Genomic DNA, 110,949 nt, shown 5'->3' on the forward strand with positions numbered 1-110,949 from the left:
CTGTTATGATCTCAAATAATAAAATAGTATAGATTCTACATAACATGGCAATATAAAAGTTATGGATAATTTTCAGATTTTCAGACTTCAGGCCTAACTTTCACATTCTGTTGAGGCCTCAATCAAATAAGTGATATTCACTTTTGGTCTAGAGTAGGCCTAGAGTAGGTCTAGAGTAGGCCTAGAGTAGGTCTATAGTAGGCCTAGAGTAGACAAATATTGTGTATAGAGTAATGTTAACAGTGTGAGGGGAGGAGGTAGTGTCATACGCAGAGAGTCAACAGACACCCAGCAGGTCAAGAGATGCTCCCGTTGCCTCACAGCTTGGACCAGAGGGCTGGGCTGCAGCTGTTTTGTTCTGCAGGCGTCTCCATGCCGCTAGAATGCAGACAGTAAACCTGCAGACACAGCTACACACACACGCACACACACACACACACACACACACACACACAGCTACACACACACACAGCTACACACACACACACAGCTACACACACACACACACACACACACATACACACACACACACACACACACACACACACACATATACACACACACATACATATACACACACACACATATACACACACGCACACACACACACACACACACCAGTGTGGCGCAGTGGTCTAGGGCACAGCATCTCAGTGCTAGAGATGTCACTACAGACCCTGATTCGATTCCAGGCTGTATCACAACTGCCTGTGTTTGGGAGTCCCATATGGTGGTGCACAATTGTCCCAGTGTCGTTAGGGTTTGACTGGGGTAGGCCATCATTTTAAATAAGAATTTTGTTTTTAACGGACTTGCCTAGTTAAATAAATAAAATAAAATGAACCCACAAACCCCATGACCATATTGCTTCTCAATCCTCATGGCCCTGAACAACGTGGTGTCTTTCTTGGCTTATTGTATGGATCTCTACTAACTTTACATCTATAAATCATTTCTAGTGAGGAAACAGAACAAAGGGATGTAAACCAGCTTGTATTATTCAGTGAGTGAATGCTGCATGATTTATAAACTAGGTTATTGTCAGAGATTGCTCTCAGTCAGATTGAATCGTTTCGAAATACTAGGCCTGACGCAAAAGTGCCTGTCACAGCCCTTAGTCATGGTATATTGTCCATATACCACAAACCCACAATGCGCCTTATTGCTATTATAAACTGATTACCAACATAAACGGAACAGTAAAACTAGCATTTTTACATCATAGCCCTGGTATATTTAAGCTATAAGGCCTGGGGGTGTATATGGCCATTGTATGAAGGCTGAGAGGTGTTCTTAGGGATGATGCAACTCGTCCCTGAATGCTGATTGGCTGAAAGCCATGGAATATCAGTCCATGTTCCATGGGTATGACAAACCATTACTTTTGACTGTTCTTGCTGTTCTAATTACGTTGGTAACCAGTTTATATTAGCAATATGGTACCTCAAGGGTTTGCGGTATATGGCCAATATTCTACTGCTAATGGCGCACTCCACATTGCATCCTGCTAAGAACAGCCCTTAGCTAAGCTATATTGGCCATTTACCACAAACACCTGAGGTGCCTTATTGCTATTATAAAGTGGTTTCTAACGTTTGCCACACCTCCTCGGGCATTATTGCATAATAATAATGAGATGTTTTTTTTCCTCATTGACATATTTTTATGGATTTCTATACACTGTGATGGCCTCGCGTCCCTGGCGTCTCGGAGGGTTGGTGTTTTGGGAGGGTTGAACGCTGAAAACATTCACGGAGGAGCTCGATGATGTCATCTGAAAACTCACTCCCCCAAGTCAAAGGCGCCGATTTGTTCTCTTCTTTTTTATTTTCACCCTAGAGTTTCTCCAATGCGTCGCGGACCACAGCACAAAAGGTAGTCAAATAACGAGGTAGTCAAGTAACTCAAGTAAACTGTAGATACGCTTTGCTGTCTAAACGACGCGGGACTAAGGGGGTTTGGCGACTGGACATAGAACCAAACAGCCCCTTTTCTGTGGGCGAGCGGGTCAACTTTTATTCGAACCCCAAAAATGAATCGGAGTTTCAATAAATCCCAATCTTCCCTGCAATACTTGGACTGCATCGCGGTTGAAGTGAAAAGCAAGGTAAGCGGACTACCCTATCGATGGCACCCATTTAGGCATTAAATTATTATTTTTTGGCTAAATCAGCCTAAACTACTTCACATACTCTGGAATGGGGTTTGTGGCAAAAGGGACTCGGGGGTGGTGGAGACTGCAGACCATACAACTACTGGTCTAGATTTGACCAGGCACATGCTATGGGAAAACTTGCACTCTCAACAATTAAGCCAGTTGTCTAAATGAAGTATTGGTTGTAAAACTGTTTTCACAAGGCAACTTCTAGGGAAAACCCGCTGAAGACTAATCATGTAAATCCTTATGCCATGGCAGCATGTTTTTTCACTACTGTCACGATTTTCTAGAAAAACTGGTTTTGCGTGTTAAACGTGTTAATTATTAGAACGAAAGACTCCTGTTAATTTGCAAGAGAGTAAGTAGAGTCAAGACATGGATACTTTCTGAAACTACACTTTTTTTTGTTGTTGCTGCTACTAAGTAACCTAGTTGACACTGACAGCGTGTGGATTTCAAAAACACCACGGCAATACACAGACCGACCTTACAATATATATCATAGCTGTGCTTTCTCAAACAAATAACATTCCAATACAAGTCCTAACATCAATTAATTCAGTTATTTTAACAAATCTGTTCTCATTGTTGCAAAACAACAATCTAGTCATCTATCGATTTGGGCCAGAAACACGTGTATGTGAAGAATTCACAAAGGTAGTGTACTGGGCTTTAATAGTCTTGTATTAGTGGACCGACTATAGCCATCTGCAGCTCCAGCCCCAAACTACTTTCCGCAGCAATGCCAGAAACCCCAGGCATGGAGTGTTTTAGTTATTAGGACAAGCATCTCTTGACCTGCTGGGGATCTGACTCTGTGTGAAGCTACCTCTTCCCCTCACACTGTAAACATCACTCTAAGTCTAGAGTATGTGGCAGCTGCCTGCCTACCTACCTACCTGCCTACCTACCAACCAACCAACAGACAGACTGGTGATAAGATGAAAAGGTGCTGTTGAAAGTATAATAGATAAGTTCAGATACCTGATCTCTAAACTACTGGCCCATGTCTTGCCTTTCCTCCATCCTGACATGTCAAGATATTCTACTGATAGTGTGTTCTTTTACTGCTATGGTATGTTGCTCCGGTTCCTCCATCATTCCTCTCTGTCCTCCTCTCGTATAAAGCAAGGTTTAAAATGGAACTGGAGTCTAGTGCATTTGCAGGTGTCTTTCACAGCTTGTCCACTTAGGCAGGTTGTATCATTTTTGTTGTGCGGTTTTGGAATTTGTGGCTGGCTGTGTTTTGATGAAGGCTCAAGGCTCTTGTTGGTGAAGTGCATCATGGCACCATGCCCGCTGCAGAGCCAAGCCCCTCCATTGTCTCAGAGGGCTGAGTGAGTATTCAGCCTAATTCAGAGTTAGTATTCAGCCTCACTCTAATTCATACCAGGGCTGGAATGCTGCTGACCCACTGTCTCTCTGTCTGTGGTGAAAGGAGGCCCTGTTTCAGGAGCCCTGGGAGAGAGTTAGCCCCCCCCCCCCCTTCTGGGCTCTCTCTCCTGGGAACCCCTTCAGGATCAAGCAGTTTAAAGTTTTGTTTTTGGGTGTTGTGTGTTTTAAACACAACCTCGGACAGGTTGAGGGGGAAACTTTAGGAGAAATGTGTCATCGAGAGCCATAGTGGGATGGGCTAGGTTGGGCAGGACTAAACGTGTCATCACAGAACTGTCTGTCGTAGTGATAGTGAGTCAACCAGTGTCCTCTAGTGACACAACATCCATACTCAGCGTCACCACTCTATTCAGGCCTGTTGGAGTGTTACATCAGCCAGGCACCATCTCTCACCACTATCTGATGGAGTGAGTCAGTATCAGTCTCCTGGTGATGTCACAAAGGGTTTTAGTTCCTGCTTCTCACTGACCCAGGATGAGAACCTGTTCTCAGGGGAATTGTTCTGTTTCTGATAAACCCGGACTACAACAGAACAGACTAGAACAACAGGGATTCTCAAAGGCGAGCTGTGTTGCAGCGGGCTGGTTTGTCTCTGCAGCAGGTGTTATCTGCAGAGGTGTAAGATGATACTGTTAGCATGTCTTTTCTCACCCGACAGTATCTACCTCACCCTCTTCCCTCCCTCCCTCACCCATCATGGTTCATCTCTCAACCACTGGCGTTTTCATCTCCATGCAAAACTGTCCATAGGTCAGCCGAGCAGTTTAGACTGACTGTCACGGGGGAGAAACGCCAGTGTGTTGGCCTAATGGCTGAGCTGTCTGTACTGGCTGAGCAGTCTGTACCTGTCTGGACCCGTTGACATTCTCCTGTGTGTGTGTGTGTGTGGGGGGGGGAGGGGGGGGGGGGGTGCTTTGTCAGTGTGTTGTATTACTTTCAGGTTTTGATTCAAATTTAGCTCATGGCCTTGTCTAGACTTGTCTAGGCTGATACCCTTTAGGGCCTGTTCTGCTTTAATACACAGGCTGTTCCAACAGCTCAGTCACCTGGATGACACAGTAACCTACAAAAATACCATTGACCACCTACTTTTCAACGACTAACACATTCTAACACTTCTAGATTTCTGATTTACATTTTTCATAACCGTTGAGTCATGTGAGTCCCCCCCCCCCCCCCACAAGACCTCATTCACCCAGAAGCTGAGAGAGAACAGTCACAAACTCATCACTTATTGCTTAATGGAAGGATCCATTTCTGATTTATTGTAGTGTGTGCTCATGTGCGACTTTGCCTGTGTGTGTGTTTGGCATCTGTAGGAGTTGGATGGCACACCTGGCATTGCACTGCCTCACCAACATGCTCCGATGATATTTCACATAGTAATGGCAGCCTTCATGACAGGCCCAGTCTAACAAAGGTCTCCCAGCAGTCTAACCCAGGCCTCCCTCTAGGACAAACTGCCATTCAGACCTTCGTCTCTGAGCAAATAATTACCGGGCCACAGCAGAGTGCAGCACATCGCGCCACCATTCACAAATGACTGAGGTTGTAATGGGACAGTGCTATGTTGTAACGTGACAGTGCTATTGTCAGAGACAAAGCCTAGCTTGTGTTATGCAGGCCCAGTGCCCACGCATACAGTGCTAGAGTTTCTACTGGCTGTGTCAGTCACATGACCACAGCTGTGACCCCTAGGTCAACCCAGCTGCTCTTCGTGGTGGTCCAGTCACACACACACAATGACAGGCCAGTGTAGACAATCACGCCTCTAGGCATCCTGTCTGAGCAAACATTGTGTGTGTGTGTGTGTGTGTGTGTGTGCAGTCAGTTTGTCCATATAATATTGCCCAGACAGAAGACTGTGTAAACGTCAGAACAAAATTGAACTGTGTTTGCGTCTTCTCATCCAGATAGGCCGGTTTACTGCTGACTCATTCACCTGCATTGTTCCTTTGTCAAAGTCTGTTCCCTGCTCCCCTATATAGTGCAAGTGCACTACATTTGACCTGGGACCTTGGTCAACAGTAGTGGACTATATAGGGGAAAGGGTGCATTTGGGACAAGCCTAAACCTCCACTTCCCTCTGTTGATTCAGTGGGATAAATCAAAGACCTGGGCGTCGCAGTCACATTGTAACAATCTGGCTCTGGTTTTTACCCGTGTCATCACTTGTGTTACAATGTGTAGACCGTTTTATATTGGTTAGACTGTCTGTGAAGGTCAGAATCATCATGTTGTTTAGACGTCCTGAATGAATATTGTGTCTGTCTGACAAAACAGAATTGGCAGTTTGCCAGTTCAATTCTGAACGTCATAACCTTGGTGGTAGTAGATTGTTCTCCAACGTGAATCTGTTGTAAATCACTTCTCTTCATACCCGCAGTATGTTAAGTGTGCCCCGAAAATCTTTTCCACCCAGGTTTATTTATGTCTTACTGTAGGTTTATAGGCCAGATCGATGAGATTGAGCCGACCTTGTACTTGAGTCTCAAACGGGGTTCAGTGCTGTGCTCTGTCACCCATAGCAACTCTTGCTAAGTCATCCCTGTGTGTTGTCCCTGCAGTATGGAGCAGAGTTCCGGCGGTTCTCCGTGGACCGTTTCAAACCGGGGAAGTTTGAGGACTTCTATAAGCTCATCATGCACGTTCACCGCATCTCCAACATGGAGGTCATGATTGGCTACGCTGACATCCACGGAGACCTGCTGCCAATCAACAACGACGACAACTTCTGCAAGGCGGTGTCTACGGCCCACCCACTGCTCCGGGTCTTCATACAGAGACAAGGTGAGGAGCAGCTCCACTAGACCTGTATGGTGTTGCACTTTTCTCTGTCAGCAACAATCCTTTTACGTCGTCAGTGGTTATGTAATGAATTGGGTCTGTTTTCTCACCACTAGCTGTCGGAATCCTTTTGTTTGCCTCACACTGGAGGGGTGGCTGTCCTGTACTGCTGGCCCTCTGTGTGTGTGTGTGTGGGGGGGGGGGGGGGGGGGGGGGTTCAGTCATGTGTGCTATCTTAAAGGGAAATTCTTGCAGGCGAATGCAGCCAATAGAAAGAAGTCGATGGGAGCCAGTGTGCTGACATACCAGACATTACTGAGAACAAAAGCCCCGCTTGAATGAGAGGTTTCTCACTGTGTAGGGCTGAGCGGAGCCAAATGCAACACTCCTAAACACTGAATGGGAACCCACCCCCCATATACACAAGGCATGTGGAGGCCGCTTCCCCCTGTATACCAGGCATGGGGAGCCCACTGCAGCGGGCCCCAGCATACAAGTGACTCCATCATTCATGTTTCATGTGAAATCCTCAGTGGAATGTTCACGTCATTGGCTGTGTTGTGTTTCCTGGTGTGCTGTCTCACGACATACTGCTACAGTCCGTGTTATGACACTACTCCCACTGATTGTAATATAAGAGGCTGAACAAAGCGGGGTGTTATCATAGCACATTGCTGACACAAAGGATTTGTCTGTTGAAATGATGCCTCTCCAGTAGTCTATCATTTTATACAGAATGAAGAAACCATAGGAAGGTTATACACATCCTCTCCTAATAAAGAATGAAGGTCTAATAAGGTGGTTTGAAGAGTTAAGAAAAGATGGTAAAGTGTTCGTATGTGTGTGGCAGGGAAAGGTGAACTTATTACATTAGAACTCATGGTGTAAGCATGAGTACTATTTAGGGGATTTTTGCTCTGTAGTTTCTTTGGGGATGAGTTAACATTCAGGAGCTATGTCTTGAGGCCATTGTTCTACTAACTTGTAGTCATACTGAGGTGTATTCCTGCCTGTGTATCTGTGAGTAAATGGTCCCTGGGTCGTACCAGCAGTGCAACAGGGGCACCGTGTTAACCAGCACCACAGGTTTCCTGTCAGTCACACTGTCCAAGCGTCTCCGGACCACCCGGAGAACAATCCAGGCCTCTGTCAGAGACGGTCAGTAGTTAGAACAGGCCTCTCTCAGGGCCCCTCACAGAGACATGACTCCGTCACTCTGATCCTATTCTAATGCAGTATGGGTCATCTGGACCCGCACACTGACTGAACAAACATTTAACTTGACCGTAACCTCTGAGACAACAATGCTGCTCACAACAGCAACAGTCTTAAGCATTCTTCTTCACTCGGTTTTGCGTGACCTCACACTTGGAGAAAGCTGGAAAGGAAATGATTTATGCAAAACACCCCTCCTGAGTGGAACTCTGGAATGGGTTTATAAGACTGAACAGAGCAGGTTAATGTCCCTGACAATGGAGTTCCACAGCCCAGAACCCTTCACTGCCTGTCAGTTTATAGAGACGTCTCTCTCACCACATGAAATCTGACCCAGCCAATCAGAGTAGACAAAGTCCGACAAGGCCCCAAGGGCCAGGTTAGAGGGGGGGGGGGGGGGGGGGGGGATAACTAGATCGCCTCCATGGTCCACTGCCATGAGAAGGACCCATTGATGTGTTACAGGTGCACATCACCCCTCCTCCTGGGATCCCCGAAGACCCTCAGATCTCTGGGTAGTGACTAGTCCAGGGGGGAACTGAACCTGGAAGAGCCCCGCAGAGGTTCCACTTCCTCCTGGTTTACATTAGATTTTTTTTAAATAAAAGATCAATAAAAACCTTTTACCCCTTTTTCTCCCCAATTTTGTGGTAATTGGTAGTTAGTCTTGTCCCATCGCTGAAATTCCCGTGCGGACTCGGAAGAGGCGAAGGTCGAGAGCCTTGCGTCCTCCGAAACACAACCCTCCCAAGCCCCACTGCTTCTTGCCACACTGCTTGCTTAACCCGGAAGCCGGCCCCACCAATGTGTCGGATGAAACGGTGCAACTTGCGACCGGCCCGCCGCTAGAGTGCGATGGGACAAGGACATCCTGGTCGGCAAAACCCTCACATTACCCGGACGACGCTGGACCAATTGTGCGCCACCTCATGGGTTTTTCAGTCCCAGCCGGCTGTGAGACAGCCTGGGATCAAACCCGGGTCTGTAGTGATGCCTCCAGCACTGCGATGCAGTGCCTTAAACCGCTGCACCACTCGGAGGCCCCTCCTGGTTTAATTCAAACTCTTCCCCAACTACCTTTCCCAACCCCCGTCCCTGTGTGAGTGTGGGGACCTTGCTGCTTTTACAAGGGTGTCTCTCTCTCTGACCGGTAACAAGGCCTGTTGTTGGTGTAGAGGGATCAGTCAGTAGACACATTCATTGGTGCAGCTGGCTTTCACCCGTCCTGCCTGTGCTGTCCATTGTTCAGTGAGTTATGAGGCTGTAGGATGATCAACTCAGACTGAGGGGGAGAGGCTTAAGGATCTTTCTGCACCTGCTGTTATACAATATTTTCCTGTAAAATGGGGAGATCCAGGAAGTTGGAATAATTCCCTAATGTCATTTCCTAGCTCATGTTGTTACTGGAGCCACGTCTGTTTTGCAAACTAATGATCAATAAACTGCCGAGATGCTGAAGCTGTGGCCTCGACTGGTCACGGAGGAAGAACAGTATTAGGACTGTCCTGGTGACGTATAGAGCAGAGACCGTGGGGAACTCTGGAACAGTCTATTCTAGTGTATGACTGTTACAGTTCGGGAGCTGGGAAAGATACAAGCGGAGTATAAGGACAGAGGAAAAAGAGTTTGTGCAAAGGAGTAGTGGAAAGCAGGCCTGTATTCAGGCTCCCTGCCTGAGACAATGTGTAGCTGTCCAGTCATGGGGCCCTGCTGGTCACTCACATTAGCTGTGGGTCAAAGAGCTGTAGTGGGCGAGCTTTGTGTGGCCTCCATGGCACTGCAGTGGTGGAGCTTTAGTTTGGGTCTGAAATGTCACCCTTTTCACTATATAGTGCACTGCTTTTGAAGAGGGTCATATAGAGTCACAGGCTTTAGTCTTTGGACCAGCTCTGGCCTGACAACTTCTAATGTAAACCAAGCTGATGTTAATGGCTGCATAGGGTTAAGGTTCAACTTGTGAATTGTAACTTTTCATTGAAATTGATTCTAATTGCATTATAAATACAGAATGAAATAGCTGGCACACATGGTTTTCGTCAGGGGTAGGCAATAGATTCAGCCGCAGGCCGATTTTTATTTATTTATTATTTTTTAAACATTTATTTATTTTATTTTTTCAGGGGGAGTTGTCTGGGGTGCCAGAACATAATTAGAATAATTTGTACACTGCGAATTGACCAGATCTAAGGCCAAAATCAAATGTTACTTGAAAATAACAATTTCATACAGTTCCTTCAGAAAATATTCACACTCCTTGACCTTTTCCACATTTTGTTGTGTTGGAAAGTGGGATTAAAATGGATTTAATTGTCACTTTTTGTCAACGATCTACACAAAATACTCTTAATGTCCAAGTGGAAGAGACATTAAAACAGAACACTAGCTTCATTAGATAAGTATTCAACCTCTTCAGTCAATACATGTTAGAATATTTTTTGACGGTGATTACAGCTGTGAGTCTTTCTGGGTAAGTCTAAGAACGTTTCACACCTGCATTGCGCAACATTTGCCGTAGATTTTCAAGCAGATTCTCAAACGGATTTGTAACTCGGCCACTCAAGAACATTCACTGTCTTCTTGGTAAGCTCCAGTGTAGATTTAGCCTTGTGTTTTAGATTGTTGTCCTGCTGAAAATTGAATTCATCTCCCGGTGTCTGGTGGAAAGCAGACTGAACCAGGTTTTCCTCTAGGATTTTTGCCTGTGCTTAGCTCCATTCTGTTTTATCCTGAAAAACTCCCCAGTCATTAATGATTACAAGCATACCCATAACATGATGAAGTCACCACAGTTGATGAAAATATGGAGAGTGGTACTCATTAATGTGTTGTATTGAATTTGACCCAAACATAATATGATGTATGCAGGATAAAACCTTAATTGCTTTGCCATATTTTTTGCAGTATTACTTTTGGTGCCTTGTTGCAAACAGAATGCATGTTTTGTAGTATTTATATTCAGTACAGGCTTCCTTTTCAATGTCATTTAGTATTGTGAAGTAACTACAATGTTGATCCATCCTATCACAGCCATTAAACTATGTAACTATGTAACTGTCACCATTGGCCCATTGGCCTCATGAGTTAGGAAGGACGCCTGTATCTTTGTAATGACGGGGTGTATTGATACACCATCCAAAGTGTAATTAATAACTTCACCTTGCTCAAAGGGATATTCAATGTCTGTTTTTACATTTTTACCCATCTACCAATAGATGCCCTTCTTTCTTTGCGAGCCATTGGAAAAGCTCCCTAGTCTTTGTGGTTGAATCTCTGTTTGAAGTGCACTACTCAACTGAGGGACCTTACACTTATCTGTGAAGTACAGAGATGAGTCATACAAAATTCATGTTAAATCACTATTGTTGCACACACTGTCCATGCAACTTATGTGGCTTGTTTTGGAAATGTTTCATCCTGAACTTATATCAGCTTGCCATAACAAAGGGTTTAGTACAGTTATATTCAAGATATTTCAGATTTTCATTTTCTATTCATTTGTAAAATTGTGTGTAGGCTAGTGACATGATCTCAATCCATTTTTATATTCAAACAAAATGATGAAAAAGACCAGGGATATGAATACTTTCTGAAGGCACTTTACCTTGATTACATAGACATGATCACGTCTAGTTTTTTCTTATTTATGTGAATACTTGAACAGATTTCCTGAATTTAAACTGTTGATATTTTTGGGGGACCAAAATAAAAATAACTTGTGGGCCATTTTTGGCACATGGGCCACCTGTTGCCAACCACTGGTATACAAGCAAAGCATAGATGGGTTTTTATTGTTTTGTGTTGGGACAATTCCACGGTGACGGAATTACACATGGACTCAGTTCTTTCACTTAAATGTTTGCCAAACAAAACCACTTGATTTCAAGGTTTAACAAACCATACAACTCTATGCACAAGGACTACTTGTAACAATTTCCACAAACATTTATAAAAACACATTTTAATGGAAGAACTGTGCAGATAACTTTGGTCACAGAATTACGGTAAAGTCTCCCTCAGGTTTTTGTTTGGCATAGTCTCGGCCCAAGTCTGTAACCGTGGAATTACCCATACCTTTTAAGACTTAATTTTTTCTGGTAGATGTTTTCTAAGAGCCCTTGTGCATCTGATCCAGGAATCAAAGCCTTTACTAATGCCACATTTATTTAAGATGGAAAATGCCTGAAAAATGTATTTGTGCCTTAATTTCCCCAAACGATAGACTTTGCTCCTATGAACTTCTCATGTTGGTGCTCACGGGTCCTTTCAGATGGAAATGCCCATAGGCAGAAATTAGGCACGTGTTTCACTTAAGATGTTACTGGGGTGCCACACAGTCAACATAAGTTTACCTTAGGGGTCTCGTTAACCTCAATTTTCAGGTACAGCCAAATGTTTTTTTTTTTCTGGTTGAAAGCACTGCTTGTTTGTTTTAACTGAACCCCCCCCCCCCCCCCCCCAATGCACATAATTAATTAAAACAGTCATATAGAGTTTTAAAAAAATGTAATGTTGAATGTGCCCCATCAGAATCCTTCCTTCAACTACACTAATGTAGCAGACTTCCTGCCTTTAACCAAGCAAAATACATTACTTATTATTTTTTCGCGTTTTGGGAGGAAATGTTGTTTTTGAAGACAATGCCAGTGCCGAACACCGACTAAACTTTAAACAGACGACGACAGCCCCTCTTTCGCAAAACCCCCAGTTGAAATAAATACAGGGAAGTTGGGAACGAGGAGGTGGGTGATTTAGGCCAAGGTCGTCGCAGTGTGGCCCGTTTTTAATGTGGTGTTGTGTACATAACCTCAATAACCTTCTGCACACTCACCTGTGACAACTAGAGACCGGTAACGGCGTTAGCCAAAACAGTGGCTCTGTTACTTAGTACAAACCCACAGGACCGGCTGTCAGAAGGAAACGGCTTTGTCCAAGTTTGTCTCTTAGTTTATCACTTAATTTGGCAAGGACCATAGTGAACAAATTGGTATTATTGTTTTTACTCCTTTGACTTGGAATCGAGTTTTCACAACAGACGTTCAGGGGAAGTGTTATTGTAATTGTAGACTCTATTTGAAGAATACATCTGTTGAGGAATAAAACTTGGCATGGTCTGAATAGAGGAATGTCATTCACACTGTAACAGAACCCTGCCGTGGGGCACTGTCTGGACTGGACTGATTATATAGTGAACCGGCTGCTTTGTTATATTTCTGTCGTTACTAAACAAAGTGGGGTGGTGCTTTTACTAAGCATTGAAACAAACAACCCTCTCCAGTAAGTATAAGTTAATTCCCCAGAGAGGATGTGACTCCAGACCAGAGTATTGAAGAGAGCCAGTCAGTCAATTCTGAAGTCCCTACAGAAAGCTGAGCCCAGACTGTGGACTGTATAGAGACGTAGAGAAGGCCCAGGCTGACTCGGTTAGATCTCATCTGAAAGTATTGCCATTTTAGATTGGAGTTGTATCCAAAGTTAATCTTCTGTGAAATGTTTCTTAGATCCATAACGTTCTCCCTCTCATCATGCTGATGGGTTGTTGGAGAGACCATTTAGCATGTCTGTTAACAAGCGTCTCTTTTGGCAACATGCACCTCCTTTCCCCCAGGTGTAGCCCCCCCCCCTCCAGGTATGTGACTAATTGTCATTGGCCGCAACTTACAAAACATCCCAACCAACTCCTTAAGACTTGCCTGTAGCTTCTCTGCACTATTAGTCGGTCATTGCATCCCTCCTGTGTATACTGGGTGTTTGTTTGTCTACCACAGCAGCATGAGGTACTGAGCCACGGGGTACTGTCTGAACCTCTGGTCCACCCAGACCCCTCATTACCACAGGGCGTCTGAGAACTCCCCCCTGGAACAGGAACACGTTGTGTTACCACTCATTGCACTGCAGACTCCTCCTGAAGAGAGGCCCACATGACAGATGTTTCACCTCTCCACCAGTGTTGTGTAAAAAGCTGTGTCCCCTGAGCATTTTAAACCGGGGTGTAGAGTCATTTTAGCCTCAGCCCTTTATCCCCCCCAGTCAGAACAGTGACAGCAAAGCAGGCTTAGGGATGTCACTCTCGTGCTGCGATCGGATTAGATGTCTGATTTTAGTTTAATGTCATATTTATTCATGCGAGAATTTGGCCTTTCTCCTCCTGGCCTTATGTAAGTATACAACCTTGCTTGGTCAGAGGAGAGGACTGCAGCATCCCTTGTATTATCGGCCATGGGAATGCATTAACTGTGCAGTTGACTTGTCTTATTGTCCATCTCTTGCTCAGATTTCAGGGATAAACGCCTGGTTCTGTTTGGGATAGTGGTTATGAAACGGGAAATGTATTTGCTGGTCCACATGTTGCTCTGGACAAACAGACAGGCTCTTGAAATGGGAGGAAGAGAACCAGCTGTCAGTAACCCCTCTGCCCCTCTACTTCCACCCAGTCCAATGGAAGGTTGCAAGTTCAAACCCCCGAGCTGACAAGGTACAAATCTGTCGTTCTGCCCCTGAACAGGCAGTTAACCCAATGTTCCTAGGCCGTCATTGAAAATAGGAATTTGTTATTAACTGACTTGCCCAGTTAAAGGTCAAATAAAAAAAATTATAATGTCTGAAAGAGGGAGAACCGAAAGGGAGAGAAAGGCGTCTGCATGTTTAGGCTAGTCCAGTCTGCTGTGGTTCTGTTATTCAGACATCAGACAGCCCTGTCTGGGTCATTGGTAATCCCAGTCATATCAAGAGGGGAGACAGTGCTGTGCTGCTCAGGCTATGCTGGACCATTACCTCCCAGAGAGGGGGGACACTGGCGGGCTGTTCATAGAAATAGCTTCTGCCTTCCTGTAGGTTGTTATAGCAGTTGTTTTGAAGGGCCTGGCTGGCTGGCTGGCTGGTCTGTGTTTGGCTTCCCTCTGCAGTTTATTTGGTTATCCTGCCTGCTTCCCGTAGTAGGCTGTCCTGTGTGTGTGTTCCTGGACCATGCCAAGTGTATCTACACTACGGTGGTATGCTGGCCTGACCAGAGCAGTTAAAAGTGCGTGTGTGTGTGGTCGTTTCCTCCTTTGGTCCTCAGAGAGTGCAGTAGTTGGAGTGTGATGGAGCTGTGGCTGCCTGCTAGGAGCAGCATGAAAGGTTAGCACCATGCCTGATTGGGGCTGGCCCTCTGTCTGCCTCAGGCTGCCTGTTCTCTTTAAGCAGGACTATTATGAACAGTTTTTAGATGGGCCCTAAATGAAGCCACTTGTTTGGGTGTCAGTAATGCCACACCACCCCCTCCTCCACCCACGCTCTTCCCATTAACAGGGCCAGATACAGTAGTTTAGTTTAGTTTAGTTTTTTCCATGACTTCCGCTGTTTGTGTCTTGGTGTTTGGTGCTTTTAATTTCGTGGTTGTTTGTGGAGTCAGTATACGGTCATGGCAATAACACAGCAGCTTGTTGTTTAGGAGCTTCACAGGAGCAGAGGATGGTTGGGAGGAGAGCAGAGGATGGTTGGAGGAGGAGAGTAATCTGCACCTTGGATCCCTCCTTCCTGGTCTCCTCTGTCTGCTCTAGAGATCACACACCTCTTTCCATCCTCTCTCTAAACTAGAGTGGAGGAGTCGTCTGTTCCCTTTAATTAAACTCTAAACGTCAGGTTTTTTTCTCCCTCGCCTTGCTTCATTTTGCTTTACGACCTGCTTTGAAAAGGCCTCGGCTGAGTCGGCCCCCACAACCTAAGTTTCCAGACACACTGCCATGATTCCTGTGTGAGTTTCTCTCCGACATGATCTGAGAGTGTCTGTACCACTGCATGTTAGCTTACATGACCTGTTGTGATTCTGATAGCTGTAGTTCTGCAGGGACTTAACATCCAGCTCCTCACAAAAACAACTTGCAAGTACATCTGTTTGCCCAGCCCATTCCTGCAGCAGCCTGAACCTTGAGTGTGTTTTTAGACCAGGTAAAGGAGGGGAGGTTTAGCCTAGTGCAAGGCTATCGTTATTTATAGTCCCAGCCAGGCAGTGTTTTAGTGAATTTTGGACCCAACCCAGTCACATGTGGTTTTGGAGAGAACTATCCCTGTGCTGGGCGGGAGCCTGGAAGAGGTTAATTGTGGGTGCTGGTCGGGGAGGGAAGCATTTAGCCTACTTTATGTCCGCAGGCTGTTTGAGGAGAGGTTAGGGTTGGGAGCAGGCAATGTCTCTATGCAAACCAGAAACCATCTCTCTCCAGTTCCTCTAAATACTGATCTAATGTAGGACAAGGCCAGACATGTGGGGTGTGTGTGTGTCACAGCGGTGAACACCAGTGCATGTTTGTGTTGGGAATTATGATGCCCTTTGAGAAGGAAATAGGTTACCTTGTTTTAAAGCCTCGCTGCTTGCTACATTCACTGTAAATTGGGCGGGACATGCCTCGTCTCCTGTCGAGTGCTGAAACGGCATCCTTTATTCTACACTGAACAAAAATATAAATGCAACATTTTACTGAGTTACAGTTCATATAAGGAAATCAGTCAATTGAAATAAATAAATTAGGCCCTAATCTGGATTTCACATGACTGGGACTACAGATATGCATCTGTTGGTCAGAGGCCTTTAAAAAATTAGGGATGTGGATCAGAAAACCAGTCAGTATCTGGTGTGACCACCATTTGCCTCATGCAGCGCAAGACATCTCCTTTAGAGTTGATCAGGCTGTTGATTGGCCTATGGAATGTTGTCCCACTCCTCTTCAATGGCTGTGTGAAGTTGCTGGATATTGGCGTGAACTGGAACATGTTGTCCTACACATCCATCCAGAGTAGAGGTCTACCGATGAATCAGAATGGCCAATTAATTAGGGCCGATTTCAAGTTTTCATAACGATCGGAAATCTGTATTTTTGGACACCCATTATTTAATTTTTTTACACCTTTATTTAACTAGGCAAGTCAGTTAAGAACACATTCTTATTTTCAATGACGGCCTAGGAACGGTGGGTTAACTGCCTTGTTCAGGGGCAGAACGACAGATCTTTACCTTGTCAGCTCAGGGACTCAATCTTGCAAACTTACGGTTAACTAGTTCAATGCTCTAACCACCTGCTTTACATTGCACTCCACGAGGAGCCTGCCTGTTACGCAAATGCAGTAAGAAGCCAAGGTAAGTTGCTAGCTAGCATTAAACTTATCTTATAAAAAAACAATCAATCATAACCACTAGTTAACTAAACATGGTTGATGATATTACTAGTTTATCTAGCGTGTCCTGCGTTGCATATAATCCATGCGGTGCGGATTCGTGAAAAAGGACTGTCGTTGCTCCAACGTGCACCTAACCATAAACATCAATGCCTTTCTTAAAATCAGTAGTTTCCGGATTCGACCATATTAATGACCTAAGGCTCGTATTTCTGTGTATTATTATGTTATAATTAAGTCTGATTTGATAGAGCAGTCTGACTGAGTGATGATAGGCACCAGCAGGCTCGTAAGCATTAATTCAAACAGCACTTTCGTGCGTTTTGCCAGCAACTCTTCGCTGTATATAACTTCAAGCCTATCAACTCCCGAGATTAAGCTGGTGTAACCTATGTGAAATGGCTAGCTAGTTAGCGGGGTGCGCTCTGAGACTTGGAGTAGTTGTTCCCCGTGGATTTTGTGGAGCGATGGGTAACTTCAAGGGTGGCTGTTGTCGATGTGTTCCTGGTTCGAGCCCAGGTAGGAGCAAGGAGAGGGACGGAAGCTATACTGTTACACTGGCAATACTAAAGTGCCTATAAGAACATCCAATAGTCAAAGGTATATTAAATACAAATCGTATAGAGAGAGAAATAATCCAATAATTCCTATAATATCTACAACCTAAAACTTCTTACCTGGGAATATTGAAGACTCGTGTTAAAAGGAACCACCAGCTTTCTCATGTTCTGAGCAAGGAACTTAAACGTTAGCTTTTTTACATGGCACATATTGCACTTTTACTTTCTTCTCCAACACTTTTTTGCATTATTTAAACCAAATTGAACATGTTTCATTATCTATTTGAGGCTAAATTGATTTTATTTATGTATTATATAAAGTGAAAATAAGTGTTCATTCACTATTGTTGCAATTGTCATTAGTACAAATAAATTTGAAAAATCGTCCGATTTAATCGGTATCTGCTTTTTTTTGGTCCTCCAATAATCGGTATCGGCGTTGAAAAATCATAATCGCTCAACCTCCAATCCAGAGCATCCCAAACGTGCTCAACGGGTGAGTATGTAGGCCGTAGAATAACATTTTCAGCTTCCAGGAATTGTGTACAGATCCTTGCTACATGGGGCCGTGCATTATCATGCTGAAACATGAGGTGATGGCGGCGGGGATATGGCACAACAATGGACCTCAGGATCTTGTCACAGTATCTGTGCATTCAAATTGCCATCGATAAAATGCAGGTGTGTTCGTTGTCTGTAGCCTATGCCTACCCATACCATAACCCCACTGCCACCATGGGGCACTCTGTTCACAAGGTTGACATCAGCAAAACGCTCGCCCACACTAGGGCATATATTTTAGTCTGCAGTTGTTAGGCCGGTGGGACGTACTGACAAATTCTCTAAAAAGACGGAGGTGGCTTATGGTAGAGAAATGAACAGTCAATTCTCTGGTAACAGCTCTGGTGGACATTCCTGCAGTCAGAATGCCAATTGCATGAGCCCTCAACTTGAGACATGTGGCATTGTGTTGTGGGACAACTGCACATTTTAGTGGCCTTTTTATTGTCCCCAGCATAAGGTACGTGCACCTGTGTAATGAGCATGCTCTTTAATCAGCTTCTTGATATATCTGCCAGGTATATGGATTGTCTTGGCAAAGGAGAATTGCTCACTAACAGGGATGTAAACAAATTTGTGCACAATATTTGAGAGAAATAAGCTTTGTGTGTATGGAACATTGTATGTTTTGGTCTATATTTTCGCTCCGTGTAGTTCACTCACATAAAAATAATTGTTTATTTGAGAGTTTTACTCTCATACATTGTGGTAAGGTTAACTTTTTACTTTTAGCAGTTTCTTGTCTTTCACATAATACAATTTTTTGTATCTCTAAACAATTCTGGAACACCATAAACATTCAACTGTGTTGTGGTGGTTGATGACCAGGGATCAGAGAATAGAGTTTCTGTAGCAGTCATAATCAGCCCCATCTCTCCCTCTCAGGCAACACGGCTACATGTGCCACACTATCTGGGCCCTTTAATAGTCCCGGCCGCTTGTGAGCACATGGGGTTGAGCCGCGAGGAAAGAGCAGGGAGAGAGTGAATGGAGCGGTGCAGGGAACGATGTGTTCTGAACATCACCACCGCCGCCTCTGCCAGCGTTTTATTTCTGGACTCCATAATTACTGAGGAGGGTCTCTCCTCCTCAGCTACTCACCACCTTTACACACTGGTCTATCTGGGAAGCCATGTTACAAACAGGTCCAAAGCAGAAATGTCTTTGTCCACGTAGTCCTAACTGTAAACACCCCCGATGAAGTACGGACCGTGACGCAAGTATTTAGAAGAACCATAATTGCTCTAGGAACGTTTTAAAAATTTTTTTTTACTTGGTTCTCTCCTATTTAGGGATATCCACATGTATTGGTTGCAGTATTGCCCACTACCTAGCATGTAGGGATCCACAAATCCTGTCGCCTGAAGGCCATCAGATCTTAATCCACGAGATCAGCCACCCTGCAGAAATGTTGGCGGCAGTCATTATCTAGTCCATGACCTTTTGACATCTGTCATAAGTTCATCATCATTGAAGCAAAAAACTCTCTCTGCATGGTCCCAAATTCACTTTGCCTGATAAAGCCCTGCCAGCTGGTGTGTCTGTCTGTCTTGTGGAAGCCAACCAAGAGATAGGCTCTCTGCTCTGGCCAAATTCTCGCTACTCCTCCCCCTCTCAGTGAACTAACACAATTAGCCCCGATGCAGCGGTTCGGTGGGCACACAAGGGCATCACTCAATGTCTGTGTTTTTATACTTGCACAACGTTGACATGTTTTTCCTAGAAAGGCTCAGTTGTGACTCGTGTTCTGCAGGGTGTTTCACTATTGTTTAAGTACTCTGTCAATCCTCCTGTGAAAGAACAGCACTGAATGTGACATTATTTTGTGGCTTTTATGTTTAGGGTGGGAATGTTCATCTGCTTTATTCACATCACCATGGCGACAGCATGTTAAATTCTGATTCTCTGATCTCCAAATGGTGCTTTGTGTAGATAAAATATGAACAGACTAAAACCCAACACTCTTCTGACTGTAGTAGGACTTCCAGTCCATAGTTGGTGTTTGGGGGTGGTGGTTGGGGTGTGCTGAATCTGCTGAAGGGGATTAAAGGAACAATTCATCTGAGTTGAGAATGTGTTCAGAGAAGAGGCAGATATAGGTCATCATGTAAAACAGTGAGGCAGCCTGTCGTGCCCCACCTCTTAAATCTAACATCCTCTACCCCACTAGGACCAGGGAAGCGCTTGGTCAATGTTAACTGACAGTGGAGTGTTTGATTGGCTGCAGAGGATCAGGAGAGCTGTCAATCACAAAATTATATTGGCTGAGCTGGAACATGCAGGCAGGCTACAGACCTGAGCATGAACTTATTATTATTATTATTATTATTATTATTATTATAATTTTTTTTAACTATGATGCCCCACCTCATTGCAGAAAAGTTATTTTTTTTGAGGAAAGCAATTTCAATAGGTTAGGCCTAATCCCATCTCTTGTTTACCTAATATAAGCATCCCCCATGCCTCTCTTTGGTCCTTTACTCTTAGAGGGTATGTGGTCTGATTTTAGTTCTCTCTTATTGGCTTTGTAACTGCAGTGCAATAACTGACAGCAGACAGACACAGGGAGGGAGAAAGAGATGATGGAGGAGACAGGCCCCTCAACAAACATGTGGGCTGTCAGCCAATCAGGCCAGCTCAGCAGTTCAACAGTTCAGGGCGGTGGGATGGGAGGAGGAGCAAAGGAGTTCCAACTCTTCTCAGATGACTAGTGGAGACTAGACTATAAATAGTTTAGTTTTGTAGACTATAGATACTGACAGCTAGAGTGGAAGCACTTCAGTTCACCAGACACAAGTTTGGCTCAGCGGTCAATCTATAGTATAATACTGCAATTTATTGAAAACAGTTTGTGTTCCTACCTTATCACTGTTGTAAGCAGTCCTGACTTTAAAGTATTTGCATTATCTCAGGGGCCCATTGTAATGAAATAGTTTTTATTTCACTTAGATTTTTTGCTTTGTTTGAGAAATTGAGTTGTGGGCAGGGTATGAGCTACTCGTTATGTGTCACCGTCTGAAAACGGAGTCCGTGGAGAACCTGACACGCATGTCAGCAACACACAGGAGGCAGTTTGGTTGTGTGGATGGTTCAGGTGTAGCAGCAGAGCTTCAGACCAGGCCTTTTATTGTTTCAGGTGTAGTTCCAGCCCGGGCCTGTCCCAGCCTGCCTAACCGTTACCCAACAACACCCAAGGACAGAGGTTCTACTTGGGGAGGAGAGGGGCTGACACTGCCCCGTGTGGACAGAACCAGCCTCTCGCTGGCTCTTACACAATGTGAAAAAGGAATTTCACAATGTGAAATAATATTATGGCTAAGGCACATTATAAAATATGTGCCCTGCACATTGATGTAACATGTGCAGGATATTATCAAATTATCTCACATTGTTATGTAGATCTGATTTATGTACAGTAAGCAAAAATTCACATTATTCTTGCCAACCACAAAATAAGATATGTCTCTCTCTGAGAGGGAACCACAGTGAAGACAGTTTTTACTGTGGTTGAGTGAAACCCTCCAAAGCATTAGCTTACTGTGAGACTCTCTCGGCCTCTCTCTGTTTTGTCTTTCTTTAATGGTGGATGAAACCATGACGCTTTGTCCCCATTAGTCTGCAGTTACCTGTCCTAATCCCTTCTTTCCCATTCCACCTCCCCAACCATCATTTAATGATGTGTAGCTTGCTCACTTCTCCCTGTGCCTGACAGGAAAACCTCAAGGCTGCAATCCCAACTTCACTTGGCCACTGGTGTAATTCTCACTAGTACGGGAGTTTGTTTGCCAGTGTGAGTCGTGTGTGTGTGTGTGTGTGTGTGTGTGTAAGTTGTGAGGGCTGGTGTGTGAATGTCAACCTGGACTGTTGTGATTGGACAGGCTGGGTTTTAGGGGTAACTGGGCTCCTGGGACAAGACCTGAGAAATTAGAAACATTTTCCCCAATGTCGCACTAATGAAATTCCACACAAATAAACAACATGTGTAGCAGCAGACTTGCAAAAAATTAAATGGCACATTATCCAAACAGGTTGTAGCATAGAAGCCACAACGTAGCATATTTGCCATAAATTCAAAGCACAATGGACACTGCCGTAGGGCACACGTATGCAGTTAATAAACCCTACCGGAAACCCCTACAGTATAGCCTATAAAATAACACGTGACTCTTCAAGCGCTCACAAATTTGATAGCCATATGCACAATTCACTACATGGGCATCTGTCAGACCATGAAGTCTGTTAACAATTCAGAGGCATGATAAATTGTCCATCTTCTCCTATCTTAGAGCCTAGGCTATTTTCATATCCAGTCCCAATCCCACTGACACCCAAAATCCTGACTCTTGTCTCGCATGAAAGTTCCTACCTTTATTCTGTACTCCATAGGTAGCATTATCAAAGCACGTCTCTCGTTTATGCATGTCAAAATACCGCTACAAACATTTCCCCTGCTTCTCTGCGCTGTCTCGTATTTGCTGCCCATATGAGCATTTCAGTAGAGAATGTGTGATCAACAAACTGTGTGTGTGTATATATTATACATGCATGCATACATACATTACAGTATGTATGGAAGTTTACTTACACTTAGGTTGGAGTCATTAAAACAAATTTTTCAACCACTCCACAGATTTCTTGTTAACTAGAGTTTTGGCAAGTCGGTTAGGACATCTACTTTGTGCATGACACAAGTATTTTTTTCCAATAATTGTTTACAAACAGATTATTTCACTGTATCACAATTCCAGTGGGTCAGAAGTTTACATACACTAAGTTGACTGTGCCTTTAAACAACTTGGAAAATTCCTGAAAATGATGTCATGGCTTTAGAAGCTTCTGATAGGCTAATTGACATCATTTAAGTCAATAGGAGGTGTACCTGTGGATGTATTTCAAGGACTACATTCAAACTCAGTGCCTCTTTGCTTGACGTCGAAATCTAAATCAGCCAAGACCTCAGGAAAAAAAATGGTAGACCTCCACAAGTCTGGTTCATCATTGGGAGCAATTTCCAAATGTCTGAAGGTACCACATTCATTTGTACAAACAATAGTACGCAAGTATAAACACCATGGGACGATGCACCACGCGCCCGATATGGATATACAGCTTGTCACCGTTAAGATGCCTTGAGATTTGTACTAATTCTACTCATCTCCCCGTTATTCATGAGCTGATCTGCTATCTGTATAATCATCAACTCAATTTTGCCAAATTATAGGAGATATTCTGTCATTCATTAAAGGAGGTTATCTAGCAAGCTTAACAACTTTGGTCACTGGAATTTTGTTTGGCTGCTATTACAAAGTGTGTGTGTGTGTGTGTGTGTGTGTGTGTGTGTGTGTGTGTGTGTGTGTGTGTGTGTGTGTGATTTAAAAATAAATACAAATAAAGAATTGTGGAGAACTCTGGCATAGTGACCATATCTTGGTTTTAAATGCTTTAAATGAGCACTTCTGATTTTTGTGGTATTTCCTGGGACTCTCGGGATAAATATGAATTATTCGCGGTATTAAACCCCCACTGGGTATAGAGCGCCATGTGATCTGGTAGTCAGACTCCCCGGATCCTCTCTAATGAGGAGAAGTGAGGTCAGGAGATGTGGGATGGGGATAAAGAGATATGGAGTGTCTGTCGGTGAAGGTACAGTCCTTATCCTTCTCTCAGGGCCTGTTAGTTGTCACCCAGGACCTGGGGAGATTAGAGCGAGGGTTAGGAGGAGGAGGTTATGTTTAGGAGGTCTGGCTCTGCTCACTGACAGGCAGGCTGGTGAGGGGGTGGAGAGATACCCGGCTAGACCAGACCAGGCCAGGGAGAGGCTGTATCTAGTGTCCAGGCAGGGATGGGTACACCCTCATTCACCACGACACAGTTTATCAGCAAACCCCCCCCTCTGCTGCCAATGTAGATGTCTTGTCTATATTGGTCTCACTGGGACAGTGGTGGATAGTCTTCTCTCTGGAGTTCAGAATCAAATGTCACCCTCTCACCACCACCACCACCCCCCTGCACTAATAAAGCCTTCTGATATTTCACCATTACTGGAACATCCAATGATGCACTTGGTTTACAGCCTGAGACTGTCTATGACTCAAATAGCTCTGACTCCTCCAGGCTTTGTGAGTGTAATGTATTAGGCCAGGGGTTCCCAAACATTTTCACTCGGGGACCCCCCGTCCAGCGCACGTCACGTCTATTTCTATGTGCACAAGAACTGCTCATGAGACAAACTGTTCACACCTCTCTTGGTGGTGGAGAGAATTTCAGGTTTAAAGCATATTTCCTGCAATTCTACACATTTTGTCATATCTAAATCGAATCAAATTTTATTGGTCTCACACACACTACCGGTCAAAAGTTTTAGAACACCTACTCATTCAAGGATTTTTCTTTATTTGGACTATTTTCTACATTGTAGAATAATAGTTAAGACATCTAAACTATGAAATAACACACGTGGAATTATGGAGTAACCAAAAAGTGTCAAACAAAACAAAATATACCCACCATTTGTCTTTATGACAGCTTTGCACAATCTTGGCAAAAATAAAGAAAAACCCTTGAATGAGTAGGTGCTCTAAAACTTTTGACCCGGGAGTGTACATATGTTTAGCAATTATTGCTAGTGTAGCGAAATGCTTGTGCTTCTAGTTCCGACAGTGCAGCAATATCTAACAATTTCACACCTAATACACACACATCTAAGTAAAGGAATTGAATAAGAATATAAAAATATATGGATGAGCAATTTCAGAGCGGTATAGGCTAAGATGCAATGTATGAAATACGATTTGTATTTCATATACCTTTGATTATTAGTTCTTATAGGCACTTTAGTATTGCCAGTGTAACGGTATAGCTTCCGTCCCTCTCCTCGCCACTACCTGGGCTCGAACCAGGAACACATCGACAACAGCCTCCTTCGAAGCAGCGTTACCCATGCAGAGCAAGGGGAACAACTACTCCAAGTCTCCGAGCGAGTGACGTTTAAAACGCTATTAGCGCGCACCCCGCTAGCCATTTCACATCGGTTACACCAGGCTAATCTCAGGAGTTGATAGGTATAAACAGCTCAATGCTTGAAGCATTGAGAAGAGCTGCTGTCAAAACGCACAAAAGTGCTGTTTGAATGAATGCTTACGAGCCTGCTGGTGCCTACCATCACTCAGTCAGACTGCTCTATCAAATCATAGACTTTTAATTATAACATAATAACACACAGAAATACGAGCCTTAGGTCATTAATATGGTCGAATCTGGAAACTATCATCTCAAAAACAATGTTTATTCTTTCAGTGAAATACGGAACCGTTCCATATTTTATCTAACGGGTGACATCCATAAGTCTAAATATTCCTGTTACAATGCACAACCATCAATGTTATGTCATAATTACATAAAAATTCTGTCATATTTGTTCGCAAAGAGCCAGGCGGCCCAAACTGTTGCATATATCCTGACTCTGCGTGCAATGAACGCAAGAGAAGTGACACAATTTCACCTGGTTAATATTGCCTGCTAACCTGGATTTATTTTAGCTAAATATGCAGGTTTAAAAATATATACATCTGTGTATTGATTTTAAGAAAGGCATTAATGTTTATGGTTAGGTGCACGTTGGAGCAACGACAATCCTTTTTCGCGAATGCGCACCGCATCGATTTATATGCAACACAGGACACGCTAGATAAACTAGTAATATCATCAACCATGTTTAGTTAACTAGTGGTTATGATTGATTGTTTTTTTATAAGATAAGTTTAATGCTAGCTAGCAACTTGACTTCTAACATTCGCGTAACAGGCAGGTTCCTCGTGAAGGCAGGTGGTTAGAGCGTTGGACTAGTTAACCGTAAGGTTGCAAGATTGAATCCCCGAGCTGACAAGGTAAAAATCTGTCTTTCTGCCCCTGAACAAGGCAGTTAACCCACCGTTAACTAGGCCGTCATTGAAAATAAGAATGTGTCCTTAACTGACTTGCCTAGTTAAATAAAGGTGTAAAAAAAAAAATTGGTGTCCAAAAATACCAATTTCCGATTGTTATGAAAACTTGAAATCGGCCCTAATTAATCGGCCATTCCGGTCGACCTCTAGTCTCCACACATCAGATAGTGCCCGTGACATTTTCCTGTAAAGATTTGGGGGACAAAATCGACTCCTTTTGTAAGATAAATGTTTTAAAATGAAACATGTATGGAAACAGGTGCAAGCTAAGCAAAAACTAACCAGCAGAAATTAACAAGTTAGAAATGATTTAAACACACTTGGCTATAGACTACTATTTACTAGTTAACAAAAAATTCTGTATATCATATATATTCACCCCACCCAGTATTGTAATCAAAACCTACCAGAAAGTATGTAGTCCTTGGCTCAGACAGTCTAGTAGTGTGGGCTCAATAGCATCTCATTTGTGTGCAGGATCTTGAGAATCAGCTGTACATGTGATGGAAGAATGCACTGTGCATGCAGAGGGTTGCAATTCCATTGAATTGGGGATAGTTTAACCAAAATATGCCACAAGAATTGCCTTATGTGTATCCCCAAAAAAAGTTCACTGTTAAAAGCGAACTTTTTTAAATGAATTTAAGCAAAATTCCCGGGCTTAACTTCCCACGGAAAATTTTCCGGAAAAATTCCAGTAATTTCCCGGAAAGTTCCCGACCCTTTGCAACCCTAATGACAAGATAAACTGATGATGCACTACCCAATTTTGAAATTGCACCTTGTGCATTCTACTAACACAACATTCAAGAGTAAGTTGAAAGCTGGACTGAACCACTTGTATTCAGCTACTCTTCCTGTAAATGAATTCTAATGTATCCACTAAGGACTCCTACTGTACATTTTCTCTCCAAATGAACAGTGTACCAGATCCAGTCTTTCAACCTGGAGCTGGTTAAACGTTCTTTGAAAAACTAAAGAGTCTGAAGCTCTTTCACCTCTAACTGTCCTCTGTCATTGTGCTATGTCTGTGTCATCCTACTCTGTAGTGCAGTCTTGTCTCTTCCTAAAGCTAAAAGCTGTATTGTCGCAGGCGGTATCAGGCTAAAAACGGCAGCAGTCTCCTGCTGTTGTGGTTGAAATAACATCTGTCCCTAATCCACCATGTCTCCCCTAACTCCTACTCTCTAGTGGACTACAATGGCAATGGGCTCTAAATAAGGCTGCTTTTTTTCAGACTATTTGGGCCACACTTTTTGGACGCTATTAGAAATCACTTTTCTCCCATTTTGGAAAGTAGGGGGTCGGTTGAGTGAGCCATTGACATGAAGTGGCCTTCAGATAAATTCCCTCCCTGGAAAGGTTCAGACTCTGAGGGATGTCTATTAGGAGAGATGTATTCCTGTGTTTTCTCTCCGTGTCCCCCTCTCTTCTCTCTCTCCTTCCAGTCTCTCACTCCCTATCCCTCTTTCCTATTTCTCTCTCTCTCCATCCTCTTCCTCTTGTTTAAGACCGGTGGCCTGTGGCCCTGACTCCCCAGCATACCGCTGTGATTTACGCCACCCTGCTCCGATACGCTGCCACAATCCGCGCTGTCGCACAATCCCCTCTGTTTCTAAAAATCTGCTGTGTCTGGCTGCTGCTGTAAATGTGAGGTGGACAAAACAGGAAAGCTCTGGCCTCTTCACGGAGCGCCTCAGATCTAGGATCCCCCCCCCCCCCCTCTTATTCATTATGATCTAAAAGGCAAATTGAGAACCTTTATGAATATGGGGCCCTGAACTTCCAATTTACTGCTGAAAGACTTTCCTTCCGTACTTTTGGGACATATGGATGTCGGTGTTCTGAGGGTGACCATTTATCAGAGCGGTTGGAAGATGGCTGAATTACAAACAGTAGTAGTACTCAGTCTACTCATCTCTCTCTCTTGTGATGTGTCTGAAGAGGAGGAGGAGAGAAGGCTAATCCTCTGTCGTAGTGTTCCTGTTCTCCACCCCGATCTCTTCAGCAGCAGCCCCCTAACTGGTCCCAGATGTCTGGTGGTAACAGGCAGGGGGGAGGAGGGCCGTGCTGCTGAATGTGCACTCTCAGGGAGCTAGAGCTCCTCCTCTCTTCCTTTCCCCGTCTCAGTTTTATGAGAGTATTTGAATATAGTCACCTCTCCAGAGGCTTTCCTCTGTCTTCCCCTGCCTCTAGCTCTGCTCCCTGTTATAGAGGAGCAGTGGTTATAAGGGCTCAGACTAATAGTTCTCGGGCACTTTTTTTGTGTGAGGAGACGGGATATTTTTGTGTGTTTATTGGGGTTGGGGGGTGAAACTTAAAGGGTTTCTTTCCCCCACCAGCCATTGACTGTATGTTCTTAGGCCCCTAAACATTCCTCCCTGACCATGATACCCTGGCAAGAATGACAACTGTTTCAATAAATAAAAACAACTTAAATGCTCCTTTTATTCTAGGTGATTCCCTTTTTCCATGTTGGTGTTAGAGGAATCAAGCATGTCCTCTGCTACAACTCAGACCTTCCTGATGCGGTACGGACAGATGTGATCACACAGGTTTTAAAACCTCTAACTGGCCCTCTCCCTGCAGGTGATGCACAACCTCTGGTGGCTGGTGTTGAGCTTTCTGGAGATGTGGATGGGGGATTTCTCCAGTAATCTCTGACCAGGGCCAGGCTAACCACAGCAGCCAGGGCCAGGCTAACCACAGCAGCCAGGGCCAGGCTAACCACAGCAGCCAGGGCCAGGCTAACCACAGCAGCCAGGGCCAGGCTAACCACAGCAGCCAGGGCCAGGCTAACCACAGCAGCCAGGGCCAGGCTAACCACAGCAGCCAGGGCCAGGCTAACCACAGCAGCCAGGGCCAGGCTAACCACAGCAGCCAGGGCCAGGCTAACCACAGCAGCCAGGGCCAGGCTAACCACAGCAGCCAGGGCCAGGCTAACCACAGCAGCCAGGGCCAGGCTAACCACAGCAGCCAGGGCCAGGCTAACCACAGCAGCCAGGGCCAGGCTAACCACAGCAGCCAGGGCCAGGCTAACCACAGCAGCCAGGGCCAGGCTAACCACAGCAGCCAGGGCCAGGCTAACCACAGCAGCCAGGGCCAGGCTAACCACAGCAGCCAGGGACATAACGGGAAAGGCAGCTGTGTGCCGTGCCCTCTATACCCTCTATACATGCTCTGCGGTGTTTCTGGTCTGTACTGGCAGTAAGTGCAGTTAGTCACTGTGTAGTCACTTTGTTCCTGTGGTGTTGGAAGAAAGACCCCTTGTATTGTCTCTCTGGCAGATCGATAGCCTAGCTGTGTTTTGCGTGAGCAGTCTTTGCAGTAGCCGGAGTACAGCCGGAGTAGTGGTTACCCATGCTGTTTTTAGAGGAGGCTCTTGATCTTTGGGGTCATGTGTTCCTCAGTGAGCTGGCTGTTCAGGCCTAGCAGGGGTCTGTAGCAAGGTCCCATCTAAATACTAACATTTCTTCCAGGGATCACACCCAGTTGCCAACCCTAACCCAAGCCTGGCCTGGAGGAAGGATGTTCTCACCCTCTCTCCGTGAACTCTAACTTCCGATCTCCCACACCAGCCTGACAGAAACCTGATGTTCTGTTCTTTTGTGGCTGCTGCTGGCTGACCGACATGGTTCTGACAAGTCTCTGTTAAGTATTTAACTCAAACTGAAGGAACATTCAGGGTCTGGATCCTGTAGGCTACACATGGTGAACAGAAGAGATCCTAGAAGACTGCATTACACATGGCGAACAGAGAAGATCCTAGAGGACTACAGTATACCTGGTGAACAGAGGAGATCCTAGAGGACTACAGTATACCTGGTGAACAGAGGAGATCCTAGAGGACTACAGTATACCTGGTGAACAGAGGACATCCTAGAGGACTACAGTATACCTGGTGAACAGAGGACATCCTAGAGGACTACAGTATAGCTGGTGAACAGAGGAGATCCTAGAGGACTACAGTATAGCTGGTGAACAGAGGACATCCTAGAGGACTACAGTGTACCTGGTGAACAGAGGACATCCTAGAGGACTACAGTGTACCTGGTGAACAGAGGTGCTGAATCCCAAAAATCACTGCATCATAACTTTTGCATAATGTAGGTGTGACATGCCACATGTTGTTGTCTATCACAAATACCAACTAACCCCCAGCTCAGATCATTAGTCTTACGTCAGACTAATTACTAAACAGATTACGCAACAGAACTAGTCAACATGTGATTTATGTTGCAGCAAAGGTGTTTCTTATTAAGGTTCTATAAAGCAAGTATTTGGTGTTTATTAATTTTCTGTAAAGCTAGTGTTTGGTGTTTATTAATGCTCTGTAAAGCTAGTGTTTGGTGTTTATTAATGCTCTGTAAAGCCAGGCTAATGATTGGTTTGTCAGAGGTGTAGAATGTTCCCATTTATAAACCAGTCTTTGTGTCATCTGTACTAGTCTGTACCAGTCTTTATCACATGTCAACAACACTGCATCACACAATAAGCACTGTTCCTAGATTCGAACTGGAAAAAAAACTGGCTTAAAAATAGTGGCTCAAATGGAGACTGTTTTCTACTTGGTGTTTTTCATTGTGCTCTGTGCTGCCCAGTAGGCTACATTCACCTTGCTGGTGAAAACATACATTCAGTACTAAACTTCCTACAAGATGTTTGAGATCAAAGCACATGGGGAGGCCTAATGACTGATAATAAAACTCTTTAGATTCCTGCTTTTATTGGACTTAGTAAAAACCCAGTAGGACTTGAAAGGAGGCTCTTTTTCACAGGTCCAGTTAACAAGAGGAGAGAAATGTAGGGAATAGGGTGCCATTTGGGATTCAGCCCACCCTATAGAGAGGATGGAGGATTAGGACTAGCTGACAGTCAAGGCTAAAGTAGCTAGAGTAGCTACAGACACTGAGTTAAGTTAAACCTGTCCAGAGATATCTCCATATCCATCAGGCGCCACATTCCTGACTGGTGAAACTCCACAGAGCCAGCCTGCAGTCTGACCGGACCATGGGTGGAGGGCCTTCTCGGCCCTCTTACACACGGAGGAATGTAGGCACTTTACTTTTCACCCCTAACCCCTGACCTGTACTGGGATGGGAGAGCCACGTCAGGTGACTGGCCAGCATCGCACGGCTTCGTTGAGGCTGTTATTTGTTTTGTACCTTAGCACTTCATTCACTGTGACTCCATCTGAAATGGCACCCTATTCCCTACATAGTTCACTACTTTTGACCAGAGCCTATGGGGATGCCAATTCAGATGCCTCCCGGTTTGTTTTCAGACTAGTTCTCATGAGGAAGATGTTCAAGTTTATTGGGTTCATGTCATTGTTTTCAGTTCCATGCCCAACTATTCAGCTGTGTTCTCTTCACTCAGCATTAGTACCATTATTACATGTTTTGTGGTGCATCAGTCAACATCGAGCTGAAGTTAATTGACTCTAGAAGCATTCAGACTTTTTCTAAATTCCTTTTACCCCGACGCTCTAGAAGCCACATCATCATGCTCTGATCATTTGATTTCATCCAACAGGGCTGCAGCTCTCACATTACTGGGCTAATTCTCCTTCCATCTTACCCTCCCAAGTATTTGGGTTTGAATGAATTGTCTTTCCATTCTAGTCAGCAGTCTGTTCATCCGTCCTGGAACTTGGTGAGACGCCACCCTTTTCTTCTCTCGCACTCTCTCTCTCTCTCTCTCGTGTGTTTCTTAGAATGTTCATAAACTCTTTCTTGACCCTCAACGTTCTGTTCGTTCGGAAAGGACATTGGGAGTCAGTTAGTTCTGATGTCTGGTAACGACCGGCGAGCCTTTGATCAATGAGTTCACATTTGCTTTCCCATCATGCCTCAGTGCAACGGGATTATTCTTGTCAGGAGTTGTTACGGCAGCCTGCGTGACTGGGCACGTTGGGCAGATGAAACACAGACTGAGACCACAAGCCCAGCATCCTCTGCCTGTCTCTCTCCATGCCAGTCAGACAGTACTGGGCCTAGTCAAGGGGAAAGAATTCTGTTTTGATCCACTCTTGGCACAACAGGCAGTCCCTGGTCTGGTCAGGTGTTGTCTGGTCCAAACTGGCCTCTACCACGGCATGTAGTCCTGGGATTGAAACTCCAGCCGGCTGGTTGTGGGGCCAGCCAGCCAACCAGGAGGCAAGCTGACAGAATAACGTCCTCCGATAAATCCTGGTTCTAGTGCCAGGACTCGGATTCCAATAGATCTGCTGCCAACTTCTCTTGTTATTAGGAATAGGTCTCTCTTTTTAGGAATATTGGATCCTGGGGCGGTCTGGGTCAAGGGGTTTCCTTACCGGGGGAATGTAGTTCCATCAGAGCGTGTCGCATGAGGTATGCCTGGGACACAGGCCTGCCCAGGGGCGAGGTGTGCCAATAATTTTGGGACGGAAGGGACATGTTGGTAGACCAGTCCACCATGGTAATGAGATGGCTCAGTGCAGCCTCAATGTGTTTCCCATCAGCAGACTTGCACTTGTGGCATACATTCCTCCCCGTAATAAAATCCTGTCTGGATTCAATCTAAATGATCAAGCTCCCTGCTACCTCCATCCACAACTAAGAATAACTTCTGCCCCATACTTGGATATTCAGAAGCTTTGGGAAGCATTCATAAATACAACTGTTGAAAGCAGCAGTGAAACAGGAACCGGTGTCTACAGGTATTTGTCAGCCTCTCTCTGACTGGTTGTGCAGGGCTGGGGCTGGCAGTGTGGGTTCTATGTGAAAATCAACATTAGAGCTGGCCAGACTAGCTTCTGTGGTTCCGTACCTTCGATAGCTGTGGCCATCTGTATCTGTAGCAAGGAATGCAGCAGTTTGCTTTCAGAACAGCCTTATTAAAACGGTGTGTTGTGTCCTGTCATTAGATTCCTTCATTAGTGGGGAAAGTCATTAGTCAACAATCTGCATGGGAGTTCTGGTTCAGTACAGTAGTGCATAAAACACTCCCACTGCGGTGCTGCTACACATTCCCACTGAAACTATTAGCACAGAGAGAATTGACCCCAAAGAATACTTCAGCAAAGGAAGTGGCACACTTTTCCAGCAGATGGAACACATCCATACCATGTGACTATATGGTTATCCCACATCCATATGCTATATTGTTACACGCACACGCTCACACACCCATACACCGAGTTCCCAGGCAGGTGTCCACCCCAGTAGGAACTATGACTCGTGGCCCATTGTGCCATGGAAGTGGCAAGTGTGTGTGTTGCCCCATTCCCCCTAGTAGGACCTCTTGTTCCTGTAGCATGGTGCTTCTCACTGTACAGACAAACTTCATCGCTGGCTGTGGCTCAACACATAACAGACATGTCCTGAGAGGAAGGTCGCAGGATGAGTTTATTATGCCTGAGCAGTCCTCTCACTATCATACTGTATCCATCTCTCTCTTTGTCTCTTCCTGTCTTTTTGAATGCATGGTCTGAGAAAGTGGTGACCTATTTCGGCTTGGGCGGTATCCAGATTTTCATACAGTCATACAGTTTTTCTGCCATACTGTGATTTCTGGTATTACCGTTTAGCCCACAAGGGGCGCTAAAACGCAACAGCAAACAACATTGGCCCTAGATTACCAGAATGCTAACTAAATGTAGTACAAGTAATAGCGAAATCACATTGTTCGTTTTCGCTCGTTAGCATATAGCTAATAAACTAAATGGAAATCCAGCTCGTTAAGTTATTGAAGCATAGCTTATAACTAACCAAATGTAATTTTCGGTGGGTGTGAACATTTTAAAAGCTAAAGTGAATGAGAGATTGTGCAAATGAACAAAGTTGTGATGCATGCTTTTCTGAAGGAAGGAGCAGAGGGGAGAACGGAGGAAGGGGAAAAAATGCTAGTAGGAAGTACAAGGAAAATATGGCAGCTGTACAGAACTCATCCAGAGCTCTTTGACTGCTCCAACATGTCAGAAGGTCATTTATAAGATGTCTCATACCAAACCTTAAGTAGTGAATTGCTTACAAGTGTAAATTCATCACCTCGTGCGCTACGCAACAGCGCACACTTTCTCCCGCTATTTACAAACAAACACGTGACTGGCGCAACTGTTCTTGAACTATTGTAAGCTTCCTAATGTAAGACAATGTGACGGGTGAAATGAGCTCTGGATGTATTGCACAAGTTGACTGCAGGTATTAACTTAAAAAGCATCTAAATATTCACATGTATTGAAAAACTTCAAATAGTTTCGACGGTATTGAAAAACCAAATACCCCGGTATACAGCCTTGACATATTGGGTTGGTTTAAATACAGGTTTATTTAAAAAATAATTTTGCATTATCACACTTGCTTGCAGACTGTGTTGTGTACAACTGAAGATCAGAATGATTTGGTATTCCAGCTGTAATCACATCCTGGTGTTTGGTTTGTTTACAATTGTTCCTCCTATGGCTCTGTGTTCCACCCCACTGACTACAGAGCCACACCAGACCAGCACCAATCAGGCTTTCTCTATTGCGCAGAGTGCAACAGGTTCAGCTACAAGTTCAGCCTAGTTAAATCTTTGTTCTGGAGTGGTAGGAAAGGATTTCACCGTAAACAAACTGAAGGGTTTTAATAAGAAACTTCCCATTGTACTCAACTCCTTGTGTGGGTGTTTCTTTAGAGTGGGACTGGTAAACTTGTTTTACCCAGGGGTAGAGTTAGAGGAGTTTGAACTAAGGCCTGTTTATGTGTATGGTAATGAGAGCTGCATAAATGTCTTGCTGCAAATAAAATCTTATGTATGATGTGTTCTTTCAAAGGCAACATCTGCTCACCATTTGAGGCTCATATGCTTCCAGTTAAATATAGTGTTCCTGAGAGCTAAGCAGTTGTGTTTCAGACAAGGTTCTGAGCAGTTCTCTCCTGTCTTCCAGGGGAGGTCTTAATGGGTTCTATATTTTCTGTGTTTTTAGAGGAGATTCTAAGCAGTTCTGTTTCTCCTGTTCTGTGTTTCAGTTTTTAGCAGTTCTGTTCTGTGTTTCAGAAAAGGTTCTAACCAGTTCTATTTCTCATGTTATGTGTTTCAGAGGAGGTAGACTACAGCAGCTACGGGACCCACTCTCTGACCCGGAAGAAGAAGGCTGTGGTGGCGCTGAGGAACGACGTCAACAGGAAGCGACCTCACATCCGCATCGGAATGCCGCAGGACTTCCGGCCAGTCTCCTCCATCATCGATGTGGACATCTTGCCGGAGTCCCACCGCCGCGTTCGTCTCTACCGTCATGGCTCCGACAAACCCCTGGGGTTCTACATCCGGGACGGGACCAGCGTACGGGTGACGCCCCATGGCCTGGAGAAGGTTCCTGGGATCTTCATCTCCCGCATGGTGCCTGGCGGCCTGGCTGAGAGCACAGGCCTGCTAGCTGTTAACGACGAGGTACTGGAGGTCAACGGCATCGAGGTTACTGGGAAGACACTGGACCAGGTGACTGACATGATGATTGCCAACAGCCACAACCTGATTGTCACAGTGAAGCCGGTGAACCAGCGGAACAACGTGGTGCGAGCCAGCCGGATCTCCGGCAGCTCAGGTCAGTCATCAGACAGCAGCGGTTCCACTGGCTACCCCAGCCTGTCCACCACAGCCATGGTGACCGGTGCCCACGGCTATGCTGACGAGCTGGAGAGCGACGAGGAGTCAGACATCGTCATCGAGAGCAGCCTGAAGCGGCCGTCGCGGCGCTCCAACACATCAGTGGTGTCTGTGGCATCAACATCACGCTCCCACACCCAAGCCCCTCCCCCGGCACCCGTGGAACACCCCAGCCCCCCTACCCGACCTCTCTCTGTGGTTTCCACCGCCTCCTTCCACTCCCAGCCCAGCCTCAATGGCCTCTCCCACATGCTGCACAGGGACCTGAACCTCCAGCACCCCCAGTACCAGCCCCACACCCTCCAGCACCACCATTCCCAGCACCACAGCAGCAACCCAGCCCTCCGGGAGAGCAACGGCAGCCTGCACAAAATCCTCAGCACCATGAGGACGGACCCTCGACACAGCCTGGCTCTGCCCCGGGGAGGGGTGGAAGAGGACGGCACCGTCATCACCCTATAACACACACACCTTCACTTTTATAACGCAGACACACACACTTGGATGTGAGCTGGAGCATCCCCTGTCCAGTATATCCACCATGAGAATCAACGTTGTTCCTCAAAACTTCTACTAATTTTGTTACAGTTTTTCTAAGACAAATAATCCAGGAAACAAGGAGAGTTTATTCTGTATGGTTTGTTTTCTATGTCTTGTAAATGTCTTGATGTGATTCACCTGCTATTTAGTGACCACTTTTAATCTGAACCGCCATCATTTTGGGACCAACCCTGAGCTTTTGTTTTTAAGAACAATTATATGTCTGTAAAATTCTGCCTGTCTGTACTGATTCTCTCTCTGTATTTTAACTGGAGATTCTCATCAATCATCTATCTATTCCAATAAATTATTCTAAGCTTTAATGAGAAGTGTTGGATCATCACATGTACTAAAACTCTTACTTCCATTACCAGCAGTCATTTATACCTGGTACGTTTTAAACCGCTATCAATGAATACTTCCTACACTGAATATGGGCCTAGTCTATATCCTGTTTCCTCTTCTCCACCAGTTCTGTTTGTGAAGCTCCTAAAATGGACTCCAGGAATGCAACGTGCTCTTTGGAAATAATACTCTTATCTTTACTGTTTACTCAAAACACCTCGGCTCAGCTGTGAGCCCTGTTAGTTACAGCAGGCAGGGGGATGTGAACCCTGTTACAACAGGGAGGGGGATGTGAACCCTGTTACACCAGGCAGGACTGCTGGAGTGTGAAGATGATAACACCTGAATTTGCGTCTGCTCAACCTCACTCATTCACTTTCCTACACTATTGGGCACACACATTGAGATCCATATTAGGATCCTGTGGTACTTTCGTTTACAAGCACAATCTATCCATCCATCCATGATATGGTAAACTTTGAAGTATATGGATTATGTGGGACACTAAACCATCCATCTGTGGTTTGATATTTATTTGATTCTTCTCACCATTATTCACATTGTAGTTCAAAGCTTTTAAGCTGTCAAGGTTTGCACATTTTTTTGTTGTTAAACAGTCTTGTTGTTTCAACTCTTTAAATCGCCATGTTAGTACTCCCAGGTTTAACATAGGATTATAACCCTATTTTGGTTCACAAACATGTCATTTTTGTTGCTCTTTCCTTTTCCTCTCACCAAAGGCTGCTCCGGTTACCTTGACAATGTGGTGTTCTGACCATATTGAGGTTATTCCCTGCATTTCTTCACTGTGGACAGTCAGTTTAACCCTGTTGAGTAGTGCTATAATGTATTGGTCACTGCCCCCTCCTGGTAGTACCATCGACTCAGTGTGGGCCCACATATTCACACCTAAGAAATATTACAGGTTTTATATTTATTACAGAAACGTCTAGATTTTTTTCTGGAATAATGTCTATCTTTTTAATGTACATAAGGATTTTATAATAGATTTTTACAAGGGAAAACAATGACCTATGAACAAATTATTCCATTAGGTATAATGGTACGAGGATAATTATGATTGGGAATATTTCTGCATATCATGTAAACTGGACTGTTTCTATTCTATGTTATGATGATGTACAGATATTTCAATACATTCTCCACACATACATTGGAGAAAAGGTTTGTAGAACACTCGGTGCCTTTTTTTAAATTCATTTTAGCCCAGATATGTACTGAGCACTCAAATGTAAACAATAGTTGAATGGATATTAGGGCTTGATCTGTAATTGCTCAATCATTATTTAGTAGGACCTAGTTGCTCTTTCAATGTAGTGAACTGTAAGTATAACTTCAACTAATTCCCACAATTGAAATTCAAACCCTTTATGCAATTAATTTGAAATGTATTGTGAATATTGTGTTCATATTATTTTCTTACTGTTTTTACATTTTTTTGGGAGAGAATTTTTGGAAATAAAGGTTTGAACTGCACTTGCTTTCCTGTTATTCATATTGTAGAACATTGTTGCAGTTGACTGATATAGAAAGAAAATGAATGTTTCCTGTGTGATTAAATGTTTCTAATGGAGATTTTGAGTTATCAGACTTGAGTTCAGCGTTCAATTTGAGGGAAAAACGGCCCTGATTTTAAAATTGCGCCTTTTCGCGTAGTTCTACTTGACCCTTGTAAGCCGCCATCCACAGTTTCAACTACGTCATTTAATCATCTGACTATCATAACACTGTAGCAGAAAGCGACATCAGGAAACTGGGCAGAGATGGAGCCTAGGATGGAAAATAGGGTAGGTTTTCTCTCCCCGCTGGAGGAGTCCAGTGCCGAGGTGAGTCGGGACAGTGGCTTCGTGTCGCAGAGTGCGAGCAGTTTATCCATGTTGAGCGAGGCCCTAAGCAGTGGCACCGTGTCGCAAAGCCCCAGCTTCGGCGCAGCAGTCTCGCAGAGTGCGAGCTTCAACTCCGCGGAGCCCGACCCAGACCACAACCAGGAGGATGAGATCCTGAGACACACTGCTCACAGTTACTCCTCTTACATCAGAGCTACTGCTGGAGATGAGGTTAGAATTGATCAACCTTTCCGATCGCGGTGAAATACAGCATCCTATCTATGCTGAGGTGCAATATAGCAACATGCTAGCTATAACTGGATACGCGTGAACCAAGTTAAATGTCACTTGACTGTGGTTATAACCATGTCCTTTCCATACCACAGATCCTGTGTTTGGAGAAAAGTCTGGAGGAAATGCTGACTAGGGTGGATGAATTTGTAGGAATGCTTGACATGGTACGTGTTAAGAGATATGCAGTATTTCTGTTAAATGTATTTGAAATATGCATTTCAATTAATTCTGTGCATTTTGTAATTTGTATTACACTGGGCTGAACTACATGCCAATGGATTTTTTAAGAAGATACTTTCGAGAGCTGTAATTTGTATTTTCAAAATACAATAATACCATTTTATCCATTTTTTTTTATAGCGGTTCACAATTGTGTGGCTCCTTCTCACCCTGCATTGGTGTCTGACGGCACTATGGTGTGATAAGAGCATCTGCTAAATTAACGAAATATAATTGTAGATATAAAAATGTACAATTGCAAAGCATGCTGAATATTATTCTAATGAGCCGATAGTATCCAGTGTGCTTTGCAGTTCATTTTGGTATGTTCATTTTCATATTTACATTTATAATTTAGCAGACACTCTTATCCAGAGTGACTTAGTCAGTGTGTTCAACTAAGGGAGATAAATAACATCATATCACAGTTATAGCAAGTAAAAAGTTACAGGCAGTTACACGCTACACTTGCAATAACATCTAACCATGTGTATGTAACCAATTAAAATGGATTGAATGTTTCTGTAACCTTTACTGGGAATGTTGTTGCTGTTCAGGCCAGCTACTTGCAAATGTATTTCTGTATTTTAAAATACAAAATATATGCATTTGAATTAAATATATTTCAAATTACAAGTATTTTGTTGTTTATTTTGACACATTGATCTTTATGGTAATTCGTAATTGTATTTGGTCATTTTTGCCTAACCCTGTATGTGCTGTTCATGTCCTTGTCTGTGAAAGTGGGTGAGAAATCAATAACTTTTCTTCCTCTGGTTATAGATCCGCAACGACACATCACAGATTGTCAATGAGAACTTACCTCAAATACATCGAAAATCAGAAGAGATGAGACAAATATACAGAAAGATTGACAAGTTGGATGTAAGTGTGATTTAATTCATGTAATTGATAATGACCAGGATGTTTTCATTAACATGACATGATGATGGCACCCAAATGGCACCCTATGTACTATGTTTGGGACACTGATATGGTAGTACTGTATCTGACCCTATTCCCTGGTGTTGTGTCTAGGCATTTGTGAAGATTGTAGGTGCCAATGTGAATGTCATGGAGGAACAGGTCACTCAGGCAGAGAGGGAACAAGGAACCCTGCCGAGCGCCTTCAGAAAGATGTTCCGCACCATGAATGTCCCAGGCTTTCTAAATGTGAGGATTTAATCAACCAATCAATCTGCATCTCAGTCAACAATTAAGGCATTTTCTATTTGAAGTGTGAAATCTGTATTCCTATACTTAATCACCATCTCCCCTGAACACAGGAGGCTGCTCATAATAATGTCTGAAACTGAGTGAATGGAATGGCATCAAACACATGGAAACCATGTATTTGATACCATTCCACTATTCCGTTCCAGCCATTATCACGAACCCGTCCTCCCAAATTGGGTGCTACCAACCTCCTTTGCCCCTGAACCAGTATCTGTGTGTTAGAGACCTCTCTAACGCCCAAGAAAGCTCAGATTCAAACTCCCATTTACCAGCTCTGCAAGTGTTATGTCAAAATACATTTGTTGATCACCAGAAATTTAGTTTCGCTGAGCAACTACTATCTTAATTTGCTCCATACGGCAGGTATGTACGTCCAAAAAAAGGTCTAAATAAAAATGTACAAGCAACTGAAAAAATGCCTATTCGGCACATCCAACCACTCATTACTGCCACACACAGGTCGGAAATGTACAACAGCTCAACCGGCTGTAACTTGAGTAAATTAAGATTTTCTTCAACAAGCAGGACGCACAGGATGTACTTCAGACACCCGACAAGGCCAAAATCCCCATCATTGGCAAGAGAAGGAGACGCAGGTACAGAGGACACAGAGCGGGGTGCCTTGTAAGGATCCGCCGACTGCCTTTAGCGTCAGTATTACTTTCCAACGTACAATCATTGGACAAAAAATTAGACGAGGTACGATCACGAATATCCTACCAACGGGACATCAAAAACTCATGTTTCACCGAATCGTGGCTGAATGGATATTCAGCTTGCGGGATATACGCTGCACCATCTAGATAGAACAGCACACTAAGACGAGGGGGGGGAAGTCTGTGCATATTTGTAAACACCAGCTGGTGCACGATATCTAAGGAAGTCTCTAGATTTTGCTCGCCTGAAGAAGAGTATCTCATGATAAGCTGTAGACCACACTATTTGCCAAGAGAGCTTTCATCTATTTTTGTCGTGGCTGTTTATTTACCACCACAGACGGATGCTGGCACTAAGACTGCACTCAGTCAGCTATATAAGGAAATAAGCAAACAGGAAACCACTCACCCAGAGGCGGTGCGCCTAGTGGCCCGGGGACTTTAATGCAGGGAAACTTAAATCAGCTTTACCCAATTTTCTATCAGCATGTTAAATGTGCAACCAGAAGGGAAACAAATCTAGATCACCTGTACTCCACACACAGAGACGCATACAAAGCTCTCCCTCACCCTCAATTTGGCAAATCTGACCACAATTATATCCTCCTGGTTCCTGCTTACAAGCACAAAATAAAACAGGAAGCACCAGTGACTCGGTCTATAAAAAAGTGGTCAGATGAAGCAGATGCTAAACTACAGGACTGTTTTGCTAGCACAGACTGGATTATGTTCCGGGATTCTGCCGATGGCATTGAGGAGTACACCACATCAGTCACTGGCTTTATCAATAAGTGCATCAAGGACGTTGTCCCCACAGTGACTGTACGTACATACCCCAACCAGAAACCATGGATTACAGGCAACATTCGCACTGAGCTAAAGGGTAGAGCCGCTGCTTTCAGGGTGCGGGACTCTAACCTGGAAGCTTATAAGAAATCCTGACAAACCATCAAACAGGCAAAGCGCCAATACAGGACTAAGATTGAATCGTACTACACCGGCTCCGACACTCGTCTTGTGTGGCAGGGCCTGCAAACTATTCCAGACTACAAAGGGAAGCACAGCCGCGAGCTGCCCAGTGACACGAGCTTACCAGACGAGCTAAATCACTTCTATGCTCACTTCGAGGCAAGCAACACTGAGGCATGCATGAGAGCATGAGCTGTTCCGGACGACTGTGTGATCACGCTCTCCGTAGCCGATGTGAGTAAAACCTTTACACAGGTAAACATTCACAAGGCTGGGGGGCCAGATGGATTACCAGAACGTGTGCTCTGTGCAGGTGCTGACCAACTGGTAGGTGTCTTCACTGACATTTTCAACATGTTCCTGATTGAGTCTGTAATACCAACATGTTTCAAGCAGACCGCCATAGTCCCTGTGCCCAAAAACACTAAGGTAATCTGCCTTCACGTCCGTAGTCATGAAGTGCTTTGAAAGGCTGGTAATGGCTCACATTAACACCATTATCCCAGAAACCCTAGACCCACTCCAATTTGCATACCACCCAAACAGATCCACAGATGATACAATCTCTATTGCACTCCACACGGCCCTTTCCCACCTGAACAAAAGAAACACCTACGTGAGAATGCTATTCATTGACTACAGCTCAGCGTTCAACACCATAGTGCCCTTAAAGCTCATCACTAAGCTAAGGATCCTGGGACTAAACACCTGCCTCTGCAACTGGATCCTGGACTTCCTGACGGGCCTTTCCCAGGTGGTGAGGGTAGGTAGCAACACATCAGCCACGCTGATCCTCAACACTGGAGCCCTTCAGAGGTGCGTGCTCAGTCCCCTCCTGTACTCTCTGTTCACCCACGACTGCGTGGCCAGGCACGACTCCAACACCGTCACCGTCATTAAGTTGACACAACAATTGACACAACAGATGACACAACCGTGGTAGGCCTGATCACCGACAACAACGAGACAACCTATATGGAAGAGGTCCGAGACCTGGCCGTGTAGTGCCAGAATAATATCCCTCAACGTAATCAAGACAAAGGAGATGATTGTGGACTACAAGAAAAGGAGGACCGAGCACGCCCCCATTCTCATCGACGGGGCTGTAGTGGAGCAGGTTGAGAGTTTCAAGTTCCTTGGTGTCCACATCACCAACAAACTAGAATGGTCCAAACACACCAAGACAGTCGTGATGAGGGCACGACAAGGCCTATTCCACCTCACGACACAAAAAAAAAATTGGCAAGGGTCCTCAGATCCTCAAAAGGTTCTACAGCTGCAACATCGAGAGCATCCTGATTGGTTGCATCAGTGCCTGGTACGGCCACAAGGCACTACAGAGGGTAGTGCGTACGGCCCAGTACATCACTGGGGCTAAGCTGCCTGCCATCCAGGACCTCTACACCAGGTGGTGTCAGAGGAAGGCCCTAAATATTGTCAAAGACCCCAGCCACCCCAGTCATAGACTGTTCTCTCTGCTACCACATGGCAAGTGGTACCGGAGCGCCAAGTTTAGGACCAAAAGGCTTCTCAACAGCTTTTACCCCCAAGCCATAAGACTCCTGAACTGGTAATGAAATGGCTACCCGGACTATTTGCATTGTCCACCCCCACCCCATTTTAATGCTGCTGCTACTCTCTGTTTATCATCTACGCATAGTCACTTTAACTATACACTCATACATAAACTCAGCAAAAAAAGAAACGTCCTCTCACTGTCAACTGCGTTTATTTTCATCAAACTTAACGTGTAAATATTTGTATGAACATAACAAGATTCAACAACTGAGACATAAACTGAACAAGTTCCACAGACATGTGACTAACATAAATTGAATAATGTGTCCCTGAACAAAGGGGGGGTTAAAATCAAAAGTAACAGTCAGTATCTGGTGTGGCCACCAACTGCAGTGCATCTCCTCCTCATGGACTGCACCAGATTTGCCAGTTCTTGCAGTGAGATGTTACCCCACTCTTCTACCAAGGCACCTGCAAGTTCACTGACATTTCTGGGGGGAATGGCCCTAGCCCTCACCCTCCAATCTAACAGGTCCCAGACGTGCTCAATGAGATTGAGATCCGGGCTCTTCGCTGGCCATGGCAGAACACTGACATTCCTGTCCTGCAGGAAATCATTCACAGAACGAGCAGTATGGCTGGTGGCATTGTCATGCTGGAGAGTCATGTCAGGATGTGCCTGCAGGAAGGGTACCACATGAGAGAGGAGGATGTCTGCCCTGTAACGCACAGCATTGAGATTGCCTGCAATGACAACAAGCTCAGTCTAATGATGGTGTGACACACCGCCCCAGACCATGACGGACCCTCCACCTCCAAATCGATCCTGCTCCAGAGTACAGGCCTCGGTGTAACGCTCATTCCTTTAACAATAAACGCGAATCCGACCATTACCCCTGGTGAGACAAAACCGCGACTCGTCAGTGAAGAGCTTTTTTTACAGTCATGTCTGGTCCACCTACGGTGGGATTGTGCCCATAGGCGTCGTTGTTGCCGGTGATGTCTGGGCAAGACCTGCCTGACAACAGGCCTACAAGCCCTCAGTCCAGCCTCTCTCAGCCTATTGCGGACAGTCTGAGCACTGATGGAGGGATTGTGTGTTCCTGGTGTAACTCGGGTAGTTGTTGTTGCCATCCTGTACCTGTCCCGCAAGTGTGATGTTCGGATGTACCGATCCTGTGCAGGTGTTGTTACACGTGGCCTGCCACTGTGAGGACGATCAGCTGTCTGTCTTGTCTCCCTGTAGAGCTGTCTTTGGCGTCTCACAGTACAGACATTGCAATTTATTGCCCTGGCCACATCTGCAGTCCTCGTGCCTCATTGCAGCATGCCTAAGGCACGTTCACGCAGATGAGCAGGGACCCTGGGCATCTTTCTTTTGGTGTTTTTCAGAGTCAGCTGAAAGGCCTCTTTAGTGTCCTAAATTTTCATAACTGTGACCTTAATTGCCTACCGTCTGTAAGCTGTCAGTGTCTTAACGTTCATTCCACAGGTGCATGTTCATTAATTGTTTATGGTTCATTGAACAAGCTTGGGAAACAGTGTTTAAACACTTTTCAATGAAGATCTGTGAAATTATTTGGATTTTTACCGATTATCTTTGAAAGACAGGGTCCTGAAAAAGAGACGTTTTCTTTTTTTGCTGAGCACATTGGCTACCCCGGACTATCTGCATTGTGTCCCACCACCCTCCACCCGCCAATTTCTCTTTTACACTGTTGCTACTCTGTTTTTCATATATGCATAGTCACTTTAACTATACCTTTATGAACGTATTGCCTCTATTAGCCCGACTAACCGGTGCCTGTATATAGCCTCGCTACTGTATATAGCCTCGCTACTGTATATAGCCTCGCTACTGTATATAGCCTAGCTACTGTTATTTTGTCTTTATGTTTTTTATTTATTTACTTATCTATTGTTCACCTAATACTTATTTTTTTACTTAAAAATTGCACTATTGGTTAGGGCCTGTAAGTAAGGTCTACACCTGTTGTTATCGTCGCACGTGACAAATCAAATTTGATTTGAAGGTGCCGAACAGGCATTTTTTTCGATTGCTTGTCATTTAAAAAAATACCGGCTGTACTTTAGTACATGGAATTGGTTGCTCAGCTAATCTCCATATATGGTGATCCACGAACGTATTTTGACATTATAATGCTTGCAGAGCTTGTGAATGTGAGTTTGTAATGCCCAGAAGACTCTGGTTCAGAGGTCTCTAACACACAGATACTGGTTCATATCTCCCTATTATCATCTGCTATTCATGATTTATTTAATAACTTTTTAATTGCTTTAGTAATGTTTTTTTTGTATTAAATGGTAGGTCTCCTGGCCTATACATTGCTCTCAGTGGATATAAATTATGAACCATATTATTTATCTCTGCAGAAACCAGCCAGCCCCAGAAGGCATCAGCAGCATGATCAGGAGCTTCCCCCAGTGTTCAAAACAGATGATTATTTCACCCAACATCCAGGACACTGAAAGTTTGTCTAAAATTACACCCTATTCCTTTATAGTATTGACCAGGTCCCACAGGGCTCTTGTCAACAAGGGTGCCATTTAGAAGGTAACTTGAAACAGGCCTGCAGCTCCCACATATCACACATGCAATGGTCAGCCTAACTCCTTCTCTAGGCCAGGGGACTTCAGTCTTCATGGCTGTCTGAACTGGACCAGAGCCATAGATTGAGATGGATATGGCTCTGGACTTGACTATCGGGACAATAATTCTAATGTGCTCTGGACTGGAGGATCTGAGGTGCAACAATTTCAACTAGCAATATAGTGTTGGCTCTGTCTCTTTCTCTCTCACAAGTGGCTGTGAAGATGCTGAAGAAATAAGACTCTTATTGGACACGTGAAATAGGAAAATTATGTTATTGATCTAAAGACTTATTTTTTAAGACAGTTTTTCAAGTTCCTCCAAGTCTTTCCCCTTTTCTGATCTTGTGGTCACATGTTGAATTGAATTGCTGTCAGAAAAATTAAATTAATCATCTCACTTGTACTCTCACCAACAGTATGATTTGGAGTATATGATGTTCAAGCTTGGCTAAACATTAACATGATATGGTAGTTTTAGTGACATTCTGTCTGTAGACATCTTTTAGAATGCTATTGTTTCCTGTTTGTATGGCCTAATGCTGGAGTGGAATTGGCTATTTGTAATTCTCCACACTGCACCAAGCAACATTTATTTGTTTAACATACTCTTTTGTGATAATTGTATATTATTTTTTACTTTTGTCACTAATGATCATCATACCAAATAATTACAAATAAAGTGGTTTCTTTCTTCTTGATTGACTTTCAGTAAACCCTCATCTGGAAAGATGTTATTGAGTGTCACTACAGATATCAAAATATATAAGAGGTAATAGTTATACACCGCTAGATGTAACATAAAGCACAATTTTGTCACTTTACCTTTCTTGGCTCCAAAAATCTTTGAAAAATAACTTCAAATTATTGTTTTTCAAAAGTATACATTGTCATATCCATTAACTCACAGTTGTCCACATTTACTGACATAATATTGAACACAACTAATTTTGTATTGATATACATTTTATTATCAATGGGCTGAAAATAATTGACTACCAAGGTTGGTTGCATTGAAGTAAAACGCCCTTTCGGGGGGCATTCACGCTCTTAGGTACCCGTCAATCGAACCAAGGCGCAAACACTATTGGTCGTTTAGTCCAGTATATGACAACACAACCTGTATTCCGGATGAAGCGGGAAAGGCGTGCATCCACACTGGATTGCTAGCTAGTTGCATATTAAGGTAAGTTTCATATTACATTTTAAACAACCATTAAGGAATAATCGCGTTTACCTTATAAAGGGAAATTATTCATTGCAAAGCAAAGTGAAAGTTTATCTGTCATTTTCTGAGTGGAATGATGTACTGACTTTAAATTAGTTTAGCGAGCTAGCTATTTAGCTACGTTAACTTGCTAGCTAAGTAGCTAGCGTTTCCATTTTAGTAATTTAGCAGACGCTCTTATCCATAGATACGTATATGTGCCATTAGGGTTAAGTGCCTTGCTCAAGGGGTACATCGACAGATTATTCACCTAGTCGGCTCGGGGATTTGAACCAGCAACCTTTTGGTTACTGGTCCAATGCGCTTTTCCTATATATGTTCGAGATTTAGGAAGCCATTCTCGTGCTGATGTTATCTTGATAAGTGCCTAACTTCCATTGATTGATTCTAATTCCAATAATTCCGAGTGATTCTGAAACACGTGGGGTGTGCTCATCACCAGGTATATCAGGGATTTAAAAAATAAATAAAGGATGTGCTGCTGGCTACCTCATATTCATGGCGCGTTTTCCTCTCCAGATTCCAAACTGCACTTTGAACCATGGCAAGCAAACCGGTGTGGGAGCAGATAGGTGCAGGCTTTGTGCAACATTATTACCAACAGTTTGATTCTGATAGAACCAAACTTGCTGACCTCTATGTGAGTATTTTAATTTCAACACATTTAGAGATGTTCAATGGTTTTTCATGGACCAACTTTGTCATCTGGAAACCTTTGGATGAATCTCAAGTCTCTATTCCTTGGCTCCTCCCCTTGGACTCTTCTCCAAATAGCTCTTAAACTCTAGAAGGCATTCTGCTTTCTCCCTACAGTTTTCAGCCTTTAGCTTCGCCCACGACTGGCTCATGTGAACTACTATCCGACGCCGTTTTAACGTCTAGAAATGTCAATCATCGCCTGCGATACATTTTTTGAAACATATGAACATAGGGCCCTTATCTTTAATCAAGAGAGCATCCTTCAAATAAAAAAGATACACTTACTGTAGCATTTTTTTTTGCAGATCCATACAGCTATGGGTGCTTCCATCTGGCCAAACTGCAGTTCTGCTACATTTACACACAGGTGTTTGTGGCATGCTAGGTAGCACAGGTGGTCACCTCTTGTCATCTGTCTATTTTCTGTAAACAAGCACAGTAACATGGAGATAATCCTATCAAGGTGTACGTTTTAGTTTTTTGAAAATTATACGGTGCTTATGCTTGCGAAACTGTACTGCAAGCAATGCGTTTTAATGTTCAGAATAAGCGTCTGGACTCTTAACAAAATTCCCCCGTATAGAAGACTACTTCGTCCAATGACTCTTGTGTAATGTAATGGAACTGAGAGATGATCAAGGTCTATCCTTCAAACGGCTTTGATAAAGTGGCATGGATGAAGAGGACACAAGGACTCAAGAAAATACTTTTGAGGTGGATGCCTGGGGTGTATTCATTAGTCAGATTCCGTTGTAAACGTTTTCCAATAGTAACTATTTCTTCCAAACAGAAAATGTTTTGCAACGAAAACAAGAGTTTCTATTGGACAAATTTAGGTAGGTTCGGTTCCTAGAGTAAATGCTAAATGGTTTCTGTTACAAAACTAATGGATACACCCCTGCTCATGTTGTTCAGTGTGTAACTGATGAGTTCAGTGAGAGCTCACTGTCTTAATAAATGACTGTGCGTGTTTCCAGACTGATGCGTCATGTTTAACATGGGAAGGAGTTGGTTTCCAGGGGCACAAAGCCATTATGGAGAAGATCACTGTAAGTGACATCTTCATTTAAGCTTCACTTCATCAAACTAATTATAATGCATAACTTAATTATTTCACATGGTACAGACATATAGTCCTTATTGTCTCCCTTACTGCAGAGTTTACCGTTCCAGTCGATCCAGCACAGCATCACCGCACAGGACCACCAGCCCACACCAGACAGCTGTGTGATGAGCATGGTGATGGGACAGCTCAAGGTAGGTTGTTTCAAAAGTAGTGGATGCACATCCAGTGACTTGCTGGCGTAACAGAGTTCATACCAGAATCTCACCCACAGCTTGAGATGGCCCCAGTGATTTTTGCATCCTTTTCAGTGACACAACTGGGGTATACGTTTTAGAGTTGGCGGTCACGTGTGTTAACTGTTTTTGTGAGGCAGAGTGCACTATGAAGTTGCTAACTAGCGTTAGTAAAATGACTGGAAGTCTGGTATCTGCTAGCAGAAAGATAAAAATGGTATCCACAAGTTAATCTGACTCTGGGGAAGTAAAGGGCCTCATTGCTATATTCCCGAAATATCCCTTTTAACTATAATAAACTTGAAAGTAATCAAATCGATGGGGCCTATTATGGCTAATTTCTACTGTATGTAATGTAGTTGAGTAAACTATAGAGGATGATGATCATCTGTTCTCTTTTCTTTAAAAGGCTGACACGGACCAGGTGATGGGATTTCAACAAACTTTCCTGCTGAAGAACGTGGACAACAAATGGATCTGCACCAACGACATGTTCAGATTGGCACTACATAACTTTGGAGCGTAGGAGGAAATGGAAGGATCACGTACATTCCACAGAGAGAGTTAGCTTTTTATATTACATTTCAACTTTACATGTATGTGTTTTGTTAGAGAATGCTTGTCAGATTCTTTTGTCTTCAATAAACTCATGTTAAGCAATTTTAAGACTGTTCTGGACAGTTCACTGCAAACTGTTACAGCGGTGGTGAATGATGCACAGGAACACATCAGAATAAATTCATTCCCAAATACGTTTGGTACAATTTGCCTTATTGTTATTCAAACTATCCTTATTAGTTCCCAATATTGGCCAACATTTCATCCATACTTGCCTTGTTATTAGGACCATAATGTTGATGTTTCTAAAGGCAATGGATGATCCTCTTAGTGATTCTTTTGGCATAATGATACCATTCTGTGAACAATAAATTGCATATCTGAAATGGCACCTTATTCCCTGTATACTTTGTGTATAGTGTACATTTGACCAGAGCTAATGCATCCAAAATGGCACCCTATTCCCTATAAACACTGTGTTAACAACCCTCCAGGCAAGCTTCAATGCCATACAACTCTCCTTCCGTGGCCTCCAATTGCTCTTAAATACAAGTAAAACTAAATGCATGCTCTTCAACCGATCGCTACCTGCACCTACCCGCCTGTCCAACATCACTACTCTGGACGGCTCTGACTTAGAATACGTGGACAACTACAAATACTTAGGTGTCTGGTTAGACTGTAAACTCTCCTTCCAGACCCATATCAAACATCTCCAATCCAAAGTTAAATCTAGAATTGGCTTCCTATTTCGCAACAAAGCATCCTTCACTCATGCTGCCAAACATACCCTTGTAAAACTGACCATCCTACCAATCCTCGACTTTGGCGATGTCATTTACAAAATAGCCTCCAATACCCTACTCAACAAATTGGATGCAGTCTATCACAGTGCAATCCGTTTTATCACCAAAGCCCCATATACTACCCACCATTGCGACCTGTACGCTCTCGTTGGCTGGCCCTCGCTTCATACTCGTCGCCAAACCCACTGGCTCCATGTCATCTACAAGACCCTGCTAGGTAAAGTCCCCCCTTATCTCAGCTCGCTGGTCACCATAGCATCTCCCACCTGTAGCACACGCTCCAGCAGGTATATCTCTCTAGTCACCCCCAAGACCAATTCTTTCTTTGGCCGCCTCTCCTTCCAGTTCTCTGCTGCCAATGACTGGAACGAACTACAAAAATCTCTGAAACTGGAAACACTTATCTCCATCACTAGCTTTAAGCACCAACTGTCAGAGCAGCTCACAGATTACTGCACCTGTACATAGCCCACCTAAAATTTAGCCCAAACAACTACCTCTTTCCCAACTGTATTTAATTTTTATTTATTTATTTATTTTGCTCCTTTGCACCCCATTATTTTTTTATTTCTACTTTGCACATTCTTCCATTGCAAAACTACCATTCCAGTATTTTACTTGCTATATTGTATTTACTTTGCCATCATGGCCTTTTTTTGCCTTTACCTCCCTTCTCACCTCATTTGCTCACATTGTATATAGACTTGTTTATACTGCATTATTGACTGTATGTTTGTTTTTACTCCATGTGTAACTCTGTGTCGTTTTATCTGTCGAACTGCTTTGCTTTATCTTGGCCAGGTCGCAATTGTAAATGAGAACTTGTTCTCAACTTGCCTACCTGGTTAAATAAAGGTAAAATAAAAATAAATAAAAAAATAAGAGTGCCATTTCAGACGCAGGCTAAGCTAGGGACTTGCTCAATTGCATACTCCTTGTGTCTCCTCAAAACCCATTGGATGAGAAAGCCAGAGGTCCTTCTGACCTCTAATGGGAAGACGAAAGCGGACGTGAGGCTTGTGCAATTGAGATTTTCCCGTAGGGAAGTCTCCAGCCAGGTACAGACTCAAAAATGTCTGCTTTCTCATAGCGGTTTAATGCTGATCCAGGAGGCACATGTTCAAATGAAGGCAAGCCTGCTTCATCCTTGCTGTTTTCAGTTTACTTTTTGTATTATGAAGAGCCCTTGACCCTTATACACTAGTATAGTAAGGTATGTCATTCATCATGTAAACTCCTATATTTACCAGGCTGTGTGTCTTGTCCTGCAACACAAAATGTCTGCTTATGAAATGGCAGCCTATATACCTCTATATAGTGCATGACTTTGACTAGGGCTAGTGCCCTATAATAGGGAATAGGGTGTCACATACAGGCAAGCAAATGACAGCAGGCCCTCTAGCTTGAGACCATGTCTAAAAACCCAGATGACCTATTGACCCTGATAGAAAATGCAACCCAAACACCAAATCCTCTCAAAGATGTGCAAAGCTTTGTGATCGCATTCTGCTACAATACTTAGTTTCTCTTCTGAAACAATGTACACCGTATTCTCGCTATCTTCACTGGCACCTCGTTCACATAAGGTGCATATCGAGTAATTTCACGCTCAAGGCCATTGCTCTGTGTGTTGCTCTTGAAAATATATTTCCATCATGGGAATATAATGAGTAAAGAATACTGACAGTTTTTATTTGAGAGGATAACAAGCCTGTAACAGTTTTAGGATAGGTCTTCAATATTACTGTTGGCCTCCAGGGGGCGATCACAGTTTGGCGACAATTCATCAGAAGTTATTTATTTTCACCTGAAGGTGGTGATTTGAAGGGACAATGTCTTTGTCCGAATACTCATACTAGCGTACTAAATAGTATGTGAAAAGAAATTTTTATAGCATGTGAAAATAGTACTCCGAATGCGTTATCTAATGCGCGATTGCGTTGACTCCCACCATTCATATTTTGGTACAGTGTGACAATTTATCTGATTATCAGCTGTTGTCAAATGTTATTCATTAAAGACGAGTGAATTGTAAATAGATCAAACGCCGAAATGAGTATGCAATTTAAGTATGTAGTATGCTAGTATGGGTATTCGGACACGACTACTGTCACGATGCAACTGTTGACAATGCAAACCTGACTATAGGAGTGAAAGTTGAGGAAAGTTCAGCTTTAATAAGAAATGTATCGGCAATGGGCTTTCAAGAGATGGTCACTAGCCAGCCACTAGTAGACCATGGCGTTAGGGCACCAATCAATACATTGACAATCATATATGATAACCCAATTAACAATGTGTAAATATGTGTTCATGTCTTCTTCCTGAAGATAGTTTATAGTTTTACAGAATGGAGTTGATTGAATAGCTTTTGCTGGCGAGCCAAATTTTGCTGTGGCTACACCTTTGGCCACAATTAGTAGATGTATTTGTTTTTGCGTAACATATAAAATATAACAATAATAACAAATATTGTTATTCTTGATTTGTACCTTTCAAATTCCATTGCAATTTTATTTTTGACATTTCTAACACACTATGTATTGTAATAAAAGGTAGCATGTACTAAAATTCTTATGTTTTTTTTCATCAAATAATGGACTGGAAGGGTAGTCTACCATTGGCTGATGAACAGTGGCATGATATGAGGTCACCATAAAATCTTTTTGGCCCTCCCCTTTGCCTCAATTTCCTGACAGCCTATTGGTTGTTTTGAATTGTACCATGTGACTAGCTAGCTTTTTCCAGAGCCTTTATTCTGTCTGCAGCCACACCCACACCTCTTTTGTGCTCTTATATAATGTTTATTCGCCCAATTAACTCATCAATTAAGATTGAAATGGAAGGAAATCACTACGAAACTTCAATTATGTTTGGAAAGTTCCCCAATTTAGTCCACAGCTAACTTCAATCTCATTGGTCATCCTCCATATATGCTAATTAGGACCCAAACGTCATGTCCTGGACACAAGCGCCATTTTTTTACTTCAGGAGGAGGGTGAAACAGCACAATACATCAATTATTTCACTTTAATGTGAATCATTATTTCCTGAATTAACTTTGGCGGTTGCATCTTGTCCGGGGAGGTGAGTGTCAGAGTATCGTCCAGGTGGATTGATTGCACACTTCCGTGACACCGAGACTGAAGCGCTGGCGGATTGGTGAAACTATCCATACACGGTAAAAAAAAAAAAAAAAAAGACGCGACAGCCATCCTTTTATAACCGGAGAAGCAAAGGTAATTGTATGTAGCCCGGTCAGTCAACATCTTCAACAGTTCATCACAAATCTACACCTATTGTAGCCATTGTCGACATTTGCGCAGATCCACTTTCATAAATCAGCCAACCAGACATGTTTGTATGCAGTTCAACCAATGATTGATCATTGAGTTCAACACAGCTAGCTAGCTAGCATTTTAGCTTATATTTTTTATTCCCGCCAATGCATACAATTAGATGGTTTTAGCTATATTTTTGCTCTCGGGTCCACCGGCCGCTTTTGGTGACCCTTCGTGGCATAGGCGTCCCATTCAAATGACTGCCCTTTCAACTTCGATTGTAATTTCTGTGCCTACCATGGGGCATTGTGACCACGGGTGAGGGGGGGGGGGGATTCAGGATTTGTTTCCGGAGAGGGAATCTGTGAAACGGCTGCCACATCCAAGGAAGGCACGCAAATGTTCAACTCCTGTGTCGGGGATCTACTTAGCTAGCCAGCTAACGTTAGCTAGCTCGTGACGAAAAAGAACAATACAGGACTCTTTCGAGTGCCTGTAATTTGAACGAGTACACTCCGGGCTGGCAACTTTTTAAGAAAGTTTAGAGTGAGATTTGCTATGTGAATTTCATTTTTCCCTGGCACAACCCCTAGACATTAAAACAGTAAAATGTCCCGAAAGTTCATTTCCTTCCATTCTACGTATTTTGACATGGTTTGGGCCTATGACCAGGGTGGAAAATAAAACAATAAAAACCACAGGTCCGGTGTATTAAGGATACTTTGAAAATGAAATGAACTCAATTTGTCGACTTTAACATTTCACCCCTCCAAATCTCAAAGTATGCCTATTTTTGTGAAACCTTATTTAGGTGGATTGACACTTTATTCAGACAGTAAATCAATAAGATGGTGGAAAAACAGTATAAAGGTTGGAAACGGGGATTGATCCCTATTCTCAGATGGAAAGTATGGGACACATGCAAGGTAGTGTTACCACTACAACAAGGCTCTGCACAGGAAATACTAACACTTTAGTGGTTGATAGCAGTGGGTCACCAAATCATAGATTGCAGTCTCCTTGTCCATAGACTGCTTTTAAGGTAAATACAAACATTTTGTAATTCGGGTGAACTCTTTAAAATAAGGCTTGAAAAAATCCTGCTTGCTCTACCGGAGGGTTCACCACCCCTGATCTATGTTTCCCAAGTGCTGGGTGTTTTGAAAATGTTCTTGTTATAACAATTCATTTCCCAATCACCCACAATTGACTGAATATCAATATTCAGGTGGTTTATGTCTACTAGTTGAAGATCCTTGCTATAATCTTACTCTACCGAGATGAAATATGATGCGTTTGAGTTGTGAGTCCCCCTACCATCTGCCTAGCATGTGCACAATACAATATAAAAAATTAAAAATAAATGTTTAGGCTTGGAGTGTTTAATATCCAATGCTTATTTGTATGGTTTATGCAAAACTGTCCATGGAATGGCTGCAAAAATACAGCCTCATAATTCATTTTCAAAGACGTAGGCATATCGGATTTCAAATATGTGATTACACTGGCAAAATTGGGAAGAAGTGGAATAATAAAATACGTTTGGGGAATAAGTGTTCTTGCACACAAATGACCCTATATTTTAGCCCATTGTTAAGAATGAGAATTGTTCCACTGATCAGGCTAAATAAAGTCGATAAAATCTCCTGAATACAAGATGCCATAAATCTACCCCTACACCCTAACCAAAAAATATATAAATATTCATTGTCACCGCTCCAGAATCAAACTTCGATTTTTGGGGTCACAATCTTGACAAAATTATTTTCATAGTTTCAAATCATGTCACCCTACCAAACTAGGTCTGTCTGCTGCCTTTTTGTTGTCACAGCCTAATGCCAATCGCCAAATGAGGAGATTTAATGCAAGTGTGGATTAAATTGATTTAAATGCATATCAAAAGGCTGCATTCTGCAATGGGGACGGGAGTAACAGCAACCTAGTTTGGGCAAAATTGTACATAAAACAGCTACTGTGCTGCTCTTTTAACAGTTTTATAAACGCAGTGGAGTACATTCTCTCTTTCTCTATTCAGCTCCACCCAATCCCGTTGATCCCTTACATTAGTGGTTCCCAAACTGTGTTGTGCCTCCTAGGGAGGGGGGCAGGTTTATAAATATTTAAACAACACACTTAATAAGGAGCTCAGTCTGGTTTTAAACTTACTCTTGAAAGTTGTAATAATAGAATGCACAAGGTGCAATTTCGAAAGTGGGTAGTGCACCATCAGTTCCTCTTGTCATGTTAGTCATTGTATACCTTAGAGCTATTTATAACTTGTCAGAAATGTCCTGATCAACTAGCCCACGTCAGCTGTTTTTTTTGCCCATAGATGTTGTAATATGGCACTCAAATCACATGAATATACATTAGATGTGGCAAAATGTATACAATTGCAAGAAAATTAGCTTTAAAACTGCAAAATGTTCTTCGCACCACATGACAAAATGTGTAGGATTGCAGGTAATAAGCTTTAAACCTGGGGTGTGAACAGTTCTTGTGCCCATAGAAATAGATGTGTGCGTGCAGGGGTGGCGTGGAATGTTCCAAAGCTTGGAGGGGGGACCCAGAGTGGAAAAAGTTTGGGAACCCCTGCCTTACATAACTAGACCAATCATATGCTTCAATGTGCCACGGTTCACATTGCTGTTGCAAGACCGGTCAATGATAGAGGTTCTGCTCGTGATAAGTTGCAGGCGCAGATGGTCTGATTTTCAAAAACGATTTGGAGCACGGTTTAAAAGTTAACACACTTACTATACAATGGACTAATTCTACAAATAACAGCAGTACTTTTCAATGCGTGAGATATAAGATCTGGTGTGAGGGTCAAATGCGTGAGTTGGCAGCTCCTGTACACCTCAAATAGTTTAATGAGGATCCATTACTGATGTTTAGAAGTGTTTTTCCAGTCGTCAGAAACTTGTGAAAGTGCTATTAATGATGTTTTAGCGGTCAAATTTGACTGCCAGTTGTATATTGTCCATCGGTGTGACGTAATGTCCTGCCTCATGCTTAACAAATAATTGTTAAGCATGAGGCAGGTAACATTCAATCAATACACAAGTAAGAATAGCTTTTTACATTTTTTTTTTATTGAGGTTTAGTGAGATCACTGAATCTTACCCAAAATGTAATAGCGAGACACTTGGTTATCATCGTTACACATGCAAATTGTTTTTTAATTGGAATGCCAGAATATGATTACTGATTTAAGACATAAGTAACGAAATAGTCAATTATTTTATCATTCAACATTTGCTAACATGTATTGTAATGTCACATCAGAGGACACGTTCAAGGCACTAATGCATGAAATGGTTCCTTAAATTGGATAAACTTTAAAATAAAAGGTGGCTGTATAACATTGAGTTGTTTATTACAGCTATATGTTTAGCTTTAAATTTTTACATTTTTTAAACTTTTGTTTTGGCCGTATGGCAACTACCCAAATGTTCTTGTTATCTTGCTGTGTGGCGCATGGTGCTAGATTTGGAAATAGTAGCAGTATTGGGTGAGGGTAACATGACAATGGCATTTCTATATCTTGTCACTAAATCACATTTTAGTGGTCGCACGCATATATATTGCGGATATAGAAAAATGCTTGTGTTCCTCGCTCCAAAAGTAATATCTAACAATACACACATCTAAAAGTAAAATACTTAGGTTATTGGTTTACATTTATGGCCTATGAGCCATAAACATATGAATCCATAGGCTACATTCATGGATGTCAAAGCATGATCTTTAACCAGAGATCACTATGTATACTGTAAAACTATTTTGTGGAATGTGCTTTGTGGCTGCCGGAACGGACAAGTGAAATTGTCCCGTAAAAAATGAAGACCACGTTCATTTGCTTTGACTCTAGTGCTCCATTTGTACATGTGCATTTGCTGGGCACAACAAAAAAGAAACCAAACCAAGCATCACACAGTTCTTCTCCTTAAATTCCCTTTTCCCTCTGTATCACTCACTCAATTGCGTTCCGACTGCCTCCTCTACACACGCTAAGGGGGCACACAAACTCCTGTTAGGCCTACAGAAATAAATGCCTTTAAAAAAACGTATCTAAATGATGGGATACACAAGCCACATTCTTGGCAAAATGATTTTTTTTTTTGTCACATTTCAAAATGGACTGGTTGATTTAAAGTAGGAAATGTGTTCCAACAGAGAGCTGCAGTTTTGGAATAATCATATTCCAGTCTATTTTCCATTTAGGCTACTTTGTGGACTGCTAGTGCCCCCCCCCCTTAAACATAGACCGGTTCCACACTGAAAATACACAAAAACATTAGTTTGATAAAGACAGCGTATTTTCATCAGAATAAATCCTAGGCCTCACCAAACAGATGTTGTGGCCGTAATTATTTTGTAATCCTGAAAAATTGCCAAATAGTCACGTTTGAAACAATCACTCTAAATAACAGTTCCATGTGCAAAATGCGCTTCACTTCGCAGTGACTTTTTTTTTTTTTTTCATTTGGGGAAATATTCTGTTTTATTTTATTATATGAAATGTGTTTGGTTTGTTTTTTACTAGGAAATGGGTGTCTTGAATGCCCTTAAGGGCTCGGGAAATAAGACCGTCATGTCGGCTAAATTAACAAAGCAAGGCTATACCATTGCACAGCCATAGGCTTCTACAAGCAAGTGCCGTTGGTGCAGTTACTGCCTTTATTTCTAGAGATTGTATTCCACCATACAATATAACCAGTTTATTACAGTTTCAATAAATGTATCTTAAATGGCACAAAAATTAGACTGAATATACACTACATGACCAAAATGTATGTGGACACCTGCTCATCGAACATCTCATTCCAAAATCATGGGCATTAATATGAAATTGGTACCCCCACTTGCTGCTATAACAGCCTCCACTCTTCTGGGGAAGGCTTTCCGCTAGATGTTGGAACATTGCTGTGGGGCTTGCTTCCATTCAGCTACGAGCATTACTGAGGTCAGGCACTGATGTTGGGCGATTCGGCCTGGCTCGCAGTCAGCTTTCTAATTAATCCCAAAGGTGTTCAATGGGGTTGAGGTCAGGGCTCTTGTGCAGGCCAGTCAAGTTCTTCCACACTGATCTCGACAAACCAGTTCTGTATGGACCTCGCTTTGTGCATTGTCATGCTGAAACAGGAAAGGGCCTTCCACAAAGTTGGAAGCACAGGATCGCCTAGAATGTCATAGTGTTAAAATTGGAACTAAGGGGCCTATCCCAAACCACGAAAAAAAGCCCCACACCATTATTTCTCCTCCACCAAACTTTACAGTTGGCACTCTGCATTGGGGCAGGTAGCGTTCTCCTGGCATCCACCAAACCCAGATTCGTCCGTCGGACTGCCAGATGGTGAAGCATGATTCATCACTCCAGAGGTCAATGACGGTGAGCTTTACACTGCTCCAGGCGACACTTGGCATTGCACATGGTGAGATTAGGCATCTGTGCAGCTGCTTGGCCATGGAAACCCATTACATGAAGCTCCTGACAAACCGTTATTGTGCTGACGTTGCTTCCGGAGGCAGTTTGGAACTCTAGTGAGTGTTGCAACCGTTCTGTGAGCTTGTGTGGCCTACCAATTTGCGGCTGAGCCGTTGTTTCTCCTAGATGTTTCCACTTCACAATAACAGCACTTACAGATGACCAAGGGCAGCTCTAGCATGGCAGACATTTGACTAACTGACATGTTGGAAAGATGGCATCCTATGACAGTGCCATGTTGAAAGTCACTGAGCTCTTCAGTAAAGCCATTCTACTGCCAATGTTTGTCTATGGAGATTGCATGGCTGCTTTATTTTATACACGTGGCTGAAATGGACGAATCCACTAATTTGAAGGGGTATCCACATACACTTTATATACACACAAGTATCTCGTGCAAACTCTTGTATATTTTAAGTTTACATTTCACTCCTTGACAAGAGTCACTAGAGACTCAAAGCTATGAGGGTAGAACACATTTCAAACTTTGCTTGTTAGGGGTAGCTAGTTGCAGAACAATGGAAGGGTTTAGTCGACAGTGCATTTGGGAAGTATTTAGACTAGAGGTCGACCGACTGATTTAAACGCCAATACCGATTATTGGAGGACCAAAAAGGCCGATACCAATTAATCGGACAATTTTATTTCTAATAATGACAATTACAACAATACTGAATGAACACTTATTGTAACTTAATATAATACATCAATAAAAATAAATTCAGCCTCAAATAAATAATGAAACATGTTCAATTTGGTTTAAAAAAATGCTGGAGAAGTAAAAGTGCAATATGTGCCATGTAAAAAAGCTAACGTTTAAGTTCCTTGCTCAGAACATGAGCACATATGAAAGTTGGTGGTTCCTTTTTAACATGAGACTTCAATATTCCAAGATAAGAGGTTTTAGGTTGTAGTTAATATAGTTTTAATAGGACTATTTTTCTCTCTACCATTTGTATTTCATATAACTTTGACGATTGGATGTTCTTTTAGGCACTATAGTATTGCCAGTGTAACAGTATAGCTTCTTTCCCTCTCCTCGCCCCTACCTGGGCTCGAACCAGGAACACATCGACAACAGCCACACTCGAAACAGCGTTACCCATCGCTCCACAAAAGGCGCGGCCCTTGCAGGGCAAGGGGAACAACTACTCCAAGTATCAGAGTGAGTGACGTTTGAAACGCTATTAGCGCACACCCAGCTACCTAGCTAGCCATTTCACATCGGTTACACCAGCCATTAGGCTGATAGGCTTGAAGTCATAAACGGCGCTGTGCTTGCGAAGAGCTGCTGGCAAAACGCACGAAAGTGCTGTTTGAATGAATGCTTACGAGCCTGCTGCTGCCTACCATCGCTCAGACTGCTCTATCAAATCATAGACTTAATAACATAACACAGAAATCCAAGCCTTCGGTCATTAATATGGTCGACTCCGGAAACTATCATTTTGAAAACAAAATGTATTTCAGTGAAATACAGAACCGTTAGCTAAAATACCAAACGGGTGGCATCCCTAAGTCTAAATATTCTTGTTACATTGCACAACCTTCAAAGTTATGTCATAATTACGTAAAATTCTGCCATATTAGTTCGCAAAAAGAGCCAGGCGGCCCAAACTGTTGCATATTCCATGACTCTGCGTGCAATGAACTTAAGAGAAGTGACACAATTTCACCTGGTTAATATTGCCTGCTAACCTGAATTTCTTTTAGCTAAATATACAGGTTTAAAAAAATATGTACTTCTGTGTATTGATTTTAAGAAAGGCATTGGTGTCTGTGGTTAGGTACAGTCGTCCAACGATTGTACTTTTTTTGCAAATGCGATTTTCTTAAATCATCCCCCAGCGTTGCATTGATTATATGCAACGCAGGACACGCTAGATAAACTAGTAATATCATCAACCATGTGTAGTTATAACTAGTGGTTATGATTGATTGTTTTTTATAAGATAAGTTTAATGCTAGCTAGCAACTTACCTTGGCTTCTACTGCATTCGCGTAACAGGCAGGCTCCTCGTGGAGTGCAATGAGAGACAGGTGGTTAGTTGGACTAGTTAACTGTAAGGTTGCAAGATTGGATCCCCCCCGAGCCGACAAGGTAAAGATCTGTCGTTCTGCCCCTGAACAAGGCAGTTAACCCACTGTTCCTAGGCCGTCATTGAAAATAAGAATGTGTTCTTAACTGACTTGCCTAGTTAAATAAAGGTGTAAAAAATATGCGCCCAAAAATACCGATTTCCGATTGTTATGAAAACTTGAAATCGGCCCTAATTAATCGCCCATTCCGATTAATTTGGTCGACCTCAAATTTAGACCCCTTTCTCCACATTTTGTTACATTACAGCCTTATTCTAAAAAAAATCTGCACACTACCCCATAATGACAAAACAAAAACAGATTTGAATACATATGTATTCAGACCCTTTGCTATGAGACTTGAGCTCAGGTGCATCCTGTTTTCATTGATCATTCTTCAGATGTTTCAACAACTTGATTGGAGTGAATATTTCAATTGATTGGACCTTATTTGGAAAAGCACACACCTGGTTATGTAAGGTCCCACAGTTGACAGTGCTGGCATACTTTTTAAAATGTTTTACTCAGTACTTTGTTGAATGTTTATCAAGGATCTCTGTACTTTGCTCTGTTCATATTTGCCTCGATCCTGACTAGTCTCCCAGTCCCTGCCGGTGAAGAACATCCCCACTGCATGATTCTTCCACCACCATGCTTCATCATAGGGATCGTGCCAGGTTTCCACCAGATGTGATGCTTGGCATTCAGGCCAAAGAGTTCAATCTTGGTTTCATCAGACCAGAGAATCTTGTTTTTCATGGTCAGAGTCCTTTTAAGTGGCTTTTCGCAAACTCCAAGCGGGCTGTCATGTGCAGTTTACTGAGGAGTGGCTTCCGTCTGTCCACTTTACCATAAAGGCCTGATTGGTGGAGTGCTGCAGAGATGGTTGTCCTTCTGGGAGGTTCTCCCATCTGCACAAAGGAACTCTTGTGCTCTGCCAGAATGATCATCGGGTTCTTGGTCACCTCCCCGACCAAGGCCCATCTCCCCCAATTGCTCTGCTTGGCTGGGTGGCCAGCTCTAGGAAGAGTCTTGGTGGTTCCAAACTTCTTCCATTTAAGAATATTGAGGCCAACTGTGTTCTTGGGAACCTTCAATGCTGCAGACATTTTTTGGTACCCTTCCCCAGATCTGTGCCTCGACACAGACCTGTCTCAGAGCTCTACAGACAATTCCTTCATCCTCTTGGCCTGGTTTTTGCCTGACTTGCACCGTCAACTGTGGGACCTTATATTGACAGGTGTGTGCCTTTCCAAATCATGTCCAATGAATTGATTTTACCCCAGGTGGACTCCAATCAAGTTGTAGGTGGACTCCAATCAATCTTAAGGATGATCAATGAAAACAGGATGCACCTGAGCTCAATTTCAAGTCTCGTAGCAAAGGGTATGAATACTTGTATAAATTAGGAGTGGCAGGTCGCCTAGTGGTTAGAGCGTTGGGCCAGTAACCGAAAGGTTGCTGGATTGAATCACCGAGCTGACTAGGTAAAAACCTGTCGTTCAGCCCCTGAGCTAGTTATAACCCACTGTTCCCTGGGTGCCAAAGACATGGGATGTCGATTATGGCAGCCCTCCACACCTCTGATTCAGAGGGGTTGGGTTAAATGAGGAAGGTGCATTCATTTGTTCAACTGACAGTTGTACCCCCCCCCCCCCCCCCCCCCCAAAAAAATGTACGACCAGTTTTTGCTTTGTCATTATTATGTCAAGTGTGTAGATTGCTTAGGAATGGTTTATATTTAGTCCATTTTAGAATAACGTAACAAAATGTGGAAAAGGTCAAGGGGTCTCAATACTTTCTGAAGGCACGATATATTTATTAGGTCAAATTAGGATTTGTTATATGTAATGGATATGATAAATTCGTCATCGTTCCTCTTGGGATAGACATATGTGCACATAGGCCTATTTCTTTTTTTCCCTTTTTTTTTTGAGTACTAGGAAAAATAATCATGCAAGTACTCAGTCAAATCCCATCCCTAGTTTGGATGTGTATAATATTACCTGGCCTAACATGGCTCTCTCTTTCAGGAAGCTCAGGAACAATGTATCAGGTCCCAGTTGGAAACTTGGAGAACATCCGAAAAACAAGGAGAAGAGTGAAACACATTTTGAGTGATTTTGGACTGGAGGATTGCAAAAACCTTCTGGAAGTATGTTTTTGTTGTGCAATTTTTATGTTTAAAACTATCTGTTTTATAGGTATCAGAGCATTGTAGGAACTTTTGTTTGGGGGCTAGATGAGGCCTAAGTATTGCCATATTACCCGTTGTTTATAGGCATGGATAGTAGTTTTCCCATAACTCTGTACCAAATGGCACCCTATTCCCGATGGTCAAAGGTAGTGCACTGTAAAGGGAATAAGGTGCCATTTGGTACACAGGATAGTGAATGTTCAGAGATCATTGATCAGTGTTTTCTTCCCATGATACTTAGCTGTTTGTTGTCCTTAACTGTATGTTGTCTGTCACCAACTTCCAGGAGCTGCAAAAGAAGGAGAAGAACTCTGATGAAGAGTCTGATTCTGATGAGGCATTCCAGGAGACTGAGTGGGTGGACCTCAGTGAGCCCTTCCCAGGCAAGAGGAAGAAAAAGGTAAAATGGCACCTGGAAAGATGTGCTAGTCTGATAGCGATGTCAACAAACCAACAGTGTTTGAAATCAAGTGATTGCTTAAATGTGCCAATATTTCTGGGCTCTGTGGAAATGCATAGCCACTGATGTGCATCAGTTAATTCAGTTCACACTTAATCAGCATCTGAAATGGCTATGTAGGGACACTGTACAAAAAAATATAACATACATTCCTTAGTGAAGTGACAGATCAATTTAATATGGTCTTATTTTGCTAATCACGCTTGTTATCGATGTCTCTTTCCCCCAGTGGCCATACCGCACGCGGCTGTTGTGCTGCTCCGTCTGTAAGTACTCCACCCGGAACTGGTACTCCTACAAGAGTCATCTACAGCGGAGCCATGAGTATGAGAGGAAACTGTGTGTCCTGGCTCCCTGCCAGATCTGCTCCTTCGTCGCCCATCCCCGACTCCTCAAGAAGCACCTTCTCCTCTTTCATGGCTCTCCAAATGTGGACCAAGATGCAGCATCTCTGCATTCAACTACCAAGAAAGGAGACCGGTTTAAGTGTCGTAAGTGCCGATATGTGGACTCAAACCTGTTCTCAATGAAGAAGCACGTCCTGCTGAACCACCTGGAGAAACTGTGGCACCACTTCTCAGGACGGATACCAGACACTAAGTTCCCCCATACAGCCTCCAGGCAGTTCTGTAAGGTGTGTAAGATGGCTATTGAAAGCACGGAGCACATGCTGCACCACATCCTGGCCTCTCCCACTCACCAGTGGGCCTGCGCTCAGATCAGGACCTGGATCTTAGAGAACACTCAGTACGCCAAGCCCACAAATTACCAAACACTGGCCCCTAAAAAACAAATGCCACAGGTGTCCAGTCCTGAGCAGCTGGCAGGGCCCAACCAGAGCTTCCTCCCCCCTCAGGCCCTGGTTCAGCTGGCCGGTGCTGAGGCAAAGGGCCTCGTCCAGCCTGGTGCTACTGTCAAGCTGCAGAGTGCTCTGCCACAGGGGGCCATCTCAGCCACCATGCCCATCGGCCAGACCATGGTCAGACTGCCCTCTGGCGCCTCACTACCTGGTGCTCCTCACAACCAGGTGCCTTTCACCATAGGGGTCCAAGGTCAGCAGCAGCAGCCCCAGCAGGTCTTCCTGCCCCCGAGGGTGCAGATCAGCATTCCAGGGATGTCCCAGGCCCTCATGGTGACTCAGCGCCTCCCCTTGAACCAGGGGACCCCCCAGGGTACAATGCTCCAGAGCAACCCCCAGGGCACCATGCTGACCTCCCAGTCCCTCCTCAGCCACCTCTTCCCCACTGGCAACAAGGTCAACGGCATGCCCACCTACACCTTCGCCACGCCAGTAGGCATGCCCAGCCAGACGAGTAACATCCAGCTGATCAGCAAGGCTCCTCAACCAATCAAACCAGCAGGTAATCCTGCTCTCAACTCCAAAGCCAAGAAGTGGATCACCTGTCCCATCTGTAATGAACTGCTCCCTTCAAATGTCTATGAGGCTCATCAACAGGCTGCACACAAGGCCCAGCCCAGAACAGCTAAGCAGCAGGGCCTGGCTGCCCGTGCTCCCTTCCTCAGGAAGATGCCTGACAAGACAGTCAAGTGTTTGAAGTGTAAGATCCTGCTGTCTGAAAAGGGCCTCTTTGAACACCTACTGCACGGGCTTAACTGCCTCTACTGTCCTGGGATGTTCTACTCCATCCAACAACTGGTTGAACACACAAACACACAACACAACCCCACACAGAAGGCCAACTGTGACTTCATGAGGCGAGAGTATAGACTGTACACAGACGACAGCGGTAACCTTCTGTTCCCCTACTTTGACATCAACACCATGGCCCCCAAAGAGATCCTGGGAGACGCAGAGCTGAAACTGGCTCTGGTCACCAACTCCCTAGACCTGATCTTCCTCAAGATGCAGCCTGGTGGAAAACAGGAAGTGTGTCGGAACCCCAGTAAAACGATGCGGACCGACTGCCCCTTCTGTGAAGAGAAGTGTGTCACAGTGGAGAACTACCAGGCCCATCTGAGTGGGAAGCACTGCATCGCACCCACCGTCCACGCCATCCTCAAGACCGCAGCATTCAAATGCATCTACTGCAACGGCGTCTACACAGGCAAGACCACGCAGAGAGCTATAGTAATCCATCTACAGCGCTGCCGCCGTGCCCCCAAGACCCCTAAAGATGCAGACAGACTCCAGCCCGCCCCCACCAACGGACGCCAACAGCAAGTCATGGCCTTTAAGCAGATGGTCCAGGTGCCAGGTCTGTACTCTGCCCAGCTCCCTCCAGTCCCCATGGCAGCGCAGGCCTCCGTCCCTGTCCCCCAGCCCTCTGAGTCCCCTGCTGAGCTACAGAGCAAGCTGAGGCTGGAGGCGGCCTTCAGGGAGGCCATGGAGGCCAACAAGAAAGAGAGGGATGCGCGGGCAGCTTTCCGTAAGCAACGAGAGAAGGAAAAACGAGAGCAGGTACCCAAGATGGACCCCTATATTCAGCTGGCCCTGGACCCCAGTGGGATGGAGAAACGACCCTCTGAGGAGCGGAAAGACTTCCTCACCAGATACTTCCACACCAAGCCGTACCCCACCAAGAAGGAGTCTGAAGAGCTCTCCAAGAGACTGTGGCTGACCCGGACTGAGGTGTCCACCCTGTTTGGAATGAAGCGCACGAAGTGCATGAAGGCCATTCAGAAGAACAGCCCTACCATCTTCATGGGCTTCAACATGACAGAGCTGAAAAAACTTAAGCACGACCTCCTCATCCCAGAGGTGGAACCTGCAGAACCAGAAAAGATGGCTGACCAGGAAGTGGAACCCGACGAACCAGAACAGACGGATTTGCCAGAAGGAGAGAAACCAGAAATTTCTGTTCCAAAAGAAGATCCTTTAGAACCACATCAGATGGATGTTCCAGAGATGGATCCTTTAGAACCACAGGCAATGGCTGTCTAAGTTGTCACTTCAGAGTGCATGTACAGTCTGTATAGATACTTTTACCTGGATGACTGCAACAGACTGCAGTGCCCTGAAATGTATACTTTTATATTGATGTTAGTCTCCCTGCTAGTAATTGTCAACTACATTTTAGATGTTGACTTATTATTCTCCTTTTCATAGAACTGTAAATCAAATGTTGACATTCTCATAGGCTACATGTTAAAACAAACCTCTGTATACACGTGTAAAAAAATAAATGTAAAGCCAAGTGAGGACTGTATTAGTATTAGACACTGTTTTCAGGGGTTTGTTTCATACAACCACAGCACGGTTAAATCCACCATTTCCACCTTTAAGATGTGTTTTCAGCCTAACGACCATGATTCAGTTTGAATAATATTTTGAAATGCTGTCAAATGTTAAAGCTATATAAAGACACCTGTATTTGGTATTGTGTAAGTATTCAAACTGGGATCATTGACTGACTTTAAAACAACTACAGCATTTAACTCTCACGTTCAGAATGTTAATGAACAGTATTTGTCAATTTTGTGTTTCTGTATCATAAGACTTATTTTCTGTATGTCTGTATAATAGTTATTGTCCTTTGTTCTCAATAGTAACTCAAATCTATTATGTGATTATATGAATCCATTGACCAGATGAGACTGAGTATATTCAGAACTGTAAGACATTGTCCATCTTTTTCTTTTCAGAATGTGTATCGAGTGCTATTCTTCCCTTATTGGAACTATGTAGTGGATTGTTCAGAGTTCGCTAAAAAATACTGATTTTTGCCGTAGCCTACATCACTTTCACCCTTGTTGCTTTTTTATGTTGGTCCACTAATTTTGTTGTAAGTTATTTGGTGAAAACAGACAACCTCTCCTGGTGGTTTTACCATTATTTTCATATGCTAATTCCCCTGTGGGTTTTTCTTCCTTGTTTCCACTTCTTCCTGTGTCACTTGCAATTGATTGTCAGGTTTTTATGTACTATATACCTATTGGGTTTTAGATGGGTTCGGTCCTTCAGAAGCTAAAATGTGTATAGACTCAGAAGGTTTGAGCCTTCTGATGCATTGTGGCAGAACTGTGCAGAATAAACTTTTTCCAATAAATATTTCACTGCTGGAACTTGCTCATTAATGAGTGTCTGTCTGAGAAAGCTTGTCTAACCAAAGTGGGCTACTGTAAAAGAAAGCCATTCCCTGTATTTCTATCTATAAAGATCATAATTATGTTTTTGTGGAACCAGTGCATTGAGCCAGTGGCAGACATATTGACGCGATTGGTATGCGCCGTCCGTTTTTATTGTCGCTTTATAAGTGACAGTGCGCGACCGTAAACAAACGTTTTCCTGGTCTTCGTCTTTTCACTACAGACCCAGGCTTCCCGTTTGCTTCAGTTTAAGGCTTTGGAGTTTGAGAATTTCATACGGTAAGTGTGTTTTGAAACCAAATCACATTTTATATTTAATATTAGTTGAGGTCTTTCAATTTTGACTTGCTGTAAATGTCCAAACCAGCCATGCTAGCTTAGCTAGCTAGTTAGCAGCTGAGCTTCTAATTTATATCTAAAGAAACGGGGTTTCTGCTGTTCGAGATAGTAACAACATGTAGCTCAGAAAAACAGTTGTAACAAGTCGTAAACAAACATGACTCCCAACATTTAATCTTACTATACTTTCCCAAGATACGCGTTGACACTGTAGCGTCAAGATGTCGTACATGTTACCGCATCTCCACAACGGCTGGCAAGTCGACCAAGCCATTCTATCCGAGGAGGACAGAGCCCTGGTCATTAGGTTTGGACACGATTGGGACCCAACATGTATGAAAATGGACGAAGTATTGTACAGTATAGCTGAAAAGGTAAGATGTATGTTATTATACCATTGTTGCTGTTTTGTATTTCAGATTTGTGGATAGGGCTGTTGCGTGACCGTATTATCGCGACACAGGCAATCAAATTTCACGTGACCATTTAGTCACGGTAATCAGGATTTTCCAAGAACTGATGGTCATTAGTAGCCTTCCAAACGTGCTAACTGCTTGCTATTCAGTACTCTTGTCCCTCTAATCACTCTGACAATGTAATTGAAAATCAAACAAGTAATGAGAGCCATGATGCATAACATTTCTATAGGGTATGCAATTGCAGGAGAACGTCTGATGGCCTTTTAAAAAGAGGCGCACATCAGCTTTCTATAGGCTAGGCCTCCTATATTTATTTCTCAACTGTCTTAATATTAAGCACATTGCTTATATTTACAACAGTGGTATAGCCTACCTGGCTGGCATGAAAATGAACCACGGGAAAAGCGTCCTCCATTTGCTATTTAAGTGCATGGATGTTTTGAGACAGGTGCATGATAATGGTCCATTCTAAACCAAAACAGATTTCACACATGATTTAGTATATGTAAAGACCAGACTAAATCAAGAATAGTTAGATTTGACTATTAGCCTATCACTTGTGAATTATATATTTTCACTTGTGAATGATGCCCAGCGTAAGGCAACAAACAATGCCTTTTTTGGGGGTCAATTTTTCGAATCAGTCGCATACCTCATGTAGCCTAGCCCATAGGGCTATATGTTTTGATAAGGTTTGTAAAAAACTAAAGTGGCCAAATCACTTCTTAAAATTAAGCACATGAACCCGCTTTACAAGGGATGTAGAGCCTAACTGGCATAAATAAGCGCCGCGTGAGGTTCCAGTTTGGGGAAGATCATTTTCACCACAGAAATGCACCTTTTTATAATAAAAGAATTACATGCATAATCACGTTTGCGGTCACTTTTATTTTTTTTCCCGCTGATGGAACATTTGCGCTTATAGTCGTGTGTGCATTGCTGAGCTTATAATGTGAAATAGCCTATTAGCATTTTAGGCTAAACGTGCTGATCTGTTGCATCAGCCACATTTGCGTAAAAAATATTTTATGCTAGTGGTTGTATTAATTTGGGATCTGTCGCATCCCACAACTGTCCCAGACTATGTTTGGAATATTTATTTTTAGCATAGAATAGGTCTATTTGTGTACTCTTGGGGTTAGTAGATTGACATAGGCTTGTGCTTTTGGTGTTTGTTAGGCCTACTCATCTTGTTGGCTGACAAACTAAATGTGAACAGTTCATCCAATATTTTCAATATGCACTTCAGAACTGGATAAGGCCACGCACAGTTGCGTTACCGATGTGTTACTGTTATCACTTATAGCCTGTGAGAAATACCCATGTGATGGAGAGTCATGAGTGAGGGGTGCGTTGGAAATGTGAGGCATTATCAAGTACTTGTCAAATTGTGAATGAGACTGAAGCGTGTATAGCCTACGCAAAAAACAAAGCAGAGCTCATGCCTTTTCAAGTGACCTTTTTTCCAAATCATCATTAGTCACATCATGCAGCCTTACAATGTATTAAAAATAAAAACATATAGCCCAACATTTGTAGAACAACTAAAGTTACATTATAACTAAATTAAGCGTATAGGAGTACCTATTTTTGTTAACCGCTCAACACAGAATAGCTGCTTGTGGCACTCCCTCAAATCATTTGGCGAAAATATCCTTTCTATTTTATTCAGATTTGTTCAATTGTATTCTTCATACTATAAAATAATGGTACCGTATTTTAAGCAAATCTTGTCTGTTAAATCAACTAGTGTAGCCCACAGCCATTTGGCATAGCCAGATCAGGACCTAACATAAAGACAACTCAGAGTATGCTATTCTGTTCTTCTGAAATAGACTACATTTTCTTCATATCATGCCTTTTTAGACCTGGTTAAAATAAATTATGGATTTATTGTGAAGGTGTAGGCTATATTACACAGATGTATTATACATTTTCAATTGTAGATGTTCCAAAGGTCTGCATCAGTTGCTTGTGGAAAACCAGGAGAAGCTAAATGTTTGTTAATTAATGGTCAATTACCGTGAGACTGACAGGTAGTTGCTTGACAATCACCAGCTGACAATTTCGTGACTGCCACAGTTCTATTTGTGGAGACATTTCATTGAAAGTTGTGATTTTTACAGTACAAATATCACTATCCCATCCTACAGGTGAAGAACTTTGCAGTCATCTATTTGGTGGACATCACAGAGGTGCCGGACTTCAACAAGATGTACGAGTTGTATGATCCTTGCACCGTCATGTTCTTCTTCAGGTGAGTTTCAAGTTGTCATCATGTCTGACCTAGCCCTGTAAACCAATCTATTTTTGACTTGCTAAATTGTTGCAAATGTTCAACAAAAATGGGTGTGGCAAATACAGGCTCTCATACCATATAGGCTAGCTGTGAAAACGGATGCTTAGCCCTACGAAGCTTGGCGTCATGTATACAGGAAGTACAGTTTAACAGCACAGTAACGTGTTCCGCCTTATGGCGTACCATAGGAGAAGCATGTGAGATTAGTATTCGGCCAATGACTATTTGTTTTAGCAGTATGTGTCCTGTGTTGGACGGTATTTTTAATCAGTAGACATTTCTGATGGAAAGCTTATTGTTTGCATTGCCAAGCAGTGCCCAAGAGGGTATTAAATCCAATCTATTTTCAGAAGCATTCCACAACTGTGCCAAATATTTTTTTGAACTAACCCAAGATAGACCACAGCCTGTCATTTCCAATGGGAACAAATGAGTCATAGTGGGCAGAAGAGAGGCAGAGCCAAGCACCAGCTAGCGAGATCCCATTGGCACGTTCTAGCATGCATTTTCACATTTCCGGTGTGGAACACCTACCCTGAAGTGCACGTGTGCAATAACTCAATTTGCCCTTGCACTCCTAAACAAAAACAAAAAATTAAACTTTGGCAATTGGTAAAGTTTACCAAATGTAGTCCACTCTGTTTCTAACATTCTAATTTTGGGAACCAAAAACTGTTTGAGCTCAAATGTTTCATCAATTAAAGAATTTGCAGAATGTCTGCCAAAATCCATCTCATTCCATATTTTCCTATTGCCAGTCAGTGCTTCCTCTCATTACCGTATTTGGTAGTGAATGGAAATGCCAATCACACAAAAATTATCAATGTAAATCAAATTTATCAACCCATGGAGGTCTGGATTTGGAGTCCCACTCAAAATTAAAGTGAAACCACACTACAGGCTAATTGCCTATAATTTCCATCTGTTGTCTATTCCATTTGCACAACAGCATGTGAAATTTATTGTCACAGTGTTGCTTCCTAAATGGACAGTTTGATTTCACAGAAGTGTTATTGACTTGGAGTTCCATTGTGTTGTTTAAGTGTTCCCTTTATTTTTTTGAGCAGTGTGTGTGTATATATATATGTGTATATATATATACACACACACACACATATACCTGGCTCATTGTTCCATCTGTGACTGCACACGGATGGCATGCTTTCGCCTTTAGACAAGTAAACAGACTGTTCAGTCATGCCACTTCCTGTCTGTGGTTCACATGCAGTAGCCACACAAAATGGGCACAGTGCTGCCACGTACTGGTCAACAAAATAACATCAATGTATATTGCAGCTAGATTTGAGTGGGTGGTGGTAGCATCAAACAATTGGATTTAATACTTTCTTGGGCACTGCTTGGCAATACAAACAATTGCGTTTCCATCAAAACCATCTACCAATTATGAATACCATCCAACACGGGACACATGCTGCTCAACAGGTACAGCAAAGGGTCGGGCGAAATCTCGCAAGCTGTTGCTATGGATTGCCCTTAGACCCGGCTTATTAATAAATTAAATGATTAATGAAGGTGTCTAAGGGATGCGTAAACAACTGCCCCATCCTACTTCAGTTGACTGAGAACTCCCCTCTTTTAGTCCTGCATGACTCTGTGAAACATATCCCTTTTCCTCTGCACTGTTCAAGGAACAAGCACATCATGATAGATCTGGGGACTGGTAACAACAACAAGATCAACTGGACCATGGAGGACAAGCAGGAGATGATTGACATTGTTGAGACCGTTTACCGAGGGGCGAGAAAAGGACGAGGTCTGGTCGTATCTCCTAAGGACTACTCCACAAAATACAGATACTGATTGGTTCTTCCCTTTCCATTGCTTTGTGTGAAGTCCAATGGGAGCAAATCTGTCCTTTCATTATGAGACTTTCTAGACAGCTGGACTACAAAAAGGCTCAGATTGAGGTGTCCTGCTCTTTATTATTTTTTATTTTTTTTAAAATCATGTTACAGCCATGTCATATTTTTTCAACAGCAGTTAATGTCATGTTCATATTTGATATCACTTCATAGGCCTGTTTCCTAGAATAAGGCTAGTCCTTTATTAAAAATAATTCGCAATGAAAAATCTCCATTGAATGTGTTTTTTTTTCTTTCAAGACAGGGCATCACCCACCACCCCTCTGAGCTGCAGGCAGTTTGCATGTTTTAAAACATATACTTAATTTTTGTAAAACTGGATGTTTTACCTGATATTTATTATGAGGCATGTCTTGCATTGCTTAAAAGTAGCCTTGCCAAAATCCGACCATTGGAATGATTTTATAAAGGCTTACTCATTGAAACCAGCATTTCTCTCCTGTTTTGTTTTTCATATTAACTTTATTTCGTTGTCCACAAACTAAAACCACAATCCTAGTCATATTAGCAACCCTTATCCTAGTTGTTGCATCTTCATATTTCCCCTCTTTCTAAATTTCTAACAGGGATTGTCATCTGTCACATAAACCGCTTACATCAGGTTCGCTTTCAGAACGGTGTTTTCCCGCCAATTGCGTTTTGGCCAATTTGAAATGATTGTGCTGTGTAATTACAGTAGCTGTATGTTCATTAATATAGCCTGTTGGCTGTGAGACGATAGGCTTCCTATTGTTGCTAGGCCTGTGACAGTCATAGAATTTTGGATAATGGTAATTGGCCAGCCAAATGACCACGGTCACCGTAATAACCGTTTGAATAACAAAACAATATTTTGATGTACATTTTCTCCTCCCCGCCGCTCCTGGCTGCATGTGCTGCCAATAAAATATAATTAATATAACTGCCGTCCGCATTCATGTCTATAGGCAGGTTTCCCTTGACTCGGGTTTATTCAACAAAAGCAATGCTGCAGAAACAAAAATTGTTACGTGTAATGGGAACAGCCGATAAAGGATACAATTTCGAAAGATCGACAACAAAAAATGTATCAGTTCGACAGGTGGATTCTTCTGTCGCCCTTTCCTTATTGTGACAAATTGATGGAAACCAGTGTTTTTTTTCTTTAGAATAAATGATTGCAGGATAATGTTGAAGGTACGCGAGGCACTTAATGTCATGGCCCCAGTTGCATTTGCAAACACTTTTTCTGTACGAAATCCATAACCTATATGTTAACAGGGTGACTGTGAGCTAAATAACCAGATGGAAGTAAAAACATGACTTGGGCATAAATAAATCAAATGTATGGTTGCAGTCCTCATAGATTGTATTGAATCGGATCCAATGATTTACCTCCCGTGGGGTGCCGCCATGTCCATTCTAAATGCCTACTGCTTATGAAATTGTTTTTTTTTTTCAATATAAAAATGTTTATTTGCAGTTCAAGAATGCCTGAATTGCTTCACCTTGCTTTTCTGCTTGAGTGGATGCAATTTTCACCATCCAATTATTTCAGATCTACAGGAGTGCAGATTTCACTGTGGCGATTTGTTCGCACATGATAAATATGGCAAATTGGCATATGAATTGATTCTGGCTTTCACTGGACACCGGAGACATGAAACAGATACTGTATGTGGGAGGGCATACAGACTGTAGCTAAGTTATTAATGCAGAATTTGCCTAAAAGGGTATATAAAAAAAAATGGACACTTAGGTTTTTACAACAACGTTTTATTTGTTGGTGTGATGTCATTGAGCCCAGCTGTTTTTATCGACACAAGATTTGTTCAATGGAAACTCACCGCAGTAGGCAATTGTATCTATTTTCTATGTTAACTTTTAAAATGTCGACAAATCACTGGAAAAATTCATTGAAACGAAGCTAGTGATGGCATAATGGTTGGACTAGCAGCCATTGCACGAAGTAAAAGCAGGAAGTGTATCCATCTGATTTATTTGAACTCCACTGACAGTTCAAAAAATACATTCCATTCCATGAGGCACATCAGTTAACATAATTTGAATGAACATTTTACACTACAATGGAAATTATTGCATCACAAAACCAAGTAGCCATTGCGAGGGTACCCAAGAGTTTACCAGCCGAATTGCCACACGACTGTCCTGCTGTCCCGTCTTAAATCAGCTGTTGATTCCAACAATTATTATTTATTTCTTTACGGTTACAATGATTTGATTTGGATTGTTTTTATTCATAACCGTTGGTTACACAGTTATACGGTAATTGTGCCAGCCCTAATTGTTGTACTCAATTAAGCTCTAAATGAAATGTTGCATGAATAGTATTTACAGAGTTCATATGGTCAAGAAAATCATTGTTTTCCAGACCTGGAAAAGTAATGGAGGATGCTCAATCATAGTGTCGAGGTGCAACCTAAAAATGTTAGAAGTCATTGGAAAGGAAAAGGAACAACTCTCTCTACATTAAAAATGTGTTTTATTAAGCCAGTTTGAAAGATTGATGTTTCAGCCTTCAATACCCTTCTTCAGAATAATTTCATTAAAGGACACCTGTGCTTCACTATGGAACTTGATGAGGGAGGACTAGACTTCCTGGATGTATGCATCACCAAAACAGGTACCTTCCTCTCATCTGATCTATTCAGAAAGAACACTTACAGAAACAATTTCCTCCACACTCAGAACTGATGTTCCTAGAGCACAACTACTGAGTAAGCCCACAAGCCCTAGAGATAGACAGACATTTAATCCAACTGGTCACTACCTACACTCTATAAAGTCCAGAACTACTAGGCATCACAAAAAAACTTGCCATATTTTACACTCAAATTCAGCACTAGCCTAGTTCATTTCAACAGCCTCCTGCGGCCGCTTACCATAGAGCTAAAGACAAAGCTGGCTGATCCGCCGCCAGCCAAAGCGCAAACAAGACCAGTCTCCTCGTTATTCCCCCTGGCAACTACATGTGGCAATTGTATGCAATGCCAGTACACCAAACGTATAAAAGTTTCTCGTACCCCAGATTGGGTCGAGACATAAAAATCAAAAGTACCATCAATTTCAATTCTCGCAATGTGATCTATGCGATTTGTTGCCCGTGTGAGCAATCGAAGTGTCGGCCATTTGATGTGCTGACCCCAACAGCCCAGCAGCCCTCCATTTCAAAGACCGAGGACACTTGCTTTGTGAGTTATTTTATTTTGGAAAGTCACAGAGAGACATTCTGGATCCATTTCTTAGATATTTTAGTTCCCAGAGGTTTTAACCTAGAGAAGGACTATAGTATGCTTTTGTGAAGGGCCCCATCTGTTTGTTGTTCCAGTGCCACACATGGAGGAAGCTTACTCATGCACTAACTAAACCAGTTAGACCTATTTGCCTAATCTTTTGATATTTGTTGCTATCTCTAGTTTTGCTTAGCACTGTTTCTTTTTTCAATACCCAACATATTCAATATGTATTATATAGTAATGGTTGTATATCAATTACACCTTCTGTATTTGAAAAAAGCTTGCCCAGTTTTCAAATGGCTTTTTACTGGTTCCACTTCTGTATTTCATCACTAGGTGGAGACATTGACCATAGTACACCACACCCTGAGTACCAACGTGTATGGTCTACCACACCGTCTCTCAACACCACCAGCTGAAGAGTTTTCTCGCTAATTGTCTTCCGCATGCCCATTCCCTCTGATTATTCTGAAGGCCGAAACGTCAATGTTTTTAAACTTGCTTAATAAAACTAAGAATGTTAAATGGTGAGCGAACATTGTGCCTTTTCCAATGATAATTTCTGTTAATGCAATTTCTTGAGACAGTTATATATTTTGATCAAATAATCAGCATATCATCCAGGATCGGTATGACACTTAGTGTTTGCAAGCATCACCTGCGTGTGTGCGAGATGAGTGGGCCGTCGCTCAATGAGAGCGAGACAGTCGGACATTGCAGTGGCAGGTAGGCCTAGTTTATACAATATGAAAGAGAATAGACTAACTAGGTAGCCAATTCAAAACATATATTGTACCCTCTAGTTTGTTTAGCGATTGATAACATGAATTCATGCTTTCGCCATGTCCCAAAAAACGTTCCACCGACACTCGCGAATAAGGCCATACAAATTTGATTAAATGAATCATATGAATCCTTCAAAAAAAGTTCAACGATTCTTTTGACGAAACGAATGATTCATTTTGCCATTATTTTAGTTGGGATCCAGATCAATCGTGGTGAATCGAATCATTAACATTTTCATTTTAGGAAACACGATTAGATGTTGCCTTTCTTTTGGATAATGTGGCTTCAGCACTTGATTTGTAGATACCTCCAATTTATTTGGGCATTCATTGTATGGGACATTGCTACTCAATAGATGTTAGTCAGGCTCCAAATTAAACACTTCTAAGGTAGCTAAAATAAATAATTGAAAAAGGAGAGCCGCACACTAGGAGCTCAGATGCAATTTAACGTTTTGACAGCCAAACTGTCTTCATCGGGATAAATATGACTAAACTAGAAAATATACATTTCCCGAAGAAATAGTAACATTCACCTTCGCTTTCCTCACCCTTGTTATGTTGCGTTTTGTTTCTTTCTTTTGTCGAGTCATTTTGTGAAATATTATTTTTGGGGAAAAAACAACCTCCCCTGGTGTTTTTAACTTGAATTTAATATGCTAATTTCTCTCTGGATTTGTTTATTTCAGTTCTTTTTTCACCTTCTTCCTGTGTCACTTGATTGTCAGTTTTCATATGTACTATACGTGTTGGGTTTTATTTGGGTTCAGTCCTTGCGAAACAAAACATTTATTTAGACTTGAAGGTTTGAGCCTACTAATGCGTTGTTGCTGAATTGTACAGAATAATTGATTTCTTATGAATGAATATGAATGAATATTTCCCTGTTGTAACTTATATTTAAGAAAATTATCTGTGAGTTAGGTGGTCTCTAACCAAAGTGTGCTATTGTAAAAAAGACTGATGCATACTTATTTGTATCTGTTTAGCCAGCTAGCGGTATGTTATGTTCGTTTTGTCGCTTTTTAGTGACGTAATGCGCAAGCGTAAACAACAGAAGTGGTTTTTATTTCGTTAATCTTTTCACACACAACGGATCAAAGATAGCTTGGGTCTATTCAGACTGTACTAACAGTTTGGTTTAGTTAAGGCTTTGGCGCTTAATATAATTTCGTACGGTAAGCGTTTAAAAACATATATATAGTGTAACGACCCTGGGTTTATAAGCGCGGAAATCGACTCTGCCGCACGAGCATGCTTTTGCGGCACTTTCGATGGCGCGCTGGACTTCGGGCTAGAAGGTCGAGGGTTTGAGACCTGCTCCCTGCTGTTTCATTACAAAATATAATGAGTCCATTCATCCAGGATGTATCACAACCGGCCGCGATTGGGAGTCCCATAGGCGGCGCACAATTGGCCCAGCGTCGTCCGGGTTTGGCCGGCGTAAGCTGTCATTGTAAATAAGAATTTGTTATTTATTGACTTGCCTAGTTAAATAAAAAATGTAACTCTCACTTTCTAACAAATACCAAGACAGGCATGCTAGCTAGTTAAGCCATGTTTCTAGCTAGCCAGGCTTCTAATAATTTTTAATTATCAATATCTTAGTTAATATCTAAAGAAAGTGGTCTTCTGTTAGCGGCATTTGTTACTTTTTGTTGAGAACAACGTTGTACACAGTATATGTAGCTTACGTTAGTAAATATTGTTGACAAGATCCAGCCCAGATAAAGTATTTCGCTATAACGTTAGCTAGCTAGCTAACCAAACGTGTTACTTCCCAACATTACTCTCCCAGGATACATGTTAACACTGCAGCATCAAGATGTCGTACATGCTGCCGCATGTCCACAACGGCTGGCAGGTCGACCAAGCCATTCTATCCGAGGAGGACAGAGTCCTGGTTATTAGGTTTGGCCACGATTGGGACCCAACATGTATGAAAATGGACGAGGTGTTGTACAGCGTAGCTGAAAAGGTAATATGCATTTTACTGTACCATTGTTGATGTTTGGATTTCACATTTGTGAAGACATTTAACTGAACGTTGTTATTTTTACTGTACAAACATCACTATTCTTCCCTACAGGTGAAAAACTTTGCAGTCATCTATTTGGTGGACATCACAGCGGTGCCGGACTTCAACAAGATGTACGAGTTGTATGATCCTTGCACCGTCATGTTCTTCTTCAGGTGAGTTTCACGTTGTCATCAGGTTGCACCTCCATTTCAAACCAATCTCTAGTTTTGATTACCATGTTCCAAAAATGGGTTTAGTAAACACAGACCCTGTTGGCCGTGACCGGGAGACCAATGAGGCGGCGCACAATTGGGTTAGGGAGGAGGGTTTGGCTGGCTGGGATTTCGTTGTCCCGTTACTACGACGCGTATATGCACTGTCATTGCTCTGCTGTGTGCATCCTGTTAGCTGTCACTCAAATGACGAGGGACTGAAGCTCATTGGCTAGAACTCAAATTGCTAGGGGGCTGGCCCACGTGGGGTAAAATGTAGGTGGAAATGGCACAGCACAAAGTTGCTTTCAAACTAGGGATTTCGTAGCTAATTGAGGTAAAAACAGTCATTCTGCTCCTAGATTATACAGTATGGAAAAAGTACAAAAAACTCACTACTGTAAGTCACTCAGGATGAGAGTGTCTGCTAAATTATTAAAATGTAAAAATATATTGCATGTATGAGCTACACATTGACACATCCAACCCAAATTGTGAGGTTTAAAAAATACTAGTCACCCAGGTTCCTGATCATGTCTTTAATACAACCAGCTCCAAGCTGCTTCAGTGGACAGCCTGCTCCCATCTTTGCTGCCCTCTTTTTGTGAAAACTGAAATATTATTTCTGTACTCGTCCAGGAACAAGCACATCATGATAGATCTGGGGACTGGTAACAACAACAAGATCAACTGGACCATGGAGGACAAGCAGGAGATGATTGACATTGTTGAGACCGTTTACCGAGGGGCGAGAAAAGGACGAGGTCTGGTCGTATCTCCTAAGGACTACTCCACAAAATACAGATACTGATTGGTTCTTCCCTTTCCATTGCTTTGTGTGAAGTCCAATGGGAGCAAATCTGTCCTTTCATTATGAGACTTTCTAGACAGCTGGACTACAAAAAGGCTCAGATCGAGGTGTCCTGCTCTCTTTTATGTTATAGCCAAGTCATCTTTTTTCAACAGCAGTTATAAAAAACATAATTTGGTGTCTTTGATTTAATAAATGTTATGCTCATATTTTATATTGCCATTTAGTTATCACTTCACAGCCTGTATTCTTGGACCCAGATTGATTATTAAGTCAAGGACTAGCTTCTCAATAAGGAATCTCCATTGAAAGAGTGTTTTTAGTGTAGGACTAGGCTTAATCTGGGTCTGGAAAATTGGCCCATATGTTTAATCTGTATGTATATGTGACTTGTTTCTTCTGAAATGCTATGGGTAGTGCTGCGATGACAGGAAGCTCGAGGAAAGACTTGGAATTCTTCAACCCGATCGTATTGTTTATGAACAGTTGAATAAACATTGTGTTGTATTATAGAAAAAACTATGTATTGTGTTTACATGGTAAAATCCCCCACAAATGACATCCCGTTAAATGAGAAAGCAAATGCCATAGGCTGTTACATAACAATAGATCAGTAATAACCTGCCTATGTGTGGCCTTTTGTCATCCCACATCTGTCTTTAGTGGAACCTCAGAAATCAAGTGAAGTTAGCTGATCTGATATGTGTTAACCTGATGGCTTGGTCACTTAGGAGTCTGCTGCTCATCCATACCAGCCTGGGTCATGAGGTCGGCAACATTCTTCTCCAGGTCATCAATTCGAGTCCCCATGTCATCCAGTGGGTTGGTTAAGGGCAGTCTTGCAATATATGTAGTTATTATACACTGTGTCTAGGTTGTACATTAAACATTTATTTGTAGAGAAAATAAATTCAATTCATATTTTATTCTCAAATCCACTAGATTAGGACTTTCATATAAAGCCTTTTTTTAATCTGATTAAAAAAAATAGCTGCAATTTTGAGATTTGGTCTTGCTTGAATACGTGATTTCTGTTTATAATCTCAACTGGTAGCTATTAGATACCGTTCTTCAATAGCAGCTTCAATTCAATAAGACGGTTGCTAGTAGTAGGGTGTGATAAAGGATATTTTTTGAAACAATCTGGTCAGACATGCTTTGAAATTTACTTTGAAGATTCTGCATAGTCGCTTCCATCTGTGGGAGAGACAACACAAACGATTATTTCTCAGATACCAATGTTACCATCAGCGTAAGAAAAAAGCTATACAGAAAATAAACGTACAATTTCTGTCAATTCTTTTGCAGCTTTTGAGTTAGATTCCGTCATCCTGATTCAGCTGTCGTTTCTAAATCAATGGGATTTGTCTTTGAAGCTGTGCGTCCCTGACGCTGCGGGTCGTTCTTGGCAACAGTTTCAACTGAAATGCACAAGTGGGTGTGAAACAATACTTTCGGGAAACTTTACTAAAGAGTGTGTAGCCTCCATAAAAACTATAGTGTATACCTTTTTCATAAATCATTAAGTAGGCTAACAATCAGATCAATCAGATGTTTTTAGACGAAAGACATGTATAATTTAGAAACTTTAAGGGATTGTGTAATCCTAATAGGCGTGGTTAAATAGCACAGAATGGTAGTCAAATTTAAACTAAGTTTTATGAGAATGGACTACAGAACGGTAGGCTGAACTTACTGTTTCACGACATGCCTGCTACTGTTTGTATAGTTTAAAACTCCAATTATTTTCTGTTGCTGAATTTTCTGACTTTTCCCGAGATGTTCTAGCTTTGAGCTGTAGGCGTTTCCCTCATTGACACCTAGTTAACCCATGATGCACCTTTCTGTGTTGAACTGAGCTCAATGGGTATCAGATCCTTTGGGACTCTCCATGCCATTTCTTTATGTAAGAGACCATCCATTTGGAACGTTGTTTTCTGACAAACAGATTACAGTCATCACGATTATGTAACCTCGGCAAAATGTTTTAATCCGGACTCACTGCAATCATCCCGCATTCTCAGAATGTCAACTGTACATCATGATAATGATGGAAGAAAATAAAAATACAAAAACACATATATAGGCCTATGTTCAATGTCTATGTACATAGGATATACATAAAGACAGTAAGTGTTTGATGCCCCCTTTAAACCTGATTCTGTCTAGGACCATGCAGCCAAACTCAGATGTTGCCAAAGCTGGGAGCGACGATTTTGACGTAGAAGGAAGTGCTGCTCTAGCTTTCTGTTTGTGTGGCGGGGAGAGAGCAGTGGACGTAGGCTTTTTTTGCACTTTCCGATAAATTCACGCTCTTTCGATTTTTGCTGGAATTATATTTGTCAGACAAACGGGATTTGTTTTGTAAATGACAATCATGTGACGCACAGATTTATGCTGCTGTCCAGTTGTAACTACAAACCCATCCGGAAGACTGGGGATTTGAGTCGCTTCGATTAGACTGGGGACAACTGGAAAGCAAATGTCGAGGGTTGACTATTTTAGTTTTCTTTACAAATCGCGAAAAATTCCGTCAATTGAAACTGTTATTGAATAGTATTGCATTCATTTGATTGGTCGACCGACGAGCTAGATTTATCTGGCGGACTATTGATGTTCTCAATTGTAGCCTAACATTCAACTTGTTACATTGTACATCTCATATAGTTACAGTAGTATGAAACAGAGGCGCCGAAACTCGGGATTTCTGCTAAGGTAGAACCTCTGGAGTCTACTGTAAACAGTTCAATAGAACATAATTGATGGACATAGTTATTTCTGCTTTACATCCGGTTTGAAAGAAGGAACTTTTTTTCTATGGCAGGAACACATAATTCTGTCCCCTTCATTGGTTATTGATCCAATAGTTGACTGTCAATAAGCATACGAAGGCACTGGTCTATTCACATTCTCTGACTAGGCTGCACCACATTATTGAAAGGCAAGTGCAGCTCACTAGAACTTTGCACAGCCCCTTTGGGACTTCCCATGATTTGCTGTGTGCCCTGGTAGACTAGATAACCGATAGAGAACATGGAAGATGAGATGTTTGAGCAGCTCATGTATGTCCTGAACCAACTGGTGACATGGATCGCTGCGGGGGCTATGGTGTTTGGTGGAGTGGTGCCTTACATCCCCCAGTACAGGGACATCAGACGGACACAGAATGCAGAGGGATTCTCCACCTATGTCTGCCTCGTCCTACTGGTGGCCAACATTCTACGTATACTGTTCAGGTAAGTTTTGGCATAGGTGCAGTAATCTTGAGGTTTCAGGTTATTCAAATGTGCATTGATGCATGTGAAGGCTGTAGCCTAAGTGCATTTGAAGAACAGACAGACTTAAACTATTTGGCCCTTTCAGATTACAGTGTTTGAAAATGATACTGCCTCTCACGGGAATCCTTGTATTGGTTTGCATAGCACAGTTTTTGTTTGGTTCCAACAGAAGCCTATTGTCTCCATGCAGAATAGTATTGCCACCCTGGAGCCTGTGCCCTGACTACTCCCTGTCTCCTCTTTCCAGGTTTGGGCGCTACTTTGAGACGCCACTCCTGTGGCAGAGCATTGTGATGATAGCCACCATGTTGATCATGCTCAACCTGTGTACCAACGTCCGCGTAGCCACCGAACTCCAGACTAAGCGACGTTCATTCACAGGTCGGTATCCTCCTCCCTGGCCTCTCCCTACTCTTTATAGCTTTATAATCACTTTATAACCTCTTGTTCACATCATGGTGTGAACTACTGATAGTGCTTGGTTGTATCACCAACCTCTGGAGTGTGTGTGTGTTACACATTCCTTAGTTGCCCAATTGTCCTTCCTCACAAAGGAACTCCTTCATCTTCATGATCTACTTTACAGCTTAAACACACAACTCAAATCTGACTGCACACCCACTCACAGAGATACACACCCGGCTAACCTCAAGGTGGTGCACAAATCTCCAAAGCATTGTATGACAATCTAAACCAACCCAGTGCTATGGGGTTCATTCAGCAGGGCATAATGTTGTGGAACGGTCAGATAGAAATGGGTTATGTCGATCAAACATGCCTCTCTGACATGTAGAATAATTAATCATGTTGGCTCTTCATGACATTTATGAGCTTCTGAGTGGCACAGCGGTCTAAGGCACTGCATCTCAGTGTCAGAGGCCTCACTACAGACCCTGGTTCGATTCCAGGCTCTATCACAACCGGCCGTGATTGGGTGACCCATAGGGCGGCGCTAAATTGTCCCAGAGTCGTCCGGGTTTGGGTTTGGCCGGGGTAGGCTGTCATTGTAAATAAGAATTTGTTATTAACTTACTTGCCTAGTTAAATAAGTAAAACATTTGTATCTGCAACATTTGCCTACTGAATGTGGCCCTGTACTGTACAACTCTAGTTTGTCTTTGTAATTTCCATGCGAATAAAAGAGTCTGCAAAAAGGAGAACAATATCCCACACAGGAGCAGAGAGAATGGCTAACTGCCCTTATTAATATACTTATCAGACAGCACTGACCACATGTTCTGTAATCACCAGCCCGAGAGGCTTGTAGGAAAACATAGAGCCAGTGACTTTGTCAGCGCCTACATAATCACACCGTGTCACAGAATACAGTAATAATCAGTGTGTCCTCGGTCCTTGCGCCTCCAGTCTGGTGTCAAACACGATCAACAGATATGAGAACAATCCATAATATTCACACTGATGGGAAATTGAAGTGTTTTGACCACTAGTTGCACCACACTTTCCCAACAAATCTTGCTGTTCAATGTGTAAATGTATGTATATAAACTCTAGTGCTTTGTGTTTTAAGTTGTCAATGTGTCTGCAACTTTGTGTGCTGCTATTTTGGCCAGGTCTCTCTTGTAAAAGAGATTATTAATCTCTAATTCAACCCACACCTTGCACAAACAGAACACTGGCAGAATGACGTGTATTAAACAAAGTGAAACATGTAGCATGCTAAACATTAACTTTATTCATCCTAAATATTCCCATTGCAGTCATAACAGGATGTTGATAATCTGTTTACGGAACTAGAGTGGGCTGGCTGCTGAATCTGGTTCATAACTCCCTTCCTCAGCCTGTTGATTGACTGACCGACACCAGTTTCCTTGCCAACGGAATACTAGAACATTGAATGCTCAGTGCTGTCATCATGTGGCCTCAATTTAGAGTTTGGTAGCCAATCAAATTGACAGGATCAAGGTAGGCGGGTCAGATGATTTGAGAAAACAGGCTGTTTATGATTAGTCAAGCGTTGAGATTTCAACTCTGTCTGATGTAAAGCAAACGTTGAAGTTTCAACTCTGGCCAAACGTTGAGGTCTCTACTCTGTACAACAGTTTAGGTTTCAACTCTGTCCGACCCAAACGTTGAGGTTTCAACTATGTTAATTCCCACAGGGTCGTTGTTGGGTTGTCCATTTGAAATCACTAACCTTATGTCAAAAATAAACTTCTCTTGACTTCAAACTGTGGGTCAGTTCTGGTCTGTAGCACAAGAGAAACCAAGCTCTCTTTCTCTGTTCCCTCTTCTTATTTTGTGTCTGTAGCAACAGACAGTAAGGACGAGGAGATCAAAGTCCCTAAGAAGTTCTTTCTGGGTAGGTACTGTCTCTCTCGCTCTCTGCCTTCCTCCCTTCATCTCTCTCTCTTTCCTTACCGCATGGTCTTGTGTGGCTCTCCCTCTCGTATTGCTCCATTCACAGTGCTAACTGCCACTAACTCATCAGCATCATCATGCCTTAACCTGGCATGCCTTAACCTGGCATGGATCCTCCTGCATCGCATGTGATCCTTCCTCGTTATATTTCCATTTGTGATTCCTAAAGAACCAATATAGTTGTTATAGTGTTCGCATGGAAGTTCACAATGCGTGTTAGCTATAGTCAATAGCTTGAATTGTTTCAGTTTGTAAAAGGCTTTTTTTCCTTAATATCTACTGATATTAGTTTACTATAGCATGCATCTACTGTATTTCAGTGATTGTGCATGGACATTTAATTTAGCTTCAGTTCTTTGAGTTGTCTGATTGTGATGACTATCCGATTCTTACTCAGAAAATGAAAGTGCATGTATTCTAGACTCCTATATATTGATTAACCTTTGCATTAAGACTTTTGATTTGTTGCGATTTACTTGCTATGTTATTGACCTTGATAGACTTATTGCTCGGCTATGTTTTTTTTTGGTTTGAAATGAACTATGCTCAGTGTTATTTTGTTAGCGCTACAGCAACAATTCTATTAAATGCTGCACGTGAAAGCTAATGTGCACTGCTCTGTGGTCCTAACTGGTAAAACAACGATGATGGCTTGGATTCACACCAGCTTGCTAAAGATGCACAGACACCTCACAGATGTGACAGTAGTCTTCCTAACTCTGTCCTGGCTTTTCAACCTCTATCTTTTCCCTTTTGTTTCAACTCCCTCTTCTTGTTACTGTACGGAGCCCCTCACCCAGCCAGCTGACAGAGGCTGATGACCAGCAATCAATTGTACCTGTTTCATTGTGCTGAGAACTTTGTTTTTGTGAATCGCGTGTGATGCCCATCATAAGTATGCATTTACTAACAATGGATGTGGTTAGTTCTGGTTAACACTGCTGCTTTGTAGATGGGAAGGAGTTGCTATCCTCCGTGTGGACAGTAGGTGGTGCTGGGAAATAACAAAGGCCTACAGTACCTCTAATGCTCTGTGTTGTATATTGTCCAGAGTCCTCCTCACTGACAGTGATGTAGTTTACCTTCTCAGAACTGCCGTCCATCACACACTTTATTGGGTTCAATAGTCTTCTCTCTCAAAAATCCATGCTTCATTCTGAGTAACATAATTCCAAAATCCCCATCAAAATCTCCATCAAAATCTGTTTGTTTAATTTGATTGTTCATTGTAGAATCCAATTGTAGTTGTAGAGAAAGGCACAGACTGTTGAAGATATTCATTTCAGCAATCAAAGTGATTTTTTTTGCCACCCTTTTATTCAGCCGCTGTGTTTGGAATTGAGTGTTGTGTGTTTGTCGTTGGGAACTGGGAGTTGACTGGTGGAGTTGCTGCCAACTTTTTACAACTTATCAAATTGTTTCCACCCAGCGTGATGTTCTACAGCACAACTCCAGTGGTATGGTAAGCTGGCTTTCTTCTCATCACAGTAGAAAAAGCTTAATTCTGTCTTCAACTTACCTCATCAAAAGCTGGCATTTTGTGTCCCACATGTACGTTCACTGTTCTGGCCTGTACATGAAACAGTTGGTACTTGGCAGCGGAACCAGAGTTCAGTTGTTATGTTTCTTGGCATTCGAGCTGGAACCAGAGCCAGGGTATGTTCTCCTTAGCCTCTTCCTAGCTTTGGGCAGCACAGGTCTGGCTCTCTGGTTCTTTGTCTCCCAGACCCTATTCCTCTCCTCCCTGGCTCCGTCTCCCTCAGCCTCACTATTTGCCCCTGCCTGTTCCATAGCCGTACTTTTGTATATATAGTGTATGTGGACGCCCCTTCAAATGAGTTGATTTGGCTATTTCAGCCACACCCGTTGCTGACAGGTGTATAAAGTCAAGCACACAGCCATGCAGTCTACATAGACAAACATTGGCAGTAGAATGACCTTACTGAAGAGCTCAGTAACTTTTTCCATGTGGCACCGTCATAGGATGCCATCTTTCCATCAAGTCAGTCAGAAGTCTGCCGTACTAGAGCTGCCCTTGGTCATCTGTAAGTGCTGTTATGGTGAAGTGGAAACATCTAGGAGCAACAACGACTCAGCAGAGAAGTGGTAGGCCACACAAGCGCACAGAACAGGAACCTCTAATGCAACAGTTTGGAGAAGGCCCTTCCCTGTTTCAGCATGACAATATGTCCCTGTGCGCAAAGCGAGGTCCATACAGAAATGGTTTGTTGAGATCGGTGTGAAAGAACTTGACTGGCCTGCACAGAACCCCGACCTCAACCACGTTGAACACCTTTGGGATAAATTGGAACGCCGACTGCAAGCCAGGCCTAATCGCCCAGCATCAGTACCCGGCCTCACTAATGCTCTTGTGGCTCAATGGAAGCAAGTCCCCGCAGCAATGTTCCAACATCTAGTGGGAAGCCTTCCCAGAAGAGTGGAGGCTGTTATAGCAGCAAAGGGGGGACCAGCTCCATATTAATGCCCATGATTTTGGAATGAGATGTTCGACGAACACTTTTGGCCATGTAGTGTATGTGTCTGTTGCTTGTCTGTCTGTTGCAGAGACATGGGTCTGTTCCTCTATTGATTCATCCAGGAGGAGATAAGAAGGAGAGGCATGTTGTAATCAACTATTGTTGGAATGATGAAAGAGTACAGCTGGAGGTAAAGAAATAAAACAGGGAAGGAAAGTGTATGTATGGGATGTAAAAGAAGGAATTCATCAACAAACGACTCTTTGGCGAACTCCCTAAAGGGTGGTTTGTCTAAATGTAGTTTGGGAGTAACAAATAGTTCTGACGTCTCCTTATCTTTGTTGGGATTTCAGGCTTTGAGGAGGTTGGTTACAATGGAATAATTTCACCTGCTTTCACTGAAGTTGTAAACATGAGTGTGAAAGTGAGACAGACGAAACAACAGTATTCTGACACGTTACCATCGGACTGTCACACGGACCTGTTGAACCAGTAGATTTCTGTATATTCCTGAGACTGTTGTGTGTGTGTGTGTCCTGTGCTTGTACCGAACAGTTTAATGTTCAGAGCTGGCTTCCCTCCCTGGCTTCCTTCTCTCTATGGCACCTCATCCTGGATCCATTATGACAGCAGGTTCCCAATCACTCTGGAGAAATAACCACGGAGTACAGGTGCGTTAAGCTCCCTCCCTGTGAGTTCAAACAAAGAACGTTGAGCAGTATTTAGCAGTACCAGATATGTGAGGGGGGTTGGTTGTTAGGCCTGTACTGTTAAAGGGACAATCAGGGAGGACAGGGGAACTGGGCATTGGGAATAGTCTATATTCTTCTTTCGATGCTTATTAGTCATCACAGTCTCTCCTGTATGGCGTGAATCTGACCGGTTCCAATGAATCACCTCCTACTCTCCTCACATTTGTAGCTTTGAATTTAGCCCCAAAAAGCAGGTTATTTTTTCTGGACCATTTTTATTTTAGGTGGCTTTTGTTTTCCCTGCATGATTATGGACTATGAATGACAACCTGTAACTGTCAGACCTGACAGGCTAAATGACAGCTTCTAAACTAATGTTCTGAGGAGACCAACACATGTAAAGCAATATCACATGATTCCAGCTCTCTCTCTCTGTCTCTCACACACACACACACACACACACACAGTGGCCCCATGTCAGATTTAACAGAGAGAGGGGACGAGGGAAGCGATGGAACGAGAGCGCCCCAGAGTAGATGAATGGCACAGAGGTGGCGAGGCACAGTGTGGTGTAGCATGTAAAGGTGCTGCTGTAAACACCCTGTAACAACACTCTTCTACCATTACAATAAGCCATGTGTGTGTTGTGTGTGTGTGCTCCTCTTTGAGATATCCTCACCCCCCTCAAGGAATTGCTGTTATCAGTGAGGGCAAGACGGACTCACCCCACTCCGTGATTTAGCTGCAGACCGTAGACATGATAATCCATCATGCACACTCTGACTTCCACACATACTCTCACATACACACGTACACCCGTCTGCCATGCGTATTAGAAATGCCATCTAAATCTCAGATCCGGTGAACATCAATATTTCAGTCAAATACATTCCATTGTAATTTAGAATGCACTTCAGAATTCAATCTCAGTAAGTCAGCTGGGCACGTCAGGTAATGTGTCATACCTCTTCTTGTGGATTCTCAAAAGGAAATGTGATTATGGAGAATGGCAGGAAACCAAACCAACCATGTTATTCTAGATGAGATGTATGAGTTTTCTCCCTCTTTTTATTTGATTCAGTTTAAGTGTGTTTGAGTCGCGAGGTTCACCAGTAGCTCCTGAAACAGTTTTTCTCCATAATCCTTCTGACGCTCTCGTCCCATACTCTGTTCCACAGGCCTCCTCAGAGGAGCTTGATGGTCCAATGTGTCTTTTTAGATGAGTAAAATCTCATTTCAACGTGACCCTGTACAACGTAGAGGTTTGTGTAAAATCCTATTGAAGATGCTGCACAGTGTGTTTCCCCTCCACCTCTTCTCCCCCTCCTTTCAGTGGTGATTTAATTTCCTCCATTTCTTCTTCTCTCCCCTAACGTAATTTAGAGCGGGGTCAGGCTCCGTGTATTGTTGTCTCAGTGAAGTTTTAAAACGCATTACGTGCAGCTCAGTGGTGACTTCATTGATTTACCGCAGGGAAAGGGAATGAATCAATAAGACTAACATTTTGACAGTTTAACGTAACATAATCGTCAACATGCAAAAGAAGGAGGCGTCCTCATCACTAACCTTCTTATTCATACACTGATCGCGTTACGGTTGTCTTAGCTACTCCTATAGGTTAGAGATGACAGGTAGTAGCAGCACAATGTATTGTGGAAGTGCCAGTCTCCTAGCTGAGATGTTGTCAGATCACTAGAGATTGTATTGCAGGCCTGTAGTTGTCATGACTTCATATGGCTCCTTCTTCAGTAAACTTGAACTGCACTTGTTTTTGTTTATTTCCCTGATGAAAAAAACATTCAACCTTTTTTAGGAAACATTTGGGAAGTCAGTGAGGCAGGAACATTCGAGTAAATCATTCTGCATTTTCCAAATAAATTTTCCATGCAGCTATACCTCCTTGTTTCACGTCACATGCAATGCTTTTTATTGCAGCCTTCTCGAGCCAACGTATCATGATGGAGAAAGATCGACCTCGAAAAGGTAAGAACCGTCAGTCTGTCGGTGTTAGTATTGTGTCTTACTTTCTCTCCGCATGTCTGTCTGCCTCAGACTTTGACTGGAGCCACTTCTGGTCGTGGAGTCGTTTCGTGGACTACCTGCAGTGTGTGGTGGCATTCACCCTGCTGGCGGCATACGTCACCTACCTGCTGCTGGACTCGTCTGTGTTCGTAGAGAGCCTGGGCTTCCTGGCTGTCTTCACGGAGGCCATGCTGGGTACGCCGCAGCTCTACTGTAACTACCAGAACAAGAGTACTGAGGGGATGAGGTGAGGGCGTCACACATACACACTGAATTCACCACAGTGGCCATTCAATTGTCTCCCCTTTCTCTCACTTGACATTCGCTGTCGTTCATCCCATCTCTTGCTTCCATACTACTCATAGCCCAGCTGCTGACCTTCAGTGGTTTATTATGAGACCTATGACTTCAAACTGTTTTTTTCATTTGCACACCTGTGTATAAATTCATTCTAATTTATGGAACACTTAAATACTTGGATATGTAATTCAGACGCCTAACTGGTACTGACTTTAGTTCATTCAGTGAAAGGATTTTCTACTAGAAGTGAACATGTTCTTTAGTTTATACACTACATGACCAAAAGTATGTGGACATATGTTCGTCGATCATCTCATTCCAAAATCATGGGCATTAATATGGAGTTGGTCCCCCCTTTTGCTGCTATAACAGCCTCCACTCTTCTGGGAAGGCTTTCCACTAGATGTTGGAACATTGCTGCTATAACAGCCTCCACTCTTCTGGGAAGGCTTTCCACTAGATGTTGGAACATTGCTGCTATAACAGCCTCCACTCTTCTGGGAAGGCTTTCCACTAGATGTTGGAACATTGCTGCTATAACAGCCTCCACTCTTCTGGGAAGGCTTTCCACTAGATGTTGGAACATTGCTGCGGCGCTTGATTCCATTCATCCACGAACATTAGTGAGGTCCGGCACTGGTGTTGGGCGATTAGGCCTGGCTCGCAGTCGGTGTTCCCTTTTCATCCCAAAGGTGTTCAGTGGGGTTGAGGTCAGGGCTCTGTGCAGGCCAGTCAAGTTCTTCCACAAAGATCTCTTTAAACCATTTCTGAATGTACCTCGCTTTGTGCACAGGGGCATATTGTCATGCTGAAACAGGAAAAGGCCTTCCCCAAACGGTTGCCACAAAGTTGGAAGCACAGAATCGTCTAGGATGTCATTGTATGCAGTAGCGTTACAATTTCCCTTCACTGGAACGAAGGGGCCTAGCCCGGACCATGAAAAACATCCCCAGACCATTATTCCTCCTCTGCCTAACTTTACAGTTGGCACTATGCATTTGGTCAGGTAGCGTTCTCCTGGCATCCGCCAAACCCAGATTCGTCTGTCGGACTACCAGATGGTGAAGCGTGATTCATCACTCCGGAGAACCCGTTTCCACTGCTCCAGAGTCCAATAGCAGCGAGCTTTACACCACTTCAGTCGACGCTTGGCATTGAGCATGGTGATCTTAGGCTTGTGTGGCTGCTCAGCCATGGAAAACCATTTCATAAAGCTCCCAACGAACAGTTGTTGTGCTGACATTGCTTCCAGAGGCAGTTTGGAGCTCGGTAGTGAGTGTTGCAACCAAGGACAGAAGATTTTTACATGCTTCAGCACTCGGCGGTCCCATTCTGTGAGCTTGAGAGTCAATGAGAGCCCCTGAGTCAATACATGTTAGAATCACCTTTGGTAGGGATTACAGCTGTGTCTTTTTGGGTATGTCTCTAAGAGCTTTACACACCTGAATATAAATAGTCAAGGAAAGTACAGATACCCCCAAAAAAACACTTAACCTGTTGCGACGAGCAATCCCGTATCCGGGATCCTATTTATAGCCTCAAGCTCATTACCATAACGCAACGTTAACTATTCATGAAAATCGCAAATGAAATGAAATAAATATATTTGCTCTCAAGCTTAGCCTTTTGTTAACAACACTGTCATCTCAGATTTTCAAAATATGCTTTTGAACCATAGCTAAACAAGCATTTGTGTAAGAGTATTGATAGCTAGCATAGCATTAAGCCTAGCATTCAGCAAGCAACATTTTCACAAAAACAAGAAAAGCATTCAAATAAAATCATTTACCTTTTGAAGAACTTCAGATGTTTTCAATGAGGGACTCTCAGTTAGATAGCAAATGTTCAGTTTTTCCAAAAATATTATTTGTGTAGGACAAATCGCTCCATTTTGTTTGGGTAAGAAAAAACCTGAAAATTAAGTCATTACAACGCAAACTTTTTTCCAAATTAACTCCATAATATCGACAGAAACATGGCAAACGTTGTTTAGAATCAATCCTCAAGGTGTTTTTCACATATTTATCGATGATAAATCATTCGTGGCAGTTGACTTTCTCCTCTGAAGAAAATGGAACGCGCATGGAGCTGGAGATTACGCAATCATTTCGACGGAGGACACCGGGCGGACAGCTGGTAAATGTAGTCTCTAATGGTCAATCGTCCAATGATATGCCTACAAATACGTCACAATGCTGCAGACACCTTGGGGAAACGACAGAAAGTGCAGGCTCATTCCTGGCGCATTCACAGCCATATAAGGAGACATTGGAACACAGGGCATTCAAAATCTGGACCATTTCCTGTCTGAAACTTCATCTTGGTTTCGCCTGTAGCATTAGTTCTGGGGCACTCACAGTTTTTTCTTTCCAAAGCTGTCAATTACATGCATAGTCGAGCATCTTTTCGTGACAAAATATCTTGTTTAAAACGGGAACGTTTTTTATCCAAAAATTAAAAGAGCGCCCCCTTTCTCGAAGAAGTTAAGTAGTACTCTAAAGTATTACACCACCGCTTTCCACTCTGTCATTTAGGTTAATATTGTGGAGGAACTACAATGTTTTAAAGTCACCGTTGGCCTCATGGTGAAATCCCTGAGCGGTTTCCTTCCTCTCTGGCAACTGAGTTAGGAGGGACGCCTGCGTCTTTGTGGTGACTGAGTTTATTAATACACCATCCAAAGTGTAATAAATAACTTCACCATGCTCAAAGGGATATTTTTTAACCATCTACCAGTAGGTGCCCTTCTTTGCGAGACATTGGAAAACCTCCCTGGTATTTGGTTGAGTCTGTTTTGAAATTCACTTTGAATGAGGGACCTTACAATAATCTGTATGTGTGGGGTACAGAGATAAAGTAGTAGTAAAAATGATATTAAACACTTATTGGGGACAGTCCATGAAACTTATTATGTAACTTGTTAAAAACTTATTAGGGCTGCAATCCCGTTACCGGGATCGATATGACAACAGCCAGTGAAAGTGCAGAGCGCCAAATTTAAACAACAGAAATCTCATAATTAAAATTCCTCAAACATACATGTATCTCATACCATTTTAAAGGTAATCTTGTTGTTAATCCCACCAAAGTGTCCAATTTCAAATAGGCTTTACAGCGAAAGCACAACAAACGATTGTTAGGTCACCACCAAGTCACAGAAAAATTCAGCCATTTTTCCAGCCAAAGAGAGGAGTCACAAAAAGCACAAATAGAGATCAAATGAATCACTAACCTTTGATCTTCATCAGATGACACTCATAGGACTTCATGTTACACAATACATATATCTTTTGTTCAATAAAGTGCATATTTATATAAAAAAATATCAGTATACATTGGCTCGTTATATTCACTAGTTCCAAAAACATGAGGTGATATTGCAGAGAGCCACATCATTTTACAGAAATACTCATTATAAATGTCGATGCAAATACAATTGTTAGACATGGAAATATAGATACACTTCTCCTTATTAATGCAACCGCTGTGTCAGATTTCAAAAAAACTTTACGGAAAAAGTAAACCATGCAATAATCTGAGTACAGCTTTCAGACAACAAAGCAGCCAAAAAGATATCCGCCATATTAGGTAGTCAACATTATTCATAAATGGCATTATCAATATTCCCTTACCTTTGATGATCTGCATCAGAATGCACTCCCAGGAATCCCAGTTCCACATTAAATGTTTGATTTAGTTCGATAATGTCCATTTATGTCCAAAGAGCTACTTTTGTTAGCACATTTGGTAAACAAATCTAAAGTCATGAAGCGCGTTCCCTAGTTGCAGACGAAATATCAAAAAGTTCTGTTCCTGTCCATAGGAACATGTCAAACGATGTATGGAATCAATCTTTAGGATGTTTTTAACATAAAACATCAATAATGTTCCAACCGGAGAATTCCATTGTCTTCAGAAGTGCGATGGAACAGAGCTCCCTCTCATGTGAACGCGCATGGTCAGCTCATGGCAGACCTTACTCATTCCCCTCTCATTCGGTCCCACTTCACAGTAGAATCGTCAACCATCTTTAGAAACTTGTTTGAGATCTAGTGGAAGCCTTGGGAAGTGCAACATAACCAATATCCCACTGTGTATTCAATAGGGGCTGGGTTGAAAATCGACCAACTTCAGATTTCCCACTTCCTGTTTGGATTTATTCTCGGGTTTTTGCCTGCCATATGAGTTCTGTTATACTCAGACATCATTCAAACAGTTTTAGAAACTTCAGAGTGTTAATAATATGCATATAATAATATGCACATATTAGCAACTGGGACTGAGGAGCAGGCCGTTTACTCTGGGCACATCTGGGCACCTTTCATCCAAGCTACTCAATACTGCCCCTGCAGCCATAAGAAGTTAAGGACATTTTTACTTCTGAACTCATTTAGGCTTGCCATAACAAAGGGGTTAAATACTTATTGACTAAAGACATTTCATCTTTTCTTTTTTAATTAATTAGTTAAAGTTTCCAAAAACATAATTCCACTTATTTGACACTATGGGGTATTGTGTGTAGGCCCGTAACACAACAAATAAATTTAATTAATTTTAAATTCCGGCTGTAATAAAACAAAATATGGAAAATGTCAAGGGGTGTGAATACTTTCTGTACACACAAACACAAACACAAACACAACACCACAAGTAGTCTCTGAATGCAACAGACTAAAAATAGGATTGAGAAGCTCATTATCATATTGATTATCAAAGACTCATAATTAAAAAATATGCCTTCATAAAATAATGAATGTCTTAAGCCAAACCCCAGAACATGCCATTGCCATGCCAGTCAGGTCCAGAGATGGTAAATGGCAACAGATCTGCATCCCAAATTGCACCCTATTCCCTATATTCAGTGCATTCAGAAAGTATTCAGACCCTTTGACTTTGTCCACATTTTGTTACGTTACAGACTTATTCTAAAATGGATTAAATAAAATATAAAATCCTCATCAATCTATGCATACTACCCCATGATGACAAAGCGAAAACAGGTTTTTAGAAAAACAGAGATACCTATTTACATAAGTATTCAGACCCTTTGCTATGAAACTCGAATTTGAGCTCAGGTGCATCCTGTTTCCATTGATCATTGAGATGTTTCTACAACTTGATTGGAGTCCACCTGTGAGAGGATTGTGTTGAGGCACAGATCTAGGGAAGGGTACCAAAAAATGTCTGTAGCATTGAAGGTCCCCAAGAACACCGTAGCCTCCATTCTTAAATGGAAGAAGTTTGAAACCACCAAGACTCTTCCTAGAACTGGCTGCCTAGCCAAACTCAGCAATCGGGGGAGAAGGGCCTTGGCCAGGGAGGTCACCAAGAACCCGGTGGTCGCTCTGACAGAGTTCCTCTGTGGAGATGGGAGAACCTTCCAGAAGGACAACCATCTCTGCAGCACTCCACCAATCAGGTCTTTATGGTAGAGTGGCTAGACTGAAGCCATTCCTCAGTAAAAGGCTCCCCATCCAACATGACAGAGCTTGAAAGAATCTGCAGAGAAAAATGGGAGACACTCTCCAAATACAGGTGTGCCAAGCTTGTAGCGTCATACCCAAGAAGACTCAGGGCTGTAATCACTGCCAAAGGTGCTTCAACAAAGTACTGAGTAAAGGGCCTGAATACTTATGTAAATGTAATATTTCCTTTTATTTTTAACACATTTGCTAAAATTCCTAAAAACCTGTTTTTGCTTTGTGTGTGTAGATTATTTAATTTGTTGATGTTTTTGAATAAGGCTGTAATGTAACAAAATGTGGAACAAGTCAAGGGGTCTGAATACTTTCCGAATGCACTATAGTGCATTACTTTTGATCAGGGCCTATTAGGGAAAGGGTGCCATTTGGGACACTTGATGCAAATTTTTTATTTGATTTATTTCACCTTTATTTAACCAGGTAGACCAGTTGAGAACACCTTTATTTAACCAGGTATGGCCAGTTGAGAACACCTTTATTTAACCAGGTATGGCCAGTTGAGAACAAGTTCTAATTTACCACTGCGACCTGGCCAAGACAAAGCAAAGCAGTGCAACCAAAAACAACACAGAGTTACACATGTGATAAACAAAAGTACAGTCAATAACACACAGAAAAATCTATATACAGTGTGTGTAAATGGCATGAGGAGGTAAGGCAATAAATTGGCCATAGTACCGAAGTAATTACAATTTAGCATTAACACTGGAGGGATGGATGTGCAGATGATGATGTAGAAGTACTGGTGTGCAAAAAAGCAAATCATAACAATATGGGGATGAGGCAGGTAGTTGGATGGGCTATTTACAGATGGACTATGTACAGCTGCAGCAATCAGTAAGCTGCTCAGATAGCTGAAGCTTAAATTTAGTGAGGGAGATATAAGTCTCCAACTTCAGCCATTTTTGCAATTCGTTCCAGTCATTGGCAGCAGAGAACTGGAAGGAAAGGCGGCCAAATGGGGTGTTGGCTTTGGGAATGACCAGTGAGAGATACCTGCTGGAGCGCGTGCTACGGGTGGGTGCTGAGATAAGTAGGAGCTTTACCTAGCAAAGACTTATAGATGACCTGGAGCCAGTGGGTCTGGCGACGAATATGTTGCGAGGGCCAGCCGACTAGAGCATACAGGTCACAGTGGTGGGTGGTATATGGGGCTTTGGTGACAAAACAGATGGCACTGTGATAGTTTGCTGTGTAGAGTGTTGGAGGCTATTTTATAAATGACATCGCCGAAGTCAAGGATCGGTAAGATACCCTTGTAAAACTATGTCATCAGCCTGCTAATGACAGGCTGAAGGCATGCGTTTGCTTTTCCATCACTTCCTGTTTATATTGACCTGTCAGAGCCAGGCACAAGACCCCTCTAGCAGACAGTTACCAAACAGAACATTACTACAACACAAAGAGGAGTGTGACTGGGGGCTGTGGGTGACACAACATGTTTACTCTAATGTTGGGTGGGGGAGGAGAGGATGGGGGAAGCTTGTATACAGGAAGTGTATTCTGATCTGTCTTGTCATGGTTTGATGGGAAATTATTTCCAAAGTGGATGTAAATGTAGTCCTCCTGTTCAATAGTTACAGTACATCTCCAAATCACATATTTACTTCAAGGATGTCAAGTCAACCTCAGTAAAGAACAGATCTCTCTCTGTCTCTCTCTAATGTAGCTCCATGGTCAAAACAAGATACATTGCCAAACATAGCTCTATGGTCAAAGACAATTCAATTGAATTTGAGGCTTAATTATAGGGCTGTTTCAAGTTGAGAGCTTACGAAACACACATTATGTAATCCTGCTGAATTTATCCCCTGTGGTCACCTTGGATGAGATGTATTATATTGTGAATATTTCCTGGTGTGGTGATTTTCCGTGGGGTTGGTTTGCCCAGTGGTTTTGGAGATGGATGTACTTAGTTATTGTGGTCTTCCCTCCTATCCTTTCTGTGTGTGGCTTCCCCCCCTATTAGCCTCTCTGTGTGCAGAATTAATGGCACTTTGGTCTAGGTGTGCTGGCATGATGTCAGGTCTCCAGCCGTGTGTTGGCGTGCGTCTGTGTGTGTAGCAGGGCAGCAATGAACATATACCGACAGGAGAAGTCAAACTAATGACTGGGGTGTGGCGGGGGAGGGTAGCTAGGCGGGGGATACCTGGGGTGCTGGCGTTGATGTCTGGGCCCCTGGCCTGAGATAAAGGTAATGGAACATGGAGAGACAGGCTCTGCAGACCGCCTACTGACTGACTGTCCTTATAAGTCCTCTCTGTGTGAACTGTTTCCCATGGACTGATAACACGCTCAGAGGGAGTGCCTTATTTAGCCTGCCATCTAACTGTTGTTTGACCATTACATTCAGTCAGTATACAAGTCTGTCTCTGCATTCACAACACTGCATCACTACCTTTTCAGACAAGTCTATGACAACTTGCCCACCCACCTGGGCTGTGGAGCTGCTGATTACCTGATGAAATGCAGAGGGTCTTCCATCCTCCACCACCACCGATGCATACAGGCTTTTTTTACCTCTCAGTTAGTCTTCTGTAAGTGGCTGGGGACTTTTAGAATCATCTCCCAGGCATGTTCTGACCCCATCCCTGACCTCCCAGCATTCTCTCTGAGGCTGCGTCCCAAATGGCACCCTATTCCCTATAGAGATGGGCCTTGGTCAAAAGTAGTGCAGTACAAAGGGGGCCATTGGAGACGCAGACAGAGTTCTCAGGAGGGCTGATCAAATCCTCAATACTGCTCTCACGTCATTACACACAGAGCTGGCCCAAACTCTACGTCAGCACTCAGAGAGAAAGAAAGAAATGTTTCTCCTCTTCAGAATTAACAAGCTTCCTACCTTGGATGGATTTGGAGGGAGAGGGGGAGGATGGAGGGAGAGAAAGATGCAAGGAGGGAGGTAGTATGAGTAGATGCATGGGAAGGTTATTAAAAAGGGTGTTACAAATGAAATGAGTAAAGGGGTGTGAGGTGAAGGTGGAGACATGAATAATATAGAAGGTTTGACAGGTCTCACCCCTTCCTCTTTCCTCCCCTAATCCTTTGGGTGCTACAGTTGAAGCCGGAAGTTTACATACACTTAAGTTGGAGTCATTAAAACTTGTTTTTCAACCACTCCACACATTTCTTGTTAACAAATTATAGTTTGGGCAAGTCTGTTAGGACATCTACTTTGTGCATGACACAAGTACATTTTCCAACAATTGTTTACAGACAGATTAGTTCACTCATAATTCAATTCCAGTGGGTCAGAAGTTTACATACACTAAATTGACTGTGCCTTTAAACAGCTTGGACAATTACAGAAAATGATGTCATGGCTTTAGAAACTTCTGATAGGTTAATTGACATCATTTCAGTCAATTGGAGGTGTACCTGTGGATTTATTGCAAGGCCTACCTTCAAACTCAGTGCCTCTTTGCTTGACATCATGGTAAACTCAAAAACAATCAGCCAAGACCACAGAAAAAAATTGTAGACCTCCACAAGTCTTATTCATCCTTGGGAGCTATTTCCAAACGCCTGAAGGTACCATGTTCATCTGTACAAACAGTAGTGCGCAAGTATAAACACCACGCAGCCATCATACCGCTCAGGAAGGACACGCATTCATTCTGTCTCCTAGAAATGAACGTACTTTGGTGCGAAAAGTGCAAATCAATCCCAGAACAACAGCAAAGGTACAAAAGTGTCTATATCCACAGTAAAACATTTCCTATATCAACATAACCTGAAAGGCCGCTCAGCAAGGAAGAAGCCACTGCTCCAAAGCCACCATAAAAAAGCCAGACTACGGTTTGCAACTGCACATGGGGACAAAGATCGTACTTTATGGAGAAATGCCCTCTGGTCTGATGAAACAAAAATAGAACTGTTTGGCCATAATGACCATCGTTGTGTTTGGAGGGAAAATGGGGAGGCTTGCAAGCTGAAGAACACCATCCCAAAGGACAACAAAGTCAAGGTATTGGAGTGACCATCACAAAGCCCTGACCTCCATCCCATAGAAAATATGTGGGCAGAACTGAAAAAGCGTGTGCGAGCCAGGAGGCCTACAAACCTGACTCAGTTACACCAGCTCTGTCAGGAGGAATGGGTGGAATCAGGAGGAATCACCCAACCTATTGTGGGAAGCTTGTGGAAGGCTACCCGAAACATTTGACCCAAGTTAAACAATTAAAAGGCAATGCTACCAAATACTAATTGAGTGTATGTAAACTTCTGACCCACTGGGAATGTGATAAAATAATTAAAAGCTGAAATAAATCATTCTCTCTACTATTATTCTGACATTTCACATTCTTCAAATAAAGTGGTGATCCTAACTGACCTTAGATAGGAAATTTATACGAGGATTAAATGTCAGGAATTGTGAAAAACTGAGTTTAAATGTATTTGGCTAAGGTGTATGTAAACTTCCGACTTCAACTGGACCTAGCAGACAGCCTGAGATGGGGTGAACCTGTACCCTGTAATCAGCCTGAAGACAATTACCTCTGCATAGTGGCTTCAGCTAGACGATAGTCTTCGTACTTTGAAGCCACCATTTGTAGCCTCAATGCAGCAAATCTTCATCAGTTCACTTGTATGGATCATTGAACATGTTGCCTTGCCAATAACATTGATACAGGATCAGATAAATGACATAGGGAGAGTGGTACCATATTAGTGGTATTGGCAGTGTAGTCAATACTTGACAGTACTGTGTGGTTATGACCCAGTCGTAACGTCACGGATGCAGTATAATATTCATAGGATATGTGTTGTATTTATTATGGATTTGTTTATTGGGCCTACTACTGCATACCATATGACATCAGTGTATTTGCTTAGTGTAAAAACCCATTCCCTGAAACACCTCGAAAATGTTGTCTGAATAATTATTTTGAATTTTCAACGTACACCGCAACCATACAAAGCCCTATACAGGGACTACATAGGGAAAGTCAGCCACGAGCTGCCCAGTGACATGAACCTAGCAGGTGAGTTATATGCCTTTTTATGCCTCCTTCGAGGCAAGCAACATTGAAGCATGCGTGAGAGCACCAGCTGTTCAGGACGACTGTGTGATCACGCTCTCCGTAACCGATGTGAGCAAGACCTTTTTAAACAGGTCAACATTCACAAAGATTACCAGGATGTGAACTCAGAGCATGCGTGGACCAACTGGTGTCTTCACTGACATTTTCAACCTCTCCCTGACCGAGTCTGTAATACATGTACAAATTACCACGACTAACTTGTACCCCCGCACATTCGCTAGGTACTGGTACCCCCTGTATATAGCCTCGTTATTGTTATTTTATAGTGTTACTTTTTATTTTAAACTTTTATTTTTCTTTTACTTTTAACTTTATTTCTTGAACCACGTTGTCGGTTAAGGGCTTGTAAAGTAAGCATTTCACAGTAAGGTCTGCATCTGTTGTATTCGGCGCATATGACAAATAAAATGTGAATGATTTGACAGGTCTTCCCTTGACACCAATTAGATGAGGCATCTCCCTCACCCTTTAAATGTGTTTATATTCAGATTAGCATTCTGTCCTTTGACTAACCTGTGTTGTTTACACGTGAATGGAAAGTGCTGACATGTCAGGATTGGCTTTGGCACTCGGAGCAGGGGTCCCTACTCCAAAATGTCACGACACGAGGCAGGTAATGTGAAGAACAGCAGATAGAGGATGCCTCTTCGTTCAGAAGGGAGTGTTGTTGTGGGAATGTTGTTGTGGTAGGCGGTTTATTGCAAACCCTTCTGAATGCTGTTAGCTAACTGTGTTTGTGCCTCAGTCCTTCCTTTGTCAGCGTTTACCTTCCGTCCTTGGCTTCAGTACAAAGCCTGGGGAGAAAAACAAAGAGTCCCAAAGACGAGAGGGAGGTTGGAGGAGAGGGATAGCAGTAGCTGGGGAGACTGTTTGTTTGTCTGTTGTGATTTATCCATAATCACCAACACTGTCAAGACTTTTCTCATTATAAAAACTAACTTGGATGTTTTAGAAACATAGAGCGGAGATCCTGGGAGCCCAGCATGCCAAGAAACCTTGCATATACCCGTTTATAATAAGCAATGCTGTTTTCTCCATCTAAAAAGTAGATGGCTTTCAAAGCTTGGTCTTTGTACAGTAGACAACATACCTAGAGACCTCCTGCTGTACTGCCCTTCTACTGTTATTGTTAGTGGGTTACTTCCCCATTGGCTCATTATAGTTCACAATGCTGCAGAGTAACACAGAGAGGGGCCATAGCCTAAAGTAGGGCTCTCCAACACTGTTCCTAGAGAGCTACTGTCCTGTAGGTTTTCGCACCAACCCTAATCTAGCACACCGGATTCTAACCACAGAGTTGTTCTAAAAGCTACTGCTGAACAACAGAACTATAGTTGTTTATTTACTCTGACTTCCTGAGAAGTCGGCCTAGGCACCTCCCTGAGAGAGGAGAAAGGAGGGAGAAGATCTGCTGCAGAGAGCAGACTGGTGAACTCACCGCACCGTGCGTCTGAATTTTATTAACCTCCCTGAGAGGAGTTCTAAACTCCAGAAGAGTTGTGGCAAATGAACTTGAATTAATTCCATTTCTTTCCTTTTAATAGTTTGTTTTGGAAATGGTGGGTCAGTATCCCCACCTCTGACGATGTATTTGGTCTGTTATTGTGTTTCATGATTTCCTAATGTCTCTTTTCTGTCATGACTTAAGGTAGTGTTCAGGTGTGTCACCGGCCTAAATACCTGTACTTGCGTTCTAAATAGTAGGCTTTTTGGCAATGCAAAAATATAACTTTTTATAGTGTGAAATTTGTTGTATCCTTTAAATGCCAGAATATCATACTTGTTTAGACTTTTCATCTAGTATTTACTGCACTCTATGGTGGAAGAGAAACATATTTTCAGACCCACGTGTGTTTTGACAACGGCTGATAAGAGGACAGGCTGTAACAAAAGGAACAGATGGCGGGAAACGACGCAATTGTGCATTAGGTGACGCATTCTTAGTATGGGTGAGCCTAGTATATTGATTTGTTGCTTACTGCATGCATTTATACTAAACAGTACAGAATACATAGTACGTAGTATCATTTAGTACACAGTATGTCGTTTTAGTAAGTAGTAGGCAAGACAGATTTTGGACATAACCACTGTCTCTAGCTCTGCTAACATTGAAATGTTTATCCCCCCCCCCCCTCTCTTCTTTCTACTCCCTTTCTCCCTGCAGTATAAAAATGGTGATGATGTGGACGAGTGGGGACACCTTTAAGACGGGTTACTTCCTGCTGACCGAGGCTCCTGTCCAGTTCTGGACCTGTGGTCTGCTGCAGGTGGGAGTGGACATTGCCATTCTATTCCAGGTCTACTACTACAGCCGCTACCCGCAGAAACCCGTCTCACACACCGTGTCACACACAACCAGCACCAAGGCACTCTGAGACCCCCTAACACACACACACACACATCGTTACCATTCGGTCATGAGCACACAAACTAGTTAGTTGCTTTGCCTGAAGAATTTTGCTGAATGACACTTGTTACATTTCTTTTCAAAACGGATAGGACCTCCAGTCATATGTATGTATTTGTATGTTGTGCAAATGGTTATACAAATATATTCCTAAGAATATATCCCTATATATGAATATACCTGAGCATACACACAGAATCTTATGCACATGCATCAATCTACATTACCAGTCATATGCACTGTGTATGGACGGACACTCAAGGAAGTGTGGACCAGCTTTCCTGTCCATAGATCTGATGATTGTTGCATGGAAAAACCCTAAAAGACTTTCACAAAGGGCTGGTTACTCAGCCAGTGATCACAATGTCCAACCGATCATCAGAGTAACTAACAGAAACCTTACTGAATGTACAATGGAGTTATTATTTTGGGGGGGAAATTAGATTCTACATTTAATTTAGATAGCTCTTTGTTCTAAGTTCTCCACGGGTCTGGTCTGTCTGATCACTTAGGCCTCTTCTGGTCTGGTTGGAAGACCTCTGACTGCTGCTGCTGCTTGTTGGAAAATTCACAAGATTAATTCAACTGGAAGCAACAGCAGTTTTACCAAAAAATGAAAAAGGCTATCTGGGCCAGAGGCCTGGTTCCTGGGAGCCCAACACGTTTCCTTCAGATGACTCTGAGGTAAAGCTTAAGGACTCAGTGGTTCAGTGGACCACTGTGTTGCTGGTATTACGGACAGTAAGGGAGTCAGTGGAGAGAGGGAGGTAGGACATTGTGTGAAACAAATATTATGTTTATGTTACTGTTTTCACTTAAAGGAGTAGCAGCCATGTTTGTAGGCCAGGGAACTGGAAGGACTTTCTATGTTCTGTGTTTTTTATGGTTAATGAAAACTACAACAACGCATCGGGAAGTACAACGCTCCTGTCTTTAGCACTGTTTATACCTGATTCTAACATCCTTTCTCCTGTCCACATTCTGATGGTGCCCGCATTTTCAGACAGGTGTAGACAATTTAAAGACACATATGTACCATGTGTAGACATATTTCTGGAAATATGGGCACAATCAGAATGTGGACAAGATCAGGACAAAGGTCGCGTGTTAGCGCCAGGTATAAACAAGGCTTCTGAGGACCTAGTGACCGTCTGTTTGCTGGTCTATGAACAACTCATCTCCCTGCTCCTCTCAGCCTCAAGCACCCCTAGAAACCTTTTATTTGTTTAAATAGGACCTTCAGAGTTTTATATGAATATTTCTTTCTTCAGCTTTCTTCAAATGTTTTAGATGTGTGCTTTTGGTGGAGACAAATCTTATCCTGCCGAGGGCTGGTGTGGGTGCAGGGTTTTGTTCTTGCCAAGTAGTAGGCATGTCCAGACTCAACCTCTTGGAGTGTTTGACCACATGGTAAGTTGAATCTCTCTGGGCGTAACCAAGACGATACCAGCACTACAGCTGTTATATTCACTTGTGAACTGCTTGCTAAAACGTAGTTGGTGGTTGCGTCCAAAATGGCGTCCTATTCCCTGTTTATTACACTACTTTTGACCAAGTAGTGCACTCTATAGGGAATAGGGTGCCATTTCAGACGCAGGTATATTTTTTTACGCTGGATACTCTGGGAAACGTTATTTTAATCACTGGCGATGCGGAATATTTGTTTTGTTATGCTATCCATGTTTTTCTAATCCTGAAACGCTTGTATAATCACAAACCTTGTTCAATTGCCCTTTATCAAGCTCTTTTTTTACAATGATGAGGAGGACGGTGACGCATGTCAAATGGTGACCGTTGTTGTCATTGTAGGAAGAAGTTGTGCATCTAGTAAACTCTGGTTGTGTAGCATCAACCGGGCCAAAATGACTCACTGTTTCTGATGTGAAGTTGTATTCTTTTGGTGGTGGTTCAGTTTTAGTTGTTCATGGGTAAAACTGCAAAACTATTCCTCTGTTCATGTAGATGCTGATCAAACAATGCCAATCCTTGTGATTTTTTTAAATATTTGTTTTTACATAGATTGAATCCTGACCTAAAACTAAGTTGCGTTATCGAACACTGGACTGGACTGGACTGGACTGGACTAGACTGCCGACAATGCCCCTTTTTTAAAGGCAATTTACACCTAAACAGACTTTCGCACAGTGTCCCATACCATGAATTCTGTCTCCGCAAACTCTGGGGAAATTGACTTTAAAAAGTGAATTGTCGGCTGTCCAGTGCACTGCTCTATAAGGCGCCTTGGACTGAATCACAGCCTCAGTTTATGTACCCCCAATTTTCTTTTATAGTTATCATTTGTGTTATACATTTTTTGGCCATTTTTATATTTGATGACCTTTTTATTACCACATTGTGTCTTTTGTTGTGTTTCTACACAGTACATCACCACATTTCTTTCCATGGAATGGCCAGTTCTTTCTATAGAATTGCCAGTTCATCGTCAATAGACAATTTAAATCAACCTCTGTCTGATAGGCTGTTACTTGTTGCCAGTATTCATGAAAGCTCTGTGGCGCTGTCATTAAAGACCAAAATGAGAACTTGTATTCTACTGTGCTTTGTGTAAATTCATTATGCTAGTGATGTTTGTGTGAAGGGTGTAAGTTACACCAGAACACCTAGGGTGCATCTGAAATAGCACCCTATTCCCTAAATGGTACACTCATTTGGACTAGAGCCCTGGAGAAAGGTAGTGTGCAATATAGGGTAGCATTTCTGACACAGGCCTGTTAGCACCTGTCCTGATAATACTATTCCATCAGCAGTGGAGACCTGGTTAGCATCATCTGTCAGAGGAACCACTGGATCACCAACCACAGTCCATGTTTGGGCTCCAGGCATGTGGCCTCAACGGCTATCAACAACACTTACATGGTAATGCACCTTCGCTGTGTCTTCACAACAAGCACTGTGACCACGCAATACCAACATTAGTCAAAAGGGTTTATGTAAAGCGTATTCTAAACAAACAGGAATGTGGCGGCCAGCCTCAGCAGAACTAGTCCAGGGGAAATTATACTGTGGTCTGTTCCAAATGGTACCCTATTCCCTACATGGTGCACTTCTTTTCACCATATTCCTATGAGCCCTGGTCAAACGTAGTGCACCGTATAGGATATAGTGTTCCCTTTTGGAAAACAACTGGGAGGAACAAAATAACTGCTTCTTCCTCCTGTGATGTGATCGCAGCATTAGTCCAATCTCATCTCGTAATTTTGTAAATACCCGCATACTACTGGGAAAAATCCGCCCCTCCAACTGGTAATTACTAGTGGGTAACTCCTATCATCCATGTGCTCAGAGTTTCCCACTTGCAGAGGGGAAGCATGGCAGCATCTCCTACTTGCAGAACAAACATAACAGCATCTTCAGCAGTTGTTTATGGTAAGAACAAAATACAAATTGTTGATACAGAAAGTATTCTGTTCATCTGCCTTTTTAATTTAGAAAGTGAACAGTTCTGGATATACTTTTTATGGGCAAAAAAAAAGAGCAACACAATCACAAGCCTTCTAATGACCTCTATGTATGATGGAATTTCCCAGTACAAAACGGGAATGCACCCAACTCGTATTTACGACTTCACAACTGGCAATTACCACCTACCCACTTGGTTCTGAATACAGCATCATACTGCACAGTCCTAATAAGTTATATTGAACGTGCAAATTACATTACATTTATTTTGGGAGATGGATGATTTCAATTAGTGTACAGAAACCCACTGGGCACACTACGTCATTTCAACGTAGATAATTGGGTAATATTTGATTGCGTTGTTGATAAATGAGATTACGACCTATATTCACCCACTCAAAGAGAGCCAAAAGTTAGTTGAATTTCCAATTTTTTATCACGATGCTTTCCACCATCTGAAAGCACAACTAAATTCCAATGGAAAAACAATGTCTGATTTTTGGTTTAGTTGTCACCCAAATGTATAGGACTGCACTTTCAACCATTTAAAAGGACACTCTAAGTGATCAGTGCCAAGATTCTGTGCAGATTATTACAGAAATTGTGAAGATCTCTACAGATGTGAAGACATACCGATGTCTGATCTTAATTTGATCACCCTGTTTCAGGAGAACTTTCAATGCAGGACATTTTTAAACTTTGAGGTTATAAAAATCCTTCTGAATTTAGTAATTTTCACTTGCGTCTCTATTCAATCAGATCCGCTTTAGCCGACATCCGCATAGCAGTGTCAAGAGGTGGAACTGAGAGCTGTAAAATCCACGAGCGGCTCCTGGCATTCTACCTGAAGCGACATTGCCATTGGCTGCATGGAGTCACATTAACAGAAATCCCATGCGGTCTTGTTTCCAAGTTGGAACACTGGAATGTGAGATGTAATCTACATGATAGAAACCTTCATTATTTTGTAGATTTTTTTCAGTTGAGCAACATTAGGGGCGGCAGGTAGCCTCGTGGTTAGAGCGTTGGGACAGTAACCGAAAGGAATCCCCGAGCTGCCAAGGTAAAAATCTGTCGTTCTGTCGCTGAACAAGGCAGTTAACCCACTGTTTCTAGGTCGTCATTGTAAATAAGAATTTGTTCTTAACTGACTTGCCTAGTTAAATAAAATAAATGATTTCTATATGACCTACACTTTCTTGTTCTGAACTTCTAACACGTGTGGCTTTGTGACAATGATCGCAAGAGCAGCTGCTCACCGATTTGGGGGCTCCAACGCAGTTCCACCTCCAAAACATCTGCTATGCGGGTGTCTTCTATCACCGGTTAACACTTGATCTGATGAAATCTAGGCCTTGATTTTCCCTTACGAAAAACCCATCAACCCCTACAAAAATGTCTATTAATTATAATCCACATCAATCCATTCCTGTTGCTGCAGGATTATTTTCCTGCTGTTGCAAACTGGCTCAAATTAAGATCCTACATCTGTATCTACTGCTTGGATCGTTCCACCTGAGCCACTGGCTTAATCCCATTCTTGAATTGAATTGGAGATATGAATCCAACATATCATTTTTAAATTGTCGTCACGTTAATAGGCTATTTGTTGTATTTCAAAAGTGATGTTGAATTGTGTTTGTCAACTCAACCAAATATCAACATTTGAAAGAGATTTATCTTCTGCTTGGATAGTTCCATCTGTCTCACTTGACTAAATATCTGAGCATTTGGATTGACAAAGATCATGTTTAAAAAGCCTATGGATGAGCTAGTTAAAAAGCTAAGATTTAAAGCTTATTTGTTAGGAATAGATATTGCGTCTCCCTAGTGGTAGGAAGCAGATTGTACAGTCAACTTTCTTGCCAGTTCATGACTATGGTGACATCATTTACCAGATTGCAGCAACCACTACTCTTAAGCCTTTGGATGCCATCTACCATGGAGCCAAAAATACAAAATACATTAGAATTGGATGTTCTGGTGCCGCTCAGGTCATTTAAAATATTGATTGGGAATCTTCTTACTGAGGAATGTATCTGTTTTTCTTGAATATTTGTGTTGTATTTGTTTTACATTGTATCTGATTTTGACTTAATTTTGTCTCCTGAATTGTGTATGCAGGGCTCCCTTGTGAAAGAGACCCTGGTCTCAATGGTGACTCCCTGTTTTAAAAAAAATGATTTTTAAAAATCTGTCTTTAATTTCAGTTGGTCTACAAATGAATAATATAGCTTGGATTTAAATCTCCATCTTAATAAAAAAATCTAAGTTATCGAATACGACTAAATCAAATCAAACATTAAATGCACTTTAAATATAGTTAGATTTGGTCCTATTCTTAAAAAATTTTGGGTTGAGATGGGGACTTGAATCCAACATGTAATTTTGTTTTATTTGAAGACAAACTGGAATTAAGTGAATGGCACAGATGGAACTGACCAAGCAGAATATACATCTACTTCAAATGGTAATATTTTGTTGTGTTGACAACCAAACACAATTCAATATCATTACAATTTAATATCATTACATTTTAAATCAACCAGAGCTTGAAACCCTATTGTCTAATGTATTGTACATTTTGTTGAATTCTGGGTAAAAAAAAAACATTATTTTGATGAATTTGCAAATGCCTTATAGGCCTAAATAGCGTCATTAATGATCGATAAAGTTTGGTTACATTTAATTTGCTCCGTTAAAACTACCCTTTGGAATGACTTCGATAGCACCAGTGAATCTATTTAGTTTAGTGAAGATCTCTCGACAAACAACCATTCTCACAATAGCACATTGGTAAAAAGACAGTGAGAAATATCATAGCTAAACAGGGCTGGGCTTGGTTAAAACCCTTGATGGGAGACCAAAGGGTAGCTGTAGATCAATTCTCCAGGAGGAGCTGCCCAGCTACGTTATTTATTTACGTAAGGATTCAGACCCTTTGTTATGATACTCGAAATTGAGCTCAGGTGCATCTTGTTTCCATTGATCATCCTTGAGATGTTTCTACAACTTGATTGGAGTCCACCTGGGGTAAATTCAATTGATTGGACATGATTTGGAAAGGCACACACCCGTCTATAAGGCGCCGCAGTTGACAGTGCATGTCAGAGCAAAAACCAAGCCATGAAGTCAAAGGAATTGTCCATAGAGCTCCGAGACAGGATTGTGTCGAGTCACAGATCTGGGGAAGGGTACCAAAAAATGTCTGCAGTATTGAAGGTCCGCAAGAACACGTTGGCCTCCATCATTCTTAAAATGGGAGAAGTTTGGAACCACCAAGACTCTATGGTCACTCTGACAGACCTCCAGAGTTCCTCTGTGGAGATGGAAGAACCTCCCAGAAGGACAACTATCTCTGCAGCACTCCACCAATCAGGTCTTTATGGTCAAGTGGCCAAATGGAAGCCACTCCTCAGTAAAAGGCACATGACAGCCTGCTTGGAGTTTGCCAAAAGGCACCTAAAGACTCTGACCATTAGAAACAAGATTATCTGGTCTGATGAAACTAAGATTGAACTCATTGTCCTGAATGCCAAGCGTCACGTCTGGAGAACACCGTAGGAATGGTATCAGATTAAGCATGGTGGTGTCAGCATCCTGCTGTGGATATGTTTTTCAGTGGCAGGGACTGGGAGACTTGTCAGGATCGAGGGAAAGATGAATGGAGCAAAGTACAGAGATCCTTGATGAACACCTGCTCAGG

At 42.6% G+C, this 110,949-nt stretch overlaps 8 protein-coding genes across 15 annotated transcripts; 7 read left to right on the top strand and 1 right to left on the bottom strand.

Moving 5' to 3' along the window:
- Positions 1 to 1,610: 1,610 nt before the first annotated feature.
- LOC109903538 (partitioning defective 6 homolog gamma) lies at positions 1,611 to 37,760 on the top strand. Its single transcript, XM_020500309.2, has 3 exons — positions 1,611 to 2,107; positions 6,121 to 6,343; positions 34,813 to 37,760. The coding sequence occupies exons 1-3, from the start codon at positions 2,033 to 2,035 to the stop codon at positions 35,838 to 35,840; spliced, it is 1,326 nt and encodes a 441-aa protein (XP_020355898.1). The 5' UTR covers positions 1,611 to 2,032; the 3' UTR covers positions 35,841 to 37,760.
- Positions 37,761 to 37,969: 209 nt separating this feature from the next.
- LOC109903536 (biogenesis of lysosome-related organelles complex 1 subunit 4) lies at positions 37,970 to 46,317 on the top strand. Its single transcript, XM_020500308.2, has 5 exons — positions 37,970 to 38,341; positions 38,497 to 38,568; positions 39,407 to 39,508; positions 39,662 to 39,796; positions 45,397 to 46,317. The coding sequence occupies exons 1-5, from the start codon at positions 38,048 to 38,050 to the stop codon at positions 45,490 to 45,492; spliced, it is 699 nt and encodes a 232-aa protein (XP_020355897.1). The 5' UTR covers positions 37,970 to 38,047; the 3' UTR covers positions 45,493 to 46,317.
- Positions 46,318 to 46,667: 350 nt separating this feature from the next.
- Positions 46,668 to 49,590, top strand: LOC109903535 (nuclear transport factor 2). Its single transcript, XM_020500307.2, has 5 exons — positions 46,668 to 46,798; positions 47,360 to 47,480; positions 48,517 to 48,588; positions 48,698 to 48,796; positions 49,248 to 49,590. Exons 2-5 carry the CDS (start codon positions 47,382 to 47,384, stop codon positions 49,362 to 49,364), a joined length of 387 nt encoding a protein of 128 aa, XP_020355896.1. The 5' UTR covers positions 46,668 to 46,798; positions 47,360 to 47,381; the 3' UTR covers positions 49,365 to 49,590.
- Positions 49,591 to 53,157: 3,567 nt separating this feature from the next.
- LOC109903534 (activity-dependent neuroprotector homeobox protein 2) lies at positions 53,158 to 67,730 on the top strand. 4 transcript variants are annotated; one of them, XM_020500305.2, is made up of 4 exons: positions 53,158 to 53,441; positions 63,087 to 63,208; positions 63,537 to 63,650; positions 63,940 to 67,730. In XM_020500305.2, exons 2-4 carry the CDS (start codon positions 63,101 to 63,103, stop codon positions 66,610 to 66,612), a joined length of 2,895 nt encoding a protein of 964 aa, XP_020355894.1. In that variant the 5' UTR covers positions 53,158 to 53,441; positions 63,087 to 63,100; the 3' UTR covers positions 66,613 to 67,730. The 4 variants fall into 4 exon arrangements, with proteins under 4 accessions (XP_020355894.1, XP_031644560.1, XP_031644561.1 ...); XM_031788700.1 differs by having other exon boundaries at positions 53,158 to 53,383; XM_031788701.1 differs by having other exon boundaries at positions 53,164 to 53,289.
- A 153-nt stretch (positions 67,731 to 67,883) lies between these two features.
- Positions 67,884 to 73,128, top strand: LOC109903531 (thioredoxin-like protein 4A). Its single transcript, XM_020500300.2, has 4 exons — positions 67,884 to 68,036; positions 68,292 to 68,470; positions 70,669 to 70,772; positions 72,464 to 73,128. Exons 2-4 carry the CDS (start codon positions 68,318 to 68,320, stop codon positions 72,633 to 72,635), a joined length of 429 nt encoding a protein of 142 aa, XP_020355889.1. The 5' UTR covers positions 67,884 to 68,036; positions 68,292 to 68,317; the 3' UTR covers positions 72,636 to 73,128.
- Positions 73,129 to 76,524: 3,396 nt separating this feature from the next.
- On the top strand, positions 76,525 to 80,737 carry LOC109903532 (thioredoxin-like protein 4A). 4 transcript variants are annotated; one of them, XM_020500302.2, is made up of 4 exons: positions 76,525 to 76,638; positions 78,496 to 78,675; positions 78,787 to 78,890; positions 79,569 to 80,737. In XM_020500302.2, exons 2-4 carry the CDS (start codon positions 78,523 to 78,525, stop codon positions 79,738 to 79,740), a joined length of 429 nt encoding a protein of 142 aa, XP_020355891.1. In that variant the 5' UTR covers positions 76,525 to 76,638; positions 78,496 to 78,522; the 3' UTR covers positions 79,741 to 80,737. The 4 variants fall into 4 exon arrangements, with proteins under 4 accessions (XP_020355891.1, XP_020355892.1, XP_020355890.1 ...); XM_020500303.2 differs by lacking the exon at positions 76,525 to 76,638 and adding an exon at positions 77,730 to 78,153; XM_020500301.2 differs by lacking the exon at positions 76,525 to 76,638 and adding an exon at positions 77,730 to 77,875.
- On the bottom strand, positions 79,450 to 81,571 carry hsbp1l1 (heat shock factor binding protein 1 like 1). The gene is made up of 4 exons (XM_020500304.2): positions 81,437 to 81,571; positions 81,026 to 81,161; positions 80,871 to 80,937; positions 79,450 to 80,558 (listed from the first exon to the last, which is right to left on the bottom strand). The coding sequence occupies exons 2-4, from the start codon at positions 81,068 to 81,070 to the stop codon at positions 80,464 to 80,466; spliced, it is 207 nt and encodes a 68-aa protein (XP_020355893.1). The 5' UTR covers positions 81,071 to 81,161; positions 81,437 to 81,571; the 3' UTR covers positions 79,450 to 80,463.
- A 357-nt stretch (positions 81,572 to 81,928) lies between these two features.
- On the top strand, positions 81,929 to 106,366 carry slc66a2 (solute carrier family 66 member 2). 2 transcript variants are annotated; one of them, XM_020500298.2, is made up of 5 exons: positions 81,929 to 82,976; positions 83,266 to 83,399; positions 85,288 to 85,338; positions 90,619 to 90,835; positions 103,581 to 105,360. In XM_020500298.2, exons 1-5 carry the CDS (start codon positions 82,774 to 82,776, stop codon positions 103,789 to 103,791), a joined length of 816 nt encoding a protein of 271 aa, XP_020355887.1. In that variant the 5' UTR covers positions 81,929 to 82,773; the 3' UTR covers positions 103,792 to 105,360. The 2 variants fall into 2 exon arrangements, with proteins under 2 accessions (XP_020355887.1, XP_020355888.1); XM_020500299.2 differs by lacking the exon at positions 85,288 to 85,338 and having other exon boundaries at positions 81,962 to 82,976; positions 103,581 to 106,366.
- The last annotated feature ends 4,583 nt before the right edge of the window (positions 106,367 to 110,949 follow it).

The sequence above is a fragment of the Oncorhynchus kisutch genome, linkage group LG14 (genome assembly GCF_002021735.2).
Source record: "Oncorhynchus kisutch isolate 150728-3 linkage group LG14, Okis_V2, whole genome shotgun sequence".
In the NCBI taxonomy this organism is placed as follows: Eukaryota; Metazoa; Chordata; class Actinopteri; order Salmoniformes; family Salmonidae; genus Oncorhynchus; species Oncorhynchus kisutch.

What these genes read in the sequence shown, in the direction of transcription:
- LOC109903538 (XM_020500309.2), top strand. Translation starts at nt 2,033, where the DNA reads ATGAATCGGAGTTTCAATAAATCCCAATCTTCCCTGCAATACTTGGAC. An exon ending in CGGTTGAAGTGAAAAGCAAG is followed by an intron (nt 2,108 to 6,120) that starts GTAAGCGGACTA and finishes TTGTCCCTGCAG; the next exon opens with TATGGAGCAGAGTTCCGGCG. An exon ending in GGTCTTCATACAGAGACAAG is followed by an intron (nt 6,344 to 34,812) that starts GTGAGGAGCAGC and finishes TATGTGTTTCAG; the next exon opens with AGGAGGTAGACTACAGCAGC.
- LOC109903536 (XM_020500308.2), top strand. Translation starts at nt 38,048, where the DNA reads ATGGAGCCTAGGATGGAAAATAGGGTAGGTTTTCTCTCCCCGCTGGAG. An exon ending in GAGCTACTGCTGGAGATGAG is followed by an intron (nt 38,342 to 38,496) that starts GTTAGAATTGAT and finishes TCCATACCACAG; the next exon opens with ATCCTGTGTTTGGAGAAAAG. An exon ending in ATGTCCCAGGCTTTCTAAAT is followed by an intron (nt 39,797 to 45,396) that starts GTGAGGATTTAA and finishes TTATCTCTGCAG; the next exon opens with AAACCAGCCAGCCCCAGAAG.
- LOC109903535 (XM_020500307.2), top strand. Translation starts at nt 47,382, where the DNA reads ATGGCAAGCAAACCGGTGTGGGAGCAGATAGGTGCAGGCTTTGTGCAA. An exon ending in CCATTATGGAGAAGATCACT is followed by an intron (nt 48,589 to 48,697) that starts GTAAGTGACATC and finishes CCCTTACTGCAG; the next exon opens with AGTTTACCGTTCCAGTCGAT. An exon ending in TGGTGATGGGACAGCTCAAG is followed by an intron (nt 48,797 to 49,247) that starts GTAGGTTGTTTC and finishes TTTCTTTAAAAG; the next exon opens with GCTGACACGGACCAGGTGAT.
- LOC109903534 (XM_020500305.2), top strand. Translation starts at nt 63,101, where the DNA reads ATGTATCAGGTCCCAGTTGGAAACTTGGAGAACATCCGAAAAACAAGG. An exon ending in ATTGCAAAAACCTTCTGGAA is followed by an intron (nt 63,209 to 63,536) that starts GTATGTTTTTGT and finishes ACCAACTTCCAG; the next exon opens with GAGCTGCAAAAGAAGGAGAA. An exon ending in CAGGCAAGAGGAAGAAAAAG is followed by an intron (nt 63,651 to 63,939) that starts GTAAAATGGCAC and finishes TCTTTCCCCCAG; the next exon opens with TGGCCATACCGCACGCGGCT.
- LOC109903531 (XM_020500300.2), top strand. Translation starts at nt 68,318, where the DNA reads ATGTCGTACATGTTACCGCATCTCCACAACGGCTGGCAAGTCGACCAA. An exon ending in TGTACAGTATAGCTGAAAAG is followed by an intron (nt 68,471 to 70,668) that starts GTAAGATGTATG and finishes CCCATCCTACAG; the next exon opens with GTGAAGAACTTTGCAGTCAT. An exon ending in ACCGTCATGTTCTTCTTCAG is followed by an intron (nt 70,773 to 72,463) that starts GTGAGTTTCAAG and finishes GCACTGTTCAAG; the next exon opens with GAACAAGCACATCATGATAG.
- LOC109903532 (XM_020500302.2), top strand. Translation starts at nt 78,523, where the DNA reads ATGTCGTACATGCTGCCGCATGTCCACAACGGCTGGCAGGTCGACCAA. An exon ending in TGTACAGCGTAGCTGAAAAG is followed by an intron (nt 78,676 to 78,786) that starts GTAATATGCATT and finishes TCTTCCCTACAG; the next exon opens with GTGAAAAACTTTGCAGTCAT. An exon ending in ACCGTCATGTTCTTCTTCAG is followed by an intron (nt 78,891 to 79,568) that starts GTGAGTTTCACG and finishes GTACTCGTCCAG; the next exon opens with GAACAAGCACATCATGATAG.
- hsbp1l1 (XM_020500304.2), bottom strand. Translation starts at nt 81,070, where the DNA reads ATGACGGAATCTAACTCAAAAGCTGCAAAAGAATTGACAGAAATT. An exon ending in CAAAAGAATTGACAGAAATT is followed by an intron (nt 80,938 to 81,025) that starts GTACGTTTATTT and finishes TCTCTCCCACAG; the next exon opens with ATGGAAGCGACTATGCAGAA. An exon ending in TGACCAGATTGTTTCAAAAA is followed by an intron (nt 80,559 to 80,870) that starts ATATCCTTTATC and finishes TAACCAACCCAC; the next exon opens with TGGATGACATGGGGACTCGA.
- slc66a2 (XM_020500298.2), top strand. Translation starts at nt 82,774, where the DNA reads ATGGAAGATGAGATGTTTGAGCAGCTCATGTATGTCCTGAACCAACTG. An exon ending in TAAGCGACGTTCATTCACAG is followed by an intron (nt 83,400 to 85,287) that starts GTCGGTATCCTC and finishes TTGTGTCTGTAG; the next exon opens with CAACAGACAGTAAGGACGAG. An exon ending in AAGAGTACTGAGGGGATGAG is followed by an intron (nt 90,836 to 103,580) that starts GTGAGGGCGTCA and finishes TTCTCCCTGCAG; the next exon opens with TATAAAAATGGTGATGATGT.